Source organism: Pseudomassariella vexata (genome assembly GCF_002105095.1).
Source record: "Pseudomassariella vexata strain CBS 129021 chromosome Unknown BCR38scaffold_7, whole genome shotgun sequence".
Lineage (NCBI taxonomy): Eukaryota > Fungi > Ascomycota > Sordariomycetes > Amphisphaeriales > Pseudomassariaceae > Pseudomassariella > Pseudomassariella vexata.
The window spans coordinates 769,469-902,565 of NW_024467962.1; the positions used below are offsets into that span (position 1 = coordinate 769,469).

Consider the following 133,097-nt stretch of genomic DNA (forward strand, 5'->3'; position numbering starts at 1 on the left):
GTTCAGGGGCATGGGGTGAAGGGTCGCGGATGTTCACCTGGTGCTGGAAGCGTGAAGCAGCTTGGGCTGGGGCGTGGGCACCGGAAATGACCAAGCCATATGCATGCTTCCGATGATTATAGATTGCCTTTGCTGGTATAGGTAAGATTTGAAGTTTCGATTACCAGACACGAGCTTGTCTGCCGTTTTTCTTAGAAGACACGACTGAGGACTTCCATTACAGATCAGCTTGTATGAGATTAATTGTTGTTAACAGGTGATGCCTAGTGCATGGACCGAGGGACATAGAGGAAAGGTAAGGAAGAAGTTCCTGTTCCCCTGACCCTGAAGACGATATACTGCAATTGCCTTGATTCGAAGTCGATCAGGCCCTTGGCCAGTACCTTTTCCTAACGAATGCATGCGACACTTTGTCAAATGTACATATTCCAAGGAGCCGCTGAACCCTGAGATTTCATCTTGTCAACCCCTTTACCGGGTTGGCTGGTTGACATCCACTATCGTTTTCAATGAACATTCGCGATTCAAACACGGGCTGTGGGACTGATTTTCCCACTGGCTACTCAAAGGATGTCGGATGCGACCTCTTCATCTAACCGCCACAAAGATTATTTTAATGTCCCAACGAACAATACTTGTCGACTCCAGGCATGTCTACTCATGCGAGCGAGAAACCTCTTACGAACCTGACTCCCGTCCAACAACAGCTGAGTAGTACGCTGTACTTCATATGAAACACACGGGACTCTTGGGCCGCCGCATAAGCCACTATGCTTAAGTAAAATGTGTCGTAAAGCCTCGGACTAAGCTTATGGGCTTCGCGTGCGATATGACGGGAACGGCATGCGGGACTTGCGTGAGACGCTGCGGGCTTGCATCAGCCTCATTCTCGCCGCAATGGGAGAATGGGCCATGAACGACGATAATCAAAGATGACTGACGACAACACCTGATGTTCCTCACGGACCCGTTGCCTGCGCCAAGACCAAACCACTGGATGCCGGACCAGTCATTCACGAGCCTCGCGGAAGGCCGTCCAAACACTGCAGCGAGTAAGATGGAGTCTTCAACCTAGTAACGACATGCCTGTATCCCCCACCGAATACTGCATCCGAGACACTTGGACGCATAGCATTCACCGATTTATTGCTGCAGCCATACGTAACCAAGATATAAACACGCAGAACTGCCGATAACATGTATCCAACTACCATGGAGGTCTGTAAACCCACCACTTTCTAACAAAGCCTCGACTTAGCACCCACCCTGTACTGTACTGTACCCCAAACCGCACTCGAAACTGGAACGAAATGAGGAGTACCCGGCTTGGTAAAACCCCCGATTTTTGCTAATGTGGTTGAGTAGCATCGCATATTCCGCCGTTGCATTGCTTGTCAGACCGACATATGGACAGAGAGAGGTGTCCCGTTTGGTACTGCAACGCTATTGCACGCGTTTCTTGCCCGCAGGTTGGCTATGAAACACGGCACAGAGACTCGCAACCGGTTTGATTTCGAGAGATCGGATTGCGAGTTGTGTGTGCGGGATATAAATAAGTGTCGGTGGGATGGATTTTGTTGCAACCCCTTTTTGGCCCACTTGGCATCTTCGAACGACCGGATGAAGAACCCGGAAATGCAGATTCGTCTCGCACAAGCCATACCGTCACTACCGAGTCGGTATATCATGTGTATTTTCCTTCCCGGTGAACAGTGAAGGGCCGATGCGGCCAGAGCAGTTGTCCACCTCTAGCAGCGTCAGCGTCAGGGTCACTGCCCCCTTTGATGCGCAAATGGCAACACATGCAATACCGACACGGATATCGTACGATGACAGGACACAGCAGGAAGACATCTTGCTAATTGAAGCCTAATTCGTCGTTCCCCGCTCTGAAAGCGCCTGTATTGCATATATGAGCTATGCAGGTTGGTAATCTTGCACCACCGCCACTGTAGAGTGTCCAATGTCTGGAAGCAAAACCAATTCCTGTTTCTGTCGCGATAAGTGCAACATCTGAAATGACCAGCCGCCAACTATCCATATTTCTGGCGCAACAACAACAACCTGCATCCCAACAATTGCTTGTATAGCCAATGGGACTTACGATCTGCGAATCGCGTAGCGTCTTTGCCTGCCTATTAATACTTCCAACAAAATCTTTGGTAGCGAGAGACAAGCGAGGGTTTCCTCGAGCCAATCGCAGAAAGATGGTTGGCATATATATAGGCGAGGCGCTGTATTATAGGGCGTTAGGTTAAGACAGCCAAGTTTTGGGCGCAGTGCTGCGTTGCGCTGTTGTAACCCTCCATCACCCCACGCGTTCTCGACTTGATTGATCACAAACGGGGAATCGAACCTAACGAACAACCCGATCCGTATTCCGTGAGACATTACCAAACCGTCCGCTCGGTACTGTATCATCACATGTCCCAAAGGAGCATCGGATGTCACAATTGAGAAGAACCCCAACTTTCTGGGATGCTTCTACGACAACGGGTCATTGTACCAGCGCTGAGAATAGGGCATGGGAGGAGCCCGAACTTTCTCGGAATCTCCACCTTGCCAGCGTCGATGTCGCCAAAGTGCGAAGTACTCTTGTCGCACCAACACTGTCGATTTTCTCTCGGACCTCGAGCCGTGCCGTAATACGGGACGTTCTCTCGGGTCCGAAGTTGTATTCCACGTTCCACGCAGCAGAGCTGCAGAACCCACAACATGTACTTCGCAGTATGCTACACACCATCGCCAGCCGTTTGTTTCGATTCAGCGCGAACCCCCCCCCGTCACATTATTCTTGAAGCCGCATTGAGCAGCAGCGCCTGGCGCGCGTCCGCTTCATTTGCTCATTTCTATTGTCGTGCATAGAAATCTGAACACAGCTAGCCGACATTTGCAGCTTGCGCGCCTCTGATGGGAATGCCGATGGACTGTATGGCTTGACCGACCAACCCGACCGGATATCCCCCCACCTAAACCCGGATCCCCCAGTCCGTCCAAAGTGTGGCTCAAGACATCTTTTTGGGCCCATTTCACAAGCAACAAGGCCGACAAGCGCTGACGCGTAAGTATCTGTGCCGCCCTGAAGAACTAAACAAACAAACAAACAAACAGTTACCGGACATGCATACTGCATGCATCTAATCACTCCGCCGCCTTGCTCTCCCTCAACCCCCAGAAATGTTGGTATGACATTTCCTCGTCCAGAAACGCCGCCCCACATATATTATGTTGTGTACGCCATTGCGTACTATATTAAGTAACGTCATCTCTCCTTCCACAGCCCCGATGCAGTGTCTTACACTAGGGCAGACGACGGCCCTAAAAACAGCCCACCTTCCGTATCACAGAAGTGGCTTGATGCTTGGCGAGAAAATTGTCCGATGGCGCTCGCAATGATATGGTGTCACGAGAATTGAAACACGAGGCTATTGATTGTTGGTTGGATACGACGTGTTCGTCCAATTGCTCAGTCAGCAAAGGTGGTCCAGTCTGACCAGGGCCTAGCGTGTAGACGCCCCGAAGCGTTCCAAACACGCAGACGAGGTATAAGACGAGACGAAGAATTCGTGTGGAAATGTTCAGATCCTGTTCATTGTCTTGGAAGCTAACTCAGTCCAGTCCAATCTGTCTTGCAGGGTATCGATATCGAAGAAGTGTATACAAACAATGCCCCCCAAAGTAAGGTAGTCCAGCCATCAAATTGGCGGCCCAGATTCAAGTCTCCAAAAATGTTGTTTCTCCTTAGAACTCCTTTGCCTGTGTCCCCTATCTTCCAGGTCTTCAATGCTTCTCTTTGCCCCTTCCTACCTGCCTGCACCGTCGTCGTAAAAAGGTGGTTTCCCCGCCAGCCCTAGGATGCAGATACTATTTGACACAAATAGATACAATAGAATCGAAGAAATATCGAGTGGATTTGTTTGTGTTTTGAATGGCGCCTTCTTTCCCTGAGGTTTATGTGTTCTTGTTCTTCCGTGAGGCACAGAAAGGCCCGGCCTTTTTGCCCCAAGCTGCACGGTAAAGAAAGCTGCGTGAAAGTCAAAAAAAAATTGCCCAAGATGAAGGTTTACGGGACTTGGGTTCGAAATTCGATATTTTCGAGCTTGGGCTGGGTTATTTACTCGTTGTCTCGCTCGCGCGGAAGCGCTGATCCCGCGACACCACCACGCGATCTCTCCTCGGAAGACGTCGGGGATTGTCTTCGCTCGGCTTCCCCCTGCGGCTGACTCCTCATCTCCGGTGCGTAATGCGGCGACGGTTCTTCCGACAGCAGCGACGAAACTGAGTGGCCACCTGATCGTTGATATGATGTTTCGGTTGCTGAGGGTGCAGATGCTGCCGCTGGTGCAGCTTCTCGTGGCGTGTGGACGCTGGGCGACATGCCCCGATTCGGACCAAAGCTGTCGCCCCGTCCGCGACCCGGGGGTCTGTAGGACGCCAAATCGCTTCTTTGACGCGAATGGCCGCGCCGACGACCGGGAGGCGGGTTGGCAAGGGTCGATGGCCCGCCACCGCCAACAGAGGGGTTGAACGGCGGCGATCGGTATCTGGCTTGGGTGCTGGGCAGAGGCGCTGGTTGTTGCGGCCCAGTAGCCTTGCGCTTCCTCGGCGAGTCCACTAGGCAATATTAGCCACGCCATCATTTTTTTAAAGGCCTTTCTTGGACTTGGACGAACCGGATGGCGTCGCGGGCTGGTTGGAGCCTCCGCTCGCGTTGGCCTGCGAAGTCGGTGGTTGCCAGTGATGGAAGTAGATAGATGGCGACTGCGTCTCCTGCTGCTGTGCCGACTGCTGCTGGCCGAGAGGGTGCCCTCCGTGAGGCGGAACTCCTGGCTCGTTGGTGCTTAGGCGCGGCAGGGAGCTGCCGAGGGATCGGCCCACCTGCCCTGCCATGGACATGGTGTGCGCTCTTGCTCTCGTGGGCGAGCCCGGGCCCTGGTACGGCACAAACCCGCCTTGAGGACCCGGACCCGAGCCTGGGGTAGACGGCACCCCGACAGAGCCGGCGTACGAGGCGTATTGCTGCGACTGCGAGTCCCTCCGGTGTTCGGGCGACAGAGGGCCCTGGGCTGGCATCAGCTGCGGTGGGTGCCCTTGCTGTGGTACTAGGTACTGCTGCGCAAATTCCAAGGCCGCCTGGGGAAGCAGTCCTCCGCTCATCCCAGCGAACACTACGGGCACCATGGGCGGAGGAATACCTCGGTCCAGCGACGTTCGCAACATGTCGTGCTCGAGCTTTCTCTGTTCCAACCGATATCCTTCCTGCCGCGTCTTCTCTTCTTCCTGTCTCCTTCTCTCTTCCTCCGTCTTGGCTATCAGCCAATTTCTCATGGACTCGTCTGAACCCGGCCCCTGCCATTGCGGTGGTGCTGGCAACGCACCTAGCGTCTGCGAAAGAGGAGGGTGTGGTGGCGGTTGTTGTTGTTGTTGTTGCTGCTGTGCCTGAGAATGCAAAGGTGGACCCGGGGGGTGGTTCTGTCCTTGTGGTGGTGCTGGTTGGGGCAATGTCATTGCCGCCGGTAAAGGCAGTCCTCGATGAGGTTGCTGCGACATTCCCTGGGCTGGGCTGCTCTTCCTGGGAATGGCGGGAAGAGGCTTCTGGGTAGTTTCCTGTACAGTCACCGGCGGCGATGATCGGGACGTAGAGGGCGGAGTCGGCAAATCATGGATGGGGCGGTAGCCGTAGTGTACTGGCTGCTGCTTCAGTGTGAGCATCATCTCGAAGATTGATCTTCAAACCGCTGTGTTGTAAGGGACATCTAGAAGAAAAAGAAAAAAAAATAGAAAAGTGGCAGTAAGGACTGAAAGAAGGAAGCAGGATAGTTCGTGGCAAGAGAACAAGCTTGTTGGATACGGGAGCTAATAACCTTTGCATAAGTAAGCTGGAGAGGACGGCCAGCTCAGTAGTATGTGGGAAGGAAGTAAGCGGGGCTTATGAAACTTTTGGGTCGTCAAGCCCAGCCGCATCTGATCATCAGTCCCGCATACATATGTAGGTAACAATATTTTAACAGGATTATTAGCTAGGGAGGGGGGGGGCGTGGGTGCGAGTGCGTATGTGCGTGTGGACGACGGTGGTATTGGACCGTTCCAGGGCCGGCGCGGAAGCCGTTGAGGAACAAACCCCTGGACTGTTGTTTTGGCTTTGTTGTTGTTGTTGACAATCGAGGCTCTCCGACTAATAGCAGGCGGGCGTTCGTCTCGGAAGAAGCAAGTCAATCAAGAGAGTTGCTGGGAACGGGACGACAATTTGAGATGGATGATAGTTGCGGCCGTTTTAGGCAATGCCCGAAGGGGAAAGTAGACGACGTGCTTCTAAAGTGTGGAGAAAGACAGCGCCTGGCTTATTTCAATTTGGGAGCAGTGCGTGTCAGGAAGACATGATACAAGGGCCGTGGGTAATAAGTGGTCAAGGGTAAGGGCAAAGGTGACCAGGGACTTTCGGTGCTAAAAGTCGTGTTTTAAGATCTGATCGAATAGACTGTAATAATACAGAGAGGCGTGGCTAAGACTCGTTAAGCGGCTCCTCATATAACGGCGTGTGGACGGGCCACTGGTCGAGACGCAAGAGTGGTGAGGCGCTTCAGGGTCAGAAAATGTGGCTCGAGAGTGGGCAAGACGTGCCGGAGACACTTGGTGTGGGAGAGGGGAGGGGTGAATACATTGACAACCAAATAGCATAGCTAGCTAGGGATAGCTAGCTAGGGATAGCTAGCTAGGGTTTTTTTTTCCTCTCCCTTTTTCTCTTTTTGCGCGCCACTTTGCACCAGCGACTCAACGACAAGGCTGTGACGAACGGGTCGAGAACGACACAGAAGCGCTGGTCCCTGTTTCCCCCTTCTGCACAATCAGGGAGCCGGGATTGCGAATGGTCTTGCAAGGGTTTCCAAACTTCGCACTTTTGGGATGGCGTGTCAAGCCCCGTGTCTTTTCGTGCGAGAAGGCCGTTTAGTCTCTGGAAGACTGGGATCGTGGCCTTAAGGGAAGCACGGACAGGCCGGGGGATCACTTTGTCCTGCAGGGTCGATCCCTCGCGGCGGGAAGATGAAGGGGCGTGACGGACAATCCAACTAGAGTGGGGTTTGGGTGTGTGCTGCCGGGTTGGTGTTTTTTCGAGGTAAGTAGACCGCATCTAGATAATTAGAGAATATAGGTGGTCCAGCCTGCAAAAGACTGACAGAGGCGAGTAAAGTAGGTGAGTCGAAGTGGAGGGCGAGCCACTTGGTTACATAGAGAGCAACAGAAAAGGGTGACCGACAATTCGCAAACGAGTGGGCACGAGAGCTGGAAAGAGACTGGGAAACCCGAGCTTCTCCTTGGGCGGGGCGTGTTGGAGTGTTGGACAAGAGCAAGGGAGGATTGAAAGGTTGGCTGCTCACAGCTAGAGCCTGGAGACATGACAATTGGAGGACTGCAACACGGCGTAAGGTCTACATGAAGTACAGCGGCATGGCTGAGCGGCGTGTTTCTCGCATACAGATCTCGAAGAATTGACTCCGGTAGTACAAAGCACGGAAAGCATCTTGGTAGGTGGCTAGTAGCTGTGGCTCTCTGCTCAAGTGGGATGAGGGTCAACCAGGGTGTCCGATGTTGTGGATGTATGATATAGTAAATGGTGCGCGCTTGCAGGACATACACCTTGTCATGCAAATCTAGGAAGTTACTGTCGATGAATGCAGGTAGGGGTTCACTGCGAATGTACGAAGTACCTCGGGTTGCGCTGCAAGGCCTGCCCAGGCTGCGAAGCCGTTTTTTGGCCCAGAACTTAACTCGGCCGGTACTAACAGGCAGGTGGGGCTAGGTGCTTGCTGACTTGCAAGGGTGCCAACTTCCAGGCCCTTCGCGGCGGGATCCTGCGATCTACAGTGTAAGATGTTGAACATGCAAAGTTACTTCGCGGGGCTGCTCCGCGCTCCTTTCCCGGTCAGAGTCCCACAAAGAGGGTGTAAGCTGCCGGAGCCGGGGCTCAATAAGATCGCTCCGGATGTACCAGTCTGATACGCACAGGCAATAGTACAGCAGTGGACGACTATCAAGGTTTTTTCTGGTGGACTGGGAGGGTCTTCCAGAAGTCGGACAAGACAAACCACGGTGAATCTGTGAATCTGCGGCGGCGCTGTGTCTTGCTGAGTTGCCGCAATGAGTATACTAATGTAACGTAGTCCATGATGCATCCCATGATAATAGTTGAAATGAGTCGAGGCATCAACAAGTGCTCGGGACCGAGTGCCGGGCTTCCCTTCTCTGTGCGAAGTACTCACGGCTCTACAAAGCGATGGCCCACGCTCAAATAGAGGAAAAGATCATCCAAGCCATATTTGACGATGGTTTTATCAACTCGCGTCACTTCCGTCCTGCTAGAGGCGATCCCATTCCGGAAACTCAACTGCCCTTGACGGAAAACTGGGGGTTGCCGAGATTGAATTGTATTTGAAATGAGGTTCATGTATGAAGGACCTCAGCAGTTATAGCTCGACGCTCTTATACATGCGGGTGATTTCGCGCTGGACCAGGGGGGGGGCCTTGTCATGTACACGTATTTCCCCATTGAGGCCATTGGGAGGAGACATGAGGTGCTAATTTGACAGGGTTTCGGGTTCGATCTGGGCTGGCTTGCAAGGAGCTTGTCCTGTTTTCAAAAGTGACAGCGAGAAACAGCAGCACCGGGCCCAGGATCTTCAGGGTGGATTGGCAGTGCTACGCTGAGGCGTAAAGTACGTCGTCAGCATGAGGGGCAGGCAGTAGTCTAGTGAGGGGTCAGGTTCGATACATAGAAGTGTCCCGGATCACACCTGGGCACTAATAGGTAGGTACACGGTCGCAGTTTCCTTCCCAGTAGATCCCGCAAGTCTTGCTTTCCTTTCATAAGTCGGAAAGCGGCGAGAGAAACCAGACAGGGTCCTATCGTTGCCTGGTGAAAACCTGTCACTCCCCATGCAACCTGTCTGTGAAGACGGGCGGATATCGTGCAGCTGCGGAATCAAAACTTAACACCTGACAAGTTCTGACTGGAGAAGAGGCATGATCTCGCTTCATGAATCGACCTTATGAGCCCCACCGCCCTAATTCCCGCCACGGAGTCTAGTCACCAGCCTGGTTAAACGACGACTACCAATTTTGATGTCAGTCATGCGAATGTGACCTCTGTCCTGCATCCTCGCCATGAATTTTGCCGCGCGGCGACTTCTTCCGTGTCTGGCAACATCTAGCGTCGTCGGTACCAGCCGTTGCGCTGCTGTCCCGCGAGCCTAATAGGCGAGTATCGTTCGCGAGATTGGGCTGTCGTTTCATGATATGACAGAATGTGACTTTAATCTATCTTCCAGCATCAACACAGCTACAGAGTTAGATTTGCAGTCTGCATTCATCACCAACACGTAGCGCCACTCCTTTCAGACCGAGTGCATTGTCGAATATCACGCGCATCAGCACTGCATGAAAGCGGTGCCCCTCCCCTCTTCGGCCGACTTCCCAATCCTGTCAACGACAACGTAAACCTGGTTGGCGCCGACAATGCAATCCGGCCTAGCAAACTGCCTTGGCGCGCGAAGATGACTTGCATCCAAGTTTAGGATCCGAGCCAACCTCGACACAGGTCTCGGCATCGGACATTCAACCTATTCGGCTCTAACGCCCGTAGCCTGAGCCTTGGGCTCGGGTTATACAGTTACGGCTTCGTGACGGGCTTAAGCTTCCTGTCAATGTAACACACACATTGATACACGTGCTATCCCACGTTTCTGTAGCTTCTCTACAGTCCAGGCCGTCGCTTCGACCAGAACTCTGCCATGTTTGGTCGAGCCGATCTCGACGGCGTCGTTCCCGGCCAATCGATGCCATGGAAACGGTGTCATGGTTCATGCACCCTTCCATCAGTATATCTAACTGCAGTTTCTTGTTGAGCCTCGTCACCGTACTATAACACAACGCAATCTTCGGTGCTGGCCGGACTTTGCTGTTGGTATTCAGCTGATGGAATCGACATTACAGCACGACAACCGCAGTTCCTGCCTTACATGTTCCAACAAGCTGTCGGGTTCAAGTAAGAGCGATGGAACCATGGGTACTAATTACCGCGTGCACGGATGGTTTGACATCCAATTGCTGCGAAGACGTCCCTGATGAGAACCAGACTCTATGCCTATTTCATCATTAGGACAGACAGCTCCTCGATAATCTTCGAGTCGAAAATGACATTATAGGCAACATCCGGATGTCGGCAACGCACATGTTAACTATTATGCGGGCAGCCCTGGCAGCAATTTGGAAGTCTTGTCAGTCTGACCCAACCTGGACAGGCTTACTTCTTAGTAAAATCGACTTTGTCGACTTGCTCGGGGTGGCGCAGGCAGGTGTTAAGCTAGGAAGACTACATACATATCAGTTGATGCGTGCTGCAATGCTTTCGCCAACTCGTATGAGACGCTGAGATATGCTTAATCGAGCAGGGAAGCCACTAGTTGCATCACATCATCGGCCAACCGACCCAAAAACAGATCATTACACGGCAGCTTTGGATACGAATAGGACAATTTGGCTGTTCACGGAGAATCGCGAGTCAGTCCTCAATACCAACGGCCAGCCCAAATCCCGGTTCAACCAATATACTTCGTATCGAATGCACATTTAGCGGCAAGACATTGCTTCGGCAGAAGTGTAGAAAAGGTCTGTTCTCAGCATCACTGCAAACTCTGTAGCTAATTACGTCCGTCCATCTTAGATTCCAGGAATCGAGTGCGAGTGCCTGAATGGGGAACACCAGACGGGTTTTGTCCAATCAGTGCTGGGCCGATGCATATCGAGTGTTGCTGGCCACTCGTTTTCATGGTCTCCGAGACACCCTTGCCGGCCTGGATAGAAGCGACGAACCTATGCCACCAAAACAAGCCACCATCGGTCAGCCCCCTTTCTTAAGCATCACAATCCAATCAGGCCTAGCCAGCCCGCGTCCTACACGCGATAGAGTTGTGGCTCTGTGGCGCCCTTCCATTTCCTGCAGACAATTTAAAGTTGCCTAATTGAGGGATCTGAAACTACACCATTCGATTTCCCGAATTCCTCTATTTTCGGTACCAAAGAAAAAACGACGCCCGCATCCACGTCGAGACGAGCGGGGTACCTCGCTGATGAACCACAAGAAGTCGTCTTCCTAATTTCCGGCACATGCAAGTACTGTGTACTACTGCTAACACCTTCTGGAATCAACCGCGCCATACTATCCGTCGTTCATCAAAAGCCAACCCACCCGCCTCTGTCAGGAATCCTGGATGTATTTCCCGACGCCATCATTATCTCCACATTCAACAAATCTGCCTTGGATCGGGATGCTAGCTTAATTATCTGGCTCCCGCGAGCATTCAACTTGAAACTGGTCGATCAGGGATGAGAAATTGAGCTGTGACCAGTCACGTGGTGCCCTTAGTCAACATCCCTTGACAATATCACCGGGACCTACTTTAGACTGGCAGTCCTTCACGTACCGGCATCTCAGACCATCTGAGCATGGTCCCTTTATTACATGGTATACTACTATACCACTGCCTGAAATGGTCGGCGCCATATGGAGTAGCTCTCCCGATGCGGTACCTGTGCTGACATGACGCGCGGTATGCATCATTGAATTGACCCTTGAGATTGGGTCTGGAGAATCGGAGTCGCCAGATTCGTTCCCGGACCAACAGCAAGCAATGGGACGCTACCGGACTGTCCCAAAAGCGGCGTCTGCCGTCGGCGCGTGGATGGTCTGGCAACGTATCTCCAAGATAGCGCCAAGACCAACGATATCTTTGAGAGAATACAGATGAGGGCGTGGAATGGCCTGTCACAGGTGGCCTTCAGCCAGCCCAGGTTGCTCGCAAGGTCGACTACTTTTTCATGCTACCTGACGGCAACTCTTGCGAAACCTTGTGGTGTTTGTACGAATCACGCTTCTATTGTGAAGTAAACACATGTCGTGCGTCCCATATCATTTAGAACAATGTTGCGAAAGTTGAGGCTCTTGGGTTGCCAGATTCTGGAACGCACGTTGCGGCTGGCATGCGACTGCACAAAAGTCACCTTTCCTTAGCCACGTTTTGTTTGGCTGGCAACTGGGGCTTCGCTTGAGGGAATATCAGGTAGTCAGTCACCCATTGCTGCACTCTTTCGGCCGATGATGTCCTGAGACGACCGTAGTCGAAGCCGCATCTGCGTGGCCCGGTCAGATTACCGACATGTCTCATTCACAAATGCTCACAAATGCGATTTGATATTTACGAGCTTGACTGACTCTGAGACAAACGACTGGTGGATTACGACGGACTTCCGAGCAGGCCGCCGAAGATTGCATATCGCAAAGGACGGTGAGGCGGACACCGGCATGGAAACGACATGGCAAGCAAGATTCCAAAGTGGAAAACAATGCACGGATCTCTCGTTGCTTTCTTGGCTCATTGGTCTTGCGAGCCAATGTTGATGCTGCTTACTGCGACTGGAAGCATCGTGCTGGTGATAATGTTGCGGAGCGTCTTAAGACTATACCACGACTAACAGACCTTGTCGATTAGCGCCAGGTGTACACCAACCCTGTTTCTCGTAGCGCCCCGTCATGGCCAAACTCGTCCTTTGAAGAATTCGAGCAGAACTCTCGGACATAATTGACGCGTTAGGGCTGAGCCGTTGTCCAAGATGTTCATATGAAATTCCCCCGTGCGGTAGCCGACCCGACTGTGAGCATGCCATCATGTTGTTTTGCGCGGCTGAATGATGACGGGATAGGGCGAGACTCCCCTTTCTGCCAGCCGCGAGTAGGCTAGTTCTCGAGGGGACTAAATGATCAAGTAGAGCTAGGTCAATACGAGGCTATGCTGGACCAACATGCGCATCAGATCGTTGCCACCATCCACGATATTTCCTTATCTAGCAATTGTGGCCACCAATGGCCTTACTCAAAGGTTCGCTTTATACATTTTGCAGAGCTCTAAGCTGGGATATTCAGAACCAGAGCTTGGACTCTCTCGTCCTCCTCACTTTCTCGACCAATGGGTACCAGTGAGCACCAGGTTCCAGGCCGTCACCTGTTTAGATGGATGGGAAGCAAGCAACTTGACCTCGATCCTTCTTCCATCAAACCGAAAGAGCTACCCCGCCTCGAGCTCTGCCGTTGTTGGGTCTCAACGCGACAAATATCCGCCGACAAGGGTGTGTCACAGACGATCCCAGGCGCCTTCAAGCTGTTCAACACTACCTTCAGTAGGCCACATGTGGTCTTCTAGCTCCTTCCTTGGTCTGTGGTACTAGATTGCATCCATGAACTGGCATAAGGCTGCCACAAGAACAGGGCCAAGATATAGAAGCTTGTTATTGCCTTCACACTAGCCGCTGACAACATGGCAACTCCAAGAGAGGAGAGGAGAGGGAAGAAAAACGTGGTTGTACTACTCTAGATCCAAGTGGGGTACACACCATCCTGAGCTCTAGCTGTGAACGTATTGGTTGGCTACTGAGTGAGAGCTGTCAAGCCACCTCCGTGACTCAACACCACCAACTTGAAATCGGATCCGAAATGCATTCTAAGATCTGGTAAAGATCGTCCCAGCCCTCTCCGCGCTGCAAGCCATGGACATAATTCCAGCACTGGGGAACGGTGGCCCTACGCACTGCTAACCGTAACGGGGCCATGATCGTCTCGGCCATGGCGGAACTTCGGTACTAATAGCCATCGGGCGGCACAGTCCGACAAACACCCTCCTCTACAACTACCGTACCGCTCCGGAACACCTACCACGGAATTCGCTAAGACAGGGGGTAGTCACTCTCCGTTCTGGTACATGGGGCAACAAAATATGCACAACAGATTTACGCTCGCTTACCGGCCCCTGAAGTTCCCGGCTTGGCAGTTGAGCTTTTCCGGTGAGGCTTTTCTCTAGCTCATCAAGTGGTCACTGGCACACTGTGACTTGATATCCTTGCTATTACGCTTCAGGTCGTCAACTTGGAGTGTTAATCGGGAGTCTGGACCGCGGTCTTGAGTATTTTCCTGTCACCGCCAGGACAGTCACGCTCCAGAACCGTTGAGGTAGCCGTGTCACTCCAGCTCCGACCTTCAGCATTACTACAGGTTGATGGGGTTACTCGGCCGACAGTATTTGCCACCAACGAAACCAACGGAGAAGAACTTTGAATCTTCTAGCACGAAGGATGCCTCCTCAAATCCCGGTCGTGTGTCTATCGCTCTCCTGATCACTTGTTCCGCCCAGGTTCGCGAATCATGACCCGGCTTCTCCGCGTTTCTCAGCTCTTATTTGCATTCATGGCGGTCGGTATTCACCATATCAGGTAATTACATCCGACTGGATACTACAAGGTGAGGGGATCACGTTGGCCGTTCTGAAAGGCGCCATCCAACGATACCCCAAGCCCCAAATATAGAACATTGGACTGGCCAGTGACAACATAGGTGTTGTACACCGAGTGGACGGAAGCGATTCCGCACCGCGAAAGCCGCAGGTTTACCGTGGGCTGTCGGGCATCAACGCATCCGATGCGGTCTTTCTCGCAGGTTCATTCATTTGCGGACCATTCTAGATGCGAACTCTCTCCGCTCTACTAGCGGCAAGGTATCGAGATGGGTATAACTATCGAGGCTGTGCGATCCAAGGTCTGTTTACCCATCTAGAGCGATCCAGGCGGGTTCTCGGTCCTGGTTGAAGAAGATTATGTACTACAAGAGCGCACCCGTCCATGAAGCATGAAATGTCGCGCCATCAGAATTTGCGAGAGAAAAAAACTGACGTTCTAACCAGTACGGAATCACTCTGTGACAGTTGCGATCCTTCGTTCCAAATATGGGGACTCGGTGATTTGTGTGGAAGTTGCGGCAAGACTATGATCTCGCTCTACCCGGTTGCCTCAACTTCGTTTACATCCTCGTGCTCAAGATGTTCAATAACGTAATTCAGGGCGATACAAATGGCGAGAATGCCCTCATTTGGACTAATGGGAGGGGCTAAGAGGACATCTAACAGGTTGAAAGGAAGGACTTGCAATCTTCTTGTGCATTATTCTTATTTGAGACTCTAAAGAGTGTCAATGTCAGACAAAGAAGGATGTCGCTTCAGGTCGGCTACACAATGTCGGGCATATTGGTCCTCGTTGAAAAGAGCCAAACATATATACAGGCTGACGATACAGTGTCGAACGTATTTTCCGGTCGCAGACAATGCATACCTATTCAATATAGTCCTATATTTGATGTTCATTGTATGTGTACCTAGTCGATATAGTCACATCTTCGTCTCCAGGGTCCAAACCTAGCTCTACTTTTCTACATTCAGAATCTGACAGCTAGCTCATGAGGCGTCGTCCTTTCTTTCGGATTCTTTCTTCCCATCTTCCATCTCCAATACATGAATGTGGCCGTAATCGTCTTCGCCTCGTATTTCCCACCGCCAGTCAGTCAACCATACACATCGTGTCATCATAGGAGCTTCCCTGAGAACCGACCACAGCGGTGCTAAGTTTCCATAGAATCCCTTGCTGTCATGTCTTCCAAACCCTAGGGGTATAAAGAAGCCTCCATGTTCGCAGCTTCCATAGACATAACAATGATGGAGATCCTCACATGCAGGCTAGACAGGATACAACAAACATGCATGCGCGAGACCCCGAAAGAGAGCCTGCCAAGATCCTGTGGCGCACTTATTTAACAGATACACCGCAGATCACCATTTCTCCCCCAGTAGAGTTGGTCCAAAGGGCCGCAAATATGTTGCCACACGAGATACCGAGCCTTCGCTGTGTCCTCCGCGTCATCTTCCGTACCCTTTATTTCGATACAAACCCCCTACTACTACTCAAACTATTCGTACTAGTAAAACTCGACGGCTTTCCATCATTTGTCGTCATAGGCGAAAGCGCTACATTCTCCTGACTTACAGCCGGTGGTTCAGCCAGCAACGTAACGCTATGCCTGGGGCTTTTCTTCAGTACAGCCTTGGGTGGTCTCTCAGCCTTATCGGAGGTGACGACCTCACTGTTGGTGCGGCTCTTGGTTAGCTTCCTAGTCTGTCGCTTCATGTCCTTCTGCGTCGCTGTGGAAGATACAGTGCTCTCGGCGATGGATGCCAGGTCCGATGGCGTGGAGCGGTTGTCACTGGACCTGCGACTAGCTCCCGTTGGCGGCGATGTGTGTTGAATTACTTCTGGCGGAGAGCCGTATATTTCGCCGTCAGTCATGATGACGGGATTCGTTGAGGGTGGTGGACGCGGCGGTATGGGCGACTTTGCACGTGAGGTACCTGGGAAGGTGGGCCTTTTGTTTACCGTACTCGATGGGGGGATTTGACCAGTCGTGTATGCGTCGAGTTTTCTTTTGAGCAGGTCGGCCTTGACTGGCTTGGCAAGATAATCGTTCATGCCTGCGGCAAGACACTTCTCGCGATCTCCCTGAATTGCCGACGCCGTCATCGCAATGACAAGGACTTTTCGGACGATGTCGATGGGGTCTTTGCGGAGCAGCTTTGTCGCCTCATAGCCGTCAAGCACTGGCATTTGCACGTCCATAAGAACAATGTGATAGGGCTTCCCTTCATTGGCCTGGTCTCGTAGACCCTCCACCGCCTTGAGGCCGTTCTCGTAGGCGTCTACTTTCGTATATCCCAGCTTGCGCACAAACTGGATGGCAATCCTTTGATTTATGAGATTGTCTTCGGCAACACAGATACGCATCTCCTCTTTGGGAATCTGGGTGAGGTCCAAATAGGGGTTTGGAGACGACTCCCTGCGTTCGCGTGCCATAGACACATTGCCTAGCGATTGTTGCTTGTCTATGATTGGGGGCACATGTATCGTCTGTGCATCTCCAGCCGCCACTTCAGGTTTGGCCTTGTCGAATGTGACGGTGAACCACGCGGTTGTGCCTACACCCTCCTCACTGTCAAGCTCAATCTGACCCTTCATCATGGTCTCGATTAGAGACTTGCAGATGCTGAGACCGAGACCACTGCCGCCATACTTGCGCGCCGTGCTCGAGTCTGCTTGACTGAACGGCTTGAACAATTTGGCCAGCTGCTGAGGCGGGATGCCAATACCCGTGTCCCTTACCCAGAATGTCAGTGTCACATTCTCAGGTGTGTCCGAGTCGACCCTGGCGCCGATAGTCACGGAACCGTCCTCGGTGAATTTGAGACTGTTCCCAATTAGATTGCCGAGCACCTGATGCAAACGTATCGGATCGCCGTAAATCAGCATAGCCGGCAAATTAATATCCTGGATGATTTTAACGTTCTTCTTTGACGTCTTCTCCCGGTTGCTGTACGACGCAGCTCGGACAACCTCACGCACCATCTCCTCTGGATTGAACGCGATGATGTATAGCTTCATCTTGTCTGCCTCCATCTTGGAGAAATCCAGGATGTCGTTGATAACGGTGAGCAAAAGATCTGCCGACACTCGGATCGAATCAGCCATCTCCAATTGCTCCCTGTTCAAGCTACTGTCTCGCAACAGCTCAGAGTTACCGATGACACCATTTAGCGGTGTCCGCAACTCATGAGACACGTTGGCGAGGAAGATACTCTTGGCTTTGGCAGCCTCCTCGGCTATTTTGACGTTGCGGATAGCCTCAGCCTCGGCGTTCTTCGCCTTGGTCTCGGCCTCGATCGCCTTGGAGAGTGCCTGCTTCTGCATCCCGACCATGGACGAGTTCTCTGCCGAGACTTTCTCGATGTTCTTCATCGAGAGAGCATTCGAATAGCTGATGCCGATTTGGTTCACGAGCAGCTGAAGCACCGTCACATTTCTGTCGGTAAATGATCCTGGCTCACCCTCGAGGTACAAGACGCCAAGCAAGGGCTGCGAGCCATGGCATATGGGGATAGCAATGACAGCCTTGCTCAAAGGGTTCCGGTGCAACCAGTGATCACTAACATTGCCGAATCTCTCATCCGTGACGAGATCCGGAATGAAGACAGCTTCGCGGAACCTGATGCAATAAAGCACGACATTTTCGGCCACCAGAGACGTCCCAGCCAATGGCCGCCCCGGGATATGTGACATGGCACCCTTATCTGGCTCACCACTAGCAGCAACGCACCATGTCACCTCCTCAGACTCAGACTCGTCATCCTGCACCACTATTGCAGCTTGGGTTGCAGAGCCGCCACAAGTCTGCAGGATCACATCGCACATCGTCTTCAGTAAAATGTCGACCTGTAGAACCGACGAGATGACTTGGGACGACACCAAGATGGCATGTAGGTCGATCATGTCAAGCGCGGGAAGACCAACGCCAGATTCGGGTTGCATGGTGCCCCGCCACGCCGCCATGCGCGTCTCTTTGGTCTCCACCATGGTGGGCTGCACTGCCTGCTCTATCTCTTCGCCATCGGCAGGGTACGTGACCGATGCCGTGTCGCCGGCAAAGTCAGTTTGCACACCAACCTCGGCAGTCCTCGTGCTCTGCGTGGGACCATGGAGTAATAAGGCATGCTCGTCTTCGATACAGCGAGCAATGCCCGTAGCTCCTAATTGTTGCCAAAGCCCGAGTGATTCCTTCAGGACCGATCTTGCCAATCTCTTGGCTGACTGTCGAATCAAAAAGCCGGCCATCAGGTAGTTTCCTAAAGCCTCCTCGAACGTAAAGTTATGCTCGGAAGCGTGGTCTAAAGAGCTTTCGTATTGGCGGATAGCGACACCGTGTTGGTCTCGTAGTTCTGCCACCTGGGCATCCAGCCAGTTGGTCCAAGCGAGATAGTTGACATCGGAGACCACTTGCCAGTCCTTGATCTTCTTGTTGAACCCTTCGAGCAACGTAATGGTTTCCTGGACCTCATGCTGCAAGTCCTCCGGTTTGTTCCGCGGGTCAGCCAGCTTTCGAAACATGAGGCCAGCGAGCGCAAGACCGTGGAACAGTATCACGGCTCGCGTGTTCCGGGCAGACCAGATGAGATGGAGGTTTTCCAAGCACCTCCGCCCAATCTCGCACGCCATTTCGTAATGACCATAAAGATAGAGTGGAATAATCTCCATGGTTTCGTAGATAAGCACAGATCGCCCCCCATTGTGCGTGGATTTGTTGAGCCACATTTTGTAGCTCGAGGATGAATGTTGCTCGTCCGACATGATTTCCCGTGGATCCGAAGTCTGTGTCTTTCCCTGAAGGGCACGGCACACCTGTCGGACTGAGATGAGAAATGTTCCACCTCGACTGTCCTGGTGCCAACCGGGAACCTCTTCGCAGCAGTACTGGCATGTAGCCTCGAGGTCCGTATAGTTCTCGCTAGCGAAGAATTTCATCTGGGCAGCCAGCCCAAAGCTGAGAACGACCGATATGCGGTCGCCAGCGCCGGCAGCAAATTCAACAGCGTCTTGCAATTGATTTACCACAATGCCGATCGGAATCTGGACGTGGCTAACAAAGTTGGCGTAAATCATGTACCCACGGGCTGAAGAAAACGGGTCCCTAAGTCTATCCAACAGCTCGACACATTGACTGCCGAGCTCTGCTGCGAAATCAATCATGTTGAAGCGTGCCAGTGCGATCATGGATATGTGAAGAAAAGCCATGCCAGACTGTGGAAAAGAACCCTGGTCAAGGTGAATGCGGATCATGGCCAGGGAAAGGCTGTAGAAGTCGAGGCAATCGCTCCACCATGCGGCGCTACACGCGTCTGCCAATATAGCTCCTACAATTACAAGGTGAGAGCCGGTATTTTCTGCGAGGTTCATGGCGCCCATTCGATCCATAGACTTTATCATAGTAGACAGCCTCATAAATTCCGCGTCGCATTTCTCAAATGTAGGGTTATCGTCGAAATTAACCTTCAAATGCGTCAAGCTTTGCTTCAGGCTCGACAGCGCCGATTGAGAGTCTCCACTTTGTGCTAGTATGCGCGACTGTAATAGCCAAGCTGGGGCCTTGTCCTCGGCTGATTTGGCGTTGGTGTAGACGATGTTGAGGAGACCGAGGGCGGCATTGTGTTGACCCATGAAGACATAGCACTCTGCTGCTCGCAGATAAAGCTGCAGCGTTTCGTCATAGTATACATCTTCTTCTCCTTCCTTCCACGGGTCTGGCTGCAGGAGAATGATGGCATTGCTGTAGTATTTGGCAGCAGTTGGTCGTGCACCATTCTCCACAGCAATGGCGGCACAGTCCATCAGATGCTTCCGGAACTGTTGACGGTGTTGAACCTGGCGTTTGACAATATCGACCGAGGCACAAATGTGAGAGGCGGTGTTGTCCCGCGATCTGGTTTCGAAACAGTGATGCTTCAGAAGGGTCTGGGCAATGATGAAATGCATCCTGGACTTATTGCATTCCTTAAGGCTGGACGCGGCCTGGATATATCTGTCATGGGCAAATCGAAACCTATCGTCGGTCTCGCCTTGCATGATTATGCACGTGTTTATGGCTGCTTGTAATCCTTCCACTGCTTCCTGTGTGGAGTACCGAGTGCGAAAATGAGCCTCTTGCGGATCTGGACAGGCACTGTCAACAAACTCGAATTCGCCCCGGAGAAGTTTGCAGATCAAATCGAACGAGAAAGTGTTCCCCAAAAGAGACGCCCAGGCGAGTATTGATCGCGATGATGCGGGCAGCTCGCTGAGCCTGCGAGTGATGAAGTCATTGTCTAGCACATCGTAGTCGTGTTCTCCCTTGAACTGCTCGAAAAGCTTATCCAGATCAAAGACCCATCGACTATCCCTATAGTCGTAGCAAATGCACTTCGACCGGTAACAAGCGGCCAACATTTCACGCATGTACTGCAGCAACGTGGTCAGTCATTGCCATCTTTAGACAGTATAGCGTCCGAACCCGAATTTCTCAAGTCGCCATGGCGAGGGCAATTTCTTCTAGACCGGCTCGGTTGTACAGAGGCTGCACTTGCAAACCATCGAAAAGGGGAACGGATCATCTGAAAACCTACAAAAGGGTTGCCGGCTGTCTTCGATTGGATGACCAAAGCGAGAGGTGCGATTTCCTCTGGGGGTCTGCAGAGTGTTGACGACACAAACTGTAGAATCTCCACCTCATTCAAAGGTGACAGAGCGATGCGTGTGACCCGAGGGCCACTTGCCTTGGGATGTTCTGCAAGTTCAATCAGCAACGGACAACGGCCCAAGTCGGGATACTCACCCTCGTTTCCCGTGGGCTGCAATATTCGCTGAATCTTCTCTTGGGGCATCTCCTCAGGCCTGAAAGTGATAATGACGACCATTTTAAGCCTGCTTGCGATCATCTGAGTGATCAGTTCTAAAGACTCATCGTCGGCGAAATGAAGGTCATCCAAGCAGAAGCAAATGAAATGGTACGTAGTGAATATCCGCAGCAGATCCAGAAACGTGTTCATGAGTCGAATCGTTTTGGTAGAGCTTCCACGTAGGAATTCCTGCGAGCTCTGAGATGATATATGCGGACTGCGTGGGTATGCGGTGCTGGGAGACGCCCCAGGAGAAGACCCTCGTCGTTTCAGGGGAATTCGGACATTCCGCCCTTTGGGGCTCTGTGCTGAAGAGGCCGACTTGGCCACGCCGGGCTCTTGGGGACCAAGCAGAAATTCAGGCAATCCAAGTATTTTATGCAACATTGGCCAGATTGGGCGAACATAGTCCTTCAAGGCCAGATGTAGCGGTGTCTCCGTGTTCCTCTCACCCCATACCTGCTTGAAAAGCGACGATACGAGTTTGAGAAGTGGCCCAAAAGCGGTCCTCCTCGCGGTATCGAATTTTGAAGTGGCGCAATAGCCTCTCCTGCGGGCATCGGCCAGTACTTGCTGCACGAGAAAGCTCTTGCCCAGTCCTCCAGCACCTTCGATGGTCACAACTTCGCAATGCCCTCGCCTTCGAAATTTGGCCGAACCTAAATGTCTCGAGAGGCTGCCGGCTCCACCCTCAATGCCACTATGACGCGACGGCTGGCGATCGCTAATGTTGTCGAGCAGACTCCTGGTCTCAACAGAAACGGACTGGTGTCTTTCCCATGCCCTTGTCAGCTTCGGTCCTGAGAGGTTGGAGTGGCCTGAAGACATGGTCTCCCACGATACTATCTGAGTATCGGTACTATTCACAGATGGTTGGAGACTGCCCCTCGACAGCCGAGGATCTGAGGAAATTGTCGCAGTGAAGGAACCACTTCTCCTGTTTCCTCCACCTTCAGCTGAACTAGCACCTTCACTAGAAACATCGGCAGCATCGAGAAGGTCATTCGCGAGGCTTGATCCGTCTGCAAACCTGTATGTGGGATTCATGTTACCAACAGCATGGCTCTTGGAAACCCGTTCAATGACCTTGACCAGCTCCCCGCGTTCTTTGTGCCGCCCAATCATGGTCGTGGGCAACATGAAGAAGGATGACACGTCTCTCGAGGCGATGTGCCATTCTTTCAGGGCCAGCCAGTCTCCTTGAATCAAGAACTCTTGCACCATTTGCAAGTCGTACCGCAGGCCGCTTATTGAGTGATATCGATCTTGAATGCTCTTGGCCGTACACTTCTGGATGATCCTTCCCAACAGTTCCGGAACCTCTATTCGGATGTTGGATACCAAGGGGATGCGGCGGCCCAGCACGCATTGTACGACGTCGAGAGGGGTTGCTCCTTGAAAGGCGAGTTGTTGGGTGAGAAGTTGCCAGAAAACCACGCCTAGTGAGTATATATCTGTTCGTGTATCTGGCTCAGCTGGCATACGTCCCGTTTGCTCCGGGCTGATGTAGACGAGCTTGTGCTTCGCGCCAAGTTCCCTAGACAATGCGGACCAGCCCGTACTCGTGAGGCCATTTTCGAACGACCTAACCCCCGAGCCGAAGGATGTCAGCTTGACTTTGCGAGTCTCGATGCTGTAGTGGAAAGTATCGCCTCGAATCTCGCCATGAATCATGCCATGCCGGTGGTGAAGAATCTCCAGGCACTGCGTGGCACCAATGGCAAAATCGAGGAAATCTTGTAAACTACGCGTCCAAACATCAGTAGCGCTCAGCGGATTGGTAGATGCAAATTCAGTCACGTACCTGATGGGTTCTTCCAGGTGATAATCGTCTTTGCGATTTGCTTCGAACCTGTCGTCGATTCTTTTGGCATAATAGAAAGCAGGCCCAAAATCCATAACCCGAAAAAGGTAATTATACCCTGGAAACTCGTAAATCGACACAATAATAGGACCTCGATCGCCTGGTTGTGGTGTCAACCTCACGAGGTCTACCGGCCTCACATTATGGTCTCCTTCCGGGTCGGCAGTTGCAATCAGGCTCTTGCTGATGTGGAATGCCCTTTCCTCGCGCAGGACATGATATGATATGCGCGCGACAACAGGCCGCTCCTCGACGTTGGAGAGATCGGTTACTGAGCTTGAGCCGACTGGTGGGGAGGTGGCCGAACGTTCACTACTGCCTTCGCTTTGGGGAAGTGAACTGGACGACGATAGCTTGCTGGCGAAAGCAGGAGGGCTGGTGATATTCTGCGAGGGGGTCGTCGCTGTCGTCGAATACGGGGAAACGAATCTTGTCCCAAAGACATGCCTTCAACGAGATTGCGTCAGAGATGCATAGTTCTGCGACAGGAAGATCGCGGGGGGTGGGCGGTAATAACCAGTTATCATATGTGCTATGGTACGGTCTCCGATTCTCATCCCAGGTATAGCCAGCTATTTGTCGCAAGCGCTCGAATATGCGTACTGGAGGATCGAATGTGCTGTCTTCGTCCATGGCGACCTCGGAATCGCCAAAAAAGCCCGACATTGGGAGGTACAGTGCTACCGGTGCGGCAGATCGGGCTCGACGGGCGGATTAGGGTGTCGCAGGTTCGTCATTCATGATCCGTAGGCTCGAACCCCCTGAAGTAGTGTTCATATGGGTTCGTGGCAGGAGAAAAGAAGGAAAGGGCCCTCATCTACAGAGCAACGGCGGTAAAGAGCGTTGACGACGCGATTGAATGTCGGAATCTGGTGGTTTGGCGTCTAGGCTTGAGTCTGCTACCTTGCCTTGGCTCAGGGTCTTTTGGTGGAACCTGGAACTAGAGCCTAAACTGGCTAGGTGCCTTAAGGCTATCATTCGCTCTATGTAGCGTTTGACAGCGCGATTATCTTATAAACCTTTCAAGCACTACTAAAAGGGAAGCATCGGATTTTGCAGATAGACGAGGAACTACACGCTTGTACCGTCTCAGATATAGAATAACAAACATTAATGTGTATATTCAGATACCATCAAGCAAACTGCAGTGGAGACTCAACTCTACACTTCGAAATGAATACGCGGTGAGGATCTACATAAACTTGGCACGGGATCGAGCTGCCCATCCGAGCGGCGCGCTTGTCTGGAGTCTAAGTGGGTGCTTACTAAAACCGAAATACTAGAGTACTCGCTACTGCGTGCGCCAACGAGTCAGCGGTGTTTCTACTGATTCAAGTGCCACAGATCGATTGTGCCCCAGTATGCGGATCTTCTTTTCCTAACCAAGTATGCGTCGCTGTCGCAGTGCGCCCTGGCTCGCTCTCCCCGGTGTGCGACTATTGTGATAAAGAGAGAGGGGTTGAGGCGGCCGATTTGCAACATGGCGCGGAATCTTTGTCATGACATAAGTGGCGGGCCCGAACGTGTGGTTTAAAATACTGCAACAACGTTGTAAACTATATAAGTTCGGCATGTAATGTTGATAGATGAAATATATCTCATACCCAAGTGACTTTCTCACCTTTTTCAAGTTGCGAAATAGGCGACACGATGCTGATGTGTTGAAATGGTTGCATGCACGATGTCTTCATCAAGGGAGCTGTTTAATGGCGTCATCAGCCAAGGCCTTCCAAGTCTACGGGTGAAATAGGACTTTCTCCACGCTGCGACATTACCTAATGAACAGCTTGGAAGAGCCACCGTCGACTTTGGCAGACGTAGGTACACATACTTGAGTATGTTTGTGTGGCTTTAATGACACATTGAGGTTGCGTTTAATCGTAGCCGATTTCAAACAGCTAGAAAGGGGGTTTTGTTTGGTAGCAAACAGTTTCATCAGTCAGACCTATGGCACTATCAACACCTATGTTGCGTGTTTGTCCCTGCAGATATATCGGAGTGGATAAGGGCGATCACTTCGTCATCCAGCTCTAGCGTAGGTTTATATGTGTCTAATTCTGTATATCAGCGACCGTCTACTCTTTTCAGTCAGCGTTTCGCTTTCCCAGCGCGTAGAATCAAAATAAAGCCATCCATCATTGATTGCATCGCATGCACAACCTTCCATTTTATCGAACATTGTCAACGGCTATGTGATCCGTAAACTCCCGCTTCTCTAGCTGAGCTAAAACATCCGTAAAAAGACGAGGCTCGCTGTCAAATATCGAACGCAAAAGACCTCAGTGACCTATTTCTGTCAGACCCAGTCTATTGGACCTGCTTCGACGACTTTTGGGGGTGGCTGGGGAGTTCCTGCGTACCATTGATCGCAGAACCAGCCTTCTTAGCTGCTACGGGGCCTTGGTTGAGGCGGCGTTCCTCGTTCTTGCGACCGTTCACAAAGTCAGGGTAGTTGAGCGTTAACTCCACAGCTCCGTTCACAATGTGGTCAGCAGCCTCAACACCCAACATGAACGAGTGGTCCTGGTTGCCGACCTCGTATCTCCAGCTGCCAAAGCGGCCTCGGGACAGGATGTCCATGTCCTGGAGCTTGGGTAGCAGCTTGGTTAAGACTCCTTCACGCTCAAGAGCGGGTGTTGGGTAGCCGTGGTCGAACTTGCGATGGTATGTAGACACAATTTCGTCCTCGGGTTTGATCATCTCGGTGTTGATTAGACCCTGGATACAGTCCTTAAGCAAGTTGGCTTCGTCAACAGGCTTCTTGGTTGACTGCGAAACCTCGAGCATGATAGACCAGTAGGGCCCTTCCTTAGCCTCGGTGCTCTGGGGCTTGCTGCCATCGCCCAATTGCTGAGTGGCGAGCTTAACATCAGCTTGGGGTTGGTTGTAGGGAGAATAGTTGGAGAAGATAGTGGCACGGTAGAAGGGACAGTTGTCCTCGGGGAAGTAGAGCTAGGTAATTGTTAGCAATGCCGGTCTGATGTACCTTAGCAGTAAGGGCAACCCACCCAGCACTTGTCGCCAATGCGGTCAGGTCGTTCGCCACGCAGACCAACACCAATAACGTGGGTCGACGAGTAGTACAGATCCTTGCTAAGATCAACTAGCTCCTTGTTGCCCATAGACTCAACGAGCTGGTCCACAGCCATAGTAGAGATGAGCTTCTCATAGCTAATGGTGGTTCCATCCGTCATGGTGACAACCTTCTTCTCAGCATTGACCTTGGACACCTTACCTTTCTTGCCGAAACGCTTCTTCTCGTCCGGGAGGGTGTCTGCGACAGCAATCCAGATGCCACCGGTACCATCACGAGCAGGGAAACGGAAGGTAGCGTTGGGGCCCCAGTTTCCGGCCACCTTGTTCAGGATGACGTTCTTGGTAACGAGCTTGACGTTGGGGGCAGCAACACGCTCTCCAAGCCACGCAGCTTGCATCTAGCATTTAGTCAGCCTATGCCCAAGGAGGTATTGAAATAAACACCCAGGAGCCGTGAAATGACCTAGGAAAACTGCCGTATTGTCAGGTTGTTCCACCCAGACTGCCAGTGGGATGAACTGCCTCATGGAAGGGTCATTGCACTGGGAGCTGGCTGGAGTAACTGGCCAAATAGGAAAGATATTCCATAGCATAAGAAACCGAGCTACTGTTTTCGTCCGTTCTTTTGACAAGCGACTGATATTGGGCTAAACAACTTACATCTGTGGTCGGAACAGCCCAAACCTTATAGTTGTAGGGTCGCATGAACATATTGGCAATGCCCTCGCCAGTGTTGCGCAAGATCCACTCGTCAAAGTTCTTGGGCTTGGTGTTGGTGACACGGTGTTCCAGAGCAGCATCGATCAGACCTTCCATGCAAGTGACTTGATCTTCCTTAGGCAGCATGGAGATATTGTTTTGGAAGGGATACGGCACCCACAGTCCCTTGTAGCGGACATAGGAGATTCGTTCGTGGGTGAACCAGTCATCCTCCTTGGGAAGAGCCTCATTGATGCAGTCGTCGAAGTACTTGTAGTGGGAGAAAATAACGTGACCGCCGACATCGTACAGCTGTCAAGGCCTTTGTCAGTACCCAGCAGCAGCAGCAGATTTGTTTACCGAGTATATGACTTACAAAGCCCTCGGGGGTGATATCTGTAGAGGCAAGGCCGCCAGCCTTGCTGCTAGAGTCAACAATCAACCACGATGGTCCGTCCTAGGTCGAAGTTAACTTCGTGGGCTGCTCGCTCGACTGGCGGTGAGGCATACGATCTGGTTGAGGCGCTTTGCGGCACCAAGACCCGTTGGGCCAGCACCGATGACAAGGACGTCAACGTTACTGTAAATTCCGTGTCAGCAATCAATTTGTTGCCAAATACAATTGGACTTGCCGTCCAGGATCATTGCTGGGCGTACGTACATGTCGGCCATGTTGGAGGTTCTGTTTGATGATGTTGACAGGAGTCAAGGTGGGGGGTTTGGAATATATCCGAAGAAATGCAAGTCTATGGCTCAACAAAGGACCGAAAGAAGGCTTGAAGATTGTGCAAGAGAGCAATTGCGAATCTACGACGGTGCTGAGAAAGAACAATAGAATTGGATTATTTCCCCTCTATCAACACTCTTCGTGAAAAGGGGAGAGAGCACCTTAGTGGGATGTGACAATTCTCGACAACCCCGAATCGAAAGGGGGATCCACACTACCTTTGGTGGGGCATGCACGCATCTGCAGGGGTTCGCCCACGCGCGGGACGGGTAGGTGAGGTAGGTGCTACAAAACATACTCATGCCACTGCCTGTGGTTATGCTGTGACTAGTGGCTGTTAACAATTTGAGGCACTATCAAGATGAAGTAACCACTACAAGCTCCAGAATCTGAATCCATATCATGATTTCTCTCTTTGGCCAACAACAAGTTGGCAACAACAACAAACCGCCCCTCCTTGGAGATCCTTGGAGTACTTTCCAAGGATGCCCTGGGTTACAGCGAAGAGGCTTGGTGCAGCAACCAAAAAACTGACAATCTTCAGCAAGCCAGCCCCTGTTACATAGGTTTCAACCTAGACGATCCGCAGGCTAGCAGTTCAACTTGTGCCGGCAGGTAGCGGATGCTCATTGTGATTAAAGGGTCATTTTGACGGAAACAACATGAAGATCACAGAGGCTCTGCAGCTCTTTTCCCTTCTTTCATGCACCCGAGCCACTGTGATAGGAGCAGTGTTCGGGTGTGAACCTTTGTTCCTTGTGCCTACGGCGGCTCAACACTTCTGATCGGCCATTGACACCCTTGCTGCTGGTAATTTCATAAGATGAGCAATATCCAGGCACGTTGCCTTCTCAGATACACAAGCTTGGCGACGCAAGTTTCACGGCTCACCATTCCCAGGTAGGTCGCTTCAATGCTTCATGTCCGTCGTTATGGATACCTTTTCGGTTCCTAATGCTGGGAAGCATGGTTGCAATCCCGCTCCCATTTTACCTGTGGGTCCTTGTTTGCTCCCGGCAAAGCCTCCCGAAGTTGATGGCAGGTTAGAGTCGACCACAGCAACTAAAGCAATAAAACTTCAGTCGACTTGTTGCAGCAAATAATAAGGCTGGCAGCATCCCTATTGCTCCAGGTAAGAAACCAAGGAGGAGTTCCCCAATGATCCAAAAAGCGAACATACCGTTACTAGTGGTAGAGTCCGCTGAATTCGTTACAAGCCTGGTTCATCACGTCATTTTTGATAGCAAGCAGCGTTCACATGTTCCTTGGCCTCTTCTCTGACTATAATTGCAATTCGTCACCAAGATGGGTCTCGGCAAGATCGTTTAATCTTGATAAGGGCAGTCTGAACCAGTCTCCCGCGCATGCGTTTTTGTCGGCTCGAGGTCTCTCGTCACACGGTGGCCAAATGAGCTTGTACCGGGTACACTGGTCTTTGGTTAATTGCTCCAACTGCCAACCAGAGCTTTGCAAACTGGACGACGTGGTTGGATCATCATTTCTTGATTGCCTTTTCAGGAGCAGGGCTGGCATGCCCAGGTGGGCTCCATCCAGGGGCCAAGAACGGAGTAGATCTACGCAAAGAATCGCAAAGAACCACCAGGCCGTCGTCTCAAATTCACGTTCGAGAAAGCCCACAGGACAGCTGGCCTAGCTGCCAAGATGCCAAGATGCCAAGGTGTTCCCGGCTCAATGAGGAAATGCCGAATTTGATCTTCAGGCATTCGGGTCCGTTACTCTGAAGTCTTGGCAGGGTTGTTCGATTCGTCTCGTCTGAGAAAGGCTCGCGGAGCTCTGGCGCTTGATGTTTCCAACACCTCAGCACGATTCAGGGTGTACTATAAATATCTACAGCATGTGGTGTATTCTTTAGTATGTTGGAGTTTGTCTCGCCAAAACTCCGAGAAACTGAATACCTTGCACGAACACAACTTGCATCGTGTCTCTGAGACAGGTAACTAGAGCGGCCGTAATCCTAGCTTCCGCCCCCGTGCTTGATTTAGACAGGAGCAGGTCATATGAAATGACCCCGATCAGATGCTTGACACTTTGCCGGTTCACGGCAGCGACAAAATCATGACAGCAGTGTCAGTACGCTGCTCCAGCCAGGCTGTTGCTATTAAAGTGGTCACTCATAGTCAAAACGGCGTCGTATCCTTCGGCATCTTGGTAGGGCTGAAGCCCGGATCACGAAGCTCGAGCTAGCCACCTCGTATTATCTTGAGATCGCGGGGTATCATGTTGCTGAAGCCGTGAACTAACCCGTGAACTGCCGAGACTCGAGATAAAATAAATAGTCCGGTGCGGTCGACTTTAGTCATGTCCCAAGTGTCATCAGGGTGCTTTTGGCACCAATACTGAACAGGCTGGCTGCAGTAATGCGAACCTTAGAGCCATTTGGCCGCAGATTGTCAGAGCCGCAAGCTTCCGTTGTGTCGTTGGTGGTGTAGCGTCAAGTGTACATAGGAGCGTGAAATCTACCTTTAGTACGATGCTCGACACCTCATCGTGTATCTAAAGCACGCCTCGCTCTCCGGCCGTCAAAACTCTGAGAAGACGTGTCAACACGATAGTGGCTTTCCAACGGACTACAGCAAAGTTCTTCGAAATGTCAGTCAGAATTGATTGACTCGACCGTGTAACCACTACCTGACTAGAGCTTCGAGTAAGCAACGCAGTCCGGTATTAGAGGCTCGGCGGGCCTTGTTTGCTGGCCATTTGAATAAGTTTTTTTTCGATCAGGTACGGCTTGCAGTGTATGCTGTTTCTGCTTATAAAACGCGGCCCGTATGTAGATGGAACCATCTAGGGTATATATATGAAAGCGCACATAAGAGTATTGATATAATGGGATTGGATGGCATCATCAGCACGAGTATGAAATGGGCCACGGAACAAGACTGTGAGACATTGAGCAGCCGCGTTTAAATCCCGCATACAACTCTTCCAATAAGTCGGCCTTTTCCTTTCTTTTTTTCCTTTTTGGTTGAATTTGCTACTTCCTTCGAGGTAGGGTTTGACAAGGTCGATCGGCATAAACCACAAATAATCATTGGTAAATGTGGTGATTGCGTAGTGCTTGATCTTCCAACTGGGCCTCTAGACACAAGTTGGCAGCCCTGCAGTGGTTTGCCGCCAACCTTGGAAATCATGTCCCCTTAGAATCTGAGTGACGACCCCACCCCTGAAGCTACTGCATCGGGGCAAGCGGAGAACAAAGTAGGTGCCACTAGGCAGCACCACCCACTCGCAGCGTAGCGTGCGATAACAATGCGGGCGCATCACTTGACGTATTCATTGCAACTACTACACCAGGTGTTCTCGTGGAGGAAGAGTGATATTTCCGATTCAGCCTGAGTTGTTGATTCTGCGGCATTGCAACAAAAAATTGCAAGTATGTAGAGAGCTCGGAAGTCACATATTAATATGATATTGGAGCATATACCCAATGGCATTTGTGTTTATAGACTTGGATCAGACTTTTTAGACTTGAAGTTGCTCTCACAAAGGCCATAGGGGCAGCGTGGAAAAGTGGGTGCTAGTGCGCTGCAATGATTGATAGGACCCATGCCCCTTTCTTTTCCCTGCAAAAATACAACCGCGACTTTTGGCCTTTTCTCAACCTTTGAAAGCTGCCAGGCCCCCATCTACCAGTCTTCATTGTTCCTCCCTCACGCATCTCTTCCTCTTCTCGTCGACGACGACACTCCTCCGGATACTTCTTTCTTTGAAGGTATTACTCGAGGAGACCATCGGCACCACGCACAGTCTCCAAGCCCGCTTCCCGATTGTCAATTGAACTAGGTCTTATTTGGTCTCAGCTGGCTTGGCCGTGTCGCTCGTTCGCAACCTCGTCATTGTTGAAAATTACAACTTGCCACTTCTATCACCGCTAACTCTTGTAATCCATCTCGATTTCCTGTAACAAGATGGGTGCAGACGAGAAGACGAGACAATCTGGCGAGGTCTCGCGATCCGAGAACAAGGGCCCGATCTTGCCTACTGTCAATCCAGAGACGGAGAAGCCTCAACCTCCCAAGGTGGCAATCCACCCAGCATTCTACGTTGCGTGCGTGCATATTCTTTCGCCTGCCAGGCTGCGATGGTATTGCGAAGGCTGCTGAGCTAACAACGAGATAACAGAACTTGGATTGGTCTCTCTTCATCCGTCATTCTATTCAACAAATGGATTCTTGATACCTTGGAGTTCCGTGAGCGCGAACATCCCTGAAGAAATTGATAGCGAGAATCTGTACTAAGACGACACAGGCTACCCTGTCATTCTGACCACCTACCACTTGACCTTCGCGACAATCGCAACTCAGATCCTCGCCCGATATACTAGCCTGCTCGATGGTCGCAAGACTGTCAAAATGACGGGCCGCGTCTACCTGCGCGCCATCGTCCCCATCGGCATATTCTTCAGTCTGAGTTTGATCTGCGGAAACTTGACCTATCTGTACCTCAGTGTCGCTTTCATCCAGATGCTCAAGGCCACCACGCCTGTCGCTGTGCTTCTGTCCAGTTGGGTCATGGGTGTCGCCGCACCCAACATGAAGATCCTGATGAACGTCTCTGCCATTGTCGTCGGCGTCATGATTGCCTCATTTGGTGAGATCAAGTTCGTATGGATCGGATTTATTTACCAGATTGGTGGTATTATCTTCGAGGCCATCCGTCTCAACCTGGTCCAGGCTCTTCTCAGCTCCGCCGAGTACAAAATGGACCCATTGGTCTCTCTCTACTACTTTGCTCCCGTCTGTGCTGTCATGAACGGTCTTGTCGCCCTCTTCTGGGAGATCCCCAAGGTATCTATGGTCGAGGTTTACCACGTTGGTCTCGGCACATTTTTCCTCAATGGGCTCTGCGCCTTCCTGCTCAACGTCTCTGTCGTCTTCCTGGTAAGTTGCGCTGTAATACAACCACAGCTGAATCTAGCTTATCAATTTCACAGATCGGAAGAACCTCGTCCCTTGTCATGACGCTCTGCGGTGTTCTCAAGGATGTCATGCTTGTTGCTGCTTCCATGCTGATCTGGGGCACCCCCATTTCTGGCCTCCAGTTCTTCGGCTACGCCGTTGCCCTGTGCGGTATGGTCTACTACAAGCTCGGCTACGAGGCTATCAAGGGCTACGCAGCCGAGGGTGGTCGACAGTGGGCAGAATTTGGAGCTGCTCGCCCGGCTCTGCGCAAGATCATTGTGATCGCTGCTGCGCTCTTCTTCGTTTTTGTCCTCTTCGGTGGATTTGCCCCTGCCGAGTACAACCCGACTCCCTATATAAGCGAGGCTGCCTCCAAGTATGGCTGGAGCTCGTGAAGACGCTACGTGATGAATGAAAGACTCACTTTCACCGTATGACTTTTTAATCTTCGAGGTGGGATGGAGTTACGAGGGCAAGCCTTGCCGCCAGGGTCGTGGTGGGCTGGAGACATTGCCGAAGGATCAAAGGACAATTTGAGGTAGAGCGTTGGGTGTAACTGATTTTCATTTTCAAGTACATACCTGCAACCCACCTTCACGTTCATCTCCCCGTTTCTTCATATAGGACCTCTAATCAGTTGGAGATTTCTCTCATTTGTGGCAACGGGGAAACCGATGTAAGTGAAGGGGCAAACGAGTAAACAGACTCGCTGTACAGCATAGAGAAAACGAGATGGCGCCGATCGCATGCCTAGGGGCGACAGGCATTGCTCGTATTACGATACGAGCTGATTATGTACCTTAGATGGCGTAAGACACCACCAGATAGATCTGAATGGATGGAAAACTTACCAAAAGGAACAATTGTCTGACTTCACGGCGTGAACCGACTGTTTCTCCGAGTGGGCATCGTTTGGGCTGATGGTCCGACCACCTTTTCTACTGAACGGGATAAACTCTGATGGAGCTAAACCTAGGTTAAAGACTCCGTATCGTGAATTCTGCGGACACGAAACCTGATATACATACAATATATACATCGTTACCTGGGAAATCTAAGAGATAACCAGTGTAGAGTCGTTAGCTAACTTTAGTATTAACCACGTGAATTTGTCTGCGTAACTCAGGGTAGCAATGATACACTGCTATTATTATTGCTTAGACCTGGCTGGGGTGGAGCCTTGTTATGCTTTTCTGTCTTTATGCTTTTACCACCATGGAGTTGAGGCCTTTTTCAAATCGTACCCTTCTGTGTCCACATCAGCTCATTTCAGTATGGACATAAACTTGCTTCTTTTCCAAATGGGAAGGACACTGCAATTAGACACAGCTCTCACGACTGTACACTCAGGTGCCAGGAGACTCAAGCTACGTAGCCTAAGTCAAACCCTTTGGTCTGCAAAGATTATCGTGAACACTCCAACAGGATGCTAGCTTGGGCGGTTGCATCGTAGGCTGCGCGAACCACTGCGTTCAACAGCATAGAACTCTACTATAGGCCGCTCTCATGAGGAAGTACTCTGTCGCATGATTTGTCACGCGCTGCAGTGCCCGTTAGATATCCGCCTCGAACAGAACACAGTAGTGAAGGCATCTACACACAGTTTACGTCTAGTGGGATGTCCTTTCCACTGGTGGAGTGATCTAGAGGGAGGGTGGGATGCCACGAGTGTTGGATACAAACTGAATGTTTCTTCGGACGCATGTATTTCTAGGCTGGATTCAGCTGCTCACGAGTGCTAACTGTGAAGATCATGTGGTGAAAGGCACTGATTCAAAATCAACCCAGGTTCCATAACTTAGGTTGGGCTATGGCAGACCCAAACTCAACATCGCAGCGTAGATCCGGGCTATGGCTATCATCATGCTTATTTGCCTCAAGCAGCAGCCCTCTCATGGATTGATTCCCGCGAATATTTCCGTCGATGCATTACAGCATCACATCACTTGAAGCAGACACGTATGGGACTGAGAATGGTCTTGTCAATGCTTTCAGATTCAGAGCAAATCCCTTTGGGCTCCTATGCCATGTTGATGCAATATACATCCCAGTCCTTTAACCCCCGAACCAAACGACATGAGAACGCGGAGAGGAAACGAGTTTAGAATTCTGCGTAGGTTAGCTTTTAGTGCATTGTTTTCTCAAGTGGCTGGCCGTGCCACCACATCGCAGGATCGCGCCATATAGCAGGAAGGGGACATACTCAGAGGTGTAAAGAACCAGCGGTTCTTGCCGCTCGTGTAGCGCTCCTCAAGCACCTTCTTGACGTTCTTCTTGGCATCCTCACGCTGGCTGACCTCCTTGAAAGTGTCGGCCGTCAATGCACCCTTCAGGCCCTCGAGTTCGAGCGTGTAACGAGTGGGCATCAAGTGGTTGTAGTTGATAGCCTTAATGAAAGGCTTGATCTTGGATCGCTTCTCTTGTCTCGTCTTAGACATGCGGCGGGTAATCTTGGACGGGTAGCGCTCGATGCCGGCGACCAGGGCGTGGCCATAGGGGTGTGTCTTGTTGCCGCTGTCGACGGGCTGGATGATCACGACCTGGTGGGAGGAAATCCGTCAGTATTCGGTTTTGTTTCTCAATCGCAGTCGTGTGCAGCTGGGCTGGCTGACTCCCCAAACTTTCGGGCTCAATGTGTCCTCGCATCGCAATTGCCAACGCCAACAACACCATTGCCATCCCCTGCCAACAAGTCGGGCCCAATTCCTTTGCAACGTACCTTCTTTCCGGCGTATCGGCCACGGGTGATGATGGCCACTCGGCCAACCTTGAGGAACTTCATTTTGGCGTCGGGGGCGTCGTGAGAGCGTATGAAGTCGGGTTAGATTGGTGACCTTGATACTCTGAAGTTCGCGATGGTCCTTTTTTTGCACGCTTTTCTGAGTGGAAAGTTCAAATTCATGTGTGGCCGACCTTACCCAAAGCGGATGGACTTTTGTGGGCTTCTCGGCTGTCCAACTTTCGAAGTGCTTGACGCTCAGGCCACATTTTGCAGTGGGTCCGATTTGCGGAGAGACCACCTACAAGCATCCAATACTTCATAGACCTCACCCGAAGGTCAGAAGAGGTCATACCAACTCTAATGTCAAGAAAGAGCTCAACTCATTCGCAACTGCTTTTCAATTCGGATACTGCAAAAGCTCAATCGAATTCCAACCCATAGTCGTTTTGTTGAAATTACCCTACAATGGCACCACCTGCTGCGTACATTATCTCCCGAGGGGCAGACCCAGTCTTTGCCCTCTTCATTGGACTCGGAGCTGCTGCTACTAGAATCAACCGCGAGGAGAAGGAGAAGGGCAGGACTACACAGCAAACCATTGAGGCTGCAAAGAGGTAATCCTTACAGACCTCATATCTCATTACCTTTAATCACTCGTGCTCACAATTATGATATAGACGTGTTGGGCTCTTGAGCAAGGCATCATAGAGCCGATCTTTTCTATTTTTGGGCCTTGTACCTTGAGCTACTCTATTCAAATCCCCCGAGTACTCAATACTAAGTGGAGCGATGACTGCCACGAGTGCTTTTCAATCCTCATAAGCTGGTTCATATTCTTTCTTCAAGGCTTCTCTCACCATCTGGCCACAAAGTTTGGCTGTCGGGTTCGTGCTGACAGCCAACTGTTTCGCGATCTCATTACCGAAACGGCCCCCTTGGGCAAAATCTCGCGATGCGGCTTCCTCAAATTTAATTCTGGTCCACTCCGTCTCTTTTCTATCTTCCCCTAGGTATATTCTGCTGTCCGACATCGACTTCGCCGTCATGTGGTAGATGGCTGCTCGTTGGGTGTATGCGAGGGATAGTATCTTCCCAGTTTGGGGTGATACCAACGCGAAGAGACTCTTAGGCGTCAACAACCTGATTGCCTCGTCCAAGTCGGACAAGGCGGTCTTGGCGGCCTTAATTATTTCTTGGCCATCGCAGGCCTGAACCAGAGCTCGCGGGTTGAATGTTTGCAAAAGCATCGTGTCCCCGTAGAGCCTCCTCAAAGCCTGGGCCCTGTTGTTACGGGCGCTGGCGTATTTGGGATACTCCGAGATGATATCTCCAAGTCTAGAAACGGCGCTATGGTAGTCCTTGATGGGGTCCGAGGTTACGGGTTTCAGACCAGCAAGTTGCATCTCGAGTTGCTGAACCGACAAGACGACATCTCGTTCTCTCTGCGAGATGCGTTCATACACAGACGGGTCTGTGATGAGAGGGTCTTTGGGGAGGCTCGGATCTACCAGTACACTTGCTGATGAGTTTGACTCCGGGTCTTTGATCTTCTCGAGGACGTTGGCGTCGTGTTGACTCAAGATCACGGCTGCCATTTTTGGGTTTGGGCCAGAAAGAACTGTTGATGCGATGGGCGCAACCTCGAGATATGTGTCGGGTCAGTGTGGCAGGAACCGTTTGGACTTTCTCCTGCAGTTATGACGATGGACGTGATAAGCAAGGTGCTTCCGTTATTTGGGCCGTCGGGTACTGGCGGCTTTGTGGCGTGTTCCCGTGGTTCGGCTTACCGCGGGAATGAGAAAGGGCCGCCGTCGAAACTTGCGTACTTAGCTAACAAGCTATGCATTGCTAATGCATGACCGGTGCTATCAATGCCTTTCAAGGTTGTGTCGGGGGTCTTTGACCTGTATCCGAATTGGTTGTGCGGAATTCAAGCGCGCAAGAGGGCGGTCCATTGATACCCGTCGGGTCGGCCGACCTTATCAATCATGGGGGACATTCAAGACAACGACCGATCTGCTTCCATATTCCATTCAGGAAAGCCAAATATCTACGAATCAACTATTTCCCAATACAGTTTCAACGTCAGCATTTAATCCCGGCCATTACTTTACCGGTCTCTGTTCGCTACATTCCGATTACCACCATGGCTCCCTCAGCAATGCCAGGGTCACCCCTGAGACAAAGTGCCTCCCCCCAATACAATGGCAACAGTCAGAACGAATATTCTGTCCAAACAGCCATTTGCAACTTCCGTGGCTACGATCATGTCACTTGGTGGGTAGGGAATGCCAAGCAGGCGGCTTCCTACTACAACACCCTCTTCGGGTTCAAGACGATTGCCTATCAAGGGTTGGAGACAGGTAATAGATACTTCACATCGTACGTTGTCGCCAATGGAGACGTTCGCTTCGTCTTCACATCCCCAATCCGCTCGCATGCCCACCTCACTCCATGTGACGAGATAGGAGGAGTTGAGAAAGCGTTGTTGAAGGATATGCACGACCATCTCGAGAAGCACGGCGATGCTGTCAAGGATGTTGCCTTCGAAGTTGACGATGTCAAGGCCGTATACTTGACGGCAATCGCTGGCGGTGCCGTGGTGGTTTACGAGCCTGATACAATACACGACAACGAATATGGCTCTGTCGAGAGAGCCGTTATCTGCACCTACGGCGACACGACACACACCCTGATCTCACGAGCCTCATACACGGGTCCCTTCCTCCCTGGCTACCGTGCGCCCTCGTTGGCCCCCTCGTCAGTGTCCTTGCCGCCTATTAACTTGGCCTGCATCGACCACTGCGTTGGCAACCAGTCCTGGAATGAGATGGTGGAGGCATGCGCCTTCTACGAGGAATGTCTATCATTCCACCGCTTCTGGAGCGTGGACGATTCGCAGATCTGTACCGAGTTCAGCGCACTCAACAGCATCGTCATGAGCAGCGCCAACAAACGTGTCAAGATGCCCATCAATGAGCCGGCACCAGGCAAGAAGAAGAGTCAAATCGAGGAGTTCGTGAAGTTCAACTCGGGCCCTGGCGTGCAGCACATCGCTCTATTGACATATGACGTCCTCTCCACTGTGGCTGCCATGCGAGCCCGAGGTGTCGAGTTCATCAACGTGCCAAGCACGTACTACGATACCATGCGCGCGCGACTCAAGACGGAAAAGCGCGATTGGGAACTGAAGGAAGAGTTCGACGCCATCGAGCGCCTCAATATACTCATCGATTACGACGAGCAAGGCTATCTCCTGCAGCTGTTCACGAAGCCGCTGTTGGATCGCCCCACGGTCTTCATTGAGATTATCCAACGTAACAACTTTGAGGGGTTTGGAGCGGGTAACTTCAAGAGCTTGTTTGAGGCTATTGAGCGAGAGCAGGCTGCGAGAGGTAATTTGTGATGTGTAAGTAAGCAGGAGCAGAGAAGGAGTTTGTATGATATAAGCAAGCAAGGAATCAGTCAATTAAAGCAAAGTTATCGGCAGCTCAAAGTGTATAATACGATGGGTTACGAGCTCATGGAGAACAGTGTATGTTTATTTTCACACAGGTAATGAAGACAGAGTATTTAAAACTAATGACTGTTCGACTTGCGCCAGTCTAGTTGCTCTTTGCAGTTTCATGACAACTACTACTTCTACTGCGGGGATTGATCAATTTATGACTCCATTTTGTTTTCTATAATAGCGTTGCGAACATTGATTGGTAAAATGGTCTCTTTCACCATAACTTAGAGCTGTTCTATCAAACTAGCAGCTCTCACTGACTCACAGAGCCAGAATGTGAAAGATGAAAGTAACAGGCCTGGCTCTGTTTACTCAAAGCTGGACTGACAGTCAGTCAGCGCTCTCTCTCCCTCTCGCTCTCTCCGTTAATTATATATCGGTGTCTTCGTCGTTCGTCTACCTAAGTAGTCATTTAGATTTCGAACTCATGAGTCTACCTCCATCGCCCCATCCGTATTCCCATTCGTGTGAGCCGCTTCTTCACCCGTGCTCATACCCCGGGCATCGCTCTGGCATCCCGGACAATTATGCAGCACCTCATGCGCAAACAAATCACAATCTATGCAAAAGTGATTCCGGCACACCTCGCAGGCATACCGACTCGACTCGCTAAGCCCCTTGGCCTTCTCCTTCGGTTTAGTGTGGTCCTTTGTCTTATCTTTCCCTTTCTTGTTATTATCCCTTTTCGGAAAAGGCGTCAGACACGCGTAGCATGCCTCGGACGAGTGGGCTTGCGACCAGGGCACTTCGACCCAATTGCGCAGGGGAAAGAGGTGGTGGTATGAGCGCGCTAAGTGGGTGGATAGGATGAGGGTCAGTCCGCAGCCGGGACACTCGGCAGGAAGCCGGCAGACGTGGGAGCCGCAGCGGGTGCAGTTGTAGCCCTCACGTGTGGGGCGGTTGTGGCAGGTGCAGAAGTTGATGGTGTTGCCCGTTGTCAGGACCCGGGATGGAAAGCCCATCATCAGCAGGCTGGCGTTGCTCTGCTCTTTGGTGCGCGTCACGGGTGGTGTGGTGACGGCAAGCATGAGGTCGCGAAAGTTGTTTTCGTGCTGGGCTATGTTGTAGGCTGACTCGTCGCCGCCATTGGTCTTTTTGCATAGCTCGGCGCAGATGGCTACTTGGGCTCCAAGCCCAACGATGGACACGCGGATCTTGTCAGTGATGAGGGAGACGATGGTTTCGTGGATGTCGCCCGGGTCGCTTGACATCATGGCACCGTAGATGATGAGCACTTCTCGGGTTCCGTGGGAGGGTGTGTGGCTGTAGATGGAGTCTCTCTGTCAGAGCCGTAATCCAACCCGCTGAGATCAACCCCGATGGATGTATTTAGCACTCACAATAAAGCACCTCTGCACATCTCAAGGGCATTCTGCAGACTTGGGTTTCCCTCTGGATCCTGCTTGACCCAGCCCTGCAACCTCTCAAGGTGCTCGGCCGGGTTGCCACCCATGTCGCTGATGCGCACGGCGATACCATCGCGCATACCCACAATAGCCAGCTGAGAGATGGGATTCTGTTCGAAGAACTCGCGGACAAACTCGCAGGCGTAGGCCATGGTCAACTCGTGGCGCGATGGCAGCAGGTCCTTCTCGAGCATGTAGAAGGACATGTCGAGCACAAGCACCAGATGGCGAATGATGCCTCGCTGAAGCGGCGTCGTGTCCCTCATCAGTCGCGTCCGCTTTTCCGCCTCGGCCAGTCCCTCAATGGCGCCCGTGAGCGTGCCGTCGGCGCCCTCCACCACGGCGTCCCACGACCGTTGTATGTCCTCCCATGCTGCTTTTGCGGGCTTGCGTCCTCCCTTTCCGCCATCTTTGCGGGAGCGACCGCGTGTGTCGTGGCTCGAGGACACCTGGTGGGCACCGAATTCCGCGTCGGAGCCATCGTCGGCCTGGTATTCGCCGTCCGAGTCGGCCATGGCGGATCGCGATTGGTGCCGTAAGGTCGTGGGTTCGGCGATTCGAGAGCTGTCAAGTCGTGCCCGTGGGAGAACTGATTCGGTAGAGCAGTCGATCTAATTGAGACGGTGAGACTATCTAGTTCGCCCCTTGCCTTGGAGACCAGTCGGGAAGAGTGCTCAAGTGGAGGGAGCTGGCGATAGCAGGCCGGGCAAGCGGTCCTGATTCTGCCCTCGCATCACTTGAGTTCGACCGTGTCCCAGTTGAAGCAAATTGTTTTGACCTCCTTCCCGTATGATCGTCTGCTCAAAGTTTTGCAAGAACTGAGGGCTTTCGCTGGCTTGTGACTGAAGAATTGAAGTGAAGGGAGACAAGGCTAAAAAGTAATGGGACAGATGCCTTTCGTCATCCGCAGCCTCGTTCTTAGCATTTTTATTGCAGCCAATCGGGTGCCACATATTGGGAGATCTTGCAGGGACCCTGACCCTTGCACTATCTGGACCCCTACACTCCAACCCAATGCTGCTCCACTCGACGACTATCACTACCAGACGCATGTTCAACCATTGGCATGAGCTACCGAATCTCGAAGGCCATCAAGCCAATGGTTGTTTCTTAACATATTAAGAGCACGACAAAGGGAGTTACCAATAGACTGCCGGAATTCATCAAGAACAGCGAACCGCGCATTGTCAATATAGCGGGTTGAAATCACGTTTACCTGGGAAACCTTCATCGGGATGTTGTTTCTGGGGTCAGCTAATGGTCGCCTTCATGTGTCACAGACGAGTGAACAGATTTCAACGTCCAGGTGCTTTGTTCTGTCACATGAATGAAAAGGAGCTCTACTGTGATTATATATTGTGTAAACGAGACCAAACTTACACATAGTATACCACAGTACATATAAAAATAGACAAATACCCAAGTAACAATACGAATATTATAACATCAACTCTTCGCTATCTGGTTACTTCAATTCACTCATGTACACACTTGAACAAATGATACTTGTTGTTTCACCATTACTATGGGAAGACCGTTGCTAAGCATTGAGGTCCGCGCCGCGTGATAAATCAAATTCAAAACACTTGTAAAGAGGATAAATAGACAGAAACTATTGAATCCTATCATACGACATCATATACATTAGTCGGGCAAAAACGTGGGGTATACTATCAATCATGCTTCTAAGCTTTCCACCAAACTTGGGCGAACCGACAGATTTGTAGCCGTGTGGTATGTATGAACTGAGATATGCTCATGCTCGTGCTCCTGCTCGTGCTCCTCTTCCCCCACTACTTTCCGTTAAAGTCGTAAATAGGCAATCGGCCCTTTTCCAATCACCACCACTGAAAGAAACAACTCCTGTGAGTCGAATGTGTGCGAGAATTAAAGTTACTGTTTAGTGTGGTTGTGTGCGTCGGTTGTCAGTTCTCGAAGCTCTTTCCGTAGGTGTGGGCGGAGACCCGTGAATCCAAAATGGTATACCGTCGAACCTGAACTCCAACTCCTAAAATCAAAATGAAGACAAATAGTTTCATGCGTAACCTGTGGGTGCGCTCGCAATCGGCCAGTCGTCTTCTGTAATGCTCGACCAGAAAACCCAGATCATGACCACCGATAGCAGAGTGAAGAGAGTCTCAAAGAGCGCTCCATCAATCTTGGATGCGGTGCCATTGCAGATATACGGGCTGATAACGTAATTGAAGATCTGGCCCAGTGCAAAGAGCACGGCCGCACCAGTGAGGTATGCCATCGGCCGTACTTCGCCAAGGATTCGAATGACCAGGATTGCCTCGAGGACGAAGAAAGCAATAAGGAAGACCAATGGCGCCAGTTGATACAGCACGTAGAGCGAGATGTGTCGGTACGGTTCGTTGTAGCTAGAGTCCCATCTGCCCGTCCAATGGTATCCCGTGTCCAAGGCAATGTAACCAGTACCGATGAGGAGGATTGCACCTGAAATGGCCATCAGACCCAGAGACAGCGGCGTTCCGTCATCGATGATTTGATAGCCGACGACAGCATTGAGCATGAGTATCCATGTCGCTGCAATAATCATGCCGACATGTATTCCGGTGAAAGCCTGTCACCTTGTTAGTCTTCGACAGCCAACGAGTGCTTCGGGGACAGAGTCGGCGTACGATCCGAACTTTAGAGCTAAGCGGGAACTCTCCCACGGTGAAGATCTCGCAAATCTCGATGATAATATAACAAGCAAGGAACAACTGCATCTCTCTGCGATCTAATTAGTCCCCGAAACTTGACGTGGAGTTGGCAGGATGAACGCCACGTACCTTCGCCCAACAGCGGCCTTTTTCCTTTCCGATCTCAGCAAGAGAAATGTTGTTACCACGATGGCGAGAGCGCAAAGAAGGATAGACCCTGAGCTACCGTAAGCAACGGTCTCTGTATGCGGTGCGCAGCTTCACAAACCTAGATTCCCCAAATGTTTACCATCGCTCAGTGGTATTCCCCTCAGCTCGCATCCTTGCCACCCGCCAGTCTGGTTGTGACTGTCTGAAAGAAGCTGCACGGAGTGTCGTTAGTTCACACTCTCTCCTCAGTGGGAGATGGGTTGCACATACGTTGCATATCGGGAGAGTCGAGTCATGGCAGAACGCCTAAATACCAATTGAGTCCGTCAGCTTCGGTCCAACCCCATTCTGCTCATCCAGATTTCTGTGACTGCCTCGCTGCCTCGCAGGTGTCGGGCATACCTGGAAATTGCCAAACTGTGTTGACCCCATTTGATTATTGACGTTATTGTGCAATGCGCTTGTCGTGGAGGTGGCTAGTGGCGATGCTGTGCTTCACACGATTGACTCTGGAGATCAATCTCTGTGCGTGGTGGAGAAGGTCAAATTAAAGAAAAAAAAAGGCCGTCGCTCGCCGTAGCCAGTGCGTTTTGTCCAGCGTTGGAGACGCTGGATGGCGGTAGTTGTGATGTCGTCGTGGCTCGGATGCAGATGCAAGCTTTCTTCTTAACAGAAACGGCCGGACTCGCGATGACTCGAGCGCTGGATTCGTGTCGGTACCTGGAAAAATGGGCCTCTTGGTGATGCGCGTTGATGGGTAGGCGCCACTTCAGTTGTATCGCCCTCAGCTAACCTCAAAATTCTTTTTTTTGCTTCCGTACCCGTCTCGTAGGTCTTTCCAAGAAACCTGGTGATGCTTGCGATTTTTCGTTATTCGTGAAAGTGAGGGTGAAGTGAATTGAGCCCAGAACAGGATTCGAGGGCGGTTGTTGTGGTGACTTGATGACCCGCCAATTTTACTTGTCTGCGACTGTGCTCCCTTCGGACGTCGGGAAGGAACAATTGAGAAAGAACCGAGCCAAGCTCTGACAGTGGGTGCACTGGATGTCCCCGGTTCTTAAGATATCCCAGGCGCCACCTCTGGCTGGGTTGGGCAGGCTGGGATGTTCGAAGCTGTAAATTACAGCCAACCGGCCACCAGTTCGGTGGGTAATGCGACTTGATCCGACGCTGGGATTTCCCAAACGAGTTTGACCTGCTTGGTCTCTTCCAAGATAGCTCGCCTCTTGAAATTGCGACTCCGACGTCGTCCAAAATGATTCTCACGATGCCTTCTATCAGCGACGCTCGCAATAACGATGAGAGATTTATTGCTCCTGATTTGTGAAGAATTGGGATTGCCACGACGTTCGCGCATCAATTGTAAGTGTCGGGGTGTTGTTGCACCTAGATCACTCGGCATGTAATTTGAGAAACTAACATACAGCTGGGTGCGGATACATATGTAAGTAAATTTGCAATCTTCATGCATGAACTGAATCGATGCGGCAGTACCCTCAAGCGCATTGCGGCCTGTCCCTGCAGCGCAACATTCACTCCTTTGTCAGCTGAGATTTCTCTCTTCATGGCCTAGAATTACGCGCAGTTTCTATTGCAAGTGTGAAACATATTCAAATTCACCCTGGTTCGTTGAGAATCGAGATGACTGGAAGTCGGGTTTACAAGAAGCTATTGCTGCTTGGTAGCATTCATTACTTTTCAATAGCCGACTTCCGTTCCCAATACAGCCTCGGTGCAGGTACTTGATATAGAACCGTAGGCCGTTTCCCCCTCATCAATCTTGGACGATGGACGAGTACTAGTGCCGTGCCTTGAACCGGATACTTTGTCCAATATCTGTAACGTTCAAATTCTGATTGCTATGCCTGAACAACACCTGTTTCCAACTGATGACTGAGCACGGGTTTCAACGTGTGGCTTCGTGGATGGTTTAATTTATCTGAACCTATCTTGAGCGGAAAGAGGCTGAGTTACTAGTGCACAGGTTTGCCTCACCATCCCTGACCTTGGATCGGCATTTCCTTGCTCTTGCCACCAGGCCAGCTCATCAAGGCGACTGTTGTCCAGGACAAGAGATGCGGCTGCAGGTTTTAGGTCATATGCAGACTCGAATGTCGTGTTCTATGAGCTCGTTAAGTCGCGGCTTTTGATTGACAGGTCGGTCATCAACCTAAACCCATCAAGGATCGCCGGACCTGCTCCCAACTTTGGAGCCAAGGCTTGTCTTGCATCTGGGGCCGCGCCATCGCCAGGGGTCTTCAAAGTTTCAGCCACGTTTTTGGACCTTCAACCGCTCTCACTGGATGGCGACGTTGCGTCTACTCTTGTTCTTGGCCGACTGGGAGCCTTCTGATCCAGTCAATGCTATGCCACATGGTCCGGACGATGATATTTGCCACAATGAGAATACCACTTTAGAAGATCAAAGGTGACCATACTTGTTGAGTTATGGAACTACGAAACATCCGGGCCTAGAGAGGCAACCCATGCTAACCCAGTCGGAAAGCCTGGCACTTATACATTCTCAACAGCCGGACTTGTTGCTCGAGACAAGCCGTCCGGCGAAGGTGTTGGGAGCTTACGCGCCGAGTTCAGATGCATTGGGATGCCTCCATCTCCGTCCGCAGATGCCGTCGATTGTCTAAAGGTAGGCATGTGACGCAACACAAAAGTTTGTCTTCGGTTTTCAAGCACGTAACATTTAACAACTGCCTGGATCCATCTGGTGGTATATCGGGTGATCCCTGGAACATCTGGGATGAGTACAGTACAGGGCAGGATTTTGTACAGAATGGTTGTCCTTTGAATGCGTCGGCCGTTCATTACTAGCCATGGTACTGGAAACTGTAACAGCTGGTCTCATTAGCTACTACTTGCTATTAGCCGAAGTAATTCTTTTGGCAACAGCTTCTCTCTGAGATATAACAGAGCCAGGGCATCACAAGATACCTCATTCCCCAGGTCATTCTGCCCATCATTTAGTGCGAGATAAACAAGCCTTCATATACTTGGTACTTACCCAGATATTTCAGGTAGAAGCCGTGGCTTGCAGGGTTGTTATCGCCACGTGAAGTGAATAATCTAAGTTGACTGAACCATCTTATTTGTGACTAGTATAGATAGCAACATGCCCTGTAAAGAGACCTAGTAAATAATAATAGCCAGTTGGATAAACATACTACCGAGTTATTCAAGCCGTTGAGATGCGGATCAATGGTATTGCCGCCAAAGGCTGTATAAGTGTGAAATGACTATCGTGAGGGGCTGGCAAGCGGTCATCATGCCGCCACACGCGGTTAAAATGTGGGACCTTATGACCAAGCATTGCTAGACTAGCTAGTGACCTTGAGCGGATTCGGTATACAAGAAGATGCAGGTTAGCTGATGAATGAGAATTCCCACTGACCGCCTCGATGGATTTCAATGCCAATGCCATCATTGTGGGGCCGCTTTGTTCGTTGATTGCAAATAATGGATCCCAGCCTATCTCTCTCGCCAGGGGTTAACTTTTCCCGTGTATCTGGCCAAATCTGACGCATCTCGTAAATTCTGTAGCAATGACGGCATGAAGCCTTGATGAAGACTGACGGTAGAGTCACATACACATTACTAACCTAGTAACAGGGCTTCGTAATCGTCTAGTGTAAAATTAATCAATCGTATTATTGATGCGTGTGTACCTGGGCTACCGATCGCAACAGAGACTTAGAATCTAGCACGCGTTTCGATAGACCTCTAGACAGTGGCTGTTTGGTTCGGCTTCAGGCGGCTGATTTGTTGATTTCTTATGTGCTGGTAGTGAGAGCCTGACGAAAGGCTACGTGTGATCAACCACCACCGTCACTTGAGTCAGAAAAATGGCCAACTGTGGAGAAGATGGGGCACCGGGGACATGATGCTACTAGTTGGAATCCTGGGGTTGAAGTGGTGGCTGTTCTCATGCTTCTTGGACAATAGATAGCCCACGCGGATGCTGATGGAGGACGGATGACGGCTTAAATCGCCTTGCTTACAGCGATCGTCAGATGCTCAGGGCTTCAGCCTGGTGTTTTCCGTTGTTCAACTTGCAAGCCTGTGGTCATTGACTGTGACGGTGCCGTAAATTGCTGTTGCACGTGATAGATTGGAAAGCCCCCACGCTGGCGCTGGATGTTCTGAAAAGCAGTAGCGGGTCTGATCGATGGGGACCTTTATATTTTTGTAGCACGGCCGGTTGGACTGGGACGAGCAGCCCGGGAATCTGGGAGCTGATAAAAGTAAAAAGGGGAACTCAAGAGTAAAACGTACTCGCAACACTTTAGAACGATGACTACTTCTCCTCTGTGCTATTTGCTCGTCAACGCATTCGCATCATTTGCTTTTAACAAAACATTGTGTTGTATAACATTGAGTAAGATAGCACTGCAAAGCGACGTAACTAGCCCGGTCTCGGCTTCCAAGTTCCCTGAGTTTAGTCACTTCCTAATCCAATTCGATCACCTGGCCCACCCGCTTGCTGCACGACGAACACAGACACCGTCACTCGTCAACCAAGGTACGCTTGGAGCGTGGAGCGTGGTCGGTATATCCTTTGGCCCACTTGCCTACATTACATTCCCAACTTTCGTCGTCACATCGCGGTTTAGGTGCTCCTGCTAAGCAGCGCCAAACTATTCAAAATTTCCGCCTCCAACGGGAACCGTAATCGTCTTGCCGCCAACATCCCCCTCCGAACCCTTCGACCGGATCAGAACGCCCAATCGACGTCATTGCTGGCAGGCCAACGGGACCAGTCGTCCCACGACAGACGATCCTCGGGCTCTGTCGTTGACTCGGATTCCGACTCTTGGACGGACACGGGCGATATTGCCGAGCAGCTGGCCGATGAGGACGACCCTCTGAGGACACACCTAGCCGACACCTCCCCCAACGACGAGCTTCTTGCCGGCGTGCTCAAAAAACATCCCAAGACCAAACGCGTGCAATTTCGAAGATCCGTCTCTGAACACAGTCACGGCCAGTCCAGACTGTTGCATTCTGGAGTCGTTAATAAGGAGGCAATCGAAATACCCGACGTAGCTCCCCGTCGAATTTCGGGGGCAGAGCGCCTGCTAGCCTCCATCATGCCAGGCACAGGAGTCCACGGCCTGACGGGCAAGTCCCTCATGTGCGTTACGACAAGTCTTAATACTCCTGTGACCCGCGTGCTGACCAAACCTGAAGCTACTTCACCAGTATCTTCGTATCACTGGGTGTATTTCTTTTCGGATATGACCAAGGAGTAATGTCGGGCATCATCACGTAGGAAGCTCTCTTCGACACTGTGCCATGTGTCTCGTGCTCCTTGGCTCTAGACTATAGCTAACGATGAAGCGCAGTGGCCCATACTTTCGGGACTACTTCAACCATCCATCGCACGCCGAGATTGGAACCATGGTGGCTATTCTTGAAATCGGTGCGCTGATCTCCTCACTTGCCGTAGGAAAAGTTGGTGACGTCATTGGCCGGAGGAAAACGATTCTCTATGGCTCCATGATCTTCTTCGTGGGCGGTCTGTTACAGACGCTGGCAACCAACATGCCCATGATGATGCTGGGAAGAATCATCGCTGGTCTAGGCGTTGGTTCGCTCTCGACCATCGTTCCCGTCTACCAGTCTGAGATCTCCCCACCACACAGCAGAGGCAAATTGGCCTGCATCGAGTTTTCTGGCAACATTATTGGTTACACCACCTCGGTCTGGGTAGACTACTTCTGTGGCTTCATCGAGAGCAACTATTCGTGGCGCCTCCCGCTGTTTATGCAATGCGTGATGGGTGCTCTGCTGGGTTTCGGCAGTTTGCTCATCGTTGAATCTCCCAGGTATGCCACCATTGCTCCAACCTCCTGAAGCATACTGACGTTCCTGCAAAGATGGCTTCTCGATAACGATCATGATGAAGAGGGCATAGTAGTTATTGCCAATCTCTACGGCAAAGGTGACATTCACAATGCAAAGGCCAGAGATGAGTACAGGGAGATAAAGATGAACGTTCTCCTGCAGCGCATGGAGGGTGAGAGAACGTACTCCGAAATGTTTCGTCGCTACAAGACGCGAGTCTTCATTGCCATGTCTGCGCAAGCGCTAGCGCAACTCAACGGCATCAACGTTATCTCGTACTATGCGCCTTACGTCTTCGAATCAGCTGGATGGGTTGGTCACGATGCTGTGAAGATGACCGGAATCAACGGCATCACTTATTTGCTCTCGACCATTCCACCTTGGTATATTGTCGACCGGTGGGGTAGACGAATCATTCTGCTTACGGGTGCTGTCGCCATGGCAATTGCTCTGTCATTCGTGTCCTACTTCATATACTTAGATATCGCCATGACCCCGACCTTGGTTGTGGTCTTCGTCATGATTTACAACGCGGCGTTCGGGTACTCTTGGGGACCAATCCCGTGGTTATACCCTCCTGAGATTCTGCCTCTCAGTATTAGATCGAAAGGCGCGAGTTTGTCTACGGCATCCAACTGGACCTTCAACTTCTTGGTTGGCGAAATGACGCCTATTCTTCAGGAGTGGATCACGTGGCGATTGTATCTGGTCCACGCATTCTTCTGCGTGGTCAGTTTCGTTGTTGGTAAGTTTCCCGTGATCTGCGTTGGTCAGTCAAGCCTAACCATTTATAGTTTACTTCGTATACCCCGAGACTTGTGGTGTTCGTTTGGAAGAGATGGACTCGTTGTTTGGTGATGCTACTACAGCCATGGGCACTCCTAGCATGAGATCTGAATCTGGATCAATCTACCGAGCGTCGTCGCCCATTCCTTCACTCGATCTCCGTGGTAGGCCCGGGGCTCCGGGACTCGGGTCAGAGGCCAACATTCCGCCCTTCGATATCGATCCTCCAGCAATCAACTTCATCGATGGAAAGCCTCAAATACGATCCGAGAGTGGCTCACGGGGTAGAGTGGGTGAGTGGCTCACTCGAATGGTTGGGCGTGATCGTGGTTCGAGCAGTAGCCCGGCAGGGACAGGTAGATACGCACCCTTGGACCAACAGGAGGAAGAATGAGGCTATGATACCATTGACGCAGTATTCATTACCATCTGCGGATATGAGGGGCACGAGGACGGAATTTGACGCATATAGACCGGCAGATGGACTTCGGTGTAGAGAGGAGCGGACCTTTGGCTTCACTTGCACATTTGTCGCATGGAGATGGTCAGATGCCAGGGTGAACAGGTGCCAGAATAGAGTCGAAGATCACAACTAAGAGCAGTGTTTCAATGCTTTGACGATTAGGGTTGTCGCCCGTGTAAATGTGGCTGGTAACTTGTTTGGACACAAGCCGCCAGCTTTGGAAAACGGGTTATTGCCGCATCCACTGCAGACGTAACGTGTTGTAAAGCGAGTAGAACACGAATATTATGATCGTATTATGGCACCAGAATTTCTGTAATGCCAATTACGATACTCCAAACGACGTCTTCAAACACATCTTACATGTACCACTGTCGACTTCGATCTCATGTTGACCCTTGCGGGGTGTGATAATGGTAGGTACTTCATCCCATGTCACAAGGCGGCAACCCAGCGTCGATCTACGGCCCAAAATCGTCGGTTCTTCAAAATTCAGCTGATACTTGATGCCCAGTATCTTGACAGCTAGGGGTGTCTGCCAACAAAGCTAAATCAAAAAGCTCGCCTCATTCACTGTTCGAATGCAACCCCCAACTTGTATCCAGTTACAATTAACGCTAAAATGGGATTGTCGTCTTCAACAAAGTTGTCTTGTACTTTCGTACGAGGCGGCTCAGCAAGAGCTTGGACCACCCACCCCTGCATTAACGAGGACACCTAGGGCGGCATCGACCCGAATGTGAAGTGTCCTGTAAATTAGCAGGGATATTCAGCTCCTGATCAATTTGTTAGCACAGTCTCGACCACCATTCCATTCTCCATCCCAGACTGCCATATTGGCCTGCCGGGCTCCTTCTTTTCTTACATTCATTCCCTTACATCCCGCAACGGTTTCCGAACTTTTTTGTTGCAACTGATTCGGTACAAGCCGTCGTTTCTGCATGACAATGGCCGACACCAAGGCTGCGGCTGCGTCTGGCGCCGATCCAACGGGCCAGGCACTGCGTCAGCGCAATGTTCCTGCCTCGAACACACCCTACGCGCAACAGTACGAACTCGACGAGAAGAAGATCCATGGAAAGAAGAAGGTGAATACTGCACTAGGAGGAGGAGTAATTGAAGATGGCATTCTGACCTAGATGTCGACTAGGAATCCTCGTTCCTCGATATCCTCGACGAATGGGAGTTTATCATTGCGCCCTTGATCTTTACAGCCTTCGCTTTCTTCACTCGACTCTACAAGATTGGCCTGAGTCCAATCGTCACCTGGGATGTAAGTTCAACTTGTTGCCAAACCTCTTTATGCACAGAAACCTAACTTGTACCCAGGAAGCACAGTTTGTCCTGCCCTCGATCCCGACTCCTATTCTCCCGCCGCTAATCTAAATCCCCTTCGCAGTTTCGGCAAATTCGGCTCGCATTACATCAAGAGAGAACTATTCTTCGACGTGTATGTCTCAGAGCCAACTCATTTCTCAGACGACCAATGCTGACAAGGGAGCAGGCACCCTCCGCTTGGCAAGATCTTGGTAGGTGTCTCCGGCGTCTTGGCTGGTTACAATGGCACCTTCGAGTTCAAGTCCGGCGAGACTTACCCCGAAGAGCTTAACTACACCTTCATGCGAGCCTTCAACGCCTTCTGGGGCATTCTGTGTGTCCCATTGGCCTATTACACTGCCCGCGAACTGAACTTGAGACGCCCCGCTGTCTGGCTGGTCACTCTGATGGTTCTGTGCGAGAACTCGTACACTACTATCAGCCGATTCATCCTGCTTGACTCTATGCTTCTGTTTGGAACTGTTGCCACTGTCTTCTGCTGGTCCAAGTTCCACCGTCTTCAAAGGGAGAGTTTCGAGCCTGAATGGTTCTTCTGGCTCTTTATGACTGGTCTCAGCTTGGGTTTCGTCTGTAGCATCAAGCTTGTAGGACTATTTGTCACCGCTCTTGTTGGTCTGTATACCATTGAGGATCTATGGAACAAGTTTGGAGACATCAAGATGCCAGTTCCGGAACTTGCAGCTCATGTGGGCGCCCGGGTTGTTGGTCTGATCATCGTTCCTTTCCTGGTCTACCTCCTGTCCTTCGCCCTGCATTTTGCAATCCTGACCCGAAGCGGTCCTGGAGATGCTCAGATGAGCTCCCTCTTCCAGGCCAACCTTGAGGGTAGTGAGATTGGCCGCAACTCTCCGCTCGAGGTGGCCATTGGTTCCAAAGTCACAATCAAGAACATGGGATACGGAGGCGGCTTGCTTCACAGTCACATTCAGAGTATGTATCAACTATCTCTAGGGACAATAATCTCGCTGACCCATCGATAGCTTATCCTGAGGGCTCTAACCAGCAGCAAGTAACCTGCTACCACCACAAGGACGCCAACAACGAGTGGTGGTTCTACCCCAACCGCAGCGAGCCCGACTTCAACCCCGAAGAAGAGCCCAGATTTATTGGACACGGCGATATTATCCGATTGATCCACACTCAGACAGGACGTAACCTTCACTCCCATGACATTGCTGCCCCCGTCACCAAGGGCCACAAGGAAGTCTCGAGTTATGGGAATCTTACCGTTGGTGATGACAAGGATCACTGGCAAATTGAGGTTGTCAAGGATGTTGCTTCCCGTGATAAGAGCAAGATCAGGACTTTGACGACAGCTTTCCGCCTCAGACATCCCGTCATGGGATGCTACCTTCGTGCTGGAAACGTCAACCTGCCTCAGTGGGGTTTTAAGCAGATCGAAGTCACATGTGACAAGTCCAACAACCCCCGCGACACCTTCACCCACTGGAACATTGAGGCTCATACCAACGAGAAGTGTAAGCCATCTTCCCCTGTCGTTTTGCATGCGTCTAGCTAACATGAAGAAGTGCCTCCTGGTGACCCTGGCAAGTATAAGTCGCCATTCTTCCACGACTTCATCCACTTGAACGTCGCTATGATGACGTCCAACAACGCTCTCGTTCCCGATCCCGACAAGCAGGACGACCTTGCTTCCCAATGGTGGCAATGGCCCATTTTGAATGTCGGTCTTCGCATGTGTGGATGGGACGACAAGACGGTCAAGTACTTCCTCCTTGGCAACCCTTTCGTCTACTGGGCCTCGACCGCTTCCCTAGGTGTTATCGGTTTGATCACTGGGTGGTATGTTCTGCGATGGCAGCGTGGCTTCCAGGATCTCTCACATGATGAGATGGACCATGTCCACTACTCAGCGCTGTACCCTATCCTGGGATGGGCACTTCACTATCTTCCCTCTGTTTTCATGGCGCGTGTTACCTACGTCCACCACTACTATCCCGCCCTCTATTTCGCCATCCTCAGTCTGGGTTTCCTGGTCGACTGGACTGTGCGGAACCAGAAGAAGGCCGTGCAGTACGGTGTGTACGCCACGTTATACACCGTTATCATCGGCCTGTACATCTACTTCATGCCGATCTGTTGGGGTATGACAGGACCCAACCAGCAGTACAGCTACATGAAGTGGTTCTCGACGTGGCGAGTCTCAGATTAGATGGTTTCTTCATTTGAAGGGATTCGTGACGTCGAAGTATCTATCCGGGCCATCAGGTTCCGTAGAGGGATCTCTTAGATCTGGTCCGTGGCTAGCGACCTGGAGGAGTTTTTCAGTTATCTTGGTGACAAAAACACATCTCCATCTCTGATGTAATGAATGAAGGTATCATTTGCATTAAGGTACACAAGGGAGTGGGGTTCTATGCGGTACATGGCGTGCTGGGCACTACTGGGAGACTAAAAGAGAGGCTACCTAGGAGACAGACTGCCTCCATAACTAATGAAAGTCGCTTTTTCTTCGCTGGGAATAATGCGTCACCTAAAATGTGATGCGAAATTTGCAGTAATTACTCGAAGCAGTCGACGGGTTGAAAAGGATAGTAAAAGTGCCCATAGGTATTGATATTGTATTAATCGGCCTCTGCTGTCAAATTCCGGCCTAAGATTTCATTGATGCCTCAAAGTAATGTACACCAGTACATAGATACTACTTGCTATGGAACCACGTCAGGTTATGGAATGTACCCTTTCTTTCTCTTCGTACGACACATATCACGGGTTTGAAGCTGGTTGCTGTCAGAGGCTCTGCCAACCCTTCTTGTGATTAACCGGCGGCGTAATTTAATAACGCCGTGATAGAGGTGAATGAGCAGGTACCCTCGGTCGACCAGCGAGGAACAGAACTGGCGAGTGCGGTTTTTGGTGGAACGATACGTAGCTGCGTTGGGATCAGCCCCATGCTGGAGGAATTGGTCAAAGACCTGACTGCTTAGACGACGCATGTATGAATAGCTCATGCCAATTGGTCGCAGTCTGGTCTGGCTGGAGTTGTTCGTCCGGTTTCTAACCCTCACTTGCACTGAATCGTCGAAGACTTCCCAAATCCACAAATCGTTAGAGCGCCGCTTAATCAACAGCTTGAATACAGTACCATTCATACTGGAAGCGAGTTTCTCGATGCTGTTACTATCTTGGTAGACTGCTAGAAGTGTAGTCAAAGTCAAGCTCGTAGAGGAAATGACTGTCTCGTTCCTGTTGTGTGAAAAGATCAATTAAGTGAGGTGATTTTTCTACCTTCGAATTATTAGCATGACACTGCCCGACACAATCATGGTAGAGCGCCGTGCGGAATACGTGGACGAGTCATTTCATATGTAGGCCTCCACGATCTCTGCAGGCTGGTGGCATGCCTGGCATGCCTGGCTCACTTCTGTATCGACGTCTGACCTACTTTGTTACAACAAACAACTGAATGAAGTCTTGCGCACACTTTAGTCTGGGCGCAAAGAGAGAAAACTACAAAAATAAATAAATAAACAGAGAGTATGGAATCTCGTGTATCAGCTTAGGCCACGACCCCTATACCAGAAGTATTCGCTGGACTATCATAAGTAGCCGACGCAACTCTTACCTACGCCCACCAGAACCATAACCTCGTTGACTGTCAAAACACTTTGCAGGCACGACGCCTAAAGATTCCCGAAGCAGTGTACTTTGATTGTAACTGAGAGGAACTTCAAATTATTATCCCCCCAATACCGCTATAATGGCAACTAAATATAAGTCACTTCGAATACCTCATTTGTCTTCAGGTATGCAAATTAAGTACACATGGTATGATGTTGAAATGGACAACCCCCGCCTTAGTTGCCGCTCCATATATGCTTTGTGGTATACATTACTTAGGGTATCATCCAATACGTGTGTATCTATTTACAGAGACTGCCGCAGTGCCTCGTAACTTTTCTTTCTTTTCGTACACAAGGACAAGTCCTGCAGCTGCTTCTCTTGTTCTTCTTTCCCCCCTCCTTACCCCCCTCCTTATCATCACAATTACGTGTCGTTTTAGCAACACCCCCCGCCAGACCCCTTATTCGCATCATTCAACTTCACCTGCCGTCCGGCCTGTCCCGGGCCAGGACCCTTGACGCCGGATCTCCGGTCGTTAAGGTCGTACTTGCCGGCGTTGATGTTATCGAAGATGCGTTCGGCGACACGCATAAAGGCCATCTCGACGCCTTCGCCGCTCTTGGCGCTCGTCTCGACGTACTGCATGACGCCGTTGCGCTTGGCCCACTCCTCAGCTTCGGCCGCCGACACCTCGCGCTTGTTTTCTTCGCCCGCTGCCATGTCCGTCTTGTTCCCCACGAGGATCACGACGATGTCGGGCTCGGCGATTTGGCGAAGGTCATTTAGCCAGTCCGTGACGTGCGCGAACGTCGCTTTGCGCGTGATGTCGAAGACGAGCAGGGCGCCTGAGGCACCGCGGAAGTAGGACCGCGTTACGGATTTATAGGTCTCTTGCCCTGCCGTGTCCCAGAGTGATAACTTCATGTGTTTCTGGGGGGTGTTGCGCGGCGGGTCCGGCAGGCCGTTGGTGTCCGCGGCGGTGGCTGATGATGCATCTTGGAGCATTTTTGAATGTGGTGGGCCGACGGGCACTATCCGGGAGCCGAATTCCACGCCGATGGTGACGTCGTGTTGCGGGGAGAACCGGCCTTCGCACAGCCGGATTGTGAGGGACGATTTACCGCAGCCTGAGTCGCCTATGCAGACCAGTTTGGCGATGTAGTCCCATGGCGGGGAGGAAGACATGGCCGCGGGGGTTACAGAAAATGGAAGGTTGATGGGTGTAGCAAGGCGGAATAATCGGGATAGCGTAAGAGGAGGTCCAAAAGCAGGGCTGATCCAGTCAGGAGGTGGATAAGCAAGGCTGCCAAATTGTAGTATTGCTTAAAGTATACAAAGAACTGGATGATGCTCGCACGTGAGACGAGTGGTACAAATGGTTGAAAGCGGCAGAGAGCAAGACGTCGGAGATCGGCTGGATTGTGTTCAAAAAAGCCCTGGGTTCAATGGTTTGTGATACAGGAAATGGTAAGCAGAGCAGATAGGTTTGTGACCTAGAATGCCATTGCAGAGGCAGCAATAGAGTAGAGGGGTCTCCGTAAATGACGATGTCTATGTCTCAAACATCTCACCATCACAAGCCCTGGATGCTCCAGTGGAGGCAAAGAGATGCAGCACCTGGACCTGGGGTGCAAGGTGGAGCCTGGTTTCCACTTATCGGTGATGCAAGCGATTGATAGCACAAAGGGTTTCTAGGTTTCCCGCTATCTCTTGGTAGGGGAGATAGGTGTAGCCAGCACAATCGCAACCATGGTTTGGCATCAAATTCTTGTCTAGTTGTGGGAATCCCATGCTCACATTTTCAATACTGTTGAAGTCGATAAGAGCTGACGATTGCGTTGCTGGTTATGGCAGTCTGCATCGAAAGCAAGTGGTTTGACTCAATGAGTGGCTGATGCAACGCTTTCAATCCTCGAAGCCGCCTTCGGGCAGGTGGTGTGTGGCAGGCAAGCACATGGCGCATCATTCTTGCCTGAACCGCAAGTGCTCTAGCTTGTGGCCCCGGCTTGTGGTCATCGGTCATCTTTGGGACTTAGGACCTCATGAGCTGCCTGGCTGACCGACTCGCCGATTTGTCACTTCAACGTCAATGTTTTTAGAAGCTTTCTTCTTGCTGTAACAGTAACCTTGTGTTCTTGCACATCCAAACTGTATTACTCCCCCAGAGTAGAGTCCCTGTGACATGTCCAGCATCATACCCGTTAGCTGTTAGACCTCTCTCCATATTGATTCGCCTTATCTCAGGAGCCTCTTACACCGTCCGTCATCTTCAACCTCGTTGGTGTTGTTGGGCGTTTGAGCCAAAGCCAACCGTGAATATCTCGTCACCAACCCATTTGCATCAGTCAACTCTTTCTGACTCTGCGCTCACGTCTTCTTCACGGGCAGGAGGGGTCCGGCTCCTGCCTGCACCGACATTAACATGTTCTCTGAATGTAAGTACACTCGCCGATGCCCGACACCAACTCGACCCCACACCAAAGGAACCCCGACCTTGGTCTTTCACGATGATGGAGTCAAGCGACGACAACAAAGTATCTAACATTTCGCATCCAGATGCTTCGAGATTCCTAGCCCAGTCGCAGTCTCGGCTTTCCAACTTCGGCCAACCCGACAACAACAGCAACAACGGCGAAGCTTCGAGTCGTCAACCCGCAGACGGCGCCACACGATTCTCACGACATCCGGTGCGATCTACATACCAGGCCCGCCTCGGGAATCCATACCATCCCTCCGGCTCCAGATTCGGATTCGCCTCGCGATATAATAGCAGCCAAGATGCGCCGCTCTTCCACAGCGTGCTTAACGAGTTTCAAGACGACGATGACGACGATGCGCGAGAGGCGGCTGATCTTCGCGCCTTGCAGCGGTCGAGGCGGGTCTTTGTAGCGAGCAGGATAGACGAGAGCTCTGCTTCAGAGAACGACGCCAGCCGTGCATCGCTCGGGGCAAGTGGGGAGCACGACAGCAGGGTCTATGAGGACAGAGGACGACCGCTGGGCATCAAGAGCAGTTGGAACGGCGAGTCAAGCTTCAAAGAGTTCAAGGATCGGCAAAAGCGCAAGAGTGAAGCCGACGACTCCATCAACAGGGGCAACATGCGACACAACTCGGATAGCAGTGACGGGAAGATGGTGGATATTGGTCTCGAGTCGACCGTCATCAATAACACCGTGCCCGAAGACTTGCTTCAGGAGACGCCCACCGATACGGATCCTCCAGCCTTTCAGCAGTTCAAGACGCGGCCTGGCGGTCACAACGGTGGATCTGGAAGGAGGGAATCCAAGTATGAGCGTGATTCTCGCGTACAGCGCCAGGCCATCTTGGAGGAGGATGAGCCTGCGGAAGATGCCATATCCCTGCCCACAACGCCAGCGCCTCCTCTGCACAATGAAATGTTCAAAAACGATCAGTTCTTCGCTTGGATCTACCTGATAGCCATCGCATCTCTGTTCGCCACCTTTGTGCTCGTTTGGCTCCACACGTCAACGCCGAGCAGGAAGAATCCTCTGGGCGACACCATTTACACCACCTTGGAAAGTTCCTACTACCTTCTCGCCGTTGATACGGTAGTTTCCATCATTGTGGCCCTGGTTTGGATGGCGATGCTGAAGTCGTTTGTCAAGCCCATGGTCTTACTCATCGTGGTGGGGACCCCGGTCGTCCTCTTTTCTTTTTCGATGTACCCGATGATATCGAGTTATCAAGGACCGGAGCGAGGATCAAGATTGCAGGATGTGGCCATGCGATACTCAGCCATCATTCCGGGAGTTCTTGCCATTGTTTTCGTATGGATGGTCTATAGAGTACGGTTCCAGCTTGGCAGAGCCATCGAACTGCTCGAGTTTGCCAGTCGTCTGCTTGCGGCCAATCCCGCCCTGGTGGCACTCGGCTTCGGCTCGTTGGCGTTTGTCGTGGGGTGGACTTGGATTTGGCTTTGGATGTTCACTCGTGTGTTTCTCGGCGGATCCTACTCCAGATCATCGCTCTCATTCATCATCAATGCCGCGACTTGGTGGCTGGGGGTATTCTTCTTCTTGATGTATATCTGGACACTCTCCGTGGCTGGTGGCGTCGTTCGAGCCACGACCGGAGGAACCGTTTCGAACTGGTATTTTCACCGCAACAAGCAGCCCCCTGCTCCTTCGAATGCCGTCGTCAAGGAGGCTCTGCAGCACGCCACCAACTCCACATTCGGCACTATTTGCGCAGCTACACTATTGCAACTAGGTATTCGCTTCCCACTCCTGTTCCTCCCGTCACGCCTAACGTACCTGGCTTCACTTTTCGTTTCTCGCCTCTCGCCGGCGTCGATGGGCCTACTCACAAACCCACTGTGCGTTACTTTCGCAGCCATACACTCGCTGCCACTTATGGAGTCAGCCTCACGACTAAGTAGGATGCAGTTCCTTGGCCTGCAAACTCCGACCTCAACGTTGACACCAAGCTCCTTTTCCCAGCGGAATCGATTCGACGACGGTCTACTACCATACAGGCTGGCCAGGCTGCTACTCAATGCGACCCGAATTGCCATCACACTGGCTCTTGGTTTCGCCGCTTGGGTAATGACGGCCCGTCAACTACGGGGCGAGACGCCGGACGGCGCGGGGTTCCGCGGAAGTGCGTACGCCTACGTGGTGGGTCTGGTGGCTGGTTTCATTGGTTATGGCATTATGGGCGCCATGGAAGGCATCCTCACGGGCATCCTGGACGGCGTGGTCATTTGCTACGGCAGCGAGAGACGATTGGGTAGCGGCCATGTCACTTATTGCATGGAAGCAGCCTATCTTTTTGGCGATAGGGATGATGGAAGGCACATGGTATAAACTAAACTCCTCCAGGAGGAGATTTTTGCGGACACTGGGTGAAAGGATACTTCACATTACTTTTACAGTGTTGGTGTTTGGGGTTAAGAGGCGAAACGCGTATCTGGAAACCTGGGGCGCTTCCATATCCCGAGCTACGGGATGGATGGGATAGTGATTGTTTGGAAGGAATGCAGATAGAGACTGGACAGCATGAGATGGCATTGTTTCTCAATGTGGGTTTACACAAGTTTATTACTCGCATTGTGTCTATTGTGACATGCATTGTGTAGCTAGCTATGTTGCGAGTTGACGGCAGACACTCGAGCGACCAGTGGCCGAGTTTCGACACCAATATCGCATCTTGGTCCCGCTCAGCAACGGCTGCTTCAAAGTATAGGCAGACTTCCATCTGGGGTATACTGCCTTGGCCTTGACAGTCCCAGTAGTCTGACAGATCAAGTCATCCCTTGTTCTCTAGCGAAACCAGTCGATCCTAAGCCTTCCACTAGGACAACTTGTCGTTCGGCCAACAGCCGCTTCCGGAACAAGTCAGTCGATCAAGGAATAAACAGACTCTCGTCATGCCCGCCTAGTCTGGATACCATGAGCTGATTGTGTAGCTCTCTGTCCCTTGTTTCAACCCAGACCATGTAAATAGTGCGGTTCAACTTGATCCTGTTGTTGCTGCTGCTACTGCTGCATCTCCCACCTCATAAGCAATATATAACCTTCTCATCATGTTCTATGTTAATAGTATCAGGCTACTCTACTGTGAGTCCCGTTCCACGAGGGGCTGCACATTATATATATAGTCTGCTGCATCCCAGCTCAACTGACTGTCAAGGCAAATCTTCATGATAGGAACTATTTAGGACTCCCTACACAGAGTCTGTTGATCCGAACCCTAATACTTGGCAGGGGTTCTACCAACATTCTTTTCAACTGGGAACTACCATGAATCTCTGCTACTTCAGTGCGTGGTGGCACCCTAGCCTACGCTTGGGTTCGTTTAAATGTATTTGGTCTGGTGGCCATATTAGGATTACTTCAGCGCATTACAACTATAAAGGACGTAACTCAGGATATGCTTTTCATGTTCGTTGCTCTTCTAAACTCGAGTATCTATGGACACAAACTACATAACATACTTGAGTATAGAGGCGTTCGGGGTTTCACAGGGCAACACTCGGTAGAAGAGGTCCAAGAAGTTCGGTGCGGCTTTGATTTGGGTTGATGGTGTCCTGTAGTGCCCCGTCTTCTTATCCAACTTCAAATTGCCACTTTTGATCCACACCGTAGACTTGGGCACAGAATCAAAAGTAGCGTGACAATACCAACCCACTGATTGCATCGGGCAACAACGTGGCTGGCACCTCCTCCATCCACCGTCAAATAGTAGTAGTCCCTGAGCTGAACTTGCCAAATGGGTCCCGAGCAGCAGCTACTGCAATCTTGACAGGACAAATGAGCAATCAAGTCGTACCGGGCTGTGTTCTTTGCAGACAAAGCTGCGAAGGAGCCTGTATTGGCATAAACATGTAATTGGCTCACTTTGAGTCGGTAATATTATCGGATGGCATGCCAATATCTGGCCGAGGAGCTGAATTGTGTACATGTAGACAGTGGCTCATGTCGATGGATTCGTCATGACGGGAATCATGTGGTAGGGCAAATGGCTGGAATGCTCTTGCCGAAAGTGTATAAGTCGATTGAGCATAGCCACGGCTTGGTGAGGTGTTTGGCCACTCAAATTGTAGCGAAACTGGAGCTGTGCTGTGGTTGCTCGCCCTCAGGCAGCAGCTGCAGGTTGCTTGCATAACAAGGGCAGTGGCGGGTTTCTAAAGTTAGAGACATGAATGCAATCTGCGACATGACAGGCACTTTTGAAGCACACTGACTTAACATTCTACGGCCATCTCGGTTCCATGCTCTGGGCAACTGTAATAGAGTGAATAAGTGCGGTTGCGCTTGCAAGGTACGCAGAGGGGCAGTGCAAACGAGAGGTCAGTTTGTCTGTTCCAAAACAGCTCCAGTACGAAGCAGCTTGCGGGTGCCTCTCGCCTTCGACTCGTCCGTCGCAAGTAGCATATCCTTCCATCCACATCATCGCCTTTCCCTCAACTGTGGGTATTTAAGCATATCTCCTTCAATTGTGTTTGCGCATCCTTCACCTCGGCAGTACCTGCATCCCAAGCTCACTGTCCACAAGGAATCATCTCTTCCCGAAACACACATCGCCCCTCATTACACCCAAGGAACCCACTCTTAAGTGCTTTACTTACACGTCCCGACAGACAGATCTTCGCAACCAACTTCATCTCTACACACCTCTTCCTTTCGCATATCAAGGGACAAAACATCACGCATGGCAGACTTTGAAGCGCCTTCAGGGCCTCCTCCTCCTAAGGTGCCCGAGGGCTGGATAGCTCGCTGGAACGAGCAGTACAAAGAATGGTAAGTCCAAGTCGCATCTCTCTCTCGCCCCTCAATACCCCGCCACCGTTGTCCAGCGTCGCTGACACCAGCCGCCCCCCGCCAGGTTCTACGTCAACACCTACACCAAGAAATCGCAATGGGATAAGCCCACCGCGCCCGCCGTCGATCCTAACGCGGAAGGTCCTCCCGGCCCGCCACCAGGCTACATCCATGGCTCTAGCAACCCAACTCCCAGCGACGCCAAGACGAACCCGTTCTATAACGATAACAACGATTCGCATTCGGGCGGTCCGTCAGGCACCGAGTCCGACGAAGCGCTCGCCCGCAGGTTGCAAGAAGAAGAGAATGCACGCAGCGTTGGTGGTCTCGGCGGCGGCGCGGCAGCGTCGTACCACGGCTCGTCGCCCGGTCCGCAGAGCCACAGCCCGTACCCAACACAGCTGCCGCCACGCGAGGACGATTCGCGGGGTGGGGGCAGCAGCGACAAGGCCAAGGGGCTTTTGGGCAAGCTCTTCGGCAGCAAGAATAAGTACGGCTCCCAAGGCGGCGGCGGAGGCGGGTTCGGCGGCATGATGGGCGGTGGTGGTGGTGGACATCATCAACAGTATCCCCCGCAGCAGGGTTATGGGCAACCGCAGGGTTACGGACCGCCGCAGGGGTATGGAGGCTACGGCGGACAGCCGCAGTATGGACAGCCGCAGGGCTACGGGGGTGGATATGGACAGCCTGGGTACCCGCAACAGGGTTATGGTGGGGGATACCAGCAGCAGCAGTACGGCCGTCCGGCTAAGAGTGGAGGCGGCGGCATGGGGATGGCTGGTGGTGCGGCCCTGGGTCTGGGCGCGGGTGTGCTTGGTGGTGTGCTGGTGGCCGATGCCATTCAAGACGGACAGGAAGATGCGTACCAGGAGGGGTACGAAGATGGTGGTATGGATGATGGTGGTGGTGACTTTTAAACGAAGGCATCGCGATACCCGTAGTGCCACGTGCGTTGATGCTGGTGCGGTCGATTTTCTCTCTTTTTCACGATGCCATGATTTTATTAGCATGAAGACAAAACAAGTTGCTAAATGCATGAACGAAACGGCATGAGAAGCAGAAGCAGAAGTCGTGCTTCTGGCAAGCCGCATGGGGAGACCGCCGAAGATTGATACATAGTATTAGGCTTTCGTACATAGCTTTTAGAATACATTTCTTAGTAACAAGGGACAGAGCTCTATGCTTGTTGATCTTATATCTCTCTGGCATCCATTGCGTGACTGCGACGAAATGGAATATTAATACAGGGCCACAAGTTCATCCTTGAGACCATCTTTTAATATGATATGAAAGCCATCTAACGTAAAGCAGCAGCAGCCCATCTATTTCCTGCCACCTTTCTTCCCCCCGACACTACTAGAGGAACCGCCATCACCGCCCTCATCCTTCTTCTGGCCAGCCAAGAAGGCTGCCATGTCGAAGTTACCCATGGGGTTTGCGCCGGCCTGCCCTCCACCTAGGAGACTATTCATCGGGTTGTTCTTTTGGTTCTCTTCCCACTCGGCCTTAGTCTCGGGGTCCACTAATGTCCGGTCAGATCTAATGCACATGATAAAAAAACCATGTTGCCTGGATACAAGGCAATGCAGGGTAAGGATGGAAATTGAAGAACTTACTGTTCTCGACCAGTTTCGGCATCCCGAAGAAGAGACCCATGCTCACCAGCCCAAGCAGGATCATGGGGTTCTTGAGGATACTCAAGACGGAAACTACGTTACCCCATCGGTTAGCGGTGACTCCCAAATCATGAAAGCGTCCTCCTCCATCTATCTCCAAAGATAGCCTGCCCTGCAGGAGACAGACTGCAAGAAAAGGGAAGGAAAGCAAAGGCAACTCACAAGACCCTCTCTCCATAAAATAGGCCTTTCCCCCAAGGACCCGAACCGCAAAGCCACCCCTGGCACTCTCCCTAACCTCCTCCCCTTTGTTCCCCCAATCGTTGCCCCGGTACGTTTCCCACACTTTGACGTCAAACTTCTGCTGCTCCGTCTTCTTCTCTGACCCCGCCGCGGCGTCGTCGACAAGGCTCGTCACATCGATGCGCAGCGGCACAAACCCGTGCGTCCCGCTGTGCACATCGGCTAGGTAGGAACCCGTGGAGACATTGCGGAAGACGAAGGTATTGGATACCGTCAGGGGCGCAGTGTAGGTCGTGTAGAGCGTTGTTAGGGTGGCGTGGGTCGTAGGGGGAAGGACGTTGGGGTTGGGCAGGATTTGCGACGGGGGGATGGTGAGGGTTATCGTTGTAGTGGCTAGGGAGAGACCGGATGGTATGGCACCCAGGAGGGCGGCTATGAAGGAGATTCGCATCGTGTGAAGTTATGGCGATTAGGTTACGATTACGGAAGGAAGAGCGCTCGATGTTGAGATGATTTAGGTGTCGCAGCAAGGAGGGCCCGCCGCGGGAAAGTCCGCCAAGAGACTTCCGAACCAAAAAGTTGGGCCAAAACGGACGTTTTAAATGTTTTTGCAAACAACATAATTTTTTTCTCAAACTTTCGAATATGATGAAGGCATTCAATCATGGGGGTATACTGATTATTATCCCAGGCTGATGAAATGACTCGCTACGAAGAGCATTCCAACTATTCAGATCCGCTCAGCGTCTTCTCTCTAGACCACGACAGGAGCCTGCTCCTCCTTCTTAACCCCAGCATCTTCCCCCTTCTCAGCACCCTCAGTACTCGCCGCATCTGCAGCCTTGAACGACTGCTGAAAGTCGGCAATAATATCATCAATATGCTCCGTGCCAACCGAGATGCGAATCAAATCCTCGGTAACCCCCGAGCTAATCTTTTCCTTGTCGGAAAGCTGCTCATGTGTCGTCGTCCAAGGGTGAATAGCCAGCGTCTTGGAATCGCCCACATTGGCTAAGTTGCTGATGAGCTTGAACCCATCGACAATCTGGCTTCCCGCAGTACCACCTCCCTTAACACCAAAGCTCAGCACGCCGCCGAACCCGCGCTTGAGGTACTTTTTCGCCAGCGCATGGCTGGGGTGGTTCTCGAGCCCCGGGTACGAAACCCAGCTCACGTAGGGACTAGCTTCGAGGTACTTGGCGAGCTTCAGCGCGTTCTGCGCATGCCGCTCCGCTCTCAAACTGAGCGTCTCGATGCCGAGGAGCAATTGTTGGGCGGCAAAGGCGTTGAGGCAGGCGCCAATGTCGCGCAGGATCTCGACGCGAACCCGGATGATGAAGGTGATGGCCCCGAACGTCTCCCAGAATTTAAGTCCGTGGTACCCATCGGAGGGCTCGACCATCTGCGGGAATCGCGATGCGTTGGCGCCCCAGTCGAATTTCCCGCTGTCGACGATGACGCCGCCGATGGTGGTGCCGTGGCCGCCGATCCATTTGGTGGCTGAGTGGACCACGATGTCAGCGCCGTGTTCGATGGGGCGCACGAAGTAGCCGCCTGCTCCGAAGGTGTTGTCGACCTGATTTGTTTAGTCTAGTTAGCGCTGCCTGTTCCGTGGTGTATGAATCTTGATATCCGCCTACCACAACCGGAACGCCCTTCTCACGCGCGACCTTCGCAATGGCCTCGAAGTCGGGGATGTTGTATCGGGGGTTGCCGATGCTTTCAAGATAGATGGCCTTTGTCTTGTCGTCAATGGCGGCTGCAAAATCTTCCGGCTTGTCGCCCTCGATGAACTTGGTAGTTATGCCAAATCGCGGCAGCATCACCTTCAGCTGGTTATACGTGCCACCGTACAGGTTCGACGTGGAGATGATGTTGTCGCCGGCCTGGGCAAGTGCCGAGATGGTCATGAACTGAGCTGCTTGGCCTGACGCAGCAGCCACTGCTGCTACACCACCTTCCAGAGCCGCGATCCTCTTCTCGAAAACATCGACAGTCGGCTGCGCAAGTCAGCCAGGTACATTTTGGTCAGCATGGCAATTCTAGCTACATACGTTCATGATCCGACTATAGATGTTTCCGAACTCTTTAAGGCCGAACAGCCTCGCTCCCTGGGCCGAGTCATTGAAGGCGAAACTCTGTAAGCTGGTCAGCCTTGCTGTGGCAGTCGTTGTGCTTGAGTTGAGGGGAGACGGACGGTCGTGGCATAGATCGGAACAGCTCTGGCTCTGGTCGCGGGATCGACCTCCTGCCTGTACAACGGTCAATTTCTAACGTACTTGCGAAGTACTACATCATAGAACCTACCCCGCGTGAAGCTGGAGCGTCTCGAAATTCTTGCTCAACTCTTCGGCCATGCTGAGCTTTGGAACGCTGAACAGCAACTTGTACGGGTAGTACCAAGTTACCGTGATGAGGGGTAAACAGGAAGGTATATTACGCAAAACAGCGCCTCAATTTCGAAAGGTTGGACGTGTTCCCAAGTATCCTTCTCAGTAATGACGAGCTAACCCCTCGGAAAAGCACCTCAACGTAAATCCTCAGACCACACCAATCGAATGTATACGACCACGCGATTTCGAAGTATACCCTCCACCATGGAACGCTCGCGAGGCCCGATTGGGGAAGTGGGGTAGGGCCCCCAAGAATTGCGTGCTCGAGCGTGAGCATAGATGCGTATGGCGTGTAATTCTTTTGCAAACCCCGTCGTTCGTAGAGGCTGTACGGATTCCTGACGGGTACACAAACAATCAGATGCGCAAAGAGATGTATGATTACGCGTTGTTGATGCGACCTACACAAGACAGCGTGGGGTGGATTGGCTACTCGTGAAAGTTTCTTGGTTTCCGTGCAACAGGACAAGTATACTTCGTTTAAGCAGCCCACCCCAAGCCTATTTGTTATTTTAAATCGTATCATTATTCGCTAATGCGTATCATTATGTCTTATGAATTGCAATGTGCACACCGGAGTCCTTCAACTTAAAATCAGAAACACGGAGGGGATATCGTGAGCAGGACCAAAGCTAACCTTGAAGCTACCTAAGCCCAGCTCCAGTAAAGCGGCATAGCTGCAAAGCAACATGTGATAGTGGGGGAGAAGGTGCACGTCTCGCCATGGTGCCTTGCCATGACGACTTCGGAAGCCAAGGGGGTCTCGACTGCCATTGGACAATCGGCCGACTAATACTTTCGGTCATGGGATTGTGAATTTGGATATGTCGCGCCGGCCGTCGACCGGTTGGGGCCGCCTCTGCTGACGAGCACCGATTGCCGAGTCTACGATTGACTTTGTCAGTTTGTACGCAATGCGCACAGGCGGCTGTGTCAGAGCTGTTTCGAACTGAAAATTTCAGTTAGTACTCATTTCATATGCAGAAGGAAATATCTATCATGCTCACGCTCAACCGTAGTAGTGATTATATGTTTGGGTGCAACGGTTATATGTTCGCATTGACTACCTACGCCCGCCATCCAGAGTGTAGAGTATTTCCCGTCCCCTGTCCTCCCTAAATCGTTGCCACGACTCATGATCGTAAAGCTTGAAATGTACCGTTGGATCCCGGCTTCATCGGGCCATTATAGTAATTCAGTTCGTCAAAGGTAGGCCAGCTTGTCGTCGAGACGAAGCCCGACATCCCCAACATCACCTCGTCACACCAAGTTCCCTCTCGTCGACGTCAACCACCATTCTCAAATCAAAGGTATCGCAAAGATTGTTTAACGGCCCGCAAGGTGCTCCTTTCTCATCCCATGTTATTTGTTCAGACGAATCATCCCCGCCGTTCAGACCTTTTCGACAGCGACAGAAATACGCTTCCGCTCCCACGCCGTCAGATGCGAAGGGCTCTTCTTGGGCATGTCGAACTCGGGAAGATATGGAGTCAACGGGATGTCGCTGTAGTTGGAGTAGCAGCTGGGCACAACTAGGCCAACTGGGACTCCTTCATTTGCGGGCCTTCGAGAGGGGCTTGGCGGCCTGATTTGCGGAAGTTGAACCCCATCTTGAATACATCTTTCCCCATCAGCACGGCCGAGACACCCCACAGGAGGAACTCCATGACGCCGAAGGCAACATCGGCCTTGGCCGCTCCGCATACGGTTCCACGGCAGAAGAGCAGCTTGCTGATGAAGACAGAGAGTGCGATGAAGCCAGCGAAGTAGAAGAGTACGTTGCAGAACTCGAGGGCGATGGATACATAGGGATGAGATGCTGCCGCGTTGGGTTAGTCTTCTGGTGTGCTTGCTTTTCACGCTTTTCACGTAGAATGATCCAACGTACCTCGAGGAGCAAAACGGGGTGTCAGTTCGAGGTAAGCAACCGAGATGATGGTGAAGAGCGAGCTGAAGAGGAGCCAGTTAATCTGCGAGGGAGATGTCGTCAAGGTATCGACGTTATACCAGTTGGCAACTACAGTACTGATGTTAGTCACGATTCCACCTCAACCATCATGATTAAAGCCGCATACCGTAGGCAGAAAGACCGAGAATGACCATGGCCATAGCAAACTGGGCGGCCCGCAGGCCAAGAACAAGTGCCGAAGGCATGCTGGAAGATGAGCGGATGAGAAGTGGGTTTCGGTTGGGGAAGCGAGCGTCCAGGTGCGAAGTCATGTACGACACGATAAAAGGCACAGCCTGGAGAAGAAGAGAAAATAATAGTCTGCCGGGACTAAATTTGAGAGAAAATTCACGTAAAGAATGGAACTGCGAATAATAGGAGGTTTGGAGAGAAAAGTAAAAACATCAGGCGTGCGTCAGACCGCAGATAGATGAAGGAGAGCGAGTCAACTTATGCGCTCGGGACGGCAGGCGAATGATGGAGCATGGCCCACGAGGCGGTTGGAACAATCTACCCCAGGGTATCCTGTTAATGGTGAACTGATCGTCGTGCTGGCTTACGCTGCGATGTGCATCTCTGAAATCGACCTGAAACGGGCAGAACATGGGATGTCGCCATGCACAGATCGCGAATACTTACTTGGGTGGGGCCAATCACACCTACGCAACCTCGATTGCGACACATAGTCGTGTACAAGGTCTGGTTCTATAAGGTTCGTGATAAGTATCTTTTCCTACGTGCCGATACGGCAAAATCATACACACATAATTTCAGCCGATGGAGGGTGGTCGGTAGCTGGGCTTCCTCGACTGCCGCTTCAGTGGAAGTAACCGAGATTAGAATAGTGCCTTGTGTGATGCAGCGCCTCCCCGGATAGCCTATGGGCGTTGAGAATGGCTCAGGCAGATACACGCAAACGCCCGGTGTCGTCCATGATTGCATGGGTCGTTGAAATCGATGGTGCTGCTCCTGTTTTGAACTTGCATGCTTTTGTTTCCTCGATCGAGCTCAAGGGCCCATACAAGCAACGCCGTCTTGGCGGAAAACCTCCCACGAGCATACCCATGGTATTAATAGTGGTACAGAACGATGCCAGAACAAGAGATAAAACCAGCGGGTTGAAACAGCGGCCGTGCGATGAAGCCGTCAATTGAAGATAGCGACTGATGTTTTCGCCGTGGGTCCAAAGTCATCTTGGGACGTCTTGGAAAAGCCTTGGAAGGTCTTGGGAGTATCATGGCTGGGCTTGGCAAACAGAGCGCACAGGCGACTACCGTTGGCGAAACATGATTTGGGAGCCCCTGAAAGCCAGATCAAGGAGAAGGCCTGTAGGCTACCCCCACAGATTCGTCTGCGTGGGTGAAAGAAACTTGACTCCAGTTTGCCAGCCCTGTTCAAGACTGGGCAGCTGGCCTGTGCGGTCTGGAACACAAGTGAGAGCAATGTGGAAGACGGTCGTACATTGTTCCGACCTTCCGAGTGATCTCTATCGTTATGCAACAATGTCATAAGTAGAAAGGTAAAAATGTTGTTCATCACCTACAGCCCATCACTTGATTTGTTTTGCTGAATCAACCACGTGCGGCCTCCCCAGACTTGAGCTTTGTGCTGTGCTCATCAAGTGATCCGCGATTGTAAGCCACCGGTCCGGTTATAATCGGCCGGCTGGTATCGACACCAGCGCAGAATCATTGTCCATAGCGTTAGTGATAGGAGTATGATTCCGCCTCCACGTGTCAATATAGCAAAAATGGCACGATAACCGTCATGCCCCCTCCAGTTAGTTGATAGTCGCTCGTGACCCGGCTGAGTGGGACAATGCATAGGGCCGCATGCCGCACTCAATTCCTGAAGCATGTGAATTATGCCCTGTCCGGCGAGCCGAACCAAAGAGACACCAGTCTGCTTGTGGACTTTCCTACTTCCACTTAGACGATGTTGCTCACAGCACCTACTATGGTATACGGGAATACTTCGTTCTCGGGACTACGACGGAAATAAAGCAATTCACTTTGGCATCATTCAGGCAATGCAGCTGCAAGGGTTGCTGTCACAAGTCCAGATTCTGCCTGCAAGACTGTTATATCTTTGAACATTGGCTGATGATAAACTTCATCGTTGGGTACGTTGCGGGATCAGATGGCTGTCGCTATCACTACAGGCAACATGCCTGAGCACATCGTGGAAGTCGCAGGCTTTACAACGCACCTCTGGATGAAATCTCTCATTCACAGTCCATAGCCGGGTAGGCGGAATGGCTGCAAGAACTTCATGCTAAAGAAAAGTGGCCGTTTCATTTCATCCCAGAGCAGCCAGAACGGTCCCAACTTAACGGTCCCAACTTGTCGCGTCCACGGCCAACCAACTTCCAAACATTCCAACTTCTATGCTCTCCTTTTCACATCTATAGATTCAAAGCTCGCATGGCCAGGCTCGAGCGGAGTTCTACTAAAGTCTGGGGAAACGTCCACTTTAGAAGATGCAGCTCGGCTTGCCGCACTGCACTGGCCACCGCCAACCGCATCACGAGTGTGTAAGGCCTCGGCAACTCGAGAATGAGTGGAGCTAAGATCTGGGCCAGCTATGTCAGAGGCTCACCAGAGTACAACTAAACCGCGAGGTAGCCGAAGACATGGCATTTGGTTTTAGTCAGATAAGAACTTCTGTCGCATTACACTTAAACTTTGCATCTTGCACCTTACATTTCCTATTCTCTCCCTCACCAGAGCTTTCTGCAGATTCACACCACCCTGACTGTATGCAGTCGGCCGTTTCCAGCAACAACGACCAAACCATAGCAAATCGGCTCGCACGGGTTGTTGAACTGATTACGTATTTAGCCAACCGCACCCCAGGTATTCATCAGCGACAATATCACAATCCTACCGTGTGACAAAAGGGCGTTGTGACCAATCGTAGAATCAAAGGTCTCAATTGGCAATTGTTCTCACCATGGGCCCCAATTATGAGGTCAAGGCCTACATCGACCAACTAGCCACGCCGCCGCCTCCAGGTAGTTCACTCTCGACCAATTGGCCAGCTGCCTCATCTGACATCGCTTGCAGGTTCCCCCTATGCTGTGCCAATCCCTGGCACCGAATCAGAGGGCCGCACCCCAATCTACCGCCACTGGCGCTTCAAGGATGGACCCCTTCTAGAAACCTACGTGCCCGAAATTCGCACCTTCCACGACCTCTTCCAGGACTCAGTCAAGCGATTCCCCAGCAACAAATGCCTGGGCTCTCGCCCGTGGAATCCGATCACGAAAGGCTGGGAAAACAAGTATGAGTGGCTGACATACTCTGAGGTCGCTGAGCGGACCCAGAACTTTGGGTCCGGTATTGTCGAGCTACATCAAAGAATTGGAGTTACGGACCACAAGTATGGCGTGGGTTTGTGGTGTCAGAACCGTGCGGAATGGCAAATAGCCGGTAAGTCTAAGCTGCTTCATTGTATGCGGCGCCTCTCTCGGGACATTTGTTAACCCCCGCCTAGATATTGCCATGGTCTCGCAGTCTCTTTATTCCGTTTCTCTATACGAGACATTGGGACCGGACGCCTCTGAATATATCATTAAGCACGCGGGGCTTGCTTGTGTTATCACCTCGTTGCCGCATATTCCTACGCTGCTTGCGCTTGCACCTCGAGTTCCTCACCTCAAGCTGATTGTATGTGTGGACTCCCTCGATGTCGGCGAGCCAGAGGGATACACCAAATTGGATTTGTTGAACGGCATCGCGGCGAAGCACGGTGTTCAGATCTGGTCGATGGAGGGTGTCGAAACATTAGGCAAGAAGACGGGACACCCAGCGCGTCCTCCCGGTCCAGATGATATCATCACCGTCAACTACACCTCCGGCACGACAGGCGACCCGAAAGGTGTAGTGTTGACCCACAGGAACTGCCTGGCTGCCGTGAGCGCTTCCCGCACAGGTGGACATTCAACACACAAGGATACGGCAATGTCGTATATGCCCCTGGCTCACATTTACGGGCGCATGGCAGACCAAACAGCACTGGCCGAAGGCGCCGCCCTCGGCTTCTTCCATGGGAATATACTGGAACTCGTGGATGATTTGAAAATTCTGAAGCCATCGGGCTTTGTCTCAGTTCCTCGTCTGTACAACCGCTTCAATGCTGGAATCAAGTCTCAGACGCTCGACGCGCCGGGCTTGAAGGGTGCGCTGTCACGGAGAGTCATTGAAACCAAGAAGGCCAACATGAAGTTGCCGAACGGCAAGGCGAACAACTCGCATTTGCTTTATGATCGCATATGGACTCCTAAGGTGAAGGCTGCCGTTGGGTTGGAACGCTGTCACTCCATGGTCAGCGGCAGTGCGCAGTTAGATCCTGACGTCCAGGAATTTCTTCGGGCTGCATTCGGCAACTACTTCACACAGGGCTACGGCTTGACTGAGACATACGCTGTTGCATCTTTCCAGGCACGCGGTGACTTCAGCACGGGGAATATTGGTGGTCCCTGTACTGGCGTGGAAATCTGCTTGGAATCACAACCCGAGCTTGAATACCTTGTGACGGACAAACCACGACCGCGTGGGGAGCTCTGCTTGCGAGGACCCGTCGTGTTCAGGGAATACTACAAGAACGAGGAGGAGACGGCCAAGGCGATTGACTCACAGGGATGGTTCCACACGGGCGACATTGCCGAGATCGACGAGCTGGGCCGCATCAAGATTGTTGATCGGAAGAAGAACGTGCTTAAGCTGTCACAGGGCGAGTACATTTCACCTGAACGCATTGAGAACGTCTTCATGGGCAGCTCAAACCTTGTCACTCTGGCCTATGTGCACGGCGACCCCAGCCAATCGACGCTGGTTGGAATCTTTGGTATTGATCCCCTCACGTTTGCGCCATTCGCCAGCAAGGTCTTGAAGAAGTCGGTCGCCCCTGAGGACTTGGCTGCAGTTCAGGTGGCAGCGCGAGACCCGCGGGTGGTCAAAGCTTTCTTGAAGCACCTCGACACCATATCAAAGAGCCACAAGTTCAACGGCTACGAACGAGTAAGAAACGCCGTGCTGGAACTGGAACCTTTTTCCATCGAAAACGAGTTGTTGACTCCTACGTGAGTTTCATTCCCGTTGTGTCACGCCCATGTATGCGGCTGCTAACTCCTTTCTCAGCCTAAAACTGAAGAGACCCCAAACCGCCAGGAAGTTCAGGGCCCAAATTGATCGTATGTACGCTGAGATCAATGCGGACAACCCGATCAGGGCGAGGCTGTGATTTGGGAAGGATACTTTCGGGCGGGATCTATCTCCGAGGAATATAGACAAAGGTAATCATGTATTACTAGAAGCTACTTCTGCAGCTACCAAGCAAGTAGTATGGCTCTGTAAAGCATTGTAGCCCTGCTAAGCAGTTATCAGGCGAATATTTTGCGTGCATGGAAGAACTATTTTTGTGCTCTGTTGTAGGTCCCACGCCTAAATACGCCATAAGCTATTTCGAGAATATTACGGAAGAATCAGGCATGAGTCGAGCTATTAAATCAGGGTAGAATTAGAAAAATATGAAACTGAACTTGCCATACTTCCCTTTAACACTACGTTAGTGTAGCCCTGACGGACAAAATTACACTTGATTCCTACTGCGTTTACATGCGCTCGACGGCTCCCGGGTAACCTGCGCTTCTTCGGATATCCAAAACCCCCGTTGCCTTGCAAGGACCTTGAACAATTGCGACCAATTACAACTAACCGCATTGACCACCTTTTTGCATGCACCCCCATTTTGCAGGGTCTAACTGAATCAACCTAAATACTTCGTCCATATTATTTACAGAACATACTTAATTTAAGTGTCCGAAGACTTAGATATATACTTTCGAGCCCTCTTTTTAGGAGGGACCCTTCTTTCGAGAAAAGTATCAATTTCTAACTGCTTATCCGGTAAAATAGGCCGTATTCGCTTATTTCGCTTGTCCTTGGCTGTTCGGATCGCTGATAAGTTAACGAATACTTTATTCGGGTCTGGCTCGACGGTCTGGCGTATATCTGGAGCGTATTTATCGAGTTCTTTATATAGTTGTTCGTTTTCGATACGTAATTTGGCATTCTCGGCGGCCTGGAGTGTAAGGGCCTTGCCCACCTTGCCTACTAGGGTACGAATCTTACGAGATACCCCGCCCTCGGCTTTCTCTATCGACTGTAGTTGGCTAGATAGTTGCTGCGCTTTCTGAGGAGTAAAAGCAACTAAAGGTGGTGATATATGAGGCGGAGGATCTGGTGTATGAGGCTCCGGAGGATCACAAGATACGTCGACTAGTCCTTCGGAGCCTAGGGGCCATATACCAGTCTTCCGCCAGCCAGATTTAATATTTTCCGTAGTAAAGGCTCTCTCCGAGGCACGTAGATATGCTTCTAGCATACGTTGCTTGTAAATTGGGGCTGTAGCCTTGTAGGAAGCGTAAGCCCTGAGCTCTTGGCGGTAGTAGGTCTTCAAAGGTGAGAACGGCCCGACATCGCACGGCTGGAGATCGTCACTGCAGTGTGAGGGTAAATACAGCACGGCGACTCTATTCGAGTAGGCTTTCCACATAAATTCGGCATGAATATGTGTCTGGTGGCCGTCGAGGATAAGGAGTCGCCATTCGGTACCCCTAGGCTTCGTCTCGGGGAGAAAAACCTGATCTAACCACCTATTTGCGATAACTTTATTACTCCAGCCCTTACTCGTCGCGGTGTATTCCCACTCAGGGATATTTTGGTCTGGGAACCACTGTGCTTGGACTCTCTTGCCGGAAAATACGCAGACAGGTGTACCCCGTTGGGTATGCGAAATGTACTCTAACCAGGAGCACCACGACGAAGCGTCCGACTTTGATACGCGTACCCGGCGTGAATTAGACGTTCCAATAACCGTACCATGCCCAGATTCCCCCTCTTGGACACCTGTCTCATCCATATTATACTCGTTGTCGGGTTTGATACGATACTTCGTGCGTAAGCGTTCGAGGAGGGTGTAGAAGTCTCGGATCTTGTTCGAATCGGACGCTCCAACTCGGCTAGCATCTACGACGCGCCCAATTTTGGTACGTATCTGTGGATGGCGGCTAACGAAGTGATCCACCCAGTGTTGGCCAAGTGTATTGTTATCCCCTTGAGCAAGGAGGATTTCGGCAGCGAAGTCGGCCACATAACGCTTGCTAGGAGCCCGTCCACACACTTCTTCGTGTAGGATCCAGTTCACGACAACCTCCTCTTGCTCTGGAGTCAACTTTTGTTGCCTGGAGGCCGCGTCGCGATGCGAATTACCGTGACGAATACGGTAGGACAGTGTAGTCCCCTTGATACCGTACCGATGAGCTGCTACGGCCTGGGAAGAGCCCTGACAGACAAGCTCTTTAGCGCGTTCGATTCGCTGCTCAAAATCGTCCGGACTATTCTCCACTGGATCAGCCATTTTGTGCGTAGCTAGGGAGCAATTGCGAGGTAAATTGAGAGACGTCGTGTTGTTGAGGCGTAGAAATTCCCTGCAAAATGGGGGTGCATGCAAAAAGGTGGTCAATGCGGTTAGAGAGATAGGATGGAGACCGCCTAGTTCGTAAGCATCTAGATCTCGAACCTTCAGGTTTAAATGTGAGATATGCTCAAGTATACTAGCTTGGTTTCAAGTAGCCGGATTAGACATCTAGATACCTGTTTTCGTAGCTCGAACCAGCCTTCCCTGGAGCTAATATCGATCTAGAAATATGGATTAGAGGGGAGTCTTCTAATTCTCCAATACCTGCTATGAGATATATATTACTAGTAACAGAATTGGTACCCTTGGTAGCCTTAGAGGTTAAGGGTAGAAGAGATTGAGTTGCTCATCTCCGAGGAGAATCATTATTAGTAGAGAATATCTACATATCTTAGATTTGTAAGTAATTTATATCTAAATACTTCTAGGTTATTACTTCCTAAATTATAGTTCTAAGTAATTATACCCCACTTTAATGCTGACTGAGCTACGTTATCGACGACCCTCCCTTCATTTATCCTCTAGAACTGCGACGCTGCGACGCGATGATCGTGATGGCGACGGCAAAGCCGCCCGAAGTCGTTGACTTGACTCTTGATGTCGAAGAACTCCGAGTACCCTATTGTCGACCCGCTCCAACTGCGACTCCTTTGCATCAGCACCCACCTCCCATCGCACCTCCCAACAATCATCCTGCGAACCTACCCTTTCTTAGCATCGGCTCACTGACGCGTCCTGCTCATGCGCATACGCCTGCGTCCCCTTTGACGAACGGTGCCGACACCCCCAGAAACGTCTCTACACGGGCGCCGTTGATTCAAGCTCCGCACCTCACCAATGGCACCCCGCGAACGCTTCCGCTGCAAACACCGGCTTCGCGTACTTCGTTGCGACTGCCTTCCTCGCGCCCGTCGTCTTCAGCTACGGACCGCAAACCTACTATTGGACACAACGAGATTACAGAGGACCGACCTGCCAAACGACAGCGTACAGGCTCTTCTTTGACGGGACAACGGCTGCACACCTTGATCGAAAGCCGCATGTTTCCTCTCATCGACGATGCCCTGCAGCAGCAAGCCCCCGGCTACGGCAGGTCAGCAAAGAATAAGATTGGCTATACCACCTGCCAGGTCTTGGGACCCAAGTTTCAGAGGGAATGGAACGAGACCGGCATGCTGTCGATGGGGTTTGAGGAAGCTGCCCGCCGGGAAGCCCTGTCCCTCGTAAGTGAGCTGAAGAATCGACCGGTAATTCGCCGCCAGACTACCTCCTACAGGAATAAAGGTGCTAACGCTGATAGGATCGCTGGTTGACGCCAGGGCAACTCCCGCCTTTGCCAACGGTTCGCCCTTCAATCGAACGTATCGCTGCGCGTGACGAGGAAGATGACACCACCGATGAAGATGAGGACGAAGAAGATGATTCCGACGATGAGTCGGTTGACGACGACCAACCGCCAGACCCTCCCAAGCCAACTCCAAAGAAAGCCCCCGTCACCCCACAACGTATGGAGGCCAGAGCGAAAGCCACGCTTTGGCAATCCGGCAAGACGTACCAGAAGGAAGCGAAGCCCAGCAACAGAGGCAGACGCAGAAACACATTTTTTGGTCTCTCATCGCGCCCGTACGTCCGGGCTTACGAGCGGAGGGCGGTACTATCTGGAGATGGCCTGGCTCGCTTACACCCTCACGAGCTCCGCCAACCTGAGATCTTCCATGTCGGCTTCAGTAATGAGGAAGTGAGATACTTGAGACAAATCGCCAGACCTCTTTACGGTGCAAGGGGACACCGGGAGATAACGGACAAGGATGCCTGGGAGGACCTCCGCCATCTCTCCAAAAAGGCCAGAAAGAGCCGGCGAATGGATGAGATCTTGGCACTACATGCACAGGGCTACCACACTACCTTGGACACCCCACCTAGGGATCTGCTCACCCGATCAGTTAGTGATGTCGAGAACTTTTTAATGGATATCAGCGAACGCAAATGTCGTCCTACCCAACACATACTCACACTCGGTCGCGATGAAGGCCAGAACCCTGAGCTTAGTACTCGGACGGATCCCGTACCTTCCCTTCTCTTCACCCGGGAGATCGCCGGGAACCGTGGGTTCGGGTCTCTCAGACGGTACGAAAACTTCTCCACTGCGTTCAAGGTTACTTGGGAGGACCACCTGGAACCGCGGATCGAGTGGACTGGCTGTGCTGGTGATATTTCGACTATCAGCTGGGTGTCCAAATCACAGTTCATCTGTGGCACTACAACCCATTCTGATTCCCACAATCAGCAATACAACAAGCCTGGAAACCTGCTCCTGGGTTCGTGTCGGGGAACGTTGCGAGCATATCCCGATCATCGAATCATACGCCCTGGAGTGTCCCATGGTGACAATGCGCTTGCGTCCATGGTCGAGAGCCAGGACCCTTGGTTGTTCAGCTCGGTGGTCTCATCCGACTACGACGACATGCACAATTTGGCCTTCACGTCTAGTTTCGACCAAACTGTGAAGATCTGGAAGGTCGAGAACGACTCCATGACCGCAATAGGAACCTGGGGACACGAAGGCCGGGTGAACTTTGTGGTGGCGTCTCAACACCCCTACGGCCTGGTAGCGACGGCTGCTGATGTTCTCACCGACGCTGTTCGCGTTTATCACTTCGAATGTACTACGGACAACTTGCGGTCCCGGTTTGACGCCTACTCTTGCACACGAATACACGACGAGGACTACGTACCATCCGACAAATGGGGCTATTTCCCGGCAGCTATACGATGGGGCTTGGCGCCAGCAGTCCAGCACATACTTCTCGTCGGCTACTCTCCCCGAAGCCTACACGGCGAAGAACACGAGATTCCGGAAGACAAGGTCAACACGGGCGAGCTCTGTCTATGGGACACCCTCACGAAGACGCAGATTAAGGTCCATGGCGGGGCGACGCAGAACGTCTTCGAGGTGATTTGGCATCCCTCTCGAGACAGTTTTGCCGCGGCAACCTCGAAGGCGGACAATCTCGAGTCCAAGCTCGAGAAAAAATACATCAAGACTCAGATCCGCATTTTCGAGCGCAATGCCGATGACCAATATGGCACCATCAAAACATTAGACTGCGCCGCGGCCGACATCAATGAGTTGGCTATGAGGCCCAACAGTGCTGCGTTCTCGTACATTGCTGCCAGTTGCACTGATGGCAAGGTATACGTCTGGGACACATCTGCGACTGATTCTCCCATGTGTGTCTTGGAACACGGAGGTAAGTTCTGCTAGAGTTCGTAGCCTGGGAAAGCGTTCCATCTAACAACTTGCCAGAACCCGTGGAAGAGCTTTTAGGCGATAGGGAGCAGGAGGACGTTGGAGTTAAATTCGCAGCCTGGGGTTCGACCGCCGACCGTTTCTACACCGGGTCCTCAGATGGAGTGGTCAAAGTCTGGAACATCCGTCACGGAAAGGCTGTGCTCGTTCGGGATCTGATCGAGGTGGCTGGACCTATCACGTTTGGTGCTTTCTCCCCAGATCACACGAAGCTCGTCATCGGAGACGGAACCGGCCGAGTCTGTCTTCTGACACTGGACGAGGAGCAGCCGGCCGCCACCGACTCGAACCCATGCATCCAACCCAGTTTCCTGAAGTTGCAGTCCGGTGGAGGTCAACAAAGGGTCATCCGCCATCCTCGCCCTTTCATACCCCATCCAGAAGTTCCGCCGCCAGACGCGAAGACTAGTCAAGAGCTGGCGAGAGGCTATCTCGAGCGGCAAGAACTCGAAATATGTCCGAACCCCAAGATCGGTGCGGTTCAGGGGCCGCAGTACGCCAACACCGGACTGTTCCGCGCCGAAGCCCACCGGAACGAAGATCCATCCCAGCCCTTGTTAGGGGCTTTCGAAAGACAGCAGCAGGAGAACGTAATCGAGGACGAACCTCGAAGGGCACTGAAGATTAAAGACATAGAAGAAGCAGACATTGTTCAACGGGATACTCACATGAAGAACAAATCGGTGACATCGGCGGACTTAGATATTACTAGTCTCGATATAAACACTCGATTAGAACTCGAAGCGGAGAGAGCCGAGGTGTGTGTACAGTACGACTATAGATACGAAGAAGACTAGGCCTACACGGTTCGGACTTTCCGGATTCCGGAGACAGCTGGATGGATACCTAGCCGATTGAAGATTTACATAGCCGAACAATCACGTATCTTCAATACTGCCTTGTAAAAGCTGTAACGTACGGGATTTCTAATTTTATGCAATCAGCCTCTCTTACTTTACAACACAGAAAGTACATGCGTTTTCAGGAACAAGGGCTCAACTGTTTCTAGGATGTTACATCTACGTTCGGCGTGTTGAGTTATATATTGACACGGTTGCATAGCAGTTGTCCCCGCCACCAAGTGACAAAGAGCGCTGGACACTCCGTGTTTTAACTCAATGTACGTGTAATCTATTACAGCCGTGAATTAGCAGTAGAAATGGCTCAAACCGGAACATTCCAGACGAGCTTCTGGATTTGGGACAAGTGGAAGGAAGGAAATAACGTACAACCCCACCTTTCCGGCCACCTAATCTACCAACTACAACAACCTTCGGCACAACAGATTATCGTCGGTATTGGCTATTATTATACAATGCCTCGATATTCAGAAAATTCGATTCAAGGCGCTCTCAACGATATCAATCAAGGGATATCCCAGCGCCAGGCTTCCCTCCGATGGGGCGTTCCACGCTCTACCCTATAACTTCGTTACGCCCCAAACCTCGTAAGAAGGTACGATTAGGGCCTAATGAACGATTTGGTAACATTGTACAGATTAAGGAAGCGATGGATCGAGCCCTTGAAGTAGAACGGCAACGAGACCAGGTACAACGTCGGAATCAGGTAATACTGGACCCAGCTAAGGCGTCAGAATCTATCAGATCTATACCTCAGGAAGCCCTAGAGCACAGCTTTCTATTAGAGCTGGTTGTACCTGAATAGCTATAATAGTACGTTGAATACACTGTTTCGAATACCTTCAATTGGATTGCAATATGTGGCCATAAACGTGGGTGGCCGGAAAGGTGGGTTGTACGTTAAAGGACCCTTTGGTGCGTCTTATTTCTACACGGGACGTATTTCCTACATTGGATCACTGAGCACTGGAATGAGCCAATAGGCGTTGCCGAATGACTAAGACAAGGACGCCGCTGGCAGCTCAAGGGGGGAGGGACAGCTAGTTTCTGCGGATACTTACCCGGTCACGGGGATCCGAACGGCTCGGGTTTGCTTGCATGGTTTTGATATTTCCCTCAATTCTGGCCAATCTCGAGGAAAGGAAAAGGGGGGTATGAGATACCCAGCCGCCTCGGCCAGTCCAATCGAATCAGATATCGGACGGACGCAGCGATGTGGACGAGTAGTGCCTATAGCGAGGAAAGGCTAAAGGGGGTGTGGATATCAATGTGCGGAAACGTTCTAGAAAGCAGCAGCTGCAAACTGACTTGTGCACTGGTTGCTCGGCAACTCGGCACTCGGTTCGAAACGTTCACTACCAGTGATTAGCCGGCTGGGACAGGGTCTCAGGTTTGTCTTGACTCGCTCGCCTTGCTCTGAGTATGGTGTGCGGCTGTTTCGTTTCTCGTCTGGAGAAAAAGCATACCGTACGTGCAACATCAGATAAGTTGATGTAATAAAGTTTCTGCTCTTGCGTTTGGTGTATAGAGTACTTCGTCCTTGGATATTGGGTATAATTGGAATGAGATCTGTGGCTGCTGTGCTAATGGACCGACCCGTATACGACGATCCCGGATACCACCTGCCTGCTTCTCATCGACAGCCAGCGCAGCTTGGCGGTTCACGTATTTGACATCAGGGTAGTGGACAAAGAGTCATGTACTCCGTACCATGTAGCATCATGTCATCGCAGCTCCTCGGCATTGCTGTTGAGGTTCAGACTTTGGGGACGATGATCCATATCCATCGAGTCAGACAGCTACCACCTCACTCCGCACTCCCTCACCGTAATCCGCATACCAACGCATCGTTCTCCTCCACCGAGCAAGCAGCAGCATCGCATCGAATCGTGAAATCCACACCGGAATATCTTGGCTGACCAGCTTCGTTTACTCAGCTCCGCAAACCCCCCACCTTTTCGACGGCCCTTCTCCAGGAAATTACCCCATCACCCACCGCCTCGAATACCGCAGAGGGAGCGGCCAGCTGGTGTGTACTCCTTACACGTACAGGAGGAGCATTGTCGATCACGGAAGCACGGCGGACGAGCGAGCGACACGACTCACGAAATGCCTCATCCAATGTTTTGTGTGTCTGTCTGTCCGGCTACTACCACATCTCGTATCGTTGCATCCACGGAGTTGATCATTTCTCGTAGATGCCACGGTTGCCCCAGCACCGCCAAGCATGTCGTCATCCGCTGCAGATAGATAGCAAAGTCCTTCTCTTGACAAACCCCGACCAGCCAAGACCAGAAATCTGTCAGCTACACATCTCAAATCCGCCCTGTTCTGTAAAAATCGCATCTCCACAGAAAAAAAAAGGTAGATCGGAGATGGTACATGCAGTAGTGCTAATGCATTGGCTGCATGCAAGTCCTCTTTCTTTCCTGCATATGCAATCTCAGGGCCTTCCCAGCTTCCATGGCGTCTCCCGCCCTCTGTCTCCGCATACATGTTCCAAAAACCACAAAAACAAAAAAAAAAAGTAATTAAGGAAAAGGTGAGTGCCCTGGACAATGGTCGCAATATTGCGGCCCACCTAGATTGACAAGCCCAGAATACTGCGTCGTCCCTCCAGGTCTAGCCATCGTACATACCTAATGTGCACCTCACACGCTTCCACGTCTATACATAATATAGGACCCTCCTATTCCAATTTCCTAATTTTATGCCTAGCCTTAACCCGAAGTTTAACTACTCCTTATCTGCCCTGATTGCCCCAAACCGTATCTTTCAGAGAGAAGACGCGTCTATAGTACTAGGTGCACTTGTACGCGGAAGTTTTACCCTTATCAGGGGTGGGATACTAACCAACCTAGATTGGGGATGTGCTCCATTGTAGTCCTTGTCTAGCGCCCCGGAGCGACGACACAGAGTATTCTGGGCTTGTCAACCTAGGTGGGCTGCGATATTACCCACTTATGGAGCCCAGGTTAGCTTGTCCCATCCATAGCTCCCCACTAGAGCTGTCTCTTGGCCCAGCTCTTTTTCGTGGAGTGCTGCGCGTAGGGTGGATACTCCGGTTCGGAAATTTCAATAGCTACAACGGTACTTGGGTACTCCTTGAATCGACCAGGAAGAAAAACGAAAAATGGTCAAACTGTGTGGAGCTGTGGAGTTTTGTTTTGACAGTGTGCCGTACGGTCCCACGAAATTTATGGAGCCAGAAATTGGCACACTGTGTTCGCGTTCTCTTGCCGGGGGGTGCTGGCTGCATCCAACCGCGATGCCATGACGGGTCCTTGCTGGTGCATTGCCCTCGGGAGGATACCCCTTTTTACGAGTTGCAACTTGGTCATCGCCTTCGACTCTAGACTTTTTCCTATACGTTAACCTCTTGACGTTCCTATCGGCGATTAGTTGTCAATGGATGACGGCTGGTCCTCCTCATCTTCACTGTACAAGGTTATGGATAATACGATGGTTTGGGTAGTCAATCGGCACGTGTTCTAGGTCAGCGTTTACGAGCAAAACGTATGATGATATAGAATAGGTGGATGAGGTTCACCTGAGCAAACGCATTGTGACTCATCTGTAAAACAACATTCCATTTGTGATGTAGCTATGGACTTCGGGAGGCTCAAGATGTAATTAACAGCCTAGATCTCAGGTAACCGTGGTGTACATATCCAGAGTTGGATGAGTTAAGGTACCTCGCCACCACTTGGTTGGGTCCCTGAATCGTCCCAAATGCTTCATTATCGTAACAAAACACTGATGGCGACCAATACCATCGCTAGTCGTAGTAGCGATGCTGGATTTTCCATGCAATACGCCTCATTTCCTTACCACCAACGCCTGTGATGCTATGCTATGCAGTCGTAGAATATTCGCACCCAACAGGCGACCTGTCTATGGCTGATCTGAAGAATCGTCAAGATGCGTGACCCCTGAGGTATATAACTCCGACGTGGGTCAGCAAAATTCGGACCAATTTAGAAGATGAGTACACCGAAATAAAGTCGAACAATGGCGAGATGGTCCACTCAATCATCCTAGTGTGGTGCAGGAAAGCTGAAGCCCGGCGGGAATACTGGCATTCCGTTTGCTCCAGCGGCGAGACCAAAGCCAAAGTCAGGAACGGCAGGCTGGTGGTCGTTCCCAGGTCCTCTGTCATCACGTCGATCGTCGCGACGGTTTTCCTTATTTCGGCGCCATCTGGTAAGGTTCCCTCCCTCATTGTCGTCACCACCACGGCTTGACCTGGGTCCCTGACGACCACCTTTGTCAGTCTGCATACGACGACTTATGGCCTTGGAAGAGACACCAGCGCCAATCTCAATATCGGGCTCTTCAACGACCATGCCTGACTCAATAGCACGACCGCCACTGCCTCCAAATTCGGCTGTCAGCATCCACTTGCGGTCCGCATCCGTGAGTTTGCTGATGGGGATGACACTGATGCCGGTTGAGTAGTCGCTACAATCACGGGGGCCAAAGCCTACACCCCAGCGAGTCTGCACGACGTTAGCGGCTGACAGATTATGCGCACTTCAGCATTACTTACTCTGAACTGGCTGTTCTCCATAGCCTCCTTGGCGGCGACAGCATCTCGTCGGTTGATCATCTTGACGAACGCATGTCTCTTGTCCTTGTTGACGATGCAAGTTTGCACCTGACCATGCTGTCCAAACATGTTGCGCAATTCCGACTCGGGGCACCTATACAAACATAAGTCAGATGCATGACGGATGAGAATAAGCAAACATACGTGACACCTCCCACGAAGAGAGTTCTGCTCAAAACTACAATCACGTCAGCGTGTTAACAATCAACTCTCATGAAAGCGCATACCCTTGATGTTGCCTGAGCCAATACTGCGGTCAAAATCAATCCATTTCTGGCCTGGGACGGGTCGGTCATATCGGGGGCTTGGACTGCGGCCGCGGCGACCCGGCGGGCTGCGTTGGCGGTAGTCCGGACGACCACGGCGATCTTGCTCGTCCATGCGTCCCCGGCCGGGAGAGTCATGACTAAAATGACCAAGACCAGGCCCGCGATCATTACGTCTATGAGAAGAGTCACGAGAGTCCCAATGACGTGGAGGAGACCGAGATCTAGATCGAGTGCGATATCTGTTGGGTGATCTCACAGAGTTGTGGAGGTCCTGTCGATCACGTGATTCATCTGGTCTAGAGGGGCCCTGACCCCAAGCTGAACCACCGTACGGATTTTGGTTCTGCGGAGGTACAAGGGAATGGGCAGCAATAGGAGGAGCAGAGGCAGGAGTTGCAGCTTGCATCGTTGCTAGTAGTGCTGGAATCTGGGCCTGAGGGATGCCCTGATCCAGTAGGAGTTTAATTAGCTGCACTTGCTGAGCAAAGCCGGGATCCACGCCAGCAGCCGGAAAGCCGTTGGCTTGACTACTTGCAGTCACAGGCATAGTAGGAGCTTGTGCTGGAACGGATACCTGGAGAGGATACGCATATGGCATCGCGGGTACGAGTGCGGGTGCATTTACAGGCGCCGGAGCTGCTGGGTAAGAGTAGCCAGGCTGGCTCTGGCTTACTGGCATAGGCTGCTGCTGCTGATGAGCTGGGTCATTCTGCGGATTTGCTATACTGTACGCGTTGTCGCGGGCTGGCAGCGCGGCACTGCTGGTCGGTGCCGTGATGTTCTGTCGAGCTATGTTGGCCAGTGCTTCCATGATGGCATTGGGGGCTTCCGTGGTCGGTGCTTTAGCTTCGACCATTCCATTGGAGCCGGGCAGGCCGGGCAGACCGGGACCAGGAGGCGGACTGCCGACTGGTGTCGTAGATACATCTATTTCAACGGCAAAATCGTTAGATACGTGACTTTGACACGGAATGTTGCGATTGGGAGACCCTGGTTGCCGTCCTTGGACTTGGAAGCAAACCAACCTACTTTTGATTTCAGGTGAGTTGAGCTTCTGCTTGAACGTCTCGATCATTGATAGAGGGAATGACTGTCCTTTTTCCCAGATATCAACGAGCTTCCTTAATTTCTCCTACAAGGCACATAGTCAAGTAAGTGGGTGTTCTGAGGCAGGTATTGTCCAGGTTACCGGTCGTAGTGGCAATATCGTAGTCAGCATGGAGATCAAGATATCAGAACCCACGCAGTAGAAACGAGCATCTCTACCGCCGACATTGCCAGCCGAGGCTACGAGAAACCTGCCATGAATATTTGATGAAGCGTACCTTTTGTTCTTTGGGGGCGGATTGTAGGATGTCATTCATCAAGACGGGAAGCAGCTCCGTTACTCTATGCACACCAGCAGCGAAGGTCCCATCTGGCGCAGAACTATTGATTGCTTGACCTTGTTGCTTGGCCATATCAATCCACCTGCGGGTTACAGAGTCTACGACGTAAAGCACGCCTAACTTGTGGGTTCCGGGAGTCTTCTTGAAGTGAGTATATATCTTCTGGATGAGGACCGATTCGGACTAGAAACGCGAGAAAATGTGTCAGCATGTTCATGTTGCACTATTGCATCGTATGTGAGAAGTGTGGACGACCCCTACCTGAACGTTGTCAACGCAGAGTGCGGTCAAGTTTTTGATATAGGAACCGGTAACCCCAGGGGGCTTGAGATTGAGCATGGCATTCAAGCCAGCTTCCAGCTGTGCTACTGCCGACATCTTGATGAGGGCTCCTTTTGGCAGTACACAGACAGATGGACACGTCGTAGCTCTAGGTGGACTCCGGCGGTGCCGTTGAACCGACGACACTGCCAATGTGGACTGGCCTAGATGGTCACCAAGCACTATGAGGTCTTGCGTCAATGACGATATGTGTGTGTTGCCGTAATCAGCAAATTACAGTCCGGCTCCAGCTTCACGGAGAGATCTAAATGAGCAGGTCTGGTGATATTGCAACAGTTGGGAATGCGCGGCGAAAATGACGCGGGGATTACGGTGGCGCGCCCCAAAAGTCGCTAGCGCAGCGATAGAGCTGAATTGTCTAAGAGACAGAGATACAATCGGCTTCAGATGTGGGCGATGTCAGGCCGATGGCTTCTAGATGGGAGTATGCCTGTACGGTAGTGGCAATAATAGAGGTGGAAGGATGGGGAGATACAATCCAGAAACGTAGCAGATTCAAATTTGTTGGAGCGTCAACTTCTGCCTCAGGCAGCCGAAGCTTAGCCATTGCAACGTTATGTAATTTGAGAACTGCACAAGGAAAGCCGAAAGCCAAGGTGGTTGGCCCGAACTTCTTTTACACCGAAGGTACCTCGAAGCAAAATTCCTTTCAAGGTTCGTGTATTTTTCTCCAGCTGTAGCCCGTATGCAACGGATTGACTTCTCAACTGTTGGACATGTTCTCAGTGGTGGGGGAAGACTTTTTCACAAATCAAAAAAAAAATTAAATAAAAATAAACTGAGATAAAAATTCCAGAGTAATGGGGCAGAACGCAAGATACAAGCAGGCCTCCGGACAACTGGACGTCATACTTTACCTTTACCCCGGGAATCCACTGTACTGTGTCGCGGCTTCGAAATCCGACGCCGCGGGGACCACCGTTCGTTTAACATCTTCTTATGAAGCAAAAAATATAATTCAGTAACAAAACTATTCTAGTACTATTCCACAGCTATTCCACTAGCAACTCAAATGGGAAACTGCTTCACAGTGATTGGAAATTAACATTGGAGGTCAATTGGCTTAGAACCTTCGCTTGTAAGAGTACCGGCTGCTACCTTACAGCCGTCAATGGCTGAGTGGAGATCCCTCAACAATGACCGGAGAGAAAGAGAATGCCCGTGCGTCTATTTCTATCTCTTCTAATTCTTCGGCCTGCGGGAAATTGTTACAACCTCTTCTCTCCAATCCTTGGCCAGCTCCCTCGCGCACCTTGTTTCTTGTTCCATTCAGCGGTATTATACAAAAGAAGACACAATGGCTTCGATGCGCCTAAGTTCTTCCGCACTGCGAGCGTTGCGAACTCCCGGGTTCACAGTCCGTAACACTGCCTTCACTGCCGCGAGATGCTACTCGGCAAAGACCCAGGTACGGTCCATCCGAACGAGGGCCCATTGGTTTCTATGAAATTTATCTAACATATTACAGACTCTGAAGGAGCGCTTTGCTGAGCTGCTTCCCGAGAAGATCGAGGAGATCAAGGCTCTCCGCAAGTAAGCCCCTCCCTCCCCCATGACGGATAACAACCGAATTACAGCTCACACCTGTTGCAGAGAGCATGGCTCCAAAGTCATTGACAAGGTCACTCTTGACCAGGTTTACGGTGGTGCGCGAGGCATCAAGTCCCTCGTGTGGGAAGGCTCCGTTCTTGACTCCGAGGAGGGTATTCGCTTCCGGGGCAAGACTATTCCCGAGTGCCAAGAACTTCTTCCCAAGGCTCCAGGTGGCAAGGAGCCTCTGCCCGAAGGTATGGATCATGTCTCGAATCCAGCTGAAGTCCGGAACTGACAGCGACCTCCTTAGGCCTCTTCTGGCTCCTCCTGACCGGCGAAGTGCCTACTGAGCAGCAGGTCCGCGACCTGTCTGCTGAGTGGGCCGCTCGATCCGACATCCCCAAGTTCGTCGAAGAGCTCATCGACCGTTGCCCTAGTGATCTTCACCCCATGGCTCAGTTCTCTCTCGCCGTTACTGCTCTGGAGCACACCTCCTCGTTTGCCAAGGCATACGCTAAGGGTATGAACAAGAAGGATTACTGGGGATACACTTTCGAGGACTCCATGGACTTGATTGCCAAGCTACCCAATATTGCCTCCCGCATCTACCAGAACGTCTTCAAGGGCGGCAAGGTTGCTCCTATCCAAAAGGACAAGGACTACTCTTTCAACTTTGCCAACCAGCTCGGCTTCGGTGAAAACACCGATTTCATCGAGCTCATGCGTCTGTACTTGACCATCCACACTGATCATGAGGGTGGCAACGTCAGCGCTCACACCACCCACCTTGTTGGCAGTGCTCTCAGCTCTCCTTTCCTTTCCCTGGCTGCTGGGCTGAACGGCCTTGCTGGCCCACTCCACGGTCTTGCCAACCAGGAGGTGCTAAACTGGCTCACGGAGATGAAGAAGGCTGTTGGCGATGATCTTAGCGACAAGGCCATCACTGACTATCTCTGGTCCACCCTCAACTCGGGCCGTGTTGTCCCCGGATACGGCCACGCCGTTCTCCGGAAGACTGACCCCCGATACATGGCTCAGCGCACCTTTGCCCAGGAGAAGATGCCCAATGACCCGATGTTCCAACTGGTCAGCCAGGTCTACAAGATCGCCCCCAAGGTTCTCACCGAGCACGGCAAGACCAAGAACCCCTACCCCAATGTCGATGCCCACTCTGGTGTCCTCCTCCAGTACTACGGTTTGACCGAGGCCAACTACTACACTGTGCTCTTCGGTGTCTCGCGCGCCATTGGTGTCCTGCCCCAGCTGATCATTGACCGCGCTGTTGGTGCCCCCATCGAGCGTCCCAAGAGCTTCTCTACCGCCAAGTGGATTGAGATCTGCAACAAGCTGTAAATGACACAGCAAGGTTGTATGTTTTACGCGGTGGAATGATGATTATACCGGATAGAATGGGCTCATTCAAACGGGCAGTGTAGGGTCATATGGGGGGTTGGTGTTGGGCAGGCTCCTGATGATACCACACGCTGCACTTGTACATTACATACTCATGGATTACGGTCTGTGCAGTTGCTATCAATTATATTTTGCAAATTCTGATGCTCCACTCCAATAGAAATAAATCGAAACATTTGAAAGACTGGCGGCAATGTATACTAAAATACAACTCGGTGTACGCCGCATTACATTAATTTAGTTTTGCGGCCATTTGTTCTTGCTGCTAAACCCGAAAGTTGCCGAACCAATGTACAAACGTTCCAACGGGTCGGAAGCTTCAATAGTGAAATGGTGTGGTTGAGGCTTTTCTTGTTAACCTCCGGCAATGCTAAAAAAGCAAAGCTAAGGCTATTGTGGGAAGGGCAATGATTCCTGTTGGGGATCCGGATGTGTGCAGGCCGGGCTTTGCGCTGCCGTACGGCTGGCTGGCTTTGTTGAGCTACTCTGCTTGGCAAATCAGAAAGAGAGTTCTGATTATGACCATGGAGCTAGTCAGCTTCCCGTCTTGTTTGTACCACCGTGGCTAGCTGATGCTCATCCTCCAAAACCCTGCATCTCCGAAAAGGAGTATTTCAAATCTACCGGACACAATATCAAATCGCACATCCCGACTTCCCTTCGCGCAAGGAAATCTACTGCTACTTGAACGAGGTAAGTGCAACCCCATTCCTCTCGTAGCTTCCCTCAACCCGACGGCTCGGGCCACCTGACCCACTATTCTCTGGATACATCCATACCATTATCTTGTGCTCACTGCATAGTAAGCTTACCCGAAGCCATACAGACATCCTCTGGCGTATAGCAACATCCCCGATTCGAACCCCGAAATCCCTGCCTCTGCTGTACTCTTCAGCTCCCCAGATTTTCACATCTTTCGGTTCCATCTCTGTTACCCCGTTCCCGCCGCTTCGCCCTTCGCGACGCCTTCTTTCTTGCCTTGGTCAGGCCCGCCAACAACATCCAACTCTGCGATGTCTGCTCCCTTCGCTGGCGCAATGCCGTCGAAAGACGATAAAAAGATAGAGAAGAAGCCCATACGCTTCTCGAATCTGTTGTTGGGAAGTGGTCTGAATCTGTTCGAGGTGACGACCCTGGGCCAGCCACTTGAGGTTATCAAGACCACCATGGCAGCGAACCGTGGCGATAGCTTCACTGCGGCGCTGGGGCGCATCTGGAACCGCGGCGGCGCATTCGGCTGTATGTTCAACTTTCTTGGACTCCCTGTTTGCCAAGATAGAGCTGTTGCTAACTTGGGGGTTTGCCTAATATACAGACTATCAAGGTCTCATTCCCTGGGCCTGGATCGAAGCCTCAACCAAGGGTGCCGTGCTGCTTTTCGTCGCCTCGGAGGCTGAATACTATGCTCGCGTTGCCGGCGCCTCGGAGTTCGGTGCTGGCATCACCGGTGGTGTCATTGGTGGTGTTGCTCAGGCATACGCCACCATGGGATTCTGCACCTGCATGAAGACGGTTGAGATCACACAGCACAAGCTAGTCGCGTCCGGCGTCAAGCCTCCCAGTACTTTCACGACCTTCATGAACATCTACCGCCAGGAGGGTATCAAGGGCATCAACAAGGGTGTCAATGCCGTTGCCATCCGTCAGATGACCAACTGGGGTTCGCGATTCGGCCTCTCGCGTCTGGCTGAGCAAGGCATTCGTCGCGTCACCAAGAAGGAGAACGGCGAGGCTTTGTCCGCCGTTGAGAAGATCACGGCTTCGGCGCTGGGTGGCGGTTTGTCCGCCTGGAACCAGCCCATCGAGGTCATCCGTGTCGAGATGCAGAGCAAGAAGGAGGATCCGAACCGACCGAAGAAGATGACAGTTGGCAACACCGCCAAATACATCTACCAGAACAACGGTCTCAAGGGTCTTTATCGCGGTGTTACCCCGCGCATTGGGTTGGGCGTTTGGCAGACGGTCTGCATGGTGGCCATGGGCGATATGGCCAAGACTTACGTTGAGAAGTTGACCGGTGAAAAGGTTACGGCGAAGCATTAGGCGGCGTTTGTTTTGGTCCTCCTCCCTGTGGATGGGAGTTTTGAGGTTGCGTGCTATGGGTACGGCTTTTACTGAGGGACGGACACGAAGGAAATTTCGGTATAGTGGTTATAGACGTTACCGAGGGACTGGCCGTTCGAGTAGTCCTGCGCCTTGCTGTTTTTATAGTATAATACAATTGACCAATTTTGGTATCATGGCGCTCCTAGGGTCGAACTATTCATATGTCAGCCTTCTACTGCTTTTGAGAAGTTGAGAAATATCCATGCAGTATCCTTCTGACCTTGACCTCGACCTTTCCCCCGAACATACTTCGGGATCTTGAACGTTGGATACCGGTATAGTTGCATATAATGATAGTGATTATTCAGTGGTATAACAGTGCAGATAGACCCCATAGAATAATTATGTTTATTCCACGGAGTATAATCCTTGCCATCGTTGAGACGAGAGATGATCGAATGGGAAGACAACGATACATCAATAAGATACAATCAACGATAAGGAGCATGGAAGCCTCGGTCAATAAATGTGTCCTCCAGTGGACTTGATCCACAGCTTCTGAGCTTTGGCCCAGGCCCATCAAGAACACGCACGAATAGCAATTTATAAGAGTTCGTCATATTAATAACTACACAGGTAGGCTTCCCGTCAAGCAACAGCGACCAAAATGTCTCCATTCCGTTGCTATGACGCAGAATTGGCAATCGCGTTCGCAATACCGACAAAGCCGATTTGCTCTACCTTTCTCGTGTCATATCGTTAAGAAGGGCTCCACATCGAGGAGGGCCGATAGGTATTAGTGATCTAGAACTATGTTTTGGTAAGGATACTTCGGACCGTCCCATTGCATAGTATGTTTCGTTTAATACATGGCTTTTGATGTTGGTTACAGGGCCATATTAGTCAATGGTTTTGATGTACCTCGGTCAAACTGTGGTGTTGCGTGCCTAGCAGAGAGGACTTACCCACTATTATAGGGGTTACTCCATTAACGAACAGGTAACACTTGAGATGCAGCCGTTAAGTTGAAACGGCGCAGTACTGGAAACTCCCATATCTGGCTCTAAAAAGTTCCAGCTGTTAAAGGGCAGATTGAGAAAATCACAATATGCTGATGATCGTCAAACCCCCCAAGATGAAAACACCCTGGGGTGGGAGGGGGAGACTATGTGATAGTGCTGCGTGATGGCGACGAAGATAGAGGTCGAGAAAGGAATGGCGAAGATTGGAGTCGAGGGCTCGGCTTTAGGATGATAGAGATTATTGTATTCAAGCTGCAAGTCACAAAAACTATCTTGAAATTTGCGACCCCGAGGAGCTGCACCCAGGAATCATATATTGCACTAGGGTTGACGTCAAATAGAGTATATAGTGAATTGCGTCGGGTTTGCCCAACTTGAGCAACGTCGTCTGGCCTTGTTGTGACTTATAACGGCATAGGCGTCAGGATTGTCTTGAATAGTAATGTCTTTGCCCATGAGTCCTTTCCACTGGACATCTTCGCTCGCGATTTCACAACATTAAAATCCATTACTATGTCGACAATGGTGACAATCTAGCCATCAGTAATGCAGTGAAGCACAATACGCAATCATGCGAGAGAGTATCGGGGATGATTTGATGGGCGCATTAGCACTTTATCCAAATCAGGAGCATGAGTAGTTACGGCCAGCTGAGTTCGATTATACATATTAAATAAAGAACGTACATGTCACCCCTTACTACTAACGGCTTCACGTCCCGAACTTCCCAGTTCCCTGGTTAACAACAGCAGAATGAGCAACCAGGAGTATCCAGGTGGTTTTAGAAGCACCAATTATAAACGCACGAAATGGATATCGTGTTGTCATGTCTGTGAGACCCCCAGGATTATTCCACTCCCCTCCCCGACTTTTCAGACCTGGTCACAGTCTCAATCTAGCAGGCCAAGCCGTTTGAGAAGTGGCAAAGCAATATGGCTCACGTATCCATGTGCAAAGAAGACATGACAAGAAAATCAACTTGTTTAGTGATGATGTGAGACAGTTTAAGGTTGTTCATTATATACGCACTCCTCAAAGATTAAGTAAGCAATTATATGAACACTGCCTATTGTCTCTTGGCAAGTAGACAGTACTTACACACAAGCCTGCATGTGAAATTTGGAAACCGATTGCATGTGTAGCGGTTTCTAGAAAACTTCGCTCTGTGCAAACGGGCTGACTAGTCTTGACATATTGTAAGGAAAAGGTGACGAGCAGGGTGACGAGTTCTCCACTGCAAAGCCAACTGATATGCAAGAGTGCAAACCCAAGCTCACATCAATTCATCAAGTAAGTTCAATACTTTGTTTGATTTCGAGGTTTCGAGTCCAATCATTCTCCGATCTGGGACAAAGAACCCCCGTCTTCCTCCGTTTGATACCTTAGCCAACGGCTAAAATGTTTCGAGTTCCCCAAATATGAAAACGAACAATAGCCAAGGCCAACCTACTCCTGCCCAGAGTCTTGGAACTACAGCAATTTATAGTCTGGAGGTGACGATCGGCCTCATGCCAAGAAGAGACGGATTGGTAAGCTGCCTTACAGAGACACGCGTGTTCCTGAACGAGTGAATGGTGGTTTGATGTGCAGTCTTGGCTCTGTATTCCGCGTACGGGCCATCGCGTCCTCGGTGGCTCTGCAAAAAGAATATCTGCGGGGTACAGAAGAAGCCGCAATCCTCATGATAGGGAAGCAGTACTACCAGACAGTGAGCGCGATGTCCTAATCATTCCACAGCCAGCTACGTGGAACAATCAGTACAGGAGGTTGTGTCATGGTGATCACCTACTTCAAGTGTCGTGACCTTCTGTGGCTTGAATGTAATCTTCAGTCTTGGCCCCAATGGTCGATATCAGAGTTGAACTTTGAGGCTTGGCTGAATGCAAAGGATTGTCAGACGTTGGGTGGATGATTTCGCGAACTTGTGGCTTGAGTCAAGAGATTCGTCAGAGCCTTCGTATCGCTTTCCTCTAACCAGCAGGATTTATGCTTGTGAATTCTAAAAAAGCATGGGAGTTACCAAATCACAATGCATCTAATGTGTCCTCCCAGCCACTTTTTGGAATGGTGGAAAGTGCGCCAAATTATAAAGTCCTGGCAACCAAACATGAACGGATGGATCCGCGCGACAGGCGGACAGCTGAAGACAAGCTTTCATGACCCAGTTCTTCAGCTGCAAAGTTATGTAAGTTGGCAACTTGATCAGACCTGAAAATAACGTCATGTCACTGTCTCCGGTTAAGCATGTAACTCTCTGTTCACCTTCGGCTGGTTGGGTTCGAGGCTGTCAAGGCAATGGCTGCCGAAGGTCTGATCCAAGGTATCAGATGTCGTGGCGTGTTCTCTCGCATGCGTCGGACTTGCACACCATCCGGAGGTCTGAGTTGACACGAAACTGTACGTTCTGATCTAGAACAACTCTATTCCCCAAAGCTACCGAGAATCGGGAGACTTGGAGCTTCTAGAAGAACTCTGCTGTAGGCTATGAGTAACTGCAACACTGATCAGACGGGGCTGCTCAGAACTACCGGAGCAGCTACTGCGGTTTTCACATGTGCAGGTCCGGCCGAGCTGTCTTTGACATCGTTGCCAACTTGCAAAATGGCCGAAAACTGGAGACGAATGAAAGCCGTGCGGCGTCTACGTACGATGGGCTGCCACTTGAAATGAGTTGTTCATGCGATGCGTTGTCTTATGTGATCAGGTCAGGTAAGCAACACACTGGCTACGACTGATGACAAGATCTAAATTGTAAACAAACTCGCGAACAGACATCCATCCTGATAAACAGGCTCCTAGGTTTCGTTTCACACCTGCGAAAGCTATCCTTGTCATCACAGCTTTGCCCTGCACACGGTTGTGGTTGCTCGGCACCAGACGCATCAAGCTTTGGACGAAATACTAGACGAGGAAGTAGAAGTGGTTTGACACTGTGTTGTGCAGGCCTAAGTCGTTGTAACTCGACGGATGCAACAGTACCAAAGGACCGCGCTTTTTTGACTTGGACAGTCCCTGACTGATAACGACAATCGAGACGTCTTCTCGGCGCTATCGCGACTCGCGCCCTCAGCAGCTCGGCTGGCGGAGCGCGTCTTCTCAATAAACAACAAAAGTGGGTACTCCGTACGAAATACCGCGTAATGTCCGATCGTGCAAAAAAGTCCTCCTCCTCCACAGCGCTGTCAGGGTTTAGTGGGGGCAAGCCTGGGGATTTATCGGCGTGCAGGCGCGTCGAGGTCTTTGCGTAGTGGTGTGGTTCCAATGTCAACCTCTGTGCTGGGGAAATGCTGGCAGAGTCAAGTGGGTGGGTAAGACCGTTAGAACGACGCTGGAATTGCTAGTCTGCACCGTGTCAAGTCCAGACCGCCAGACGTTGTTGCTCTGCTACCAACATCGTGCATCGCGTAGGCATTCAGGGCGCATTGATTGGCGAATCTCAATGCCGGCGGGGCCGGTAGCTATCGCGCCGACTCTTGAGCTGTGATCCCCGGTTCACCTCTGCGAGGCGAGCATGCGAGGCGAGAGCGACAGCGAGTGATGGTAGTGCCGTGATTGACGTCCCGACTCGATAACCACACTATCATGACAGGGCAATGGCTTGGCCGTTAGCCGGAGGAAAAGGATCTATGACATTACGGGTTGGAGCGTCGTATGTGGGTTCTGTTGACGATGTCCGTGGCGTTTGTCAAGATGTATTGCGCCGTCAACCGCTTGTGGTAATGCGACTTGGAACCAGCACGTTTCCGCCACAACGGTTGCAAAGACAACGTACAACCCCACCTTTCTGGCCACCTAATCCGCCAACTACAACAACCTTCGGCACAACAGATTATCGTCGGTACTGGCTATTATTATACAATGCCTCGATATTCAGAAAATTCGATTCAAGGCGCTCTCAACGATATCAATCAAGGGATATCCCAGCGCCAGGCTTCCCTCCGATGGGGCGTTCCACGCTCTACCCTATAACTTCGTTACGCCCCAAACCTCGTAAGAAGGTACGATTAGGGCCTAATGAACGATTTGGTAACATTGTACAGATTAAGGAAGCGATGGATCGAGCCCTTGAAGTAGAACGGCAACGAGACCAGGTACAACGTCGGAATCAGGTAATACTGGACCCAGCTAAGGCGTCAGAATCTATCAGATCTATACCTCAGGAAGCCCTAGAGCACAGCTTTCTATTAGAGCTGGTTGTACCTGAATAGCTATAATAGTACGTTGAATACACTGTTTCGAATACCTTCAATTGGATTGCAATATGTGGCCAGAAACGTGGGTGGCCGGAAAGGTGGGTTGTACGTTAGCCGCAAACCAAATAAGCAATGATTCGACAAGTACACGATAAGCACTACTTGAAGAGCGGGAGCAAACAGCTCTCATCGTGTGGGACAAGCAGCACATACGGCAGCTCCGATGGCATTTGGGCACATGCCGATCTACAGACCGCAAAGCTCGCAGACACAGAATCTGGTGCACTCTCCGAGAGGCAATATCTGGTCTGGAACATCATTTGTCCTTTGCTTGATCTTGATCCTTTGCAATTATCCAGTAATATGCTATCCATTACGTTGATTGTGCGTAGAGTGCCTCGGGTGTATCATGAAGTGCCAATGCGAGTAAGTGCTAGCCAGAGATTACAACCACGGAAGGGTCGCCCAGTCAGGTTCTCACCTTCCTATCCGATTGGACTGACTCAGCTTGGGCACCCTTAGACCTGCCAAGTCCAAGATGAAAATGACGTATTGAGCAGCGGCACTTTGGCCGAGGGGTCGAGCGATTTTTGGAATCCCCATCCCGCATCCGTACTACAGTATAGCAAAAGAACGATCCAATTCCTCTCAATGGAGCGTGTACAGGAGTGAGATATGAAGATATCTGACTGGGCGGATTTGGCAAAACGATTAGTGGTCTTGGTGTTCTGCGCGTCCGTGTGTGAACAAGCGGGATCAGCGGGCAATAGTGTTGTGGCATCGATAACGATACGGCCGGCGTGTTGAACAAATAAGATAATGCCGCAGCGAACAGTCAATATCGATTGTTTCGCAAATCCTTAGCACACAGTGCAGATAAGTGCGAGAACCGGGCAGTGCGGATTTCACTTGAGCGGATCCAAGCCTGGATGTACCCTGCACAGGAGCTCATGGTGACATGGGCAAAGCTTGCCTCTTGAAATGTTCAACCTGAAATGTTTTGATACCTAGATTGAGCAAGATGCGCAAGAACGAAGGGGATGATAACACAACAAGCCGGTTCTCCCATGCCTCAATGGCTTCAGGACCAGTAGCAGTGACATTGGACATGTTCGGCCTGGACTTCGAGGCGATCTGAACAACGACGTCATCTGCGCCGAGATTGTTAAACAAGTTGAGGGATTATTTTGGAAGGTACCTTCTGGGAAAAACTTGTCAGGGTGGGGACATTGGAAGCTTTCATCAATGGATAGCACTACTCCGTACACTATGGCTAAGCTGAGGAAAACACACGCCCCCAGGTACCATGCTTTTCATCTACATGATAGAGTTCACTACATCCAGAGTATTGTGGACAATCGAATTAGCAAGCCGAGCAGAGGGGAAAAAGAAGTATTTTTTTCTTCTTCTTTTGAAATATCCCAGTGTACATCTTCTATGCGATGGAGAAGTTAATAGAAATCAAATTACGCCATAGTCGCCGGGTGTGAATTTCACTATTGCCGGGGTTTAAGATTGGTGTACTTCGTACCCTGCGCACCTTCTTTTGTACTGTATCTGTTATTCAGCAGTCAAGATCGGCCAAGTCCTGGTTCCTAGGTAAACGTGCCGAACCCTGCGATTTACTCGTACAGCCTAGAGGTCCACACCTTACACTGTATTGCGACTGGGTGCCTGGGTGCTGCTGCTCTCTCCACACGCCGAAAGTAAAGTCGCTCATTCCGCCTTTAAAATTGACGCTTCCCTCTGTCAGTTGCGATTCCTTTCCCTTTCACCTCTACGCAGGCCCTCGACTAGCCCTTTCGTCCTCTCCTCTCAGTCGTTGGTTTTGTGTGAGACTCCTCCCCCATATTCATCTTTACACCTCGGTCGCCCTCACGACGACTCGCACCTAATATCCGGCCCTACTACCCTAATTAATTCGTCTTCTCTCATTCGCAGTGAGTAGAACTCAGTTTACTTCACGCGCCGCTATGGCCGAGTCAAACGCTGCCGCCGCGCCGGCCTTAAACACCAACATCGAGTCTGGCAAATTCGACGAGAAGGAGCGCCAACACGCCAATCCCGTTCCCACTAAAGACAAGACTGAAGAGGAGGACGAGGATGAAGACATCGACGCACTGATCGAAGATCTCGAATCCCAAGATGGACACGGTGGTGTCGACGAGGATGAAGAGGAGGAGACAACGCCTGGTGGTGGTCGTACCGTTCCCGAGGAGATGCTCCAAACGGACACCCGTGTCGGTTTGACTGACGCCGAAGTCACCAACCGTCGACGCAAGTTCGGCTTGAATCAGATGAAAGAGGAGAAGGGTAAGTCAACCATAACATGCAATTGTGTCGTGAGCTACCAGCTAACCTCATCTCTATAGAGAACATGATCCTCAAGTTCTTCTCGTACTTCGTTGGTCCTATCCAGTTCGTTATGGAGGCTGCTGCCGTCCTGGCTGCTGGTCTCGAGGATTGGGTCGATTTCGGTGTCATCTGCGGTCTCCTGCTCCTCAACGCTGCTGTTGGTTTCGTCCAAGAATTCCAGGCTGGTTCGATCGTGGACGAGTTGAAGAAGACTCTTGCTCTCAAGGCTGTCGTTCTCCGTGACGGAACTCTCAAGGAGATTGAGGCCCCTGAGGTCGTCCCCGGTGACATTCTCCAGATCGAGGAGGTTTGTATTTGCCACCCTTTGCTTATGGACCATCTTGCTGACCAGCCTTTCAGGGTACCATTATTCCTGCTGACGGTCGTATTGTGACCGACGATGCTTTCCTCCAGGTCGATCAATCTGCCATCACTGGTGAATCTCTTGCGGTCGACAAGCACAAGGGTGACCAATGCTTTGCTTCGTCCGCTGTCAAGCGTGGTGAGGCCTTCATGGTTGTTACTGCCACTGGTGACAACACATTCGTCGGTCGTGCTGCTGCTCTCGTCAACCAAGCCAACTCCGGAACTGGTCACTTCACCGAGGTGCTCAACGGCATTGGAACGGTGCTTTTGGTTCTCGTTATCCTGACCAACTTGGTTGTCTGGGTGTCCTCCTTTTACCGATCCAACCCCATCGTCACAATCCTCGAGTTCACTCTGGCCATCACCATTATCGGTGTCCCCGTCGGTCTCCCTGCTGTTGTCACCACCACCATGGCTGTCGGTGCCGCCTATCTCGCTCGCAAGAAGGCCATTGTCCAAAAGCTTTCCGCCATTGAGTCCCTCGCTGGTGTCGAAATTCTCTGCTCTGACAAGACCGGTACCTTGACCAAGAACAAGCTCTCTCTGGCTGAACCCTACACCGTCGCTGGTGTTGATCCCGAGGACCTCATGCTTACTGCCTGTCTCGCTGCTAGTCGCAAGAAGAAGGGTATTGATGCCATTGACAAGGCGTTCCTCAAGTCTCTCAAGTACTACCCCCGCGCCAAGAGTGTCTTGTCCAAGTACGTCGTTCAGGAGTTCTTCCCCTTCGACCCCGTCTCCAAGAAGGTTACCGCCATTGTCGTCTCTCCCCAGGGCGAGCGCATTACTTGTGTCAAAGGTGCTCCTCTCTTTGTTCTGAAGACGGTCGAGGAAGACCACCCGATCCCCGAGGAGGTTGACCAGGCCTACAAGAACAAGGTTGCTGAATTCGCTACCCGTGGTTTCCGCTCTCTCGGTGTCGCCCGCAAGCGTGACGGTGGCTCCTGGGAGATTCTCGGCATCATGCCTTGCTCCGACCCCCCTCGCCACGACACTGCCCGCACCATCAACGAAGCCAAGGGTCTCGGTCTCTCCATCAAGATGCTTACTGGTGACGCTGTCGGTATTGCTCGCGAAACCTCTCGTCAACTCGGTCTTGGTACCAACGTCTACAACGCTGAACGTCTCGGTCTCGGCGGCGGTGGTGACATGCCCGGTTCTGAAGTTTACGATTTCGTCGAGGCTGCCGATGGTTTCGCTGAAGTCTTCCCCCAACACAAGTACAATGTCGTCGAGATTCTGCAACAGCGTGGTTACCTCGTTGCCATGACTGGTGATGGTGTCAACGATGCCCCGTCCTTGAAGAAGGCTGACACTGGTATTGCTGTCGAAGGCGCTTCCGATGCTGCTCGATCTGCTGCCGACATTGTCTTCCTTGCTCCCGGTCTTGGTGCCATCATCGATGCTCTTAAGACTTCCCGCCAGATCTTCCACCGCATGTACGCTTACGTCGTCTATCGTATCGCCCTTTCGATCCATCTTGAGATCTACTTGGGTCTCTGGATCGCCATTCTGAACCGATCGCTGAACATTGAGCTTGTTGTATTCATCGCCATCTTTGCTGATGTTGCCACCCTGGCCATTGCTTACGACAACGCACCCTTCTCCAAGACCCCAGTCAAGTGGAACCTGCCCAAGCTTTGGGGAATGTCCGTCCTACTCGGTATTGTCCTCGCTGTCGGCACGTGGATTACTGTTACCACGATGTGTAAGTTTATGTTAGATCTCTCTTGACTGATAAGTACTGACAAGTGGTTGCAGACGCGAACGGTGACAATGGTGGTATCGTGCAGAACTTCGGTAACATGGACGAGGTGGTCTTCCTCGAGGTCTCACTCACTGAGAACTGGCTCATCTTCATTACCCGTGCCAATGGTCCCTTCTGGTCTTCCATGCCTTCGTGGCAACTCTCTGGCGCTATCCTGGTTGTCGACATTCTCGCCACCTGCTTCTGTATCTGGGGTTGGTTCCTTCCCGACAGCCAGCAGACTTCCATCGTTGCTGTCGTTCGTATCTGGATCTTCTCCTTCGGTGTCTTCTGCGTTATGGGTGGTGTCTACTACCTGCTCCAAGACAGCGTTGGTTTCGACAACATGATGCACGGCAAGTCGCCCAAGGGCAACCAGAAGCAACGCTCTCTGGAGGATTTCGGTAAGTTTTTGCGCGTTCTATTTCTGAAGGATGCCATGACTAACATGTTTCACAGTCGTTTCGCTCCAGCGCGTCTCCACCCAGCACGAGAAGTCCCAGTAGACTGCCCATGGCCGGGCGAGTGCAACGCCGAATTCTGGCCAGCACTTGGGAAAAAGAAATTCTTGACTGTCACATACTCTGGCATCTCGAGGTAACTTGATCTCACGAACGCCTTGGATGAGTGTGCATTATTCTTTTGCCTAGCATGTATGATGAGTCGGACGTGTACCCGGTTAATCGCCGGTTCATGATGAATCCTGGGGTATACCCAACCTACTAGTCTTCTACTTCACTGCATAGACCTAATACAAAAACGTAAAATAATTACTGCGATGTGAACATAGCCTCAGCTTTTTGGTCTCAACAATGGGTGATGTCGTTTGCTCAACGCTTTGTGATAAATGTATGCTAATTCCTACCCGTGTCCTTGAGATCTACAGTCTGCGGCAATTACATCGTGACTCGCATCTATTACGACTTAGGCTCGGACCCTTGCGCCTTGTTTCCTCGGTTCAATACGAAGCTCATTTATTTTTGTGTGGAAGAATCGAGAGAGCACCTACGGGCCACTATCGCACCATGGCCGCTGCATACACGTAGAGACCTGGCAACGGCGACGGGGAAACCAGTAGTCAGCGGGACTATCACAAGGTGGCTACTCAGGACTGGCCGGATAGCGCTTAGGCCCGGATAATATCGATCTTCTCAGGGGGACTTTGTTAGTAGGGTGAGAACTCACATAGTATTGTGGTGGACGTAACGCAGTCGCTAATAGAGCGAACCTACGTAGCAGCGTATGTATTTAGTCCAGCCATTAGGGCACGGTTTGACATACGGGAGCACTTGTAGAGGTACCGGGGGCTTCGAGCCTACGGCGTATTTAATAATAATCTTTTTGTGTGTTCGATTTACCACATGCGTATTTTCCTTCAAGGTAACTGCAACTAAATCTATTATCCACGAGAGTCGTCATAATAAGCTAGAGTACTATTAGGGAACGACAACATCCTTGCTGGTATCCAACTCCTCGTGACGTCTCAAGTCCATGGGCTTGGCTAGTAGCGGGATGACATATCTATGTAATAGGTTGTGTGACATTAGCAGCTCGTTGTTGACCAACTTCACGCAACCAGTAGAAATGACGCTGGGGACGTGATGTATAGTGTTGGATTGCAACTTACGGGTCGAACGTCTTCCAGTAAGGGTTCTCTAGGTGGTATTTCTGGCTCTATACGAGAAAACAAATGGTTTAGCTCAGTGCGGCAAGAGTAGTATACTATGCTACCAATAAACTCTAGGAGGTGTTCAACTGACCGACTCCTGCTCGAAGCGCTCGACGACGGTAAACGCGCGCGGGTCGTGCACGTCCTGCATGACAAACCAGTCGACCGTCTCCTTGTCGTTGCGGTAGACGCGGGCCGCCTCGATGAGCTTCAGGCGGAGCTTCTCGATGGACGTTGCGTCGTCCTTGGCGTACACTACAAAGTTGCAAACGAGGTTAGTATCGGGGGGAGCTAGGTAAGCCAATGGTCGGAGCAGAAACTCCTAGAGCAGCCTTCTCGGGGAGCAATGAGGGTTGGGGAAGTTGCATACTGTGAACGGTGAGTGTATACACCATCTTCGCGTTCACTGGGTAACTGCAATTGGGATGGACGAATATGCGGCACGAAGAACGATCTCGATCTAAGTGAGGGGCAGGGGGGGTTCCCAGGAGGCTTGCAAGCTTGGGGGAAGGGATACCAATAACGGGATTCCCAATAATCGATATACTGGGAAAATGAAAGAAAAGATGTATGAGAGTGTGTGTGGTTGCAGCCAATCCGCCAATCTCGTCAACCTGCCTGCAGAGCTCTTTTCGGGAAAAATTGCTGTGGATGAGGGGTAGGTTGAATGAGCTCTGGAGCACTCTGCCCTAGCTACTAGCTACAACTCTCGTCCCCTCGTGCTTTTACTGCGGGGTTGGCCTCCTCGTCATTGGGTCACAGATCTGGAGCTGAAACTTGGCGGGATGTTTGATGAGATGACTTGATGGCGTTGTGAGGAGTGCAGTGGCTTGCTTGGAATGATGAGCGCGAGCACAACTCTAGTTCAGCCATGGGGGGATGGGACGGGCATACCGTCTGGAAATGTAAATTAGACTGTGATAGAGATGACCTGCTGACTGTTGGAGCTACTGGTTGTGTACAAGTCATGTTCGCCAGGGTTGGCTTAGCTTGGACAGTTCTATAATACTCGACTACCCGGCAGATGACTAACCAAATAAACGGCGCAGCCAGATGGGAGAAATACGTGACGTTGCGGTAACTTACTATACTGGAATGTCCCGTCAACCCGTAGCACCCCAGCCTTCGTGGCGCGGTTTCTTGATTTCATTGTCGCTGGTTACTTATGTATAGCAACTGGGACCTGTATTCCAGTGACAGCATCAAGCATTTAGGGGTGGCAAGCCAGAGTGTAGTGGTGCCAAATTGTTGTGGGTCATCAAAGCAACGGGCGTTCTGCCCCGGACTTTCCGACTTGGAACGAGTTCTCATAAATTATTCTCCCGATGGCATCAAAGATCGTCAGGGTAGAACACTGTGGAGGGGATATTCTACTGCGGAAACTTATGTGAAAAGCCCATGTCTCATGGCTATGGTGGAAATACAGACTTGCTGGAGTCCAAGATGCGCAACTACGGAACTTCGCCCAAATTTCACCATCCGTCGTAGCTAAAACCTTTAAATAATTCAGCATCCTTTCGGCCTCTCTTGATGCACGTGATTTTGTAGGACGACAAATTGCGAAAACACCAGTCTATGCGCCTCTCTTGAAGCATCAAGCAAGCCCTTTGTTGTCCTGTTGCAGCAGCTCTCAGTGCTTGAAACCAGACAAAGACCTGGCGCCGGTCGCCCACCCGACGCCAACGCGGTCACGGAGACCTCCTGGTGGATGAGCGCCAAAATGGATATCCCAGGATACTATTACGGTAATCCATTCATTTACAGGCTTGGATTGAACACAGGGGTTCTAATTTGATTCCAGACCCTGAGAAGAAGCGGTACTTCAAAGTGGAGAACAGCAAAACCGCTCCAGCAGCGTCGACATGGTCAACTGACAAGGTCAAGAGACGCAAGCTTGAGGATGAAGAGGCTGCCGCCGCCCTACAACGCATGAAGCTGAATAAGGACCGCATTCGACGCTCGCAGGTGCTGCAAGAGCCTCTAGTTGGCGGCTTTCTGGCTCGCGAGTTCGGCTCCGTTGAAGTTGACGTGCGCCCTTCCGCATTTGCAAGGGAGCTACTGGAAAAGGGGTCAATGCCGCTGGCAGACTCGCGGTGGTGCTCGACTGGAAACGTGAAGCATCTGTGTGTGACTAGTGAGGATACGCATAGTGGACTTGGGGTTGCGTTTGCCAGTGAGTTCACTGCTCTAGATCTGGTAATCTGGCCGGTTCGAAATCCTGGGTCCTAACCCGCACGTAGCGCTGGACGAACTCAGTCTGATTTCAGCATACATACCAAGGGATAACAATGGGAGGTATGTGATGGTATTACCGATGGCTTCCCGGGACTATGATCTTGCTTACCGTTGTTCTAGGGTACATCGCCAACTCCTCGCCAACTACAGCGTCCCGCACAGTCCCCAGTTCGCCCCCTACCAAGAGCTGGTGGTCAACCAGATATCTGACGTCAAATACCACAAGCCCTCAGGCAAAGTATTCGTCCTGAGTCGACAACCAGATGCCGCAATATCCTTCTGGGACTTCAACCCCGTCGAGACAGACGGGCCTGATGGTCGCTTACCCAGCCCTCGATGGCTCTTGGGATGGAGTGGTACCGGCCATGGCGTGTTCATGAACCACCGCCTTTCCGGCCCGTCTGGCACCAACAACTACCAATCTAACACGGTTCACCCTAGCCCGGAATCCGCAACATCACTATGCATCATCGGCAGCAACCGCGGCATTTTGCACTGGCCCAAAGAACGAAGCATCACGTGGCTCGCCCCGACAGTTTCCCAGGGGCGTTTCAATTCCAGTCCCAAAGCATTCGGCGATATATTCGCCCTCGACTTCAAACAGGGGGACTCCAACATCCTATTTTCCGGTGGCCGCCCGGGCAAACTATTCATCGGCGACACGCGCTCATCATTCCAGGAGTGGCAATGCCTCAACCACGGCTACGCCATCTCTCACATCAGATCCCTAGACCACCACAATGTCCTTGTCGCCGGATTGAACAACACCATGGTAACTTACGACACCCGCATGATGAAGGACGACCCGCCCTCGTCCCTCTATAAGCCCCAAACGGTCCGCCCCGTCCTCCGCTTCCACGAGTACAAAAATAGCGCGCACATCAACACGGGGCTTGACTTCAATAAGGAGTCGGGACTCGTTGCTGCTGCCCATGACGACGGCAAGGTCGCCTTGTACTCGGTGAAGACGGGGCACAGACTGAGCTCGCCTGATATTGCCCAGATTCAGTCGAATCGTGGACCCATCCAGGCTATTCAGTTCCAGACTATGCCTAACGATGTGAACCCGACCTTGTTCGTGGGCGTACATAGTAACCTCAACGCGTACTCGTTTGGGGTTTGGGGCTTGAAGGACGACGCTTGAGCTGGAGCTGAAGCAACCGCGTTGATTCCTCAAAACACCTCCCACCAGCCTTCTTGTGGTCAAACATACCTTAGCCCCTGAAACGCTATCGCGTAATACGTTTGTACCAAAGCAGACAGCACACCTAGGTATAGCAACCAGATTACGTTTGTTTACTGCTTAAGTGTACCAACAAATTGTCGTCCCACCCCGTTCCACTACTGGGTGCGCGGCATAGTGTGTTATCCACTTGTCGGTTTTGGATGGCAAGCCATCAAATAGATGACGGGGAACAACAAGTAGCCAACCAATCAGCAGAGGACTACACGGAAGAAGAAAGTACCCTAAGTTGTTAGTAGTATATTGATAACCCGTTCCTTTACAGGAAACCATCAAATTGACAAATCGCAAGTCCTGGCTCACTGGCCCTTGAAAATTACGTCAGTTTGTGACGTGTATATATATGCAGTGAGACGCAGTGTGATATACGTACGCGCCAATATATGCTTCACAAGAAACCCCCCCTTTCCCCTATCGATAATAGTAATGAAGTAGCCCGGTAACCATAGGTAGATCCCCAGTCCATCCATCCACCCGTCTCCGTGCTCTTCCCATGCCAGCAATCACCCAGACTCGTCCCCTTTGGGCATTTTAACCCTATGTACCATATACACTATACAATGGAGTGTATACCTCATGTCCAAGCCATCTCCGCCAGTCAATACCAAACCTAATAGATCCAAATAGGTCACCCCCGCCGCCGGTGATGCGAGTGACACACCTATACGTAACCTCTATTTTTCATCTTTTCTATACGCCACCACCAACCTCCTCCTTTAACTCCAATAGCCGGATGCAAGAATTGCGAAGAAATCAACAGGAACCCCTCGGAATGACCCCAGTCAGTCTCCCCCTTCTCTTGCGCTTCATCAACATTTAGGGACGATTCAACAACTGATCCCTACAACCCCCCTCACTCCCCTTCCTCTGCTCATCAACCCCTGCCCTTATCCCCTCAAGCGAACTCCCATCCTTCTTCAAGTTATACGTCCCCTTCAGCTGGGGAAACATTTGATGAAACGCCTCGCCCAACGTCCAGTTCTCCAACCTCCTCAGATGTCTTTCAAACACGGGATTTATGATTAACTCATCCCCGTCAGGAATTTGCAACAATGTATCCGTAGGCTCATACGGCCAATTCAGACAAATCGTGCTCGTGAACGGAATGAAGAAGTTCTCAAACAGGTACTCCTTGGGATTATACCCCGTAGCAATCTTCTCGCGCATGCGGGGGAAGGGCAAATGGTCGATCCACGCTGGATGCGAGGTGTAGAACTGCACGGGTCGCGGTTGCACCCACGGGGGAAGCAGATTGTAGTTCTCCTGCGTGGGAGAGATTTGCCACCGCATGATGAGGAACATGATGTACAAGACGGCAATCTTCTCGGGCAGCGTGCAGATGCCTGGAAAGGTGACCAGGATGTCCGTGAAGATCTTGGATAAAGGGTGGGAGAAGGCGCTGTTGGCCGGGTTGAGGAGCGACGAGACGGAGGGGTAGCGCGGGCCAACGATTTCTTGCGTGGGGATGCCTTCGGCGGCGCGTTGGCGGCGTTCTGAAAGGAACTCGAGGAGGATATTGTCGAGGGTACAGGTGGGCGCGCAGTTCTTCAGGGGGGCGAGGTGGCTACCGATGCCGTCGGAGACGGAGGAGGATTCGAGGGCCCCGGGACGGGTGGAGGGGAAGGAGACGCCGTTCCAGTTGTGCCTCGTGGGGAGATGTTGGTAGTTGGCGGGGTCTTGGGCCCCGTTGCCGCCCGTCTGCATGCGGTTCACTCGCTGGGCAGACAAAGGGTCAAGTAGGAAGCCGAGTTTGAGGTGTTCGCCGGAGCCGAAGTCTAGGTTGTGTACTTGGTCTGATCGAAGCTGATTGATAATCTGGACCTGGTTCAAGCTCGGGCTAGCATGTATCGAGCTCGATGCGCTGTGTAGGCCGCCCTGATGCCATGCCGGATCGGCAGATGCAGATGCAGCGGGAGAAGCAACACATGATGGCGTGGAGACATTGTCAACGGAGGGGATAGCGTGCACTTGTTCTTCTTCTTCTTCTTTTTTTTTTGGTTGGGGAGGCGAGGCTGTGCAGAGCTTCAGTCAGCCACTTTGTCCCGCATCGGCAACCTGCAGAATAATGGAAGCTGTTGCTGACCTTGTGAAACACCGCCCACCCCTGATAGTAAAGGCTGGATTAAGGCTATGACCGAGGCTAGCCTGCTCCTGATGTCGGCATTCTCAGCTTCAACCGCCTCCTTGGCTCGTATGACGGACTGGAGGTCCTGGTAGGGCTTTTGCGAAGTCAGCTCGCGGATGCGCTGCTCCAGCGTCTCGATTTGGTTCTTGGTGCGCTCGCGGATAGCTCGTTGTGCTTCTCGGTCTGTGGATGGGTACCCAAGGTGGTCAGCATGGTTGTGACAGCAGCATCACTTTTGCATAATAACGTTGATGTGTTACCATTGGCTCGCTTCTTGGCCAGCTGCTCGGGTGTGAGATTCGCTACACCCCTCGAGCCCGCGCCAATGCGCCGCTTCTTATTCCTCTGGTCCTCGACACAGGTGGTGGCGGGAGCGGATGCATCCCGGCCGTCGACGTGGTGCGACGATGCGTTGGATTCCGCCGGAGAGTGTCCGTGGTCGTCCACGGATAGGCCTCGCTTGTGGAGACCGAGTCCACCGTGACCGACCGCGGTGGGCGAGTCGGCAGAGACGGGAGTGGAAGCGAAAGCGAGGGCTGGCTGTGACGAAGTTGAGGAAGGAGCGGCTGCCTGGTCATGCTGCAAATGGTCCTGTGACATCGAGGCCGAGGACGATGACCGCATTCTTTTTCCCGTGTGGCGAGGCGGCGCAGCCTACCCAAATCCGCTTCCCATATACCAAAAAAGGAAATAATATTGCACAAAATATTACACAACTCCCATTACAGCTTGTGGCAATTGGCTTCACCAACTGGTCCGCGTTATAACCCCATGACCACAGCGTAGCAGAAAGAGCCTATGAGGTACGAGCAAATGATTCATCCTATGTTGGTTGGGGAGACATTCATGAGTTGCTCGACAAGGTAGCTGCATCAACAGGCTTGGCGAAAATCCACACCCTGGCCTGGGCAAGCGCCGAAGGAGCCATTGATTAGTTATCCGAGGTCACTGTTGCCATCACAAGCATTTGTTTCCATCACGGTCCCATATTGTAAGTTGACAATTACGTTTGTTGTACATACAGCTCTAAATGTAATCCAACAACATCACTGTTGAGTTTGTACTATAGTACACCCTCGATTCGAGTGCAATTCAAACATTGTTTCGTCACATCCGTCTAACCTGTAACATTGGATAGCTCTTCGCTACCTATGTATGGATGGTATCAACATGGTCACTGAACAATACATTCATCGCTTGTGTAAACTCCGCATTAGCCATCGATGCCAGCCAGTATAGCTTCGTGCCACTCGTCCTTGGTCGACAGGCACAGCCCATGTCATCCCCCCTTTTCATCTCCTATGCCCAAGTCACCCTTCCGTGGCAATTAACAACTCCTAGTCTGAAGAGGCTCTCGCAAGAGCCTGGTGCAGGTGCGGCGGGAATCTGTACTTGAGCTGGCTTGTGTATGTCGTCAAGTCCATGCTAATCTGCTTGAGATTGTCACACATCATGCGCCGCGTGCCTTCGTTGCCGCTGTATTGCCCGCCCATGAGCCTCTCTCTTTGCTTCACGCAGCAAGTAATTGTCCACATCAACAGGTTCGGCACGTTGATGGCCACTGGTTGCGTTAAGCCAGAAAACTTGGATGCACAGTGCCGGATCTTGCTGGCATCGCCTTTGGCATCCAGCGGCAGGATGTCGAGTGCGCCGATTTTCTACACATCTTTAGCAGGTGACGTAACGCCGCGATCAAGAAGAAGAAAACTTACATCCAAGGTTTCGGGCCACTGTCCCGCCTCCACCATGCCCTTGATCTCGCTCATCTGCAGCAAGAGGTGACAGGCAATCCGGTTCTGCTCTTGAACGCTCGAATAAAACATGGCGTCTTTCTGGTACATCGACATCATCGTCCGAGCGAGGTCAACCGGGTCATCGATGGCCGCGAGACTGAGACTGCTTCCTAGTTGGGCATCGGCTTGCTTCCCCTCGGCTCGGGGTTTGACTGGCTGGAGTCGTACAGGATCGTGGCCGATGTCTATGGCAATAGCTTCGCTGAGAGCGCGGCTCACAATGGCGACAACGCTGTCGTAGTCTGCAGCCAAATGGTACAGTAGGACAGCGTCAGTAGTTCTCCCATTTTCATCAGCATACCTAGCTGCCTGCAAAGTGACAGCCATGACAAAGTCATCCTCTTTTCGGAGACCGATCAGTCGACCTCGTTCTTCAATCAGACCTGCAATGCGCTGTCCATCAGGCCGAATATCGCCAATCAGCTTGCTGAATTCTCGCGTCTCCAGAACCAGTTCACGCAGGGCAACATGACACAGCTCGGCTTGTTGTCGTCCAGTCTCACCGTCCAAATCCGCGTTGAGACAGATCAAGGCAAGGTAGTCCACGGCCGAAGCTACATCGGCGGCTCTGAAGTCTCTGGTGTAGTAGCCTAGCATCCGGCCAAAGCTAATTTGCGGCTGTGACCGGGTGTTGAAGGACAGCAACTCGTTTGGGTTAGACCAGGGATCGGAAGCCCGAAGCAGGCCATAGTACTCCAAGGCGATGGCGAAGTGAATAGCGTCGGCATACGCGAAGGGGTAAAGATAGGCGACGGCCTGCTCAAACATGCCGGCAAGGATTTGCAGGAAGAAATACATTCCAAAGGTACCATTGGTATCCTCGGCAGGAGACTTGGGGAAGTGCTTCAGACCTATCTCCCGAATGGTCTCCTGCAGGTTGCTTAGTGTATATGATTCGCCCGCAACCTCGGTGAGCCTGTCGTTCTCACGAGCGAGATTAAACTGAAGCCATATCCAATCATTGATGTCAGAGTTCAGCCCGTCCAGGTTGCGATTGCTGACTTCACAACGGCCAACGATCTTGTAGCACGCCATCCGGAATGGATCAATCGCGTCCGCTGAGGCATTGCGGATACGCTGATTGTACTCATTGTTACATCGCTCTTGAAGTTGGCGGCGCAGTCGCCTTTCATCGCTCGAAGCATACTCGAGAAGATACAATGGGAATGACCGATCAATATTGCGGAAAGTGGTTGCGTGTGTCTTGACGTACTCCGCTGCCTCAGCAACGTGTCCGGATCGCAAAAGATAATAGACGTTGGCCCAGAGATACTCCGTATCACTGCCTGGCTTGTCCGTTTGGAGGAACGTGTTGTCTGGTACGAGGTCCTTTCGTATGTTTCGTAATCGTACGTAAGCCTTGATTTTACTTACGACATCAGGACGCCCGCCAAGGTTTGCGTCTTGAGGGTGCTTTCTAATTAGAGACTCGGCATCTTGAAAGAACTTCTGTTCCAAGAACTGATTGGCGCCTTTCAGGATGGTTTTCCGCATCTCAACTGCGTTGGGCGAATTGCTCTGCAAATCCAGATAGAACTTGGTGAATTGACGCTCCTTTGCTGTGGCGTTGCGTGCGAAAGTGTCAGCTTCCAGGTTCTCCCCAACCATGGCCATGACGGCGTGGTAGGCGTCAACAAGATGTTGAGCGTGCCGGTCGCCAGACTGATTCTCAACCTCGCCAAGCTTATGAAGAAGCGGGAATGGCTTTTGCTCTAACCGGGCCTTGTTAAGTTCGCGCACTTGCTCCGCAAGCTTGCCCTGCTTCTCGCGCATGAATCGATCATCCATTGACACACCACCGACCGATGCAGATTTCCCAGTTTTGTCTTCAACATCGGTGAACTCGGACTGGTGGGAACCGATTTTGCTTGGTGTGCCGATGACCGACTTTTGAAGATTCGAACGGCCTAAAGTACTGGCTCGGTCCGCAGGAGCTGCCGACTTCGCATTCTTGGTCCTCCGCGACCGACCAAAACCTCCTAGGCTCTCCCTGCCGGGCATGCTAGCCCCGAGGTCGCCACCATCATCTCGGCCCTTGATGCCGAAGTGCTCGTAGATGCGCTTCCGTTGAGCCTCCCATTCCATTGTGATATTATCCTCGAGGAAGTTGTCAAAGTCTCGGACCGATCTCTCCAAGCCGTCGGCAATCATGCTGAGTGTAGTTTTTGCTTGTAAGTTGGCAAGGTAGGTTTCGACGTCAATCTCTGTGGTCCCAGCATTGGGGACAGGTCTTTCATGACGACCGGCTTGTATGTCGAAGAAGTTGAGGTCCCTCACTGCGGCTCCAGGGTCTACACCCGATGCGGCCAGCATATATTGAGCTCTGTTGCTCTGTAGAGGATCTTGTGCGCGCGGACCGAGCTTCCTAAGCTTCTGTCGTAGGTCACCCAAGCCCAACTGCAGACTAGGGAGGTCCTCGAGAGGAGTATCGCCATCCGCCTGCCTTTTACTTTTCGCCAATAGGCTGTCGAAGTATCCAGTTGTGGTACCTTGATTCGGCGCGTTCCCATTGGTAGCTGGGTTTGGGTTTGGTTGTTGCAAAGCGGAAGCACCAAAGAGGCTTGATGTTCCAGGCTTGTTGGTAGAGAGCCCCAAACCTCCGCCCGTTTGTGTTTGCTGCCCACCAAACAGAGACGGTTGTGCGGCGCCTCCCAGAATCGAGGTGGTCGGTTGGGCTTGTGTGGTGGTTGATGTTGCGCCGAAGAGACCGTTAGGCTTCGGTGCCGTTGAGCCTCCTAGAGAGCCAAAAAGGCCACCACCACCCGTGGAGGCTGGCATTGTCGTGGGCATCGGAGTTGCGGTGTTCGTTGAACCGAAAAGAGAGCCAGCGGGAGCGGTGCCAGAGCTTGCGGTGGCACCAAATGGCTTGCCCCCAAAGATAGACGACATCGCGATTTGCAACCAAGAGAAACTGCTACCAGGCCGTTGTCACTCAAATCGGATCAACCGTGGTGCATCTCTAAACTCCAGCTTTAGAAGCTTGGGGGACAAGGCTGAGAAAACAATCAAGGCGGATAAGTTTTAGCGGGTCTTGCTACCCGTGCACTCACCCGGCAACGAATGGTCTAGCCTAATAAAGCAATAAGCAGCATTAGAAGGCACAAGAGGGTAATGTCACGGTTTCCGGGTTCGAAGTTTTCCCTCCACACATCGCGCTGGGCAGATCGCGCCTAGGACCGTTGTCGCGCTTACGCAGGCTCAGCTCCGCCCGGTCGCGTTCAGTTGAGTGGGTGAGCGCGTTTATGCTTGTGTATTCACTATGAGAATAAACACAAGTATGCGGTGATAATGTAGACAAGCAGTGATAAACGTGTATCACGTTGGGCACATACTATGGTAAGCACGGCGGTTTCAACAAAATATAGTGCCGCAGCCATACAGCCACGGGCACATAGACTCCTCAGACTAACTCCCTTATACCGCTCAGACCGCGATCCTGTTCAGCTTCTCCAACAAAGCTCAGCAGTAATAAACTCAAATCGGGGGTATCGGCGCGCTATTCTTCGTGATTATAGCAAGCCTATCCATCAGGAGAGCTCCCAAGTAGCTCTGCTTAACGCGTTACAGGGCTGTATTAAAGGACACAAGTCCCTTTAAGATTAGCTTCCTCCACTGAGACACCTTAATTAACAATTTTATGACTAGTGAAGCGGAAAAGAAAGACAACCCTTCTTAGGCTTCGTTCTTGATCGACCTTGACCTTTTCATTAATGAACAACGAGAAGGTCCCTCAGGCGCAAAGGTGAATATTGGCACAAGGGCACTTATGACCATCGGGGTCCTTCTCGGCGAGCTGCACTCTTTTATGCACTATCTGGAGTTGTTCTTCTGGGTCCTCTTTGTGCCATGTATCCACTACGATGGCCCAGGTAAGGACGTCGGTTAAACTGAGTTTGAGAGCTGAAATTATGAGGAAGACAGAAGCTGGCTGGTTGATTCCAAGAAGGGCGTAATTGATGACGAAGGAGATTTTGTCAAAATTGCAGAAGAGAACTTCACGCCATATCACCAACCTTTGATCCCATGGATTAACAGACTGAGAAGGAAGGCATTCCTTAACAATGAGAAGTGGAAGAAGGCAAATCCAGAGCTGTACAATTCGTTGGAGGAATTCCTTCATGAAGCTCAGAAGGACCCAAAGTAGGTGTATAGCAGGGTCAGGGAATTCGAGTCCCTGATGTCACTCCTAGGAGTCTTGCTTCATTGGATGATTGCTGCTAAGCGTCACTGACTAGATGGCTGTGTTCGACCGGCATTGCGTGAAGCACTAACTACACCCGTGTCCTAGGGTACGATAAAGCGTTTCGGTCCGTAATTTGTTACCTTCGCGATATCCAGTCCCTGTCGAATATTTTTAAGAATATTGTCATCCGTATTGTGTACGCGAACTGTCTCGTGATAATATACCGAGCCACATACTCATATGTTGCGTCACGGAATAAGTTACCTTCATCTTCTCGGTCCGTATATTACCACAAGTCCTTAACAACAAGAGGTGTATATACCTCGAGATACGCTTTTCAGCATACCGTTGCCCAACCTACTACGCACCGCAGCCATATCATCAGTTTGTTAATTATAAGACATTTTTCCGCCTGTCCCATGTAACTACGATAACGCGCTAGTTACCCGATATCTTAGTAGGGTCGAACCCAAGCTGCTCCTCGTTCATCCAGAGAAAGCTAAGGATCGGGGACACGAACTTCAGCCTATCTGTGTTAATATCGAATCCTTCCGATACAATCAAGCGGATAGAGTTCCCATATCCCCATGAGAGATTCCTAGAGTGTAAAGCCTGGGATAAACCGTCGGGAATCTTAAACGGTGAGCACTTCTCTTGCATATCTCTTAATATCGAGTCATACCTTTAAAGACATGCCGGCTTATACGTTATTCCTAAGCTCTCCAGGAATAAGGATCTGCGACCAGTGCATCTAGAGTCCTTAGTAGCTTTAGGGTATTCACGAAGCTAACAACCAGCTTACGCTCCGCTGTGGAACCCTTAATCGACTTATTGGATTATACCAACGTTATTTTTCTTGGAAAAAAGTGTATCGGCCGCCTCTTTGTTGCGCATTTGTATATGAAGTGAATACTGGTAACAGGGTATCCAAAGTGACTTGGTGTGCGCTTTCGAAAAACTATTTGTGATAGAAAAGGCGGATACCTCCGTATGGAAAGGGGGAGCAGCTCTCTTGATATCATTCCAACAGTGAAGGATGCTTCTGTCGTTGGTAGATACCATGATGGCTCTGCGTTTCGCCTGAACCCCGCTGCGAGACGACTTCAATGGCAGGCCTCTCTGCTTCTGTTCCCCGAGCGCAACCAATCTCTCTTATAAAATCCTCTGAGTGGCAACTGTCCAACACATCATCTTGACCCCTATGCTTCCACAATCGCTTCCTCATTGGGAGGCGCAGGCTCATTACAGCGCATAAGATCTGGCTTCTTGGACTTGGGACATCGGAAAATCTGCCTTGCTCGCGATCCGACAAGCTCGATGTAGACCTTTGAGCTAGTCTGGCTTGGGACTAGTAGGATCTTGGGCCAGTACAGAGTTCAATCAACAAACAGTGTGGCATTCAGATGAGTATGGTATATACGTAGTACGTTTTACCAGTACGGTAACGAAGCAGTACAGCTTCGACTGGTGCAGATTCTGGCCAGTACGTTCTGTTACTGAACCGGGCTCTCCAACCGAAGCTGGACTAGTACCGGTTCAGACTGGACAAAAGCGTACTGGTTCGAAATACGAATTTCGACCAACATGGATCTCTACCACCGCAGATTTCTACCATTACGGGACGTAATTAACAAGCCAAAGTCCGGATGTTCCGTAAGATAAGTAGTTTGGAGTCTAAAGATCTTTCCAATCGGATAAAGCCGAGCTATAAATGATATATTTTCATTAGCTCTTGTAGTACTGTTGTCTACGTGTTTAGGACTGAGGATATCTACACTGAATAAGCATGAGTATCCGTTATATATGATCTTTTTACATAAAGCAATATTACGAATGCCGGCTCCGTTGCACTTGTGCTGGCTTACCGTTTATTACAACGAGCTCTGCATCATGCTCAAATTAAAAGCGGAGCAGCTCAAGTTTGCCCCCATACTAATCAGTGGGGTAAACTGGATGAGTTGAATTCATCCATTACCATCTTCAGCCTGCGATTTCAAGGATGCCAGAGGATTGTGATAAGGGACAAAGCAACCCCTTCTTAGAGGCTTTATGCAAGGGTGGAGTCTTCGTCAGACATGTCCATATTGTCTATTCGGTATGAACTTCTTGGTGTTCTCAACAGACAAAAGACCTGGCTGCTGTGAGACTGCCGGGGCATTAGAAGAGAGAGACTGGCAGCTCAAGTACCTACTTTGGAGTTCATATAGGTGGTAATGGCCCGCGCGAACCCTGTCACCGATCAATGCAGTGTCAAGAGACAGAGATGGTACTGCTGGGGCTGGATTGCGCAATGAGAGACGGATACCTTGTTTTTACTAGTTCGGGAGGTAAAAAGCTCTCAGAGATGAACTTTGAGTTTGTGTTTGACAATGATGCAATTATCTCCCAACGTGCAGCAAGGCTGGGCTTTGGGCATCCGGGACCATCGCGCATACGAACACATGTATTTGTATGCGCTTCCTATTTGTCCTGGCCATGGCTGCCGAAACATCGCCAAATTCAACATGTTCACCCAATCTATCAATCATCAGAGCTCGACACGTTTTGAGGCGATTTAAAAGCGCCTTAAGTGAATTAATTCGACATATTCATCCAATTGCCTGAAAGGTAGCCAGAGGGTCTAACGTTTCATGTGCATTCCACAACTGGATGGCTCCCCGAATTTCTTATTGGCCCTGACGCATATCTGGCTCAGCCTCGGGTGTGAACAAGTCACAGCTTTCTTAAGGCGACATTTAAAGCTCTCTTCTTCTAGCAGTCGCACTCATGCCCAAACCACGGCTTTGGGAGACCCAAGATGGCTGAAACTGAACCCAAGAAGAGATTTTGGAGTGGTTTATTCCGATCAGCAAGTAAAAATGTTCAAGGCGGCAAACTAGTAAGCATGCGCCAAGTGAAGTAGCTGAGTTCTCAAGAAATCGTCGCTGATATATGATTTTCAGTCCAAGGAGCAACCGCGGAGGGCCAGCGAAGGAGATGTAACGTCGAGTCGGCAGACGAATGATGATGGGTCCCAAAGTTCCCGGCGCCGGCCACGACGCTCCAATCCCGGAACCGCAAAGGGCAAGGGCCGAGAAGATCCAAGTAGCCACACCTACGAACCAACGGCGCTCTCGGAATGGCCACCATTGGGGTTTTCTAGCCAAGAGGAGCTGTCGCTGGGCCGTGCCATGGAGCTCATCTCTCGAGGCGTCCCGGCTTTTAAAGGTCATCAACGCCCGATACCCCACCGTTCTGACCACTATTATTCCTTGTATGCCACGGCAGCGGGCAATAGGGGCGACGACACTGATGTCGCTAACCAGCATGATGCAATGACACAACTGACAACACTACAAATCTACGGGGCCGGTCCACCCGCATACCCCTGGCAGACGCTGGAACAGCCAAGCCTCGCCTTTGGCTACGGTGCCCGGCCTGGGACTGTCACGTTGAACCACTGGGCCAGTCTATCGAGCGAAATTCCGCCCATGATCGAGCTTCGAGATTCTGGCATGATATCCCGGGACGTCGACTTGGTCCAGATCTTCGAACGCCTTAAGGAACTAGAAGGGGGGTTAGAAGATGACAACGAGGACTTGATGTATCGCAACTTGTACAAGCGCCTGTTGAAGGATCCAGACAGGCCGTTTAGTCCACACAAGACGATGGATAAGCAAATCACCGACCTGATCATGGTTCTCTCTCGGCCAGACTGGATTGATTTCACCATTCCAAAGCACCAAATTGTCACGAGATTCATATTCGACACCGGCCGCGCAAGTCACGAGCAATACCTCAAATTTTTCCATCAGTTACTTCTGAGTCTTGAGTTGGACTTGCGCATCAACTCAAATCTCCACGACGATTGGGCTAAGGAGAAGCTCATGGGACAAATACCGCCACGTATCCAATGGAATCTTGCTGTTGCTCGACGATGGCGGGGCAATGTCCGTATCGAGGCGTACGGCAAAACGGCCGACCAAGTGCGGCTCCGGTTCAAGCTAAGGAAACGCCAAATCAAGATGTTGAAACGGTTTGCGCAGATGATGAAGTGGCCCAACTTGAATCAGACGCTCGAGGCACTGAAGCAAAGAGAAGCAGAGGGCAGCCTACTCGACGTCAGTTCCCATACAATGGCATTCTTCAGTGGTATTGTTCTGCCAGGAGTAGGTGTGCTTCCACAAACCTTCCTTTGTGCAAATCGCTGACCTTGACAAGCCGGTTTTCCCCTTTCTGATCATGAACACTCTCGTTGACATCGATCCGGACAAAGCTACGGACAACCTAGCCTTGCTAACACATCTAAACCCCATGTGCGGGTTTCAATATCGTAACAGCTACACCTACTGGAGTCGTGCCAGCATCGTTGGCAAAGTTCTTGCCCCAACTTGCAAAGAGGTCGCTGGATGGATTGGGCCGGCTCGACCCACGGTTGACCTGGGTCGCTCTCAAATCGCTCGCATTCGATCACGCAAGCCCCGGCACCACATCACACCAGAAGATGTGGCTTCGATGAGCGAACGGAGCGACCCCCTGGGTCCACCATCAGAAGTGTACCCCGTGAAAGAATACGAGCTCCTCACGCCGGATACCGACGACCTCGTAGACACCGTCCGGATAGAGATGCTCAATTTGACAAATGTCCCGGGCCGCCATTCAGACATAGGACCGAAATGGTTCGATGCCTCGATTCAGTTCGCCATTGACGGCGTTTCGTGGCCGCTCCGCCTTATGCATGACGTATCGTTCATCAGTGCATGGCCCTGCTCTGATGGTCCGCATCCGTTATTCTTCGACTACGTCTATACGCCCGTCAAGGCTGATAAGGTGGTCAACATTCGAGACTGGGGCCGTCCTATTGGTGAGCGGAGCACCCAGTCGCTGGCAACTCTGGTGGGGAGTGGCGGGCCCGCGAAGCCCGTTGATGTGGACGATGACGACGCGGAGAGAGTGCTTGTTGTGGAGGCATTTGGGGTACGGGATAATGAGGTTCTGGCGAGGGCTTGGGTAAGAATCTGCAATTCATTACGTGATCTGACATATATACTAATTCCAATGACAGTGCTCACACTGGGGTTTCAGCGCGGTTGTCGCAGACGTACGGAAGACTTGGTAAGTGGTATTCAACCTAGTACATGGCACCGGGTTGCTAACCTCGAGCAGCATGGCATGCGCTATACGCGAGGCGTACGCAGCGACCTTGACGGTGGTAATATTAGTGGAGGACCATAAACGAGATCGTACCCATGAGTGAGTAACAAGACACGGGTGCCCTGGACCACATGAGACATGATACATGATTTACTGCATGGGATGGAAGCGCTGGCGTATGAGGGACAACGGGGTATCGGTAAGGGATTTTGCGCATCTGAAAGGCTGATGTGCAGGTGTTACGCTGAGTTGGCCGTGAATTGGGAATGTGAAGTTTGGCTCGTGGTTCGTGTTTGTGACTTCTCTTTTATAGCAGGCGTGGTTCAAATACCCAGGTCACTATTACGTTTGCGTAGGTCCAGATACTGCGTAAAACTGCGATTAGGCATTCCGTGTTTGTAGAAACCACGACACTAACCACGAAACGGACTTGGACTATGGGTATGAATCAATCGCGGACCGTAGAGTAATTCGATCAAGCAACACCACGCGAATTCTTGCACAGGAAACACATGCACCTGGGAAGTCTGTTGGACGATGTTATGCTTGCGCACAGCAAATCCCAACGTCACGACACAAGGCTTATAAAGAGTCCGAAAGTAGGCTCGTAGATAACAACCAAGTGAACGGTTCCTTCCCCAGTTCGGCTAGGTGGTCGAAAAGGTTTTAGGGGGCAAGCATGCATCGTACCCAACTTATGTGTTCCGGCCGACTACAGCTTTGGAATTTGTCGGTCAATCATCGTGCCACAACGCGCTTTTATCATTCATGCAGCTGCAGCAAGGTAAGCCAGTTGGCAGCTCAGCCCAGACTCCTTGGCTTTGCTGTTCACGCTCAACTTTTCACGATATTGGGCTGGACTGGTGGCTCCGGGGGAGGCTGGTCGGAGTCAAATCGGAGTCGTAAGCGGTCGGAGCCAGCGGAGCATGTTCACTTGGAAAAAAAAAAAGTGTGGTATAAGGTGGGTGAGATGACATGCCAGAGACGAAAAGTGGTGGGTTGAAGGCGTCTCCTAAACAGGTCACGATGTTCAGATCCCAGGGCTCAGCAGCTTTGAGTGACCAACAAGCAGGTGCTGTTGGGAAGAGAGAGGCCGGAAGCTACGGCGTCAATAGGCATCAAGTCTATACAGCGGGGGGGGGCGGCGGGGGCAGATTGGACTTGATCGTCACACTTACGAACTAGCTAAATTGTGGCCACGAGCTCAACTTTGGTTTACCCTTCTTTTGCAGAAGCACTTCGAGGTGATGGCCAGTTCTTATAATAGTCTCAAGAAACTATTAATTCCAGGAACAGAAAATCTGAGTTCTGACAGCTCATCTTCCTCCTAGATTGTTGAATCCCCAAAGTTGTTGTTACTCCGTAGTATAACCCTAGAGCTCATCTTGGTCGGTGAGCTACCCCCGCTGTTGATACCCCACCATGTCCCATCTCAGTCCCTGGCAATGACTATCAAGAGAGTGGGGGTGGGGTTCCGATTGACGTAGGAGGGACAAATCATTGCATGTTTCTGCATAGTTCTTTCTAATCCATGAGGTAAAGCAGCTGCAAGAAAACCCTGAAGCCCGATGTTCGTAACGACTGAATACCCTTGGCTGCTCAGTTTGCTTTCCCCCCCCGTGCTCTCATGATATCTTAGAGATATACCCCAATTGGTCAACTGCAATAATAGTCCTGGTTCAACGAGTCACACCCGTGCTACTCGTTCGCTTACTCACCTTCCTCCTCAACCGTTGAGCTTGGTGTCATATCGGGAATTCGACAATGGAGTATGTACGAGCGTGGTGATCGACCCGTGTTTTCGTGAGAGCTGAATCTCGTTGGTCAGCTTGGCTTGACTTGGAATTCACGGCTGACTGGAGGATTTTCTCCCTGATTTAGTACTCGCAATGTTATTCACGTTGAAAACAACGTATGTCTCTCTCCACTACTTTAAGCACCTACCCTAGGACAAAGCACCACCCACCTTCACGATAACGAACATCATCGCGGATCAACATGGCAACTGGCACACTGGCAACCGTTAACACCGTAATTCAGGACCACTATGTTGGTATCGACGTAGGTACGGGTTCGGCACGAGCCTGCCTCATCGATGCAACGGGTGACATCAAGGCGCTCGCTTCTGAGCCCATCAAGCTGTGGCAGCCCCAAACGGGATACTATGTATGTGATAACCGAGACACTCTATATTCGCCGTGTTTTTCTATTTTGGCAAAGCAGGCTGACTTTTTCAATAGGAGCAATCGACCACAGACATCTGGCACTGCATCTGCTCGTGCGTTCACAAGGTTGTCCTTCAGTCCAACATCGATCCCAGCACCATCAAGGGCATTGGATTTGATGCCACCTGCTCTCTGTCCGTATTCTCTCACGACACCGACGAACCCGTCCCCGTGACCGGCCCCAACTTTGAAGATGATGGTAATGCCCGCAACGTCATTCTGTGGCTGGACCACCGACCCATCGAGGAGACGGACAAGATCAATGCCACAGGTCACAACCTGCTGCGCTATGTCGGAGGAAAGATGAGCATTGAGATGGAGATCCCCAAGGTTTTGTGGCTGAAGAACAACATGCCCCCCGAGCTGTTCGACCGCTGTAAGTTTTACGACTTGGCAGATGCCCTCACCCACATGGCCACCGGCAACGAGACTCGAAGCTTCTGCAGCACTGTCTGCAAGCAGGGCTTTGTCCCCGTTGGTGTTGACGGAAGTGTCAAAGGTTGGCAAGAAGACTTCTACGAGACCATTGGCCTGGGAGACCTAGTCAAGGACGACTTCAAGCGAATGGGAGGCGTCAATGGCGTGGTGAGCCTCTTCCCTCAACCATGTGGATGAAGGCTAACTCGAATTTCTAGAACGGCAAGTACATGAGTGCTGGTGAACTGGTCGGTCATTTGTCCGAGAAAGCCAGTCGCGAGCTCGGTATTCCTGCTGGAATTGCCGTTGGCAGCGGTGTCATTGACGCCTATGCAGGCTGGATCGGCACGGTCGGTGCCAAGGTCGACACAGAGTACGGTCAATCCGACGCTACTCACGCCGCGAACGACATGTCCCAGGCCTTCACTCGTCTGGCCGCAGTTGCAGGCACTTCGACTTGTCACCTAGCCATGTCCGAGAAGCCCGTCTTCGTCAATGGTGTCTGGGGTCCCTACAGAGATGTACTTCTTCCCAACTTCTGGATGGCTGAGGGAGGTCAATCTGCCACTGGTGAGCTCCTAAGGCATGTCATCGAGACGCACCCGGCGCACGGTAATGTCGTGCCACTGGCAGAGGCGATGCACATGAACATCTACGAGTACCTCAACGTCCATCTTGCGGAATTGGCGGAGAAGACTAGTGCGCCCGCCATCTCGTACTTATGCCGCCATTTCTTCTTCTACGGTGATCTGTGGGGCAACCGCTCTCCGGTTGCCGACCCTAACATGAAGGGTGCCGTCATTGGTCTGAGCTCAGATTCCAGTGTTGACGGTCTAGCACTTTACTACTACGCAACCATGGAGTTCATAGCGTTGCAGACCCGGCAGATTATCGACGTCATGAACAAGTCTGGCCACTCTATTTCGACCATCTTCATGTCGGGATCCCAGTGCCAGAACGAGCTTCTCATGAACCTGATCGCAACCATATGCGACATGCCCGTCTTGATTCCCCGATATGTGCATGCTGCAGTTGTACACGGAGCCGCTATGCTGGGCGCCAAGGCAGCCAGCGCTGACGAGGAAGGCAAGACGGAGAATTTGTGGACCATTATGGACCGCATGAGCAAGCCTGGTCGCCTGGTCAAGCCCGGTATGGACAAGGGCGAGAAGAAGATGTTTGACGCCAAGTACGAGGTCTTCCTGGACCAGTGCCGAACGCAGCAGGAGTACCGCAAGAAGATTGACGAGGCCACGGGTCCTTGGATCGAGGAGTTTGGCAACTAAATCTGGCTGGCTTGACCACAATGACACCAGGTTGTGATTCAAGTGTTTTCAGATGGCCACGGACATGACCTTTGGCAAGCCTGGAGTTTGAGGGGAGTTTACATAGAAAGTGGCTCCGTCTGCCACAAAATAAACTGGTTGCGTTCTGGCTTTCGAGTAGATTAGCTACAGATAGAGCGTTTTTCCCGCTACTGCTGATGCAGAGCCCGAGCCGCAAAGTTGATAGTAATCCACCAATTGAGACGATATACTGCTTTGCGCATAGCGTCCCTTATTCCACGTGCTATGAGCCGAGCCAAATGGCCGCGCAAAATGTGTCAATAACAAACGGGTTATGAAACGGCGAGTTCTCAAGGCTGCGAGCAGGAAACCAGAGAGATGAATTCAAGAGGTCACTGTGTTACAAGCTTGTAGTATCTCCAGATAGCCTGCGCCAAATCTAAAAGCAGTGGCAGTAACACAGAACATACCTTAGATTCAATATTTTCTCTGTAGTCCCACGACCTGATCCTGCGAGATCGAACTCGTTGAGCCGCATTATACAGGAATGAAGCTTGGCTACTAATACCCCCCTATTGCCCCTACAGAATAGTATGTTTGTAAACTGCTCGCAACTGCGTTATCAGGTAGAAGCAAGCGTTTCCCTGTCGATTCGCTAGTAAGATACACAACAGAAGCTTCTGAAGTATATCTTGGTTGCCAAAAAGGCGCTTGAGACCGAAATGTCAAAACCGTAGTCTGAAGTCTCGTGTCGAACGTGTCGATACCTGGGGCTTTCCTCAGCCGGCTGGCTGGTGATGACGTGGTCCTACAAGCCTGCCTATTCTTGTTCGAGCTTATGCTCAGGACTCCATACGCCTCTCTCATGAGTAACCGCCTCACGTGGTGGGCATCTTGGCCTTGTGCTTGGAGTGAAAACTGCTTCGTGGAAGGAAATGGCGCATAGCCTCGTGGCAAGTCTCGTTTTACGGTATCTTATATCAAGAGTGCAGAATAGGTAGACCTTATCGAATGATGTAAAACTCGTCATAGTGTGACTGTGTTGGTGCTAAACGATTTCCCCGTAATAGATGCCATCATCCGTGCATTGTCAGTTAGCATAGCTTCGGGCTGGGTTCAAGCTGGTCTTCATAGACCAGAATCACCTTCGCACATCAAATGAAGTTGCGTAGAGTTTTGAGACTGATGTGTCGTGCTAATCGAGCAAAGCCAGATTGTACCTAAGACCCTATTTTTACTGTGGTAAGTCATGTGATTGCATCGGGTCGTATACGACTGGTACAGCTCCGCGAAGCGCGTCTTCTTGGCCATCAGCACCCCAGGCCCATCAAACTCGAGCAGCACACCGTTCTCCATTAGTGCCACCTTGACGTAGCGCGCCACGTGCTGCAGCCTGTGCATTACAGCTATCACTGTACAGTCCTTGAACTCAGTGTCGATGATGTCCTGCATGATCGCTTCGGTTTCGGCATCCACGCTACAAGCTGTCAGTCAACTTGCTCCGCTCCTCGGGAGGGTACGACAGTCCTTACCTGCTCATGGCCTCGTCGAGCACCAATATCTTGGATGTCTTAATCATGGCCCTTGCGAAACAAAGGAGCTGCTTCTGGCCAGTAGAGAGCACGGCAACATCAATTACCTTGTCTGTGCCATGGGCCTCGAGGAGAGATCCAAGTCCTACTCTTACAATGGCTGCAAAGATTGCTTCGTCCGGAGCGACATGAAAAGGATCTACGTTTGCGCGTATCGTTCCCGGTATCCAGAGAGGATCCTGTGGCACTACATTGGTAATATGACGGAGGTCGCTGCGTCTCAGGGCTGAGGTATCCACGTTATCGATGCGAAGCGAGAAAAGGGCTGGTCTTCGGAGCAGTTTGACGAAGCTCCATGGCGAGAGTGCGATGAAAAGTGCGGCAGGTAAACAAGCAAAGACGAGGTTCTCGAAAAGCGAGGGGAGGTCGAAGGACCGGCAGCCGGGCTCCATGCGTGGCCCAAAAGACTGATTTGCGTTGGGCGTGCAGTCCATCTGGCACAGGAGATGCTTACTTCGCTCGTTTCATGAAGTTCAAAACTTGAGGGCGGGCAGACGAATGGGGATACACCCAGAACTAAATCGGATGGATTTCAGGATCGGCAGACAACGTAGACAGATAGGGTGCCTGGCATAAGCTGGGCGCAACCGCGCGGCAGCAACTACCTAGGGTACAGTATGCGGCCTAGCCATTTTAAACTGTAACACTAGAAGCTGGGTTGAGGTGTTATATACACACTCTCTCCCTCTCCCAAGAGGATGTAAAGGTGGTGTTGAACTAGCCCAGATCCAGAGTCGAACAAGGTTCGCGTGACTTCGTTTGGAAGACTCAGCGCCGTCGTGGGAAAGGCGTTGCGTGTCTGGAGAGCTGTGTGGTCTCATTATACCGAGAATAACATATTAGAGGGATGTAAAGTATTCGGGATAGCTAAGAAGCCGACTCTGAAAGCACTGGTCTCTGATTTTGTGGCACCCAGCGGCGACAAAGTCATAGAGGACTCTGACAAGTGAAGTATGCCTACTTCGACGAAAGTTTCCAATAGAAGGGATGATGTGCCAGTTGCCAGCCTTATCTTTCAATTCACCTTATAAGTACAGATGGCCTTCTACCCAGGTAGTTGAAGTTAGGTATCCAATTACACTCTCGAGAGTTTACGAAATAACTTCATTAGCACAACAGCTATTAGCACCCATCCCTTGAACTGTGAAAGTATGTTCAACATGTGAATAAGTCGGTCAGTCTATTTGTACATCTCAGTAGGATAACACTCCTCCTACTTCAGGCTCAGTCTAGGTACACGCAAGTTGAAGTACTCATACTATAAAGCCAACCCGTTCCCCTCCTATAAAGCTCGGGGCCAAATTGCACCTATCCATGTGCAACTGCTCCAACGCATACTGAAACTATACAAAATTTTCCCGACCCGACTGCGTTTTTTTCTCTCACATAAGTCCCTCCCATTACAGCTCACCAACCAATACCTGCTCAGTTCCATTCCCACCTGCAACCGCCGCATCCGCATTCGCATCCGCATCCCACCTCTCAAAAGCCGCTCGATACTATCCTCACGCGTTAGTTCAATTCTTCATCACTGACCCCGACAGAAACAGAACTTACCGCAAAGATCAAATTCAAGACAAGCGCCACCATCAGCGCAACACTGAGAACCAGCGGGCCCGCGACATTATTAAAATCCTTGCCACTGCGCTCCAAAATCATGTTACGTCGCTTCCTGAGCATAAAATACCCCCACGACCCGGCGAGCATGGCAATCACGACATAGGTGACCCCCATGCACTCGGCGACGAAGTTCTCCCCCGCGGCCGTGTACAGGCTGACGGCCAGACTGCCCAGCAAGACACAGATGTGCTGCCATTTTAAGAACGTGCGCTCATTGGCCAGCCACACCTTGGGCTCGATCTGCAAAGGGCCCATGTTCTTGATCCAGATCTTGGGCTCGACCACGCCGTCGGGGAGCTGCGGGTGTCCGCCACCGCGCTTGAAGCGGGAGTAGGTTGCCATGGAGAAGCTGGGGAGGACGGACGACAGGGTCCCGTATTTGGGGCTGCTCAGGCCGTCGGTGCCGTTAGCGCCGCCATTCTCCTCGCCGTCTCCCTCGGCTCCGCGGCCGTTGGCGTTACCCGGAGAGGCCTCGGCGGTGGCACGCTCGGATAAGTAAGACCTGCCCAAAGGTAAACTGGCTGCCGGCTTGAAGGATCCCGTCGCCTTGCCGAGAAAGCTTCCAACCACCTGTTCATTCTCTGCTTGCTGAGCTTTTCTCTGGTTCTCCTCCTCAAAAGCCGTGTGGGGATCCTTGAGTATAGTGTTTTCTTCCTCCAGGTCGTTCAGCCAGAAGGGCAGGTTGTTGACGTAGTCCTCGAACAGAGAGGCCACTCCATGCACAAACTTGGAAAAGCGAGGCGCGGAATGCACGAGATGGGACCCCATGAGATCCTCGATCCACGCAGGCCTTTTGCGGCTACCATCCTCCTTCAACTTGATCTCCAGCAATGAGTGGGGGAACTTTGAAACCTCGCTCTTATTGATGTTTTCGAAAGGAAACGTCATGTTGCTGTTGTCAACGTCGGTTCTGTGCCATGATTGGGGATCTCGGCAAGGCCGGTCCAGATCCAGCGTGTCTTCACGGATGAAGGCAATGTTGGAGTCGATGGAAATCCTGACGCGGTCATCGGCAGGTTTCTGGAAGGCAGTGCGGGTATAGTTTGCCCTCACGACGGGCTCGAGCTTGTTCCTGACGACGAACTCTTGGATTGCGTCAACGGTGCTCTTGAAGGCATCGATTTGATCCGGCTTGTAGCCTTGTCGCTCCATCTTGAGGATGCTCTTCTCCATCTTGTACTCGCTATCCACAAAGCCCTTAACATACTTGTCCTTGATGGTGAACTGCTTTTCTTCGCTGGTGCCATTTTCGTGCGTAATTTTCTGTTCCAGCAGAATTTCTGGTTTAGCACTAAGTTGACCGAACCATCGTAGCCGCAATGACGAGGCATCGACCTGGCGCTCCACCTTGGTGGAATAAAGCTCAAACCTGGGGCTGTCGAAGTACAGCGAGGTGATGCTCGGGCTGTCGTTACCATCGAGCTCCTTAGCAGACTGCTCGCTGTACACCAGAGCTGGCAAGTGTCGCAGAATGGACGTCTTCACCTCGAGGAGGTTGTCGTGGTGCACCCAGAACTTGTGGGCAGTATATCTGGCGCCATCGTGTACTTCTTCTTGATGCTCCAGATCGGGCGCCTGCGACTGATCTCCGCCCTCCAGGTGGCAGTTGATGATGTAGTACATGGTGGACAGCTTCTTCAGCAGCGGCGAGTAGGCCTCCTCCGAGTTCAGGCCATGTTTTGTCAGCTGCAATGTGACGATGGGCCGCAGTTTATAGTCCTGTCCGCGCTTCCGGTCATGCTTCTTAGTGATTTTGAGGAAGCCAGTGAAATTGGCGCTGCTGTATCTCTTGAGCTCTTCGACCTCCTTTGTGATGCCATCGAGCTCTTCCTTGCACTCCTTCAACCGGGCCGTCGTAATGTCGCTCTTAGGTTGGTCATCGGAAGGGGCTAGGTCCTTCAGCTTGCCAAATGCAGATTCGGCCCGCTCCTTGAGGTTGTCAAATCGCTCCTTCTGGAAATCCGACACCTTTTTCAGCTGGACATTGAACAGTTCTTGGGTGAAGCGTGTTTCGTCGGCGTCGGTCCACGCGCTGTCATCGTGCTTCTTGTCCTCCCTCAGTATCGTTTTTAATTTCGCATAGTCTATGTAATATTCCTGCCATGGCAAGTATGTGGACTCGCGAAGAGTCTTACCGAATCGCATCGTGTCCAACGGCCAGGGAGGCTGGTTGCTCGATTTACTGCCTGCTGTTCGGTACGGGTTTGTCGTTGGATAGATGGGCAACTGACAATCAACTGCAACGAGGCCTAACAGGGAGGATGCGTGATTACCACTGCTACATGAGGAGAAAACAGAAGCGTGCTAGTTGTTCAAGGCAGTAGGAAAGCCGCAGGTTCTGCACAGACCTGCTACCAAGGACATTGGATCTGAAGTTTGACTGTTCAGTGCTGGGAACAATCACAGGCACTGACTGCACTGACTGATTCCATGGCAACGCGTCACAACCCGATTACCGTGCAAAACTCCACTTTTTGCCCGATGAAAAGAGCTCTTTCCAAGCAATTGACCAATGACCAACTTACAAACTATACACGTGCTGAACTAAACTCCAGGCCGGCGCGGGGCAGTCCGTACCGCTACATCACACCACCTGGAAGTCAACTACGCTTTCCTTACTTGTCGTCCTACAGGTGTAATAGACACGGGACGTGTCATGATTAGCATCGCGGTTGCCATGAGCTGGTCAGCTTTGTCATCGTTCAGCAGTACTTTCTCTTCGTTCTGATCAAATTTGCAATTCAACCAGTGAGAGCCTGGTATTGTTTACTTGAATAACGGCACTCTACTCCGCATGCATCCGATACTGGTCCAATCCACAAGTCAGCGGAAGAGGGGTCCATTCACAATATGGAGATCCAAGAAGCAAGACCCAAAGTTCGTATGTACATGTTCATGATTATATAAACCATATGTGTGCTAAGTAGCGATGCCAAAGTACGTAAGCAATGTGATGTAACAAAAGTAGCAGCCGCAGTGGAAGTTCATTTCAGGACCCGAGAGAATCCTATCCGGTGCTGTGTCTGCCTTCCTTGCCCTGCCATGCGCCGATTCTTTTTGCAGCTTTCCTAATTCTTTCGCTCTTGGTATCGTAAATCAACTTTGACTGAAATCATTGACAAGGATATAGTTTTTCCCCCCCAATAACGCACCTAAGCCCCCGCACTAATGATCCATTCTACTACTCGTTGGTATAGCGTTACACGTCGTCGTTTCTTCTCATGGTATATTGCATTACCTTTGCTGTTTCTCAAGTGGCAACTTTGAAGATCTCCTCGGCGGTGCGTTTGATGATACCACCCGTGACCGGCAGATTGGTGTAGTTTTCCAAGTACAGGTCGATCTCGCGAGCGGCTTGGCGTCCTTCGTTGATACCCCTGCAATAGTTGTTAAATTATAGGTCTTTGCTTAGGCACCCGAGGTGAAACTTACCAGACAATGAGGGACTGGCCACGACGGCAGTCGCCGGCAGCAAAGATGCCCTCGACGTTGGTTGCATAAGAGCCAGCGGGCGTCTTGACATTTTTGCGGGCATCCTTGTCGATGTCGTCACCGAAGACACGGGCCTCGGGACCCAAGAACCCCATGGAGAGGAGGACGAGGTCGGCAGGGAAGAACTGCTTGGTCTCTTCGAGTTTCTTCATGTCCCAGCCACCGCTGGCAGACTTCGTCCACTCGACTCGGATGGTGTTGATACCCTTGACATGACCACTGCCGTCGTCGACAAACTCCTCCGACATGATGCAGTACTCGCGGGGGTCCTTGCCCATGTGTTGTTTGACCTCGTTGTGACCGTAATCGACACGGTAGATGCGAGGCCACTGCGGCCAGGGGTTGTCACGGCCACGCTGGGGAGGGGGCTGAGGCAGGAGCTCGAAGTTAATGACAGACTTGGCACCGTGGCGAACCGAAGTACCAATGCAGTCGTTGCCCGTGTCACCACCTCCGATGACAATGACGTTCTTGTCTTTGGCGGAAAGGTAAGCACCATCCTGCAGCTCCGAGTCGAGCAGAGACTTGGTGTTCTTGTGCAAAAACTCCATAGCGTAGTGGATGCCTTCGAGGTTGCGGCCCTTGATGGGAAGGTCTCGAGCCACGGTGGCACCGGTCGCAATGACGACCGCATCGTTCTGAGCCTTGAGATCCATCAAGCCAACGTCTTCGCCGATAGCAACGCCCGTCTTGAAAGCGATACCCTCGGCAGCCATGAAGTCGGTTCGCCGCTTGACAATGCGCTTGTCCAGTTTCATGTTGGGGATGCCGTACATGAGCAGACCACCCAGTCGATCGGCACGCTCGTAAACAGTGACGCTGTGACCGGCCTTATTGAGCTGGTCGGCGCAGGCAAGACCGGCGGGACCAGATCCGACAATGGCCACCGTCTTGCCAGTTCGCACCTGGGGCGGCTGAGGAACCATCCAACCCTTCTCAAAGCCACGATCAATGATGGCACACTCAATGGACTTGATACCGACAGGGTCTTCGTTGATGCCAAGCACACAAGCGCCCTCACAAGGGGCGGGGCAGACACGGCCGGTGAACTCGGGGAAGTTGTTGGTCATAAGGAGACGGTTCAGAGCATCCTTCCACTGGTTCTGGAAAACGAGCTCGTTCCACTTGGGGATAATGTTGGAGATGGGGCACCCCGTCTCGGACTGGCAGAAAGGTACGCCGCAGTCCATGCATCGTGCCGACTGGTACTTGAGCTCATCTTCGTCCAGGCGGGCTGAAAGCTCTTGCCAGTCCTTTGTACGTGTCTTGGTGCTTCTGTACTTCTCGGCACGGCGCTGATACTTCATGAATCCCTTGGTTTTGTCCAGAACGAGAGCTCGCTTCTTTTCTGCGTCGTTGTCCCCAATTGCCTCCTCCATGTCCAGGAGCTTGGCGGGCTTCTCCTTCTTGTGGTGGACGCCCGAAACGATGGGGAGGTTGTACTCAGAACGCTTGGCCTCGGCTGCCTTGGCTGCTTCCTCCTCAAGCACTCGCTTGTAGTCAACAGGTAACACCTTGACGAACCGTGGCAGAGCTCTGTTAAAGTCGATCAGGATGCGTGCAGCAAGCTCAGACCCTGTGTAGTGGTGGTGGTCCTCGATCAGGCCGCGCACGAAAGCAACCTCGGTAGGATCCGTGATTTCAGATGCCTCCACCATCTCCATGTTGAGTTTGTTAATGAAGTCTCCATGAATATCGAGCACGTAGGCGATACCACCCGACATACCAGCCGCAAAGTTGCGACCGGTGCTGCCGAGAACTAGGACGCGACCACCCGTCATGTACTCACAGCCGTGGTCACCAACACCCTCGACGACGGCGGTGGCACCCGAGTTTCGGACCGCGAAGCGTTCAGCAGCAATACCCCGGAAGAAGCATGCTCCGTTGGTAGCGCCGTACAAGCACGTGTTGCCGATCAAGATATTCTCCTCGGCCTTGAATACGGCCGATCGAGGAGGATAAATGATCAAACGACCACCAGACAAACCCTTGCCGACATAGTCGTTGGCGTCACCTTCCAGTTCCAATGTGATACCAGGTGCCAGGAAGGCACCGAAAGACTGGCCTGCGGAGCCCTTGATGTTCACATGGACAGTATCCTGAGGAAGTCCAGCCTCACCGTATCGCTTAGAGATCTGGTAAGAAAGGGAGGTTCCCATGGCGCGATCAGTATTGACGATATCACACTCGATTCGGGACGGCAGTCCCTTATCCAGCGTCAATTCGGCCTCGGAGATGAGCTTGTTGTCCAGGCGGACATAGAGGCGATGGTCTTGCTTGCGGACGTTGAAGGTGGCGACGCCAGGCCGTAATTTGTGTGCGGGAGTCAGGATGAGGGAGAGGTCGATATTGGCTGTCTTCTTGGTACGCAGCTCTTCCTTGACCTTGAGCACCTCCACGTGGCCAACCATTTCATTGATGGTTCGGAAACCAAGCTGAGCCATGATGGCTCGCAGTTCATTGGCGACGTAATAAAAGAAGTTGATGACGTTCTCAGGGGTACCAATGAACTTCTTGCGCAGTTCGGGATCTTGGGTGGCGATACCAACTGGGCATGTGTTCAGATGACACTTCCTCATCATGATACAGCCCATAGCGATCAGTGGCGTAGTAGCAAATCCCCACTCCTCAGCACCGAGCAAACAGGCGATGGCAACATCACGACCAGTGCGGAGTTGACCGTCGGTCTGGACGACAACACGGCCACGGAGATCGTTCAGCACAAGCGTTTGATGGGTCTCAGCAAGACCCAG

At 51.5% G+C, this 133,097-nt stretch overlaps 34 protein-coding genes across 34 annotated transcripts in view; 17 read left to right on the forward strand and 17 right to left on the reverse strand.

Moving 5' to 3' along the window:
- Window positions 1-4,114: 4,114 nt before the first annotated feature.
- BCR38DRAFT_485172 (uncharacterized protein) lies at window positions 4,115-5,715 on the reverse strand (the record flags this gene model as incomplete). Its single annotated transcript, XM_040863844.1, has 2 exons — window positions 4,115-4,614; window positions 4,674-5,715. 2 exons carry the CDS (start codon window positions 5,713-5,715, stop codon window positions 4,115-4,117), a joined length of 1,542 nt encoding a protein of 513 aa, XP_040715445.1.
- Window positions 5,716-15,801: 10,086 nt separating this feature from the next.
- On the reverse strand, window positions 15,802-23,709 carry BCR38DRAFT_342713 (putative histidine kinase HHK1p; the record flags this gene model as incomplete). The annotated part of the gene is made up of 5 exons (XM_040855967.1): window positions 15,802-20,742; window positions 20,907-21,067; window positions 21,116-22,923; window positions 22,984-23,490; window positions 23,561-23,709. The coding sequence occupies 5 exons, from the start codon at window positions 23,707-23,709 to the stop codon at window positions 15,802-15,804; spliced, it is 7,566 nt and encodes a 2,521-aa protein (XP_040715446.1).
- A 1,213-nt stretch (window positions 23,710-24,922) lies between these two features.
- Window positions 24,923-27,647, reverse strand: BCR38DRAFT_433803 (FAD/NAD(P)-binding domain-containing protein). The gene is made up of 6 exons (XM_040860275.1): window positions 27,440-27,647; window positions 27,289-27,358; window positions 27,155-27,235; window positions 26,740-27,090; window positions 26,052-26,477; window positions 24,923-25,995 (listed from the first exon to the last, which is right to left on the reverse strand). Exons 1-6 carry the CDS (start codon window positions 27,448-27,450, stop codon window positions 25,351-25,353), a joined length of 1,584 nt encoding a protein of 527 aa, XP_040715447.1. The 5' UTR covers window positions 27,451-27,647; the 3' UTR covers window positions 24,923-25,350.
- A 3,462-nt stretch (window positions 27,648-31,109) lies between these two features.
- On the forward strand, window positions 31,110-33,285 carry BCR38DRAFT_433808 (triose-phosphate transporter). Its single transcript, XM_040860276.1, has 4 exons — window positions 31,110-31,574; window positions 31,649-31,716; window positions 31,775-32,406; window positions 32,460-33,285. The coding sequence occupies exons 1-4, from the start codon at window positions 31,435-31,437 to the stop codon at window positions 32,820-32,822; spliced, it is 1,203 nt and encodes a 400-aa protein (XP_040715448.1). The 5' UTR covers window positions 31,110-31,434; the 3' UTR covers window positions 32,823-33,285.
- A 1,063-nt stretch (window positions 33,286-34,348) lies between these two features.
- On the reverse strand, window positions 34,349-35,343 carry BCR38DRAFT_204811 (ribosomal L27e protein family-domain-containing protein). Its single transcript, XM_040854119.1, has 3 exons — window positions 35,147-35,343; window positions 34,631-34,967; window positions 34,349-34,536 (listed from the first exon to the last, which is right to left on the reverse strand). The coding sequence occupies exons 1-3, from the start codon at window positions 35,207-35,209 to the stop codon at window positions 34,529-34,531; spliced, it is 408 nt and encodes a 135-aa protein (XP_040715449.1). The 5' UTR covers window positions 35,210-35,343; the 3' UTR covers window positions 34,349-34,528.
- Window positions 35,344-35,614: 271 nt separating this feature from the next.
- BCR38DRAFT_485177 (uncharacterized protein) lies at window positions 35,615-35,857 on the forward strand (the record flags this gene model as incomplete). The annotated part of the gene is made up of 2 exons (XM_040863845.1): window positions 35,615-35,763; window positions 35,827-35,857. The coding sequence occupies 2 exons, from the start codon at window positions 35,615-35,617 to the stop codon at window positions 35,855-35,857; spliced, it is 180 nt and encodes a 59-aa protein (XP_040715450.1).
- A 101-nt stretch (window positions 35,858-35,958) lies between these two features.
- Window positions 35,959-36,744, reverse strand: BCR38DRAFT_344043 (uncharacterized protein; the record flags this gene model as incomplete). The annotated part of the gene is made up of 1 exon (XM_040856075.1): window positions 35,959-36,744. The coding sequence occupies one exon, from the start codon at window positions 36,742-36,744 to the stop codon at window positions 35,959-35,961; it is 786 nt and encodes a 261-aa protein (XP_040715451.1).
- Window positions 36,745-37,295: 551 nt separating this feature from the next.
- Window positions 37,296-38,555, forward strand: BCR38DRAFT_409441 (Glyoxalase/Bleomycin resistance protein/Dihydroxybiphenyl dioxygenase; the record flags this gene model as incomplete). Its single annotated transcript, XM_040858372.1, has 1 exon — window positions 37,296-38,555. One exon carries the CDS (start codon window positions 37,296-37,298, stop codon window positions 38,553-38,555), a length of 1,260 nt encoding a protein of 419 aa, XP_040715452.1.
- A 248-nt stretch (window positions 38,556-38,803) lies between these two features.
- On the reverse strand, window positions 38,804-40,933 carry BCR38DRAFT_433813 (Ssl1-like-domain-containing protein). Its single transcript, XM_040860277.1, has 2 exons — window positions 40,001-40,933; window positions 38,804-39,923 (listed from the first exon to the last, which is right to left on the reverse strand). Exons 1-2 carry the CDS (start codon window positions 40,579-40,581, stop codon window positions 39,086-39,088), a joined length of 1,419 nt encoding a protein of 472 aa, XP_040715453.1. The 5' UTR covers window positions 40,582-40,933; the 3' UTR covers window positions 38,804-39,085.
- Window positions 40,934-42,101: 1,168 nt separating this feature from the next.
- On the reverse strand, window positions 42,102-43,314 carry BCR38DRAFT_343084 (chitin synthase export chaperone; the record flags this gene model as incomplete). The annotated part of the gene is made up of 6 exons (XM_040855998.1): window positions 42,102-42,650; window positions 42,709-42,802; window positions 42,862-42,949; window positions 43,001-43,094; window positions 43,153-43,188; window positions 43,285-43,314. 6 exons carry the CDS (start codon window positions 43,312-43,314, stop codon window positions 42,102-42,104), a joined length of 891 nt encoding a protein of 296 aa, XP_040715454.1.
- Window positions 43,315-47,187: 3,873 nt separating this feature from the next.
- Window positions 47,188-49,921, forward strand: BCR38DRAFT_457844 (and other transporter-domain-containing protein; the record flags this gene model as incomplete). The annotated part of the gene is made up of 6 exons (XM_040862079.1): window positions 47,188-47,439; window positions 47,508-48,028; window positions 48,085-48,162; window positions 48,240-48,722; window positions 48,774-49,486; window positions 49,536-49,921. 6 exons carry the CDS (start codon window positions 47,188-47,190, stop codon window positions 49,919-49,921), a joined length of 2,433 nt encoding a protein of 810 aa, XP_040715455.1.
- Window positions 49,922-50,931: 1,010 nt separating this feature from the next.
- BCR38DRAFT_343557 (dolichyl-phosphate-mannose-protein mannosyltransferase 2) lies at window positions 50,932-53,501 on the forward strand (the record flags this gene model as incomplete). The annotated part of the gene is made up of 7 exons (XM_040856043.1): window positions 50,932-51,078; window positions 51,141-51,263; window positions 51,320-51,327; window positions 51,390-51,440; window positions 51,495-52,258; window positions 52,309-52,806; window positions 52,858-53,501. 7 exons carry the CDS (start codon window positions 50,932-50,934, stop codon window positions 53,499-53,501), a joined length of 2,235 nt encoding a protein of 744 aa, XP_040715456.1.
- Window positions 53,502-55,348: 1,847 nt separating this feature from the next.
- BCR38DRAFT_457846 (P-loop containing nucleoside triphosphate hydrolase protein) lies at window positions 55,349-56,098 on the reverse strand (the record flags this gene model as incomplete). Its single annotated transcript, XM_040862080.1, has 1 exon — window positions 55,349-56,098. The coding sequence occupies one exon, from the start codon at window positions 56,096-56,098 to the stop codon at window positions 55,349-55,351; it is 750 nt and encodes a 249-aa protein (XP_040715457.1).
- Window positions 56,099-57,335: 1,237 nt separating this feature from the next.
- Window positions 57,336-59,739, forward strand: BCR38DRAFT_457847 (uncharacterized protein; the record flags this gene model as incomplete). Its single annotated transcript, XM_040862081.1, has 2 exons — window positions 57,336-57,348; window positions 57,470-59,739. 2 exons carry the CDS (start codon window positions 57,336-57,338, stop codon window positions 59,737-59,739), a joined length of 2,283 nt encoding a protein of 760 aa, XP_040715458.1.
- Window positions 59,740-62,086: 2,347 nt separating this feature from the next.
- On the forward strand, window positions 62,087-63,113 carry BCR38DRAFT_409448 (uncharacterized protein; the record flags this gene model as incomplete). The annotated part of the gene is made up of 2 exons (XM_040858373.1): window positions 62,087-62,175; window positions 62,261-63,113. 2 exons carry the CDS (start codon window positions 62,087-62,089, stop codon window positions 63,111-63,113), a joined length of 942 nt encoding a protein of 313 aa, XP_040715459.1.
- Window positions 63,114-63,518: 405 nt separating this feature from the next.
- BCR38DRAFT_457848 (Cys/Met metabolism PLP-dependent enzyme-domain-containing protein) lies at window positions 63,519-66,412 on the reverse strand (the record flags this gene model as incomplete). Its single annotated transcript, XM_040862082.1, has 7 exons — window positions 63,519-63,718; window positions 63,813-63,905; window positions 64,035-64,487; window positions 64,881-65,631; window positions 65,696-66,055; window positions 66,110-66,230; window positions 66,363-66,412. 7 exons carry the CDS (start codon window positions 66,410-66,412, stop codon window positions 63,519-63,521), a joined length of 2,028 nt encoding a protein of 675 aa, XP_040715460.1.
- A 1,568-nt stretch (window positions 66,413-67,980) lies between these two features.
- Window positions 67,981-68,602, reverse strand: BCR38DRAFT_343604 (membrane-associating domain-containing protein; the record flags this gene model as incomplete). Its single annotated transcript, XM_040856047.1, has 3 exons — window positions 67,981-68,267; window positions 68,337-68,465; window positions 68,524-68,602. 3 exons carry the CDS (start codon window positions 68,600-68,602, stop codon window positions 67,981-67,983), a joined length of 495 nt encoding a protein of 164 aa, XP_040715461.1.
- A 2,416-nt stretch (window positions 68,603-71,018) lies between these two features.
- BCR38DRAFT_369377 (AMP-binding enzyme) lies at window positions 71,019-73,943 on the forward strand. The gene is made up of 4 exons (XM_040857265.1): window positions 71,019-71,409; window positions 71,462-71,827; window positions 71,892-73,479; window positions 73,538-73,943. The coding sequence occupies exons 1-4, from the start codon at window positions 71,349-71,351 to the stop codon at window positions 73,638-73,640; spliced, it is 2,118 nt and encodes a 705-aa protein (XP_040715462.1). The 5' UTR covers window positions 71,019-71,348; the 3' UTR covers window positions 73,641-73,943.
- Window positions 73,944-76,313: 2,370 nt separating this feature from the next.
- Window positions 76,314-77,288, forward strand: BCR38DRAFT_205456 (uncharacterized protein). The gene has a single exon (XM_040854120.1). It carries the CDS (start codon window positions 76,424-76,426, stop codon window positions 77,189-77,191), a length of 768 nt encoding a protein of 255 aa, XP_040715463.1. The 5' UTR covers window positions 76,314-76,423; the 3' UTR covers window positions 77,192-77,288.
- Window positions 77,289-77,385: 97 nt separating this feature from the next.
- BCR38DRAFT_343490 (WD40-repeat-containing domain protein) lies at window positions 77,386-79,985 on the forward strand (the record flags this gene model as incomplete). The annotated part of the gene is made up of 2 exons (XM_040856035.1): window positions 77,386-79,129; window positions 79,186-79,985. The coding sequence occupies 2 exons, from the start codon at window positions 77,386-77,388 to the stop codon at window positions 79,983-79,985; spliced, it is 2,544 nt and encodes an 847-aa protein (XP_040715464.1).
- A 3,819-nt stretch (window positions 79,986-83,804) lies between these two features.
- Window positions 83,805-86,877, reverse strand: BCR38DRAFT_205502 (uncharacterized protein). Its single transcript, XM_040854121.1, has 7 exons — window positions 86,576-86,877; window positions 86,252-86,497; window positions 85,956-86,058; window positions 84,885-85,853; window positions 84,802-84,835; window positions 84,598-84,751; window positions 83,805-84,547 (listed from the first exon to the last, which is right to left on the reverse strand). Exons 1-7 carry the CDS (start codon window positions 86,690-86,692, stop codon window positions 84,086-84,088), a joined length of 2,085 nt encoding a protein of 694 aa, XP_040715465.1. The 5' UTR covers window positions 86,693-86,877; the 3' UTR covers window positions 83,805-84,085.
- A 1,076-nt stretch (window positions 86,878-87,953) lies between these two features.
- Window positions 87,954-89,542, forward strand: BCR38DRAFT_485193 (citrate synthase-like protein; the record flags this gene model as incomplete). Its single annotated transcript, XM_040863846.1, has 4 exons — window positions 87,954-88,064; window positions 88,125-88,189; window positions 88,250-88,443; window positions 88,500-89,542. 4 exons carry the CDS (start codon window positions 87,954-87,956, stop codon window positions 89,540-89,542), a joined length of 1,413 nt encoding a protein of 470 aa, XP_040715466.1.
- Window positions 89,543-90,615: 1,073 nt separating this feature from the next.
- BCR38DRAFT_457855 (mitochondrial carrier domain-containing protein) lies at window positions 90,616-91,645 on the forward strand (the record flags this gene model as incomplete). Its single annotated transcript, XM_040862083.1, has 2 exons — window positions 90,616-90,841; window positions 90,918-91,645. The coding sequence occupies 2 exons, from the start codon at window positions 90,616-90,618 to the stop codon at window positions 91,643-91,645; spliced, it is 954 nt and encodes a 317-aa protein (XP_040715467.1).
- Window positions 91,646-94,777: 3,132 nt separating this feature from the next.
- Window positions 94,778-95,575, forward strand: BCR38DRAFT_409457 (uncharacterized protein; the record flags this gene model as incomplete). Its single annotated transcript, XM_040858374.1, has 4 exons — window positions 94,778-94,855; window positions 94,914-95,067; window positions 95,179-95,379; window positions 95,442-95,575. 4 exons carry the CDS (start codon window positions 94,778-94,780, stop codon window positions 95,573-95,575), a joined length of 567 nt encoding a protein of 188 aa, XP_040715468.1.
- A 3,055-nt stretch (window positions 95,576-98,630) lies between these two features.
- On the forward strand, window positions 98,631-102,112 carry BCR38DRAFT_433885 (proton Atpase). The gene is made up of 5 exons (XM_040860278.1): window positions 98,631-99,176; window positions 99,236-99,525; window positions 99,579-101,292; window positions 101,346-101,735; window positions 101,791-102,112. The coding sequence occupies exons 1-5, from the start codon at window positions 98,837-98,839 to the stop codon at window positions 101,835-101,837; spliced, it is 2,781 nt and encodes a 926-aa protein (XP_040715469.1). The 5' UTR covers window positions 98,631-98,836; the 3' UTR covers window positions 101,838-102,112.
- Window positions 102,113-102,767: 655 nt separating this feature from the next.
- On the reverse strand, window positions 102,768-103,395 carry BCR38DRAFT_457857 (uncharacterized protein; the record flags this gene model as incomplete). Its single annotated transcript, XM_040862084.1, has 4 exons — window positions 102,768-102,852; window positions 102,959-103,005; window positions 103,092-103,255; window positions 103,371-103,395. 4 exons carry the CDS (start codon window positions 103,393-103,395, stop codon window positions 102,768-102,770), a joined length of 321 nt encoding a protein of 106 aa, XP_040715470.1.
- A 1,205-nt stretch (window positions 103,396-104,600) lies between these two features.
- BCR38DRAFT_205761 (uncharacterized protein) lies at window positions 104,601-106,459 on the forward strand. The gene is made up of 4 exons (XM_040854122.1): window positions 104,601-104,745; window positions 104,802-105,173; window positions 105,241-105,295; window positions 105,356-106,459. Exons 1-4 carry the CDS (start codon window positions 104,709-104,711, stop codon window positions 106,377-106,379), a joined length of 1,488 nt encoding a protein of 495 aa, XP_040715471.1. The 5' UTR covers window positions 104,601-104,708; the 3' UTR covers window positions 106,380-106,459.
- A 934-nt stretch (window positions 106,460-107,393) lies between these two features.
- Window positions 107,394-109,029, reverse strand: BCR38DRAFT_324244 (uncharacterized protein; the record flags this gene model as incomplete). The annotated part of the gene is made up of 3 exons (XM_040854800.1): window positions 107,394-108,500; window positions 108,581-108,786; window positions 108,864-109,029. Coding segments are annotated over 3 exons (1,479 nt in total), but the record flags the coding sequence as incomplete, so codon positions are not given.
- Window positions 109,030-109,940: 911 nt separating this feature from the next.
- Window positions 109,941-113,186, reverse strand: BCR38DRAFT_343800 (Nup93/Nic96-domain-containing protein; the record flags this gene model as incomplete). The annotated part of the gene is made up of 2 exons (XM_040856064.1): window positions 109,941-110,261; window positions 110,316-113,186. The coding sequence occupies 2 exons, from the start codon at window positions 113,184-113,186 to the stop codon at window positions 109,941-109,943; spliced, it is 3,192 nt and encodes a 1,063-aa protein (XP_040715473.1).
- Window positions 113,187-117,376: 4,190 nt separating this feature from the next.
- On the forward strand, window positions 117,377-119,815 carry BCR38DRAFT_485200 (uncharacterized protein; the record flags this gene model as incomplete). Its single annotated transcript, XM_040863847.1, has 5 exons — window positions 117,377-117,457; window positions 117,522-118,727; window positions 118,780-119,568; window positions 119,624-119,673; window positions 119,725-119,815. 5 exons carry the CDS (start codon window positions 117,377-117,379, stop codon window positions 119,813-119,815), a joined length of 2,217 nt encoding a protein of 738 aa, XP_040715474.1.
- A 1,895-nt stretch (window positions 119,816-121,710) lies between these two features.
- On the forward strand, window positions 121,711-123,640 carry BCR38DRAFT_485201 (FGGY-family pentulose kinase; the record flags this gene model as incomplete). Its single annotated transcript, XM_040863848.1, has 3 exons — window positions 121,711-121,878; window positions 121,953-122,522; window positions 122,573-123,640. The coding sequence occupies 3 exons, from the start codon at window positions 121,711-121,713 to the stop codon at window positions 123,638-123,640; spliced, it is 1,806 nt and encodes a 601-aa protein (XP_040715475.1).
- Window positions 123,641-124,951: 1,311 nt separating this feature from the next.
- BCR38DRAFT_433905 (uncharacterized protein) lies at window positions 124,952-126,121 on the reverse strand. The gene has a single exon (XM_040860279.1). It carries the CDS (start codon window positions 125,664-125,666, stop codon window positions 125,169-125,171), a length of 498 nt encoding a protein of 165 aa, XP_040715476.1. The 5' UTR covers window positions 125,667-126,121; the 3' UTR covers window positions 124,952-125,168.
- Window positions 126,122-126,388: 267 nt separating this feature from the next.
- Window positions 126,389-129,295, reverse strand: BCR38DRAFT_474613 (VTC domain-containing protein). Its single transcript, XM_040862977.1, has 2 exons — window positions 126,790-129,295; window positions 126,389-126,731 (listed from the first exon to the last, which is right to left on the reverse strand). Exons 1-2 carry the CDS (start codon window positions 128,995-128,997, stop codon window positions 126,633-126,635), a joined length of 2,307 nt encoding a protein of 768 aa, XP_040715477.1. The 5' UTR covers window positions 128,998-129,295; the 3' UTR covers window positions 126,389-126,632.
- An 807-nt stretch (window positions 129,296-130,102) lies between these two features.
- Window positions 130,103-133,097, reverse strand: part of BCR38DRAFT_342999 (glutamate synthase) — a gene marked incomplete at both ends in the record, with an annotated part of 6,606 nt that continues 3,611 nt past the window's right edge. The window contains 2 exons of the mRNA XM_040855989.1: window positions 130,103-130,229; window positions 130,285-133,097. The exon at window positions 130,285-133,097 is cut by the window's right edge and continues 2,495 nt beyond it. Coding sequence (XP_040715478.1) covers window positions 130,103-130,229; window positions 130,285-133,097 — 2,940 coding nt within the window. The remainder of the gene's footprint in view (window positions 130,230-130,284) is intronic.

Excerpts from the sequence above, each read along its gene's own strand:
- BCR38DRAFT_205761 (XM_040854122.1), top strand. The coding sequence starts at position 104,709 with ATGAGCGCCAAAATGGATATCCCAGGATACTATTACG. Across the intron at positions 104,746-104,801 it reads TATCCCAGGATACTATTACG|ACCCTGAGAAGAAGCGGTAC; the intron begins GTAATCCATTCA and ends ATTTGATTCCAG. Across the intron at positions 105,174-105,240 it reads ACTTGGGGTTGCGTTTGCCA|CGCTGGACGAACTCAGTCTG; the intron begins GTGAGTTCACTG and ends ACCCGCACGTAG.
- BCR38DRAFT_204811 (XM_040854119.1), bottom strand. The coding sequence starts at position 35,209 with ATGAAGTTCCTCAAGGTTGGCCGAGTGGCCATCATCACCCGTGGCCGA. Across the intron at positions 34,968-35,146 it reads GCCGATACGCCGGAAAGAAG|GTCGTGATCATCCAGCCCGT; the intron begins GTACGTTGCAAA and ends TCCTCCCACCAG.
- BCR38DRAFT_433885 (XM_040860278.1), top strand. The coding sequence starts at position 98,837 with ATGGCCGAGTCAAACGCTGCCGCCGCGCCGGCCTTAAACACCAACATC. Across the intron at positions 101,293-101,345 it reads GATTACTGTTACCACGATGT|ACGCGAACGGTGACAATGGT; the intron begins GTAAGTTTATGT and ends AAGTGGTTGCAG. Across the intron at positions 101,736-101,790 it reads ACGCTCTCTGGAGGATTTCG|TCGTTTCGCTCCAGCGCGTC; the intron begins GTAAGTTTTTGC and ends CATGTTTCACAG.
- BCR38DRAFT_205502 (XM_040854121.1), bottom strand. The coding sequence starts at position 86,692 with ATGTCGGCAGTAGCACAGCTGGAAGCTGGCTTGAATGCCATGCTCAAT. Across the intron at positions 85,854-85,955 it reads CAACTCACCTGAAATCAAAA|ATGTATCTACGACACCAGTC; the intron begins GTAGGTTGGTTT and ends CCGTTGAAATAG. Across the intron at positions 84,752-84,801 it reads CTCTTCGTGGGAGGTGTCAC|GTGCCCCGAGTCGGAATTGC; the intron begins GTATGTTTGCTT and ends ATGTTTGTATAG.
- BCR38DRAFT_433813 (XM_040860277.1), bottom strand. The coding sequence starts at position 40,581 with ATGGCCGACTCGGACGGCGAATACCAGGCCGACGATGGCTCCGACGCG. Across the intron at positions 39,924-40,000 it reads ATGTGCAGAGGTGCTTTATT|CCACACACCCTCCCACGGAA; the intron begins GTGAGTGCTAAA and ends CTCCATCTACAG.
- BCR38DRAFT_205456 (XM_040854120.1), top strand. The coding sequence starts at position 76,424 with ATGATCGTGATGGCGACGGCAAAGCCGCCCGAAGTCGTTGACTTGACT.
- BCR38DRAFT_433803 (XM_040860275.1), bottom strand. Across the intron at positions 27,091-27,154 it reads ATATCACCCCCGAGGGCTTT|CTGTACGATGTCGGCGGTCA; the intron begins GTAAGTCATATA and ends AGGCCTTGACAG. Across the intron at positions 25,996-26,051 it reads GCATTGGCGACAAGTGCTGG|CTCTACTTCCCCGAGGACAA; the intron begins GTGGGTTGCCCT and ends ACAATTACCTAG.
- BCR38DRAFT_433905 (XM_040860279.1), bottom strand. The coding sequence starts at position 125,666 with ATGGACTGCACGCCCAACGCAAATCAGTCTTTTGGGCCACGCATGGAG.
- BCR38DRAFT_433808 (XM_040860276.1), top strand. The coding sequence starts at position 31,435 with ATGGGTGCAGACGAGAAGACGAGACAATCTGGCGAGGTCTCGCGATCC. Across the intron at positions 31,575-31,648 it reads CACCCAGCATTCTACGTTGC|AACTTGGATTGGTCTCTCTT; the intron begins GTGCGTGCATAT and ends ACGAGATAACAG. Across the intron at positions 31,717-31,774 it reads TCTTGATACCTTGGAGTTCC|GCTACCCTGTCATTCTGACC; the intron begins GTGAGCGCGAAC and ends AAGACGACACAG.
- BCR38DRAFT_474613 (XM_040862977.1), bottom strand. The coding sequence starts at position 128,997 with ATGCGATTCGGTAAGACTCTTCGCGAGTCCACATACTTGCCATGGCAG. Across the intron at positions 126,732-126,789 it reads TCTTGAATTTGATCTTTGCG|TATCGAGCGGCTTTTGAGAG; the intron begins GTAAGTTCTGTT and ends GCGTGAGGATAG.
- BCR38DRAFT_369377 (XM_040857265.1), top strand. The coding sequence starts at position 71,349 with ATGGGCCCCAATTATGAGGTCAAGGCCTACATCGACCAACTAGCCACG. Across the intron at positions 71,410-71,461 it reads AGCCACGCCGCCGCCTCCAG|GTTCCCCCTATGCTGTGCCA; the intron begins GTAGTTCACTCT and ends CATCGCTTGCAG. Across the intron at positions 73,480-73,537 it reads AACGAGTTGTTGACTCCTAC|CCTAAAACTGAAGAGACCCC; the intron begins GTGAGTTTCATT and ends CTCCTTTCTCAG.